The sequence below is a fragment of the Odontesthes bonariensis genome, chromosome 3, assembly GCF_027942865.1.
Source record: "Odontesthes bonariensis isolate fOdoBon6 chromosome 3, fOdoBon6.hap1, whole genome shotgun sequence".
NCBI classification, from domain to species: Eukaryota; Metazoa; Chordata; class Actinopteri; order Atheriniformes; family Atherinopsidae; genus Odontesthes; species Odontesthes bonariensis.
The window spans coordinates 37,761,894-37,881,271 of NC_134508.1; the positions used below are offsets into that span (position 1 = coordinate 37,761,894).

Consider the following 119,378-nt stretch of genomic DNA (forward strand, 5'->3'; position numbering starts at 1 on the left):
GAGTTAGTAAAATCTTAATGTATGGGGAAATGTGTGTTAATTAATGACTTGACATATCATATTTCCAGTTATGAATGCAGTCCTAAAGATGGTCCACTCATAATTCTCACTTGATAATGAATCAAAATTTGAGCTATGGGAGCGAGAGGGTTCCTTGCAGGCAGTAGTTTCCATAAGTGTGCCAAATCCCTTTGGAGAATTAGTTACATGGTGGCTGTCCTTTCTAGATTTTACCCTTAATCTATGATTACATTTTTGACACATCTAATGCTATCTACTTTTTAAAATCTTTTATTTTTCAGGGTTTTTTTCACTGTTCAAATTAATCTTAAACATTTTGTATAGTTTTTTACCATCATAGTCCATTTATATTTAATTTGAAAATAGTGTGAAATACTATTTATCCATTGACCTGAGGATCCTGTTTGGTACAACCAGTGTGAGAAACCTCTTCGGAATATTTATTTGAAAATATTTTTGAATGAATCCTTTTGTTACACAATTTTAAGAAAACTCCCCAAAAAAGGAAAAAGAAAAAAGAGAAAACAACCAGACTCACCAGCATCCTTCCTGATGATTTATTTTTAGCACCAACCTTGCTTTAGCAAGTTCTGTCCAAAAACATCAAATTAGAAAACTATAGTGTAAAATGAATTATGAAAGATATTGCATTACATAAAGAAACATTTGGAAGTTCAGGAAAATCTAATGATTGAAGAAATCAAGCACCTGTGCAGCCAACAGCTTGATTATCGTGCCGACAGGTGACTGTTGGTCAAGTTTAGATGTCATTGTAATTCTTGCATCCTTTGATATATTGTTCTGTGGGTCTCTGTAGGTATATCTGCCACTATACAGATAATCATCTTGGGATTAATACACAAAATTTTGTGTAGTTATCATTTACACAACAGGCAGAAGAAAAGGAATCGACGCAAATCTCTCTAAAACTATTGCAGATTAAATGGTTCTGCACAAACTCTGCTTCTTGTACACCAGTGAATAACTCTTACCTTAAGATCTGTCTTTTTCCACTGGCTTTATTTCTCTTTTATTTGGTAGCGTTGTAGCCTTGTTCTAATACTTGGCATAAATTTTCAAATCTGTCAAAAAACTTAATCTTTTTACAATCAGACCTCAAAACCTCTGTCCCTTCAGGTAAAGGTCTTGAGGTAATGTTCCACAGCCGCTCTGTGATTGAGTCTTTTCTGATTTCCTACACTGTTGTCTTTTCACTGTTTTCAATGGAGGAACAATATAAGGGTGTCTTACATTACCTCACATTGGATGCAGTGTGTGACCTCCTTTAAGAAAATATGATTAAATCAACTGAAACTGATTTCCATACCAGCGTAATGGTGCATCAGTAACTGTCTCTGATCTATATAAGTTCACCTGGTGCAATGACATGAAGCAATCAAGTAACATGAGATTTATTAACCCTCTTAATCCATTATAGAGTTTTGCTCTAAACACCTCAATTATGGTTCAATTTTGGTTATGTGTGTTTAAGGCAGGGACAATAATAGGGACAAGAGAGAAATTGACTAAAAATGAACTACATTTGTCTTTCACCATAATAAAGAAGGTAATGAAAACATACACAAAAGAAAGTACATTTTAGCTGGCTGTGTTTGTTTATTCAACAAGGCACAATGGTTCTCCAAATGACATGATAATACATCACAACAGCAACTTGTAAATATCTTCAAGACACAGTTTACTCAAAGAGAGCAAAGGAACAGCATCTTTATGAAAGACAAACACTGTACAGTGTTTAAAGACAGCACTCACTGTCCTTTAATGGAGTAAAGAAATATATTGATCTTAAAACAGATCATATCATTCGTCATAACCACTAAATTTAGTAGATTCTCAAAAGGTAAATGTGAAATTGTTGCAGTAAAACTGTGACAAACTCACATTAAACAAACCTTTTACACTGAAAGATTAAACATACAGATCTTCAAAATTGATCATATTTCAGTAATCCCACAATGCAAGGTATATTTTGACAAAATATCCAAAGAAAAGTTTTCTAAATTACTTGATCAAAATAATCTATGTTAATCAAAAGATACGTATCACCATCGCACCATGTTTCACTTACAGTGAAGCATAAAAGTAATTATACTTACAAACAGTAATAACAAGAAGCATACCTTTAAGAATTAAAGTATAAGTGTTTGTATCTTAGAACAGATCACAGTTAATCACTCAAAGTATAATGGGAAAGTTTGACCATAAAAGAGACATTTGTGTTTTTGATCACAAATTAGAGCCCCACAATATTAGGAAACCATGTAATATACAAGATTTTTGAATGAGTATTTCAATTATGACATGACATGCAATTTACTTCAATAAAGGGTAATGATCTTAGGTGTATCAACGAGTGTTGCATTCTGTTTCTACACCTGTGCATGCTGGTAAGTTGTAGTTACACCAAAGCTGAACTCTGGTTGAAGGTCCTCATTGATACTCCTGTGTTTGTCCTGTCTCAAGTCAAAATGCCTTTTACATTGTCTTTGTGTTATTTTGCATGCTGATGCTGCAATAACGATACATTTTCAATATATTGTGCAGCTCTCAACACAATGATAACTAACCATCAAAGATGATAAATGTTGCCATAGCATTATTAGTACTTAAAGTACAACAAAAAATAATTGCTAATGCAATCAGATTAGGTTCATGCAACATGCATGTTAAAAGATTTTCTTTCTTAACATGAAAGATATTGTTGTGGGGAAAATAATCACAAAATAAACCTTCTGTTCAAACAGAATACTTAATAGAAAATGAACAGAGAATTAATTCCAGTAATCTTTGACCAATATGATCTTCTCACTTTGTCTTTCTTCTCACTTCAGTCTCTAGGGTCAACCATGGCCTTCAGAGAGCACTGTTGTCTGGAATCTTCTCTTTGGTGATACTGATCAGGACTGAGGAGCTCAGAGGAGAGAAGTCAGCCTCTCTCAGGTAGAGTGCATCTTGTTGAAGAGGTCCAGCAGTCTTCTCTGGGACTGTGTGTTCACATCATCCTTTGACAGGAAGTGCACCATCTCTTGGACATAAATGGAGTTCTGCTCAAAAGCCCTTGTTGTTTGAGGAACTCTGGACCCAGGAGAGATTTAAGCTCCTCAATGCTGCTGTTGATTCGCTCTCTGCGTAACTTCTCCACCAGCGGCTTTCTGAGCTGCAGAAACAACAACAAAGTCATTAATAAACTTATTCTAGAGTTGAGTGTTGATATCAACAAGAACCAACTATTGTGATCAAAAATAGGATTTTCTCACTATTCATATTTACCTTGTGGTTCAGAGTCAGATGCTCCTGAGAGTCTGTCATTGATGCAGTGATTGGTTGGATCTCTGTGCTGTAGAGAATCTGATCTCTGCTGGCTTCATCCTTCATATTTATAGTCCCGCATCTCCATATGAATGTGTGGGTCTTGGTTTGGCTGGAGTTTCCCACACTCTTAGCCAATCGTTGTGCTCTGCAAGACAATAGGGCATGTGAGGCTGCAGCCCACTGCCATTATTGCCTGGAGGATAATTGTTAGGTTTTGAGGAGCAGGTGGAGCACACTCTAAGAGGTCTAAGTGAATCTGGGAAAGTGGTGACCCTGCAGATACAGCTGAAGTGCTACCTGACGCTGAGGTCAATTACTTTTACTGACCACATGCTAATCATCCCAACACACATGTGGGAAACAACATTTAGAGCTTTATGATATGATATGGATTTTGCATACAGAATGAAATATTAAATGTAGATATTTTAAACATTTATGTAGTCTTGTGTGATTTTCATAAAGGAAGAAATTGGTAGGTTTTCTAAAATGGAAGTAAATTTATTTTCAATCAAAAGCTTACAGTTCTGTGAAATTGTGTTGTAGGATGGGAAAGTGTGTTCCCCGTTAATCTAATTTAAATGACCCCACACAAAGACGTTGATGTCTGGATGCAGACATGTCTGCTGGCACGTGCCGTGTAGTCAGTGTGAGTAATAGGTTAATCAGAGTTTCCCACACTGACTCCCCGTGCTGTAGTCAATGAAGAACAAAGGGATTTCTGAGACAGATGCTGGCTAAGTGTTCTTACAGAAACTGATTATAACATCACGTGCCATCTGGAGGGAAAGGATCCCATTGGCTGGCCCTGAAAGACTGTAACTTCTGAAAGTATGGTGAAAAACATACTTTAATTTACAATCAAATTTATTTATAACATCCTATTTTTAGTTTGTAGAGATTTCCATAGACAGTATTTAATCTTTAATTATTGATTATCATCAGGACACTTCAGCTCAGAATGTGAGTTATCGTAGGTCACAGTTTTATGAAGTTTGCCAGATCGCTGTGGAGAATTAGTTGGCTGCTGGTGGAGTGGTTGTAATCCAGTTCCAATGTATGCTCATATTCGTTCATTTGGCAGAGATTAAACTTGTGTCGCTATGCATGCACTTTTTATCTCTTTGGCATAAGCAGAGTTTCATCCATACAATACATACATGATATTCTAGTTCCACAATGTTATCCATTAAGGACATTCAGGGCATGTAGATATTGGATATCACCCTTTCAGCCAAAATTGTGTCAACTCATTTATATTATCTATTTTTGGGACTATAGTTATATTGTCTTCTTTTGACAGTACAGAATATAATCAATATAGTTGATAAAAAAAAAGAATGAAGATGAGGAGTGTACTGTTGCTTGAGGTAGTTTTTCCATACTGATAGTTCTTGATTTCTCTACACGTCTTTAAGGCCTACATTAAACACATAGTGGTCTTATACTGTATATAAGTTTTTTCATGTTGAACATCTCTTCATGTGAAGTGTGTGGAGTAATTTTCTGTTTTAGCTGCGTCCTTTTAAAAGCACAAAGTTCAAAGTTGCGCATTATTTTTTGTCAAGTTATAAATCCATAAATCTATATAAATCTATAAAATGTAAAAAAAAAATAGAATAAGAATTATTCAGCTATGATTGAAATAGTTAAATGTTATTTTTCAATTGTTGAAGTGTCAGCTGCTTCTAGATAAATTCACATCATCCTAAAAAAGTGATGATCGTGCCTTGAACAGTTTCAACCTATGGCATGACTGGAAACAGGTCCGTCCTTCAGGTCAGAAGTCTGGATCTATTGTGCCTCAGCAGCTCTGTGATTGAGTTTGACCTGGTTTCCCACACTCTGTCCTTTCACTGCTTTCACTAAAAAAGCAATATAATTGTGCTTAATTGTGTCATACCATTATTAACCTCCTTTCATTGAAAACGTTTGTTGACCCATGTCACCGTGCTTTGTTTTAATCTCAAAAGTAGGTTTCTAAAAATTTACTGAACAACTGAATAATTATTTTCTCAGTCAAATATAGGAAAATCTATTTACCTTTTGAAAGTAAAGCAAAAAAGGGACATCTATGATCTATAAATATAAAGAACACGATCAAAACATAACAAGACAATGTTTCAGCTCTCTGTTTTCGTTTATTAAAAAAAGGAACAAAGCGCCACATGAGCTGTGAAAGCTCCAATTAGTGATGATGATACATCACAACAGCAACTTGTAGATTTCTACAAGACACAGTGTACTCATAGAGAGTAAAGGAACAGTGTCTTTATAAAAGACAAACAACTTTTACCATGTGAGGACATAATTTACTGTCCTTTCAGATTTTTCCAACTGGTGTAAAACTGTTACGGATCATAAACAGATCACATCCTTCTTAACTACTAAATTATTTTGAATCTGAAAAGGAAAATGTAGTCAGAATCAAACAAGCCTATTGATCTTTAAACAGATCATCTTTCAGTAATCACACAGAGATTATTACAAAGTATCTTCAGAAAAAGAAGAATTAAAAGATTGGATCAAAATGATCAATGCTAATCATAAGGTGGTAAATATCACATGTTCACTGTGTTTAATCCACAGCGAAGCATCTAATTAAGAAATCTGTCATATCAAACAAACTTTTTAGAATAAAAGGATACACATTTGGATTCTTGTTCAGATCAGCTTTGAGAAGTCAAAGAGATTAGATATCCATCCATTATGACAATTTGCCAATAAAAGTAACATGTACATTTTTTCATAACAATGACCAATTGCAATTAAAGCATAACAACTGTTACTATAATGTTACTAGTAATTGTAGTACGGTGAGAAAAAGTAATAACTGCAGCTGCAATTAGATCTTCTACAAGATGTTTTCTTTCTTAAAATGAAAGATATTTGCTGCCGACATTTCTACAGGAAATGTTATCTCAGAAAATCATTTAAGCCTTTTGTAAAAAACAGAAGAACAGTCCATAAAAACTCTTTTGTATTCAGACAAGTAATCTTTGACCAATGTGGTCTTCTCAGTTTGTCCAATGTCTTCAGTCTGTAGCTGTCTACCATTGCCTCCAGGGGGTGCTGTTGACCATAGTCTTGTTTTCAGCAATGCTGGTCTGGACTATGAAGCCCAGTGGTGAGAAGTCGCATAGTGGTTGTCAGAGACAGAATGGAGCTTGGTGTGGTGGTTCAGCAGTGTTCTTTGTCGTTTGTTTTACTGCAGCAGTCATCTTGGAAAACAAACTGTCATCTCCAGGATGTCTGCCTTCTCCATCTCCATGTGTGGTTGCTGTTTGAGAATTTCTGCACCCAGAAGAAACCTGAGCTACCCAGTGTTGCTATTGATTCACTTTCTGAGTATATTCTCCACCAGAGGCTTTCTGAGCTGCAGAAACAAGAGCTAAGTTATTAATAAACTTGTTCAGGAGTGCAGTGTAGGTTTAAAAAAGCAAACTGTTTTGAATGATTACTGACCCTACACAAATCTCATATTTACCTTGTGGTTCAGAGTCAGATGCTGCTGAGAGTTGGTCATTGCTGCAGTGATTGTAGGTGCCTTGGTTGGATCTCTGTGCTGTAGAGGTCTCTGTAGAGAATCTGATCTCTGCTGGCTTCATCCCTTCTATTTATAGTTCTACATCTCCATATGAATGTGTGGGTCTTGGTTTGCTGGAGTTTTCTCACAGTTTGAGCTAATCATGAGCAATTGTGAGATGATAAGAGCATGCTGCCACTTATTCTTGGGAATGATGGTTAGATCTCAGGGGAACAGGTGGAGAGCTGGAGGAGATAAAGAGAGACTCACAGAGCTCTGTGTGAATCTGGGAAAGTGGTGACCCTGCAGAGGGAGCAGATTTTCAGCTTGATGCTGGCATCCTTGTGTCTACTTGAGCATGCACTCATCATCCCATCTTACGTGTGAAAGAGTGTAATTTATTATGTAGAGTATGAGTTCAGTATAGGAGGAAATGATTAGGTGTACTAAATTGGAAGTGTATTTTAATTTGTGTGTGCTTATACATAGTAAAAATCCAAAATGTAACAGGAAGCAGTATTCCATTCAAAACTGATGGTTTATTGAGATGTTTAACCATAAACCTTTACACTATATTTGCTCAACAAAAACACTCTGTGTAAAACTGTGCTGTTGATTGAAAGTGTAGTAGTCCTTATTATTTATGAAGAGTTTTTTTTTTCTTCTGGAAGCAGACATGTCTGCTGGCACGTGCCATGTCCTCAGTGTGAGTAGCGGGTTGATCAGAGTTTCCCACACTTGCTCCCCGTGCTGTGGTCAGTGAAGCACAAAGGGCCTCCGAGACAGATGCTGACCATGTGTTGTTATAGAAACAGAGCATTACATCACTAGCCATCTGGAGGGAAAGGATCCCATTGGCTGGCTCTGAAAGACTGTATCATTTGAAAGTATAGTGAAAAACATCCCATATTTCACAATCAAAATGATTCATCTTATCCTATTCCTCATTTGTATTTATTTTCATAGATTTTAGTGGTCAGTAATCAGCTCTGATTATTGATCATCTGGACATTTCAGCCTTAAGAGTGAAAGTGTTCTAGTTTCCTTGGTTAGGTAGCAGTTTCATGAAGTGTGCCAATTCCCTTTTGAGAACAACTCAGCTGCTGTTGCAGTGGTTGTTATTCATTTCCAACATTTCCTCACACGCCTTCCTTCAGCTGAGAAGAAGCATTTGTCACCCAACAAACTAGATTTTTTTAAGCTCTTTTGGGACACAAAAAGCTTTCTTACATTCAGTTTTACATCAACAACTTTCAGCACAGCATAAAACTTCACCACCATCTCTCCCCTTGAAATTGCACTGTTGCAACTATTTTGGATCTTCACTCAAAATATAATCTTTGTAGGTTAGTTTTCATCTGTTCAAAGCAAAAGTGTCATGGTTGTAAATTTATTTTAGGTGCAATGATAATTATTTTCACTATCCATGAAAAATATGAAATTTTCAAATTATTATTTAATTGATCAATTAAATAATCCATCCATCCATTTTCTATACCGCTGAATCCGTCGGTCGGGTCGCGGGGGGGCTGGAGCCTATCCCAGCAGTCAATGGACGAGAGGCGTTGTACACCCTGGACAGGCCGCCAGTCCATCGCAGGGCCCAATTAAATACATAACAAAAGAAAATAAATGATAATGCTATGATTGAGGGATGGCTGGTGTTCAATAGACTGACATAAACCGAGAAAGCGTTGATAGCGATTGTGATAGTTATAATCTAACAGTTTAATCTAGTTTCATGATTTCAAACGAGTTTTAAAAGACCGGCTCCCCTTTGACCTCTGTTCTTTCAGGGTATTGGGCCTGGATTTGTGGATTGGTTCCCATGCTCTGGCCTTTCACTTCTTTCATTGGAAGAACATTGTGATCCAACATCATTTTTCCCCTTTCATCAGAAATAGATGATCCGTGTCCCCATGCTTTGTTTTATACTTAACGGGTATGTATGTTTTGAATCATGAAATTATTTTCTCAATCCAATTTTGGAATAATGACGATGTGAATGTCTACTAACTACTGAAAATGTAGGAATGTAGAATAGAAAAGAGGACATCTGCTGTACATGATTATAACGAATGCAGTCAAGACATAAAATGGTAACATAATGTTTCGGCGTTCTGTGTTTATTAGATCAAAAAGGAACAAAGCGCGACATGAGCTGTGAAAGCTCCAATTAGTGGTGAAAATACATCACAACAACAACTTGTAGATTTCTACAAGACAACAGTGTACTCAGAGAGAGTAAAGGAACAGTGTCTTTATAAAAGACAAACAACTTTTACCAAATGAGAACAGAACTCACTGTCCTTTAACATTTTTCCAACCTAATGAAGAAAATAAACTGTTACGTCTGACCTTAAAACAGATCACATCCTTCTTAACGACTAAATTAATTTGATTCTGAAAATGAAAATGTAGTCAGAATCAAACAAACATATTGATCTTTAAACAGATCATCTTTCAGTAATCACACAGAGATTATTACAAAATATCTTTAAAAAAAAAGATAATTTAAGATATTGGATCAAAATGATCAGGGTTAATCATGAGGTAGTAAATATCACATGAGAACTATGTTCAACCCACAGCGAAGTATCAAATACAAAGAAAACTGTGACATTAAACAACCCTTTCAGACTGAAAGGATAAACATTTTGATCTTAGAACAGACCAGTTTTGAGCAATCAGAAAGATTAAATGGAGCTAAAGTCCATTGTGACAATTTGTCCATAAAAGGAACATTTACATTGTTGACCACAGTGATCAATAACAATTCAAAGGCAACAAATGCTACCACAGAATTACCATACTACAAGTACAGTGAACATAACTAATTGCTGATGCAATCAAATTTGCTTCATGCAATATGTATGACATGATATGTTCTTTCTTAATATGAAAGATATTGATGCTGTCTTTTCTCCAGGAAATGGCATCTTTGAAAATTACTAAAACCTTCTGTACAAACAGAAGAACAAGTATGTACATATTCGTAGAATTCAGTTCAGTACTTTTTGACCAATATGGTCTTCTCAGTTTGTCTGGTCATAACATCAGTCTGTAGGTGTCTACCACGGCCTCCAAAGAGCGCTGGTGAACAGGCTCTTGTCTTTGCTGATGCTGGTCTGGACTGTGGAGCTCAGAGGAGAGAAGTCGGCCTCTCTTAAGTTGTCCTCAGAAAAAGACTTTGGCTTGTTGAGGTGGGTCAGCAGTTTTTCCTGCTGTTTGTTCTGCTGGAGCAGCTGTGTCAGGAAGCAAACTGTCTTCTGCAGGATGTCTGCTTTCTCCAGCTTGGACTCTGGCTGCTGTTTGAGGAACTCTGGACCCAGGAGAGACTTGAGCTGCTCAATGCTGCTGTTGATTCGCTCTCTGCGTAATTTCTCCACCTGAGGCTTTCTGAGCTGCAGAAACAACAACAAAAATCATTAATTTACTTATTCAGGAATGTCTTCTTAGTAACAACAAATGCATTCTTTACATTTTTGATTAACTTGTCATGAATCTCATATTTACCTTGTGGTTCAGAGTCAGATGCTCCTGAGAGTCGGTCATTGCTGCAGTGATTGTAGGTGCCATGGTTGGCTCTCTGTGCTGTAGAGGTCTCTGTAGAGAATCTGATCTCTGCTGGCTTTATCCCTCCTATTTATAGTCCCACATTTCCATATGAATGTGTGGGTCTTGGTCTTCTTGATGTTTCCCACACTCTGAGCCAATCAGGCAGCTTGACAAGACAATGGGGCATGTGAGGCAGCAACATGCTGTCGTTAAAGCCTGGGGGATAATTCATAGATTTCAGAGGAGCAGGTGGGACAGACTGACAAAGCTCTGTTTGATTGTGGGAGAGTGGTGACCTTGAGAGCTAATATGCTGCCTGATGCAAAGATCAATGACTCTGGTGGAGCATACACTCATCATCCTTGCACAAGTTTATATAACAAATGTGAAAAACATATTTATGATGTAGTGTGATTTACATGCAGACTGAATTATGGCGTAAGGACTAAGAGGCATGTTTTGTGTTCAGTTTTTTTTATATCAAATTTAGAATTATAAAAAAATAAATTTGAATTTGGATTTAAAAAAATAGTTGATACAACTTTTACACATTTCCCAAAATTCAGAAACTCTATGATAAAATAGAGATTTGCCATGAGTACTCTATTATAGTACAGTGAGTACTCAAGATATTAATGATGCTGATGTCCAGATGCAGTTGAGTTTTTTGGCACGTGCCTCGTTGTCGGTCTGGAGCATAATTATCATCTTTGACACGTGCCTTGTAGTCAGTGTGAGTAACAAGTTGGTCTCTGTTTCCCACACCGACTCCCTGTGCTGTGATCAGTCAAGCACAAAGGGACGTCTGTGACAGGTGTTGGCTTTGTGTCTTCACACAGGCCATTACATCATCACCAACCATCTGGAGGGAACAGATCCTATTGGCTGGCTCGGAGATTCTGTATCATTTGAAGTTATGTTGAGAAATCTTTCATGAAGTAGATCAAAATGACTTGGGATGCCATGTTTTAAAATTGATGTCATTTTCTAACAGTGCTACCCTGCAGTTGTAGTCATAACTGATAACTAACTACCAACTAAACTGATATTTTACCTCTGAGAGTAGGATGTTTCCTATGGGGACAGGACAGCAGTTTCCTGAAGTGTGCCTACTCCCTCTGGAGAGTTAGTTGGCTGCTTGAGTGGATCCAATACAATGATTTTTGCCATCCAGAGTTATCTCACGTGGCCACCCTGTAAAGGGACTAAAGGAGTCTGGCACAAGCAGCGTGGAGATGGCTTTGAAAAAGTTTCCCCCTTAGATTAAAAAATGGGTACTTCAGCAGCATGTCAGCAATAAAATGAACAAAAATATTTTTTGTTCTGTATCAGAGCAGAACAAGCGCAGAATGATTTCTGTTCACCCCTGCATGTTATTCATACATTTTACTCAGGAAACTTTTTTCAACTTCTGACTATCTAAAAGTTATGAATGCTTGGGTCTTGACTCAACTTTATTAAAGTAACAACTATAGTCAAGTACCAGTTAGGGTTTTGGTGAAAACAAAGTATTTTGGTGAAATTTTGTTTTTTTCATAGCCAATAAGAATATGACATATAGCTATTTTGAAAATATATTAAGTGGAAGGACTAATATAAATCTGTCACTATTTGTATACCTATAGAATTTAAAATAAACAAGGTACAGTCAAATTATCTTAAAGGTCTAGTGTGAAGGAGGTAGTGACAACATTCAACAATAACTGTTATGTTGAAAGTTATCCAGAAACGTTTAATGAGAGTTCTGTACAAACTAAAATGTAAACAAGTGCAAAATGGGTAACCGGCGTTGCAATAATTGCAGAGATGCTGAAATTTCAGTTTGATCAGGCAAATTTATAGTTCATGAATTAAAAAAGAACACGTTTTTTTAGCTCAAAGATTTTTACAATGTTCCACAAACTTGATAAAAGTTTTAAGATTAATTTTACTTTAGAAAAAAACAATATGAGAACAAAGGTTAACTCAAAGTTTACATCAGAAATCGGGGGAGGGACTGCTGCACCTTTGTTGGTCCAGTAAAGGTGAAGTCAGGAAAATATTCACCAGTGAACCTTTTATGTTACACTTTATTGTTACAGTTTAACCTAATGTCCATCTTATGCCCTATTATATTTTTGGGCTGTTTTTATAGATGTTACATTCAGTAGTTTTGAACAAAGATTCAGTTGATGGGCTGGTAAATTGCTGGATACACATTGGTGTGGTCTGGGTATAGTTGAGGTTTTTCCTTTATCTTTTATGATATTGTGGTCATGAGTTCAGGATCCACCCAAAAGCTTTGTCAAAGATATCATGTTGAAAAACTGACAACAATTCAACTTTTTTAAACAAGTTGATGCAGATTTATATGATAACGTTACAACAGTTAGAACCAATGATATAATTGAAAAGAAGTTCAGTTTTTGGAGCCAGTCTCGCTTCTATTCTCTGTGCCCACAGGGCAAAGGACTGGCTGTATTGTCCCAAAGTTGCTCTGTGAGTGAGCCTTTTCTGGTTTCCCACACTATATCTATTCACTGGAGGAACAATAGAAGTGTGCCTCATTATGCATCACATGAGACATGCATGACCTCTTTAAGGAGGACAATTGTTAACATTAACCTTTACACTTAAAAAGACCTACGATGGTGCGGCAAAAATACCTTTTAACTATGCATTTTTCATGTTGTTTGAAGCCTTTAATTAATCCCTTTAAATGGTATGACATGACTGTGTTAGAGTCAGATGCTCCTGAGAGTTGCTGCTGTGGTTGTCGGTGTCATGGTTGGATCTCTGTGCTGTTGAGGTCTCTTTAGAGATTCTGACCTCCGCTGGCTTCATCCTTCAATTTCTAGCCCCACATTTTGAAGATGAAGAGAGACTCACTGGGGTCTTCATGAATTTGAGAAAACAGTGACTCTTTGGAAAGGGCAGATCTGCTACCTGTTGCTTTGATAAGAGTATTAGCTACTGCTCAACTTTGTAAATGGCAATTTCACATGTAATTCTGATTATTACTATATTAATTTTGGATTAATCTGGTAAATATTTCCTCAATTACATGTTTTACCTATTAGTGTGTAAGATCATTAAAAAAAAGAAAAAAGACTTCGCTGTTCAAGACTGATGCATGATATATTGAAATGTTTGAGTCCAAATATATAGTCTATTGTCACATAAAAGAGAGAAACATAGAAAGGCTTCTTATTTGAAAGTATTGACACAGACAATGTAAGGCACGTGTTCACGACAGATTAATTGATCTATAAATTGATTTCATATTGTTTTTCTAATGGCTAATTGATCATATTCCACTATACATGCAACACAGTTTGTCTTACAAAGTGTCACACTCACACTTTGTTGGATATTCAAAAAATATTCAATATTGCCAAAAGAAAATGTGATATTCTTCAAAGTGATGAAGTTTTTTTGTGTCAGTGTGTCATTCTCTAAGTTTCACTGCTTTCACCGGAGGAGCAATAGAAGTGTATTTTCTTTGTATTATATATGTGTGTTTCCCCCCTAAACTTTTAAATATCCGTTTAAATTGTACCAAAGGGTATGGGAAAAATTTAACATTTTAAATGTTAATTTCCTTGTTTGATTTTGTGGCTTGACTTTAAAAACTTGAAACTGGATTATGTCCACAACTCATCATAATGAAGCGACCACGACATACAATAACATGAGAACACAACATTTTAAACAGGCAGCGTTTGTTTATTCAGATAAGGCACCATGAGCCAAATCAAAGTGCTAAGCTTCAGTTAGAGGTGGTGTGATATCACAACATCACAACAAGAACTTACTCAGAGAGAGTAAAGGAACAGAATCTTTATAAAAGACAGTTTACAAAGTTTAAGCACAGTAATTTGATCGTAAAAGTATAAAAATGATGCTCTTAAAAGAGGTCATTTTCAGTTATTGCATGAAGTCAGTTAGATTTTGACAAAAAAATTTTACTTAAATGGAAAATTTAGCTATTTGATCAAAATGATCAATGCCCATCAAGAGGTGAGACAAATATCCCCACTACAATGTTTTTAACCCACAATGAAGCGTAAAAGTGATAACATTTGAATATAGATAAACATTTGGATCTTAGAACAGATCAGTTTTGAGTAATCAGAGAGATTAATTGAAGGTAAGGTCCATGACACAAACCTTTCTCCATGTTTGATCAATAAAAATCAAGAGATGTAAAATCACAGGGTCATTAAAACCACCTTTTAAAGTAAAAGGATAAATATTTTAAACACTTACAAAAGATAAGTTGGATTATTCAGACACTGAATAAGGTAAAGTCTGTTATAACATTTTGATCACAACGATCAGTAAGAAACACAATAACGAATGTTTCCATGGCAATACCGGCACATTCCAGCACAGAAAAACAGTTATTGCATTCATATAGGGTTCATGCTGTATGCATGACAAAATGTTTTCTTTCTTAAAAAGATTTTATCACTGTCATTTCCACAGGAAATATTACTTGGAACAAAAAAAATTAAACCTTCTGTACAGAAGAACAAGTTCATATGAGCTCATTTCATCGTATTATTTTAAAATAATGTTGGACCAACATGGTCTTTATAACTTCAGTCTCATGACTTCTTTCTTAGCTTGAAAGATATTGTTGTTGTCATTTCATCAGGAAATATCGTACTGTGAAAAAAAATCACAAAATGAAGTTTTCTGGAGAAACAAAAGAAGAAGAAGTCCCACCAAAAACAAATAACTAGAATTTCAGTTCAGTGATCTTTGACCAATGTGGTCTTCTCAGGTTTTCTGGTAGTAACTTCAGTCTGTGAGTGTCTACCAGGGCCTCCAGGGGGCGCTGTTGTCTGGACTCTTCTCTTTGGTGATGCTGGTCTGGACTGTGGAGCTCAGAGGAGAGAAGTCAGCCTCTCTCCGGTTCTTATCAGAAGAAGACTGCAGCTTGTTGAAGTGGGTCAGCAGTCTTCTCTGGGACTGTGTCTCCTCATCCTCCTTTGACAGGAAGTGACTCATCTGTTGGACACAGCTGGAGTAGCCCTGATCAACAGCTGCTGAGTGCACAGCTTGATGCTGCTGCTGCAGTCGTCTCAGGAAGCAAACGGTCATCTCCAGGATGTCTGCTTTCTCCAGCTTGGAGTCTGACTGCTGTTTGAAGAACTCTGGACCCAGGAGAGACTTGAGCTGCTCAATGCTGCTGTTGATTCGCTCTCTGCGTAACTTCTCCACCAGCGGCTTTCTGAGCTGCAGAAACAACAACAAAGTCATTAATAAACATATTCAGCAGGGTAGTGTTGGTTTAATAAAAAAAACAATCTGTCATGACTGCTGACTGACTCTTCATGAATCTCATATTTACCTTGTGGTTCAGAGTCAGATGCTGCTGAGAGTTGGTCATTGCTGCAGTGATTGTAGGTGCCATGGTTGGATCTCTGTGCTGTAGAGGTCTCTGTAGAGAATCTGATCTCTGCTGGCTTCATCCCTCCTACTTATAGTCCCACATCTCCATATGAATGCGTGGGTCTTGGTCTGGTTGAAGTTTCTCACAGTTCGGACCAATCAGAGTGCAGAGCAAGAGAGAATAGAAGTCTGTCCTGCCACATGTTCAGTGGTCATAAATAGTAGGGGACAATAGTTAGATCTCAGGGGAACAGGTGGAGGACTGGGGGGAGATAAAGAGAACTCACTGAGATCTGTGGGAAACTGGAGAAGTTCATATTTTCTTTCGAGAGCTAACCAGATCTCAGTACAAAACGTATAATATCTTCGTTGGTACATTGAAAAAGTTACCCATTTCCCATTTCACAACAAAGGTTAAAAAACTGAAAATTACAACACTTTCTGGTCTCCAAAATCATTAAATGCATTTACAATTTTGCATTGTACAAAACTGTCACAAATCTGTTATTGCACATCTATAACACCCAAATCCATCATTCCAGAAAACTAATACTGAGCCATATTCAACCCTATATTTTCCAGCAAATTTCAGTTTTGGTGCTTTAGGGCTTGGCCCAATAAACTTGTTTGGAGTTAGATATAAAATATATAGATAAATAGATGAAAACACATGGGTGGGCTTAAATACATATATGGAAACAGATTAGCATCACTGTGCCTGAACGCTGCCCTATACAGATCAACAGGTGTACGACATATTACCAATTTACAGTTTCTATGTCTTTACTGTGAAGACATATAACTTTTGAGCATACTTTCTCACACTCAGTCTTTTAATGACGTAGTCAGTGCACTACAAAAGGTCTTACAAAGTAGCTTTTGTGATGGATATTGGTCGCGTGCGTTAACAGACACAGAGACTGACGTTATCAACCATCTGGAGGGAAACTACATGATTGGCTGCCTCAAATGCTTCTTAAAATCTTGAGATTTTATTATGAATGTTAACACCTGTCAACATTCAAACTATATGTGCACCTATAAAATTTCTAGCTTCAGAAAAGGTAAAAATTGCATATCATTACCTCATTCAATGTCACTGTTTCATAAGTGAGGGTGAAGGGTTGAGACAACTGGCTCTGAAAAGTGACAAATACCACTGGACTAACTTAACTCTGCAGTTGTTAAGTTAGTCCATCAAGTTTATTGAAGACTACCAAAATAAGGAAGGTGTGCATTGCTAAAACAGCATTATTTTTGGTCCGCGTGATATTTAAAACAATTATCACTGCCGCTTCAACTCATATTTGTAAAACTATTAGTTAGTTAGTTTAATAAATGTTTATACTGACTGAACATCCTTCTATATCAATAGTTAGTATGTTACTCGTAAGCAGGGGTTCCCTTTGACCCCAGCATATTGCCCCTGACCCTGATGCATCTCTTCAGGACAGAGGTCAGCATCTATTACCCTGCTAGAGCTTTGTGAGTGAGCTCCATCTGGTTTCCCACACTCCGTCCCTCAACTCATAACAATACAAGTGTGCCTCATTATGCATGTCATGAGGAGACAATAGTTCTCCTTAACATTTTTGGCATTCCCCCACATGGTAGAAAAGACTGTTCAATGACGCAAAAATATCCCCACTGCACCTTTTCTCTGAAGCCAGTACCCTTGTCCATGTAAGAGATTACAACAGTTCATTATTATTCCTCATTAATCCATTTGAAAATGCAATATTCTCCAATTTTATCTATAATAATTCTACATGTGTATTTGTGAAATGACATTGATATTTCAGTTGTGAATGCTAATATTTTTTTTTGTTTTTAGCTTTTATGTATCTGCAAAGTACCTTGTATCACAGTCACCAGCAGAAGTTAAGTTAATGGTCTGTGGCACAGTACTGGAAGCCATGTTTCAGATGGGCTGCAGTTGAGTGTGCTCTTCAACTGAAAGGCTTGCCCAGTACTGCTGTACTAACAACTGGTAGATATTGCCTGTTATTCCTCATAGAAATGATGAATTAAAGTCATATTTCTAACTAAATCTCATGCTGTCACCATTGTGTTGATTGCTTATTCTCACTCAATTAAGATAACTTTTTATTCTATATTCTTAAAGGATAAGACCGGTTTTTTGACATTGGGCCCTTGATTTCACATTATAACATGATGTTCTACTCACTAACGTGGAGGTGCGTCGCTTACTTAAAAAAATCCGGGTTACTAATTTTGAATTTTAGCCGAATGAATAAATAGGCAGCAGGTCTGTGGGCTGTCTGTGGCAGTAGCACGACGATGACGTCAGTAACACCCACTTTACGACAAAAAAATCAAAATTACAATAACCCGGATTTTTTTAAGTAAGCGACGCACCTCCACGTTATCAGTTCTAGTGTAGAGTAATTAATAAATTATAAACAGCATAGTTTGTGCCTGTATGAGCTTGCCCATAGGAAACCGTTTCATGGCCGAATATCTCAAGAGAGCAGCCAGACGCCTCGCGAATATCTTCGGAACAGCTCCAAATGACCAACAACAAGCAGGGGTGAGTAGAACATCATGCTATAATGTGAAATCAAGGGCCCAATGTCAAAAAACCGGTCTTATCCTTTAAGCTTTTTTAAAAGCCTATACTTGAGAACGATAATTGTAATGATTTATCACAAAAGTAAATTGGTACCATCTTACAGACTCAAAATAGGTTTTTCAGAATATGCAAATGCAATGAGAAGAATCATTATTCAGTCCTCCATAGAACATTTGTCCATCTGTGCTGGCTGCATCCCTCCAAGGATCCACATGTCTATAGGAATGCGTGAGTCTCATTGTGTTTGTAGTTTCTCACAATCTCGACCAATCACAGAGCCACACAAAAGGATATAGAAATCTGTCCTGCCTCATGCTCAGTAGTCATATTAGTAGATGACAATAGTTAGGCCTCAGGGGAACAACTGCAGGACTTGGGGGAGATATAACAAGACTCGCAGAGCTCCATATAAATCAGTTTGCACAGTTTGCATTATATGTATAAATATAAAGGGATATTTTGAATTATTGATAAACATTAGGGTAAAGTTAATCATTTACAATAAAAGCTGAAGACTAAACTGCCCAGATGGTTTTTTATAGTCTTTAGTTGTTTCAGAAGCTGAGAAAAATAAACGGTTTTATCAAACAGTTTTAAGATAAAAAAAAAAAAACATTCAGGATTTCGAAGGCTTTTTCAAATTAAGCTTTAAGTGTCGTGGGTTAAACCCAAAAATCATCCCATTATAAGTAGATGAAGTGCAATGCAAATTTAAAACAAATGTTTCAACTTTAAATATCTTCTGTCCAGTATTACGAGGTAATTTTGATCATTACAGTGTTTGTGGAAAATCACTTCTTTGCTTTCATTTTCAAATGTAAGGTTTTGTCACCTTCTTAAAGCTGCAGGACATAGAAACAGAAGTCACTGATATTTTCTTGAATTATGCAGTAATGATTTCAACTCAGAATGTTTTGCTGATGCCAGGATGTAGCAGGTGTGTTCTCTGTCTTGTTAATTGTTGTTGGTGTGAGTAGAAAGTTGCTCTCAGTTTCCCACACTCAGTTTCTGAATGATGTGGTCAATGCACCACAAAAGGACTTTGAGGGGAGCTTTTGTAACAGCCGCCGGTCTTACGATCTAACAGACACAGAGACTGACGTCATCAACCATCTGGAGGGAAACTACACGATTGGCTGCCTTACAAATTTGATAATACCTAAAAATATAATCTAACAAAACCATTTGTGAACAACAATACTCAACTGGCTTCCTCTTCAGTTTACAGTTGTGGGAAATCTACATTTTCAATCAGCGAGAATCTTTTTTTTTGTCATTAGGTTATTCAAACGGTGTCTTTGATTTCAAGAGAGGTTAAGACAGCTGTTTTGTGAAGTGTGCCAACTTCGTCTGCACAATAGTTGGTTGCTGCTGTTGTTAAAAATGCAAATTAATGTGAACTTTGACTCTCCTTCGCAGAGCTTTCCCACACTCTTTTCATTATTGAAAGTTTGGCAGATTTCTAAAGTTGGCAACTAAAGTGTTACCGTGACCATAAATTGAATTAGATTTTTCATATTGCATTTTATATTCTAAGAAAGAAAAATTAGTTTGGACACATGCAGATAATTACTAAATCCCTTAAAACTGCAGACATCTGGAGCACTGTTCAAAGATAGTCTGAATAAGAGTAACAGTCAGTGGGTCTACATGATGAGATTAATTCGATTATAGCTATAGTTGGATTATGCTCCTTATTTGGGCAAGGGCAATTATCCAAGTATATATGGTGGTGAATAAATGGAATCATTGGCACAGTTGACCTCTTCACCACCAACAACAACAAACTCAGGCATTCGAGAAAGATGGCGAGCGAAGAGCAAGATGGTGCTATGTCCCTCTACATTTTGTCTGTGATGAGCTGCTTATTGCGCAAACGTGATGCACAACGGCGCATTCTCCATCGCGTTGTTTGTTTCTTTCCGACAGCGGCGACAACAACAGTAATATCGTCTCCTTCGACTTCCAGGTAGCGACTCTGGGGAAAAAATCTCGAGCATGCGAATGCTTCATCGTCTACAAGCACGTTTAGTGCGACTATCAACCGAGTTATCTCGGGGTCTTAATCCGTCTGCGAGTAACCCGTTCCAGTCCAATTTTTAGTCAAACTAAGGTGTGTACATGAACTATATAACTCAGTCTCATTGTAATTTAGCCATTAATTAATTCTTTCAGTGCCATGTAACCCCACTGATTGTCAACTCAACATAAGTTAATGGGACCTTTCATTTGCACACTTAAATCCCAACACATTTGAATAGTGCGATCATGACAATGCTATGTTTGAAGGAGCTTTATGGACCTTTTTAATTACCATTATACATAAGAGTAATAGTTTGTGTTTTATGTAAACAAGAAGGCCAATGTTCTCATTCACTGAACATGTCATCGTTGTAAATTATGTTGTAGATAGACAGGATTGGGGTTTGTGATGTGTTCAAGCACAGTGTTTTAACTGGGTTAAAGTCTATTCACATCTGAAATCTGATTTCCAGTTATTGAAAGACATTCTCATGGACAGTACTGTGATTACCTCACACCACTACACAGACATGTGGAACAGCATTACTTATTCAAGATCACTTGAGTTGAGAGATGGGTCTTTTCACAACATTCTTTACTGAGGTCTGGGGGTATTTAGTATGATAAATAAAAGGTAATGTTGAGTTGGTAAAGTATGCAAGTTTTCTTCCTTGATTTGAAACTTTAGTGATCTTTTAGAGCTCCTCCACAAGAGACCATTCAAAAATCTTCTTTAAGAAAACTGTAGAGAGAAAATACTCTTGATCATTTGGCAATGTGACTGCAATCATTTTAACTTGTTAATCATTTAAACTGAAGAATAGATTTGCAAGACTGATTTCTGACATGTATAGATATAGTTATTGGGCTGTTACCTTATATAATGTTTGTTCAGGACAGAGGTCAGCATTGATAGTCCCACTGGTGCTCTGAGAGTAAGTCTTCTCTGGTTTTCCACAATCTGCCCTATACTGCTTTTACTATAGGACCAATTCTCTATATACATCACACAAGAAATGTGTGGCCTTTTTAAAAGACATGACAACTTATAAAGTTTCCAAATCCCAACATGTCAGACTGAATCGTCTTATATTCTAAAAAAATGAATACAGACATCCTCATGTAGTTGCACGACATGCCTTTATGCTTCTTTACAAACCACTGCATTACGGAATGCATGTGACGAGCTTTGCTAGTTTATCAAAATTAGTTTCAATCAGTTTCAAATGACTTGAAACTCATTTTTAAGTTTTGAATGATGTAGTATATTTTTGTTATAAGTATCAGAGAGGAAAACATGGTATATCTGTGCATTACGAGAAGAAACACACAAACACAAATGCAGCTGATGGTGCAAAATTTTTGTTTATTTCAAACAATCTCAGTCAAATCTATAAAAACACCAAAAGGAGTCACAAACATGTGATAATACATCACACAGTATAACATGAATCATCATTCTGTTTTTCATAAAACATTTCCAAAAGAGTACAATCTGCACTTTATAAAAATCATAAGAAAAAACTGACCCTGGAACAGATCATGTTGAGATCATCACAAAGGGATGTGAGCAGGTTTATAATATTTTCATTGAAAATAAGAATTCATTCTCTTTGCAGACAGAGTCATGCTGATAAGCTCTCCTTTAGACAAAGGCTTATTTTTACCTGATCTGATAACAGATAAATACTAAGTTATTAAGAAGTAACACATTCCCTTCCATCATGTATCATCAGAAAGTGATTTACCATTTTACAAACAATAACAACAAAACTTTGTTTGCTTTACTTTTAATCACATTTCTACACCAATTTGATGAATGTTATTTCTTAAAATGAAAGTCAGTATTGACTATTTCCATAGGAAATGTTTTTTTCACGTATAAAAGGCAGAGTATATAAAATAGAATTTTCTGAACATAGAGAAGATAAGTCCTTAAAATTAGAATAATTCAGTTCACAAAACTGTGAATTCATAGTAAATGAACCAACTCTCTGTACATAGAGATGAATGAGTCCTTAACCTTTCATAGAAATTAGTTCCAATAATCTCTGACCAACATGGTCGTTATAACTTGTCAGTCCCATGACAAAATGTTTTCTTTCTTAACTTGAAAAATATAGTTGTTGTCATTTCCTTAGGAAACGTCATGTTGTGAACAAAAATCACAAAATAAAGTCTTCTGTACAAACAGAAACATTAGTCCAACGAAAACCTGTTAAAAATTCAGTCATGTTATCTTTGACCAATATGGTCTTCTCAGGTTTTCTGGTAGTAACTTCAGTCTGTGAGTGTCTACCACGGCCTCCAGGGGGCGCTGTTGTCTGGACTCTTCTCTTTGGTGATGCTGGTCTGGACTGTGGAGCTCAGAGGAGAGAAGTCAGCCTCTCTCCGGTTCTTATCAGAAGAAGACTGCAGCTTGTTGAAGTGGGTCAGCAGTCTTCTCTGGGACTGTGTCTCCTCATCCTCCTTTGACAGGAAGTGACTCATCTGTTGGACACAGCTGGAGTAGCCCTGATCAACAGCTGCTGAGTCCACAGCTTGATGCTGCTGCTGCAGCCGTCTCAGGAAGCAAACGGTCATCTCCAGGATGTCTGCTTTCTCCAGCTTGGAGTCTGACTGCTGTTTGAAGAACTCTGAACCCAGGAGAGACTTGAGATGCTCAATGCTGCTGTTGATTCGCTCTCTGCGTAACTTCTCCACCAGCGGCTTTCTGAGCTGCAGAAACAACAACAAAGTCATTAATAAACATATTCAGCAGGGTAGTGTTGGTGTCAATAAAAAACAATCTATCAATATTGCTGACTGACTCTTCATGAATCTCATATTTACCTTGTGGTTCAGAGTCAGATGCTGCTGAGAGTTGGTCATTGCTGCAGTGATTGTAGGTGCCATGGTTGGATCTCTGTGCTGTAGAGGTCTCTGTAGAGAATCTGATCTCTGCTGGCTTCATCCCTCCTACTTATAGTCCCACATCTCCATATGAATGCGTGGGTCTTGGTCTCGTTCAGGTTTCTCACAGTTTTGACCAATCAGAGTGCAGGGAAATAGAGAATAGAAGTCTGTCGTGACACATGTTCAGTGGTCATACTAGTAGGGGACGATAGTTAGATCTCAGGGGAACAGGTGGAGGACTGGGGGGAGATGGAGACTCACTGAGATCTGTGGGAAACTGAGAACCACGTGACTCTTTACAAAGAGCAGATTTGCTGCCTGATGCGAAGATTGAATACGTTCACTGAGCCTTCTCACATCATTCCATCACTTATTTTAAACCACATACGATTTGTATAAATTTGTTTTAAAGAGAACGTTGTCTGAATAAAACACTCATCCAGAACTTTGTGGCTGCAATCAGTGACAGTGTTTTGTACTCTGATGGGTGTTTTAACTGCTCTCTATCATATATGAATTCCATCTTGTGTTTTAACAGTTTGCAAATCATTGGAGAACATCTGTATGTTTACTTGAAAACTGAGGCGGTCCTTATGTCCAGATGTGGTAGGTGTGTCCTCTGCCTTGTGTTTAATAGTTTAGTGGGAGCAGAATGTTTCTCTCAGTTTCCCACCCTTAGTCTTTGAACGATGTGGTCTGTACTTTGAATGGACTTTGAAAGGAGCCTTTATGACTGGTGCTGGTTGTGTGCTGTGACAGAGCCTGACAATACCAACCATCTGGAGGGAAACTACATGACTGGCTGCCTCACAGATTTCATTCAAACTTTTGGCTGGAGGGAACTTATAGATTGATGCCATCAACCCATTCAACATTCCCGCTTCATAAAGGTGCTGACACTGCTGGTTGTGAAGTGTGCCAAATCCCACCAGACAAATGTCTCCTGCTGTGGTTGTTAAAGATGCTCATGAAACTCAGTTATCCAGAACATTTACACTCTTCCTACTGACTTTGTATGCCTGTCATATCAAAACAGGAGTTAATTTTTTCATTTCACAGTTTTTTTCGATAGATCCTCAAAGAGTTGAACGTCAATCCTTTACCTTACATTTTAAATATCATCAAACATGCCGAGATTAACAAAATGGCAAAATATTTCTTCACTGTTTACAATCATCACTGTGCACTCCCTGTGCATTCATGGTGAACATTATTTTGGTTTCTTTCACTGTTTTTTCATTTTCATAATATTATAGTTTTAAACTCGAATTTTCTTTTTTCATTTAATTTATCTTGTCATGTCACGTACCTAAATATTAGTTTTTCCGAATCTGAAGACATGTCTTCTATACAGGATAAATGTAGTTGAGTTAGGACTAACTCTAGTTTCACTTCAGTTTTTCTTACCTTGCGTTTCTTCATGACAGAGGTCAGCATCTATTGTCCTGCAGGGGCTCTGTGAGTGAGTTTCCTCTGGTTTCCCACACTCTGTTCTTTCACTGCTTTCACAAGAGAAAATCAATAGATGTGTGTCTCCTTGCCCAGCATATTTTAATAGAATAGTTCCCCCAAAGGTTTTGGTATTTCACCACCTGGAACTGAGGACAGCTCTAACGTGGTGATTAAGCAATTTGTTTATCTTCAGTGCTCAAGTTAAGATGCTATGAAAACATATCCATCACCAACTTTTATCACTTTGAGTTGTGTCATCAGCAGGTGGATGAATAAGAGAAAAATGAAGAAAGATTTTCAGGAGTTTGTCACCGCTGTTTACATTTGGATTATTCCTTTATATTGGTAAGTATTACCTGAGTTAATTCTGTAGAAACAGATTACTTTTCATCTGCTAAGTTTTGTGATATTGCTACATCACAATTTAATAACAATTGCTGTTTTCATCTGCTCTCATTGCATGAACATTTTTTTAAATGCATTACACACCTCAAGAGAGTGTAAAACCTTTAAAAAATGCATCCAAAACACAGATGATGAGAAGAGTTTCACATTTCTTCATCACCAAAATTGTAGGTATAAATTCTGATTTTTATCATTGAATTACAGAAATATTAAAAGATGTAGCAAAGCTTCATGGAATTTGTAAGAAGCAATAAAGAATGCTTCTACAGGATGCTGATGACACTAAACATTAAAATAGAAAACTGGTTGCACATCCAAGATTTTTTACTCATAATTCCTGAGTTGAAGAGCAGTCACGTTACAATTTACACTTCACCAACCAAATTAGGGGAAAGGTACGAGTACAAGTGACTTTTTTTTGTAGCTCTTAATTACCATCAAAACTATGTAAATATCGACAAGACACTCAAAGCATGGAATAGAGCATGGTTAAGTTTAAGCTAAGGGTGGGAGAGTGAAGCAGCTGCTTTTTGACACGTGCCAAATCCCTTTGGAGAATGGTTGACTGCTGGTGGGGTTGAAGGGGCTAATCATCCTCAGTTCTGCTCTCCAGAGCTTTCACTGTCCAATAAATGACATAAAGGCTTGCGCTTCAATCCAAATTGATATTTTGAGGATTATTATTTTGACACATTGAATGAGTTTGTTTTGCATTTTACAGCAAAACAAATTCTAATTTGAAAAAAATAGATGGACAAGTTGTGGACAACAGAAACAGGGATTCATCCATTTAGATTAAATGCTTGATAGATTTTCATTGTTAATTTCTCATTTTTATCATCAAAGGTCTAAGTATAATAACCGATTACAGTCATGTTCTATCAGCAGAACACTGACCTGCAACGTTGTCCAGTACTTTTCCAATACTGTAATCCCAGAACATGTCATTGACGATCACCAACTTAAACAGTAAAATTTGAAAATCAAAAAAATGTTTCTATATTTTTTTCATTTGACCTCACTGACAGATATGTCACCAAATAAAAGTTAATAGTTCTTATTCATAATTTCAAGTTTCAATGTGCTTTTCATGAACCAAAATAAAAAGAGAAGTGAATGAAATAACAATAGGATGAATGAATGGAATATTAAAGTATGAATAATCTAAAATAAACTGTGAAACAGTTAACATCTGAATTGAAAACATGGACACAAACTACCATGAATTACATAAAAGTGAATTTTTGTTTAAACAAGTATATTTTCAGAAGAGCTATATTCTGTTATGATATGGAAATAATGCCTTTGTAAAGGTACAGCTTTAACAAATAGAAAAAAATTACAAACTTAATATGTTTTCTGTCCTGGAAAAAAGGAACTTGACGGAAGTTTCCATTTTGGAGATCAGCCTCACTGTTAACATGCTTCTCTTCAGGTCAAAGGTCTGGATCTATTGTCCCACAGCGGCTCTGAGAGTGAGCTTCCTCTGCTTTCCCACAATCCTTTTCATTGCTTTCACAATAGAAGTGTGCCTCATTATACATCACATTAGATACACTGTCAAGCCTCTCGAATGACGGAAACTAGGTGGAGCAGGTTTTTTTAACATCATATTATTCTTTTAGGAGGTGTGATCATGTGATCATTTCAGTCAGTGAAGATGTTACATTTAGGCCCTTTAACTGAGTTAGTCAAGTCACTACTATGGATAGTTCCCACTGTATACACCTTCATTATCCGCTTTGAATGCAGCATAGTACCACAGACACCCCTTATACAGAGTCTGTAGTCCTCGCTGCAGCTGGCTCCGGTTCAAACCCCAGATCGGACGGCCCTTTGCTGTGTGTTATTCCCCCTCTCTCTGCCCCCTGCTTCCTGTCTCTCTCCACTGTCCTATACAATAAAGGCATAAAAAGCCCCCCCCCCCAAAAAAAAAAAGAAAAGTAGGTATACTTGGCTCAAGACCCCATTTTTATTTTATGAAAAAGCACCAGCTCTGTCAGAAAGGACATGAATTGATAAATAATGGATCTTATTATCTTATTAAAAATATTTTATTTTTGCTAGAATGCGTCATTTGAACCACAATAAAGTAACTTTTGAACTCATTGATTTGAGTTTTCATTCAGAAAACTTTAGATTTCAACTCTCATACCAATTAAAACATTTTTTATGAAAGATATTTGGCCCACATTCGTTCTGTTACTAACATACTTACATAGAAGGTGGAACCAGTTTCTCACAATAGCTCCCAGATATCTCTGGTCATTGAACCAAAACTGGAATTCAGTGGATCATTTGTGAATGAGTTTTAGATATTTTATAAACATATTCTGATAAAAAGAAACATGAAATGAAGAAAAAACATTTGTATAGTTTGGAAATGTTCTTCTGATGAGGTGACATTTTGACCATCCAATCCAAACTGTATGTTTGAACCAGAAACTGACTCTAAACTCCAGCTGCATATGTGAGGGAGGGAGGATGAGGCAGCTGCTTTTTGGCACGTGCCAAATCCCTGTAGAGAAAAGTCGACTGCTGGTGGGGTTGATGGTGCTGATAGGACTAAACTCTGATCTCAAAAGCATTCCCACACTCTGTCCATTTAATGTCATTGAGATACGTTTCTACAGCCAGATGGATATTTTGAGATTATTACTTTAATACATAAAGGCTACAAGTTTCTTTGTTTTTGCAGTTTACACCTTATCAAAGAAAACTGTATGTAATGACAACGAGCCAAAATAAGCTGTCACTGAAACGTTTGGACAAACTTATAGTGTAACTACAGATTAAACTCTATGCTTTATGACTATATGTGATACCTGGTTGGAGTCTTACCTGTGCTGCATCATTATTTAACATTTTCTCTTTCTTAGTTGTTCAGTTTCAAGGAAGTTTAACAGGAATCTCGAAGTGTCAATGATACCAACCAGCTTAATGTGACACCTAATGAATTACTCACTGAGTCTGGTCCTTTATTTTATTATTTATTTTTTCGTTAGCACAAGTTTCTTGTTTTTACCTTGAATAGGGATGGCTCAGGTAATCCTGAAACATCCCATAGTTAAGCTGCTATAGGCCTAGACTGCTGGGGGGCCTCATCTGTCACACCTTTCCTCACTTTACTCTCTTTATGTATATGTGATATTATTGTGGTCATTAACTCGTGTTTCCCTGTTCCAACAGATATCCTTTGAATGGTGTTACAGTGCTGCCGCCGCTGCGGCCCTCCCCCCCTTTCTGCCTTCTCAAACCCCAGCTGGTCGAGGCGGATGGCCACCCTTCCTGAGTCTGGTTCTGCCAGAGGTTTCTTCCTGTTAAAAGTGAGTCATTTCTCTCCACAGTCGCCTCAGGCACGCTCAGGCCGGGATATTGGACCGAAAAACAAAAAGTTTTCAGTGCAATCTGTTGGTTTTCTTAGCTAGGAAATTGTTTTTGAATTGGCTCTATATGAACGAATTGGATTATTTTATGAATTATGATTATTATTAATTAATTGAATTCCAATTGGCTTGAATTGCACTTACTATCTAAGTGCCTTGAGATGACATTTGTTGTATTTGGTGCTATATAAATAAAAATGAATTGAATTGAATTGAATAATATGTTTGCATTTTATATTTTATATTTCTGAAAAACCTTCAGTAAGGAAAAAAAAAACTTAGCATGATTTCTATCATTTGAAATATGAGCTTAAATCTGGGAATTGACCAAAGTCTGGATTTTTCACTGTGATCTTTAGGCTCACTGTTAACATGCTTCTCTTCAGGTCAAAGGTCTGGATCTATTGTCCCACAGCGGCTCTGAGAGTGAGCTTCCTCTGCTTTCCCACACTCCTTTTCATTGCTTTCACAATAGAAGTGTGCCTCATTATACATCACATTAGATACACTGTCAAGCCTCTCGAATGACGGAAACTAGGTGGAGCAGGTTTTTTTAACATCACATTCTTCTTTTAGGGGGTGTGATCATGTGATCATCTCAGTCAGGGAAGATGTTACATTTAGGCCCTTTAACTGAGTTAGTGAAGTCACTGCTATGAATAGTTCCCACTGTATACACCTTCATTATCAGCTTTGAATGCAGCATAGTATTCTAATGCAGATAAAAAATCCTCAGGACTGAGGACTGCATCTATTATCCCACTGGGGCTCTGAGAGTGAGTTTTTCTATGGTTTCCCAAAAATCTATCTTTGTGATGCTGTGATAGGTGCATCCCATTATGCATCAGATTAGCTGATAAATGTGTCATTTTAAAGTTACACTATGCCATGTTTAATTTTAGTATTTAACAATAAGGGAGACATGTTTTAGATTGAAGCCTTGCAGTGTTGACAGAGCACAATATCAGTGTCAGATAAAAGAGAATAATCACTGACTGAACCAGTCCTTTCATACTGCAGAATAGCTGTGCGTTTAAAGAAGAAACGTTCAAACACAAGAGCAGCTGATTGGATTGTGTTGTTGTTTATTTCAAACAAACTCAGTAAAAACAATAAAAACTCCAAATGGAGTCACAAACATGTGATGATACATCACAACATTAACTTGGTCAAATCTCCAAGACACTTTACTCAAAGAGAGTGGAGGAAGATTCGTCTTTACAAAAGACACAAACATCATGACATGAATCATCATTCTGTTTTACATTAAACATTTTCAAATGAGTACAATCTGCACTTTATAACAAAGGGAAAGAAAAGAAACTGACCCTGGAACAGATCATGTTCAGATCATCACACAGTGATGTGAGCAGGGTCATTATAAGTCAACTCAAAATATTTTCTTTCAAAATAAGAGTTCACTGCCTTCACAGTCCAGACTCAGTCCAGAATCATGCTGATAAGCTTAACTTTTAGATAAAAGTAATGAAAGATATTTAGATCAGATAATGGATCAATAGTGAATCAGAGATTAAAATAACAACAGTTCAGGAAAAATGTCCAGCCAAAGGACAATTAAATGATCAAAATGATAAAACCAAAGAAGTAACAAACTTCCTATCATCATATATCACCACATCATGTGGCTCACACGTTTACATACAATCACAGTAAAACACCTGTTTTCTTTACTTTTGATTTCCTTGCACATCAAGGATAATGAAGGCTCTTTCATTGTCTGATGCCTCTTCAGGAGTTGGTTCTTACACAAAACTGTGAATTCATAGTAAATGAACCAACTCTCTGTACATAGAGATGAATGAGTCCTTAACTTTTCATAGAAATTAGTTCCAATAATCTTTGACCAACATGGTCGTTATAACTTGTCAGTCTCATGACAAAATGTTTTCTTTCTTAACTTGAAAGATATAGTTGTTGTCATTTCCTTAGGAAACGTCATGTTGTGAACAAAAATCACAAAATAAAGTCTTCTGTACAAACAGAAATATTAGTCCAACGAAAACCTTTTAAAAATTCAGTCATGTTATCTTTGACCAATATGGTCTTCTCAGGTTTTCTGGTAGTAACTTCAGTCTGTGAGTGTCTACCACGGCCTCCAGGGGGCGCTGTTGTCTGGACTCTTCTCTTTGGTGATGCTGGTCTGGACTGTGGAGCTCAGAGGAGAGAAGTCAGCCTCTCTCCGGTTCTTATCAGAAGAAGACTGCAGCTTGTTGAAGTGGGTCAGCAGTCTTCTCTGGGACTGTGTCTCCTCATCCTCCTTTGACAGGAAGTGACTCATCTGTTGGACACAGCTGGAGTAGCCCTGATCAACAGCTGCTGAGTGCACAGCTTGATGCTGCTGCTGCAGTCGTCTGAGGATGCAAACGGTCATCTCCAGGATGTCTGCTTTCTCCAGCTTGGAGTCTGACTGCTGTTTGAAGAACTCTGGACCCAGGAGAGACTTGAGCTGCTCAATGCTGCTGTTGATTCGCTCTCTTGCGTAACTTCTCCACCAGCGGCTTTCTGAGCTGCAGAAACAACAACAAAGTCATTAATAAACATATTCAGCAGGGTAGTGTTGGTGTCAATAAAAACAATCTATCAATATTGCTGACCGACTCTTCATGAATCTCATATTTACCTTGTGGTTCAGAGTCAGATGCTGCTGAGAGTTGGTCATTGCTGCAGTGATTGTAGGTGCCATGGTTGGATCTCTGTGCTGTAGAGGTCTCTGTAGAGAATCTGATCTCTGCTGGCTTCATCCCTCCTACTTATAGTCCCACATCTGCATATGAATGCGTGGGTCTTGGTCTCATTGAAGTTTCCCACAGTTTTAACCAATCAGAGCGCAGAGCAAGAGAGAATAGAAGTCTGTCCTGCCACATGTTCAGTGGTCATACTAGTAAAGGACAATAGTTAGATCTGAGGGGAACAGGTGGAGGACTGGGGGGAGATAAAGAGAACTCACTGAGATCTGTGGGAAACTGGAGAAGTGACGACTCTGTAGAGAGAGACGATCTGCTGCCTGATGCTGAATCACTCTCACTGAACACACGCCATTCAACACGTGTGAGAATAAAAATGGATCTTACATCTGATAAAATCAACAGTATAAAAGCAGGAGTTAAGACTTATATTTTATTTTATCTAGAATGTGTCATTTGAACCACAATTTAAATAAAGTACCTTTTGAACTCATTAATTTGAGTTTTCATTTCGAAAAACTTTAGATTTCAACTCTCATGCCAATTAAAACATTTTACATGAAAGACATTTGGCCCACATTCGTTCTGTTACTAATATACTTACATAGAAGGTGGAACCAGTTTCTCACAATAGCTCCCAGATATATTCGGTCATTGAACCAAAACTAGACTTCAGTGGATCTTTTGTGAATGAGTTTTTGATATTTTATAAACATATTCTGATAAAAAGAAACATGAAATGAAGAAAACACATTTGTATAGTTTGGAAATGTTCTTCTGATGAGGTGACATATGACCATCCAATCCAAACTGTATGTTTGAACCAGAAACTGACTCTAAACTCCAGCTGCATATGTGAGGGAGGGAGGATGAGGCAGCTGCTTTTTGGCACGTGCCAAATCCCTGTAGAGAAAAGTCGACTGCTGGTGGGGTTGATGGTGCTAATAGGACTAAACTCTGATCTCAAAAGCATTCCCACACTCTGTCCATTAAATGTAATTGAGACACATTTCTACAGCCAGATGGATATTTTGAGATTATTACTTTAATACATAAAGGCTACAAGTTTCTTTGTTTTTGCAGTTTACACCTTATCAAAGAAAACTGTATGTAATGACAACGAGCCAAAATAAGCTGTCACTGAAACGTTTGGACAAACTTATAGTGTAACTACAGATTAAACTCTATGCTTTATGACTATATGTGATACCTGGTTGGAATTTTAGCTTTGCTGCATCAATATTTAACATTTTCTCTTTCTTAGTTGTTCAGTTTCAAGGAAGTTTAACAGGAATCTTGAAGTGTCAATGATATCAACCAGCTTAATGTGACACTTAATGAATAATATGTTTGCATTTTACATTTTATATTTCAGAAAAACCTTCAGGAATGAAAAAAACTTAACATGATTTCTATCATTTGAAATATGAGCTTAAATCTAGGAATTAACCAAAGTCTGGATTTTTCACTGTGATCTTTAGGCTCACTGTTAACATGCTTCTCTTCAGGTCAAAGGTCTGGATCTATTGTCCCACAGCGGCTCTGAGAGTGAGCTTCCTCTGCTTTCCCACACTCCTTTTCATTGCTTTCACAATAGAAGTGTGCCTAATTATACATCATACTTTCATGCCTCTTTAAAGAGAGAAATTTTTTTAAGTTTAATTTTCATTTACAAACAGCCACAAATTGAGGCTGCTCATGATATCATGTGGCATCAAAAATGATTATAAGTTCTCTGAATCTGATTGATTTCATTCATACAGAGTGCCGTGCAATCAATTAAACCCCTTTATGAAACATACTGACGGACGTGCCCAACGTTTGCAGTTTTTAGGTAAGTTATCGATACACAGTTAGATTCTGTGATAAGTTTGAAAATCGTCACTTTGTTTCAAACACTGGAGGAATTAATTGAGAGGATAAGGGATCTCATTCTGAGATAAATTACAAAGGCTCACAACTCCATCACACATTTGAAATTCAGTCTTCTGACTTAAAACTTCTGATGGACTGGCGGCCTGTCCAGGGTGTACCCTGCCTCTCGCCCATTGACCGCTGGGATAGGCCCCAGCCCCCCCGCAACCCAACCGACGGATTCAGCGGTATAGAAAATGGATGGATGGATGGACTTAAAACTTTTCCAGGATTGATGTGCAGAGGTTTAAAGATCTGCTCAACATGAAGCATATCTTTGATAAGTTGGCTCAAATTTCCCATGCCCCTTCAAGTGAGAAGGGAGGTTAAAGCAGCTGTTTCATCAAGTGTGCCAGCCTCTTCTGGACAATAGTCGGGTGCTGGTGCTTTTTAAAATGCAAATGAACTTGAACTGTGACTCTCTTCTTCAGAACTTTCTCACACTCTTTCTACCATTGAGAGTGTGGCAGATTCTGTCTTAAGTAAGCACATGCACTGACCGTTAACCTGATCTTTTTCATGGTTTTTATTCATTTCTGAGAGAAAAGCTCCTCAAGATTTCTTTTGGAAATGTGTGAAAAGAATTCAGGCTGTCGCCCATATTTTGAAAGTTTATCATAAACAGATGATTATTTGAAGTGAACATGTTTTCTACAACTGTAATCATGTCAGATATCCCCATATGTCTTAGTGGTATTAGAACTCTTCTTTTGTCAGATTTTAATGTTCAGTCATACAACTTCTTCAATTAACTATTATCTCCCTATTTCAGGCTGCTATTAGACTATTGGCTATTGATCCTTTTATTATACATCCAATTGTTTGGAAAAATATTGGCAATTCATTTGAAATAAATATAGAAACTCCTCGCCTTTTAGGTTTTCTAAACCAAAATTGCACATTGCAGATACAACATGTTCACTGCAGAAGACATGAATGCAGTGAGATCCCGTCTTTAAAAGGCTTAATGACATCACTGAAAGGTTTCACGTTCCACAGGACAAGCTGAGTAAATTTTAAAAAATATTGTTACACACACAAAAAAATATTCTAACTCGTTATGATGACTCGTTTTGACTCTGCATTTTTATTTATTTACTTAATGACTTTTATTTATGCAGGTAATACCATTGAGTCGCTGAGTCTAGTTCTCAGAGAGACCTGTTTCAAACAGACAGTTTAAGAAATTGGTTTTAAACAAGCATGATGATCAATACAGACTATACAAGGTTTAAATTAAATGTACCAAGTAAAATGACACAATTTGACGGTAAAGTGACGCAAACCTTTTTTAAAGTAAACAGTTATTGAACAGAGAGAATAGTGCTCCAGTTTTCCACCGTGTGTCACACACATTAATATTTGGTCACATTATGTTATGTGTTTCTTTCACTTGTTTTGTGTGAAGACGATTTCTCCTTGTAAGTCTTTAAAATAAGGTTTTATGTAAAAGTAGGTCAACTTTGGGTGGTCTGTGGCGTAGTGGGTACCACAGACACCCCTTATACAGAGTCTGTAGTCCTCGCTGCAGCTGGCTCCGGTTCAAACCCCAGATTGGACGGCCCTTTGCTGTGTGTTATTCCCCCTCTCTCTGCCCCCTGATTCCTGTCTCTCTCCACTGTCCTATACAATAAAGGCATAAAAAGCCCCCCCCCCCCAAAAAAAAAGAAAAGTAGGTATACTTGGCTCAAGACCCCATTTTTATTTTATGAAAAAGCACCAGCTCTGTCAGAAAGGACATGAATTGATAAATAATGGATCTTATTATCTTATTAAAAATATTTTATTTTTGCTAGAATGCGTCATTTGAACCACAATAAAGTAACTTTTGAACTCATTGATTTGAGTTTTCATTCAGAAAACTTTAGATTTCAACTCTCATACCAATTAAAACATTTTTTATGAAAGATATTTGGCCCACATTCGTTCTGTTACTAACATACTTACATAGAAGGTGGAACCAGTTTCTCACAATAGCTCCCAGATATCTATGGTCATTGAACCAAAACTGGACTTCAGTGGATCATTTGTGAATGAGTTTTAGATATTTTATAAACATATTCTGATAAAAAGAAACATGAAATGAAGAAAAAACATTTGTATAGTTTGGAAATGTTCTTCTGATGAGGTGACATATGACCATCCAATCCAAACTGTATGTTTGAACCAGAAACTGACTCTAAACTCCAGCTGCATATGTGAGGGAGGGAGGATGAGGCAGCTGCTTTTTGGCACGTGCCAAATCCCTGTAGAGAAAAGTCGACTGCTGGTGGGGTTGATGGTGCTGATAGGACTAAACTCTGATCTCAAAAGCATTCCCACACTCTGTCCATTTAATGTCATTGAGATACGTTTCTACAGCCAGATGGATATTTTGAGATTATTACTTTAATACATAAAGGCTACAAGTTTCTTTGTTTTTGCAGTTTACACCTTATCAAAGAAAACTGTATGTAATGACAACGAGCCAAAATAAGCTGTCACTGAAACGTTTGGACAAACTTATAGTGTAACTACAGATTAAACTCTATGCTTTATGACTATATGTGATACCTGGTTGGAGTCTTACCTGTGCTGCATCATTATTTAACATTTTCTCTTTCTTAGTTGTTCAGTTTCAAGGAAGTTTAACAGGAATCTCGAAGTGTCAATGATACCAACCAGCTTAATGTGACACCTAATGAATTACTCACTGAGTCTGGTCCTTTATTTTATTATTTATTTTTTCGTTAGCACAAGTTTCTTGTTTTTACCTTGAATAGGGATGGCTCAGGTAATCCTGAAACATCCCATAGTTAAGCTGCTATAGGCCTAGACTGCTGGGGGGCCTCATCTGTCACACCTTTCCTCACTTTACTCTCTTTATGTATATGTGATATTATTGTGGTCATTAACTCGTGTTTCCCTGTTCCAACAGATATCCTTTGAATGGTGTTACAGTGCTGCCGCCGCTGCGGCCCTCCCCCCCTTTCTGCCTTCTCAAACCCCAGCTGGTCGAGGCGGATGGCCACCCTTCCTGAGTCTGGTTCTGCCAGAGGTTTCTTCCTGTTAAAAGTGAGTCATTTCTCTCCACAGTCGCCTCAGGCACGCTCAGGCCGGGATATTGGACCGAAAAACAAAAAGTTTTCAGTGCAATCTGTTGGTTTTCTTAGCTAGGAAATTGTTTTTGAATTGGCTCTATATGAACGAATTGGATTATTTTATGAATTATGATTATTATTAATTAATTGAATTCCAATTGGCTTGAATTGCACTTACTATCTAAGTGCCTTGAGATGACATTTGTTGTATTTGGTGCTATATAAATAAAAATGAATTGAATTGAATTGAATAATATGTTTGCATTTTATATTTTATATTTCTGAAAAACCTTCAGTAAGGAAAAAAAAAACTTAGCATGATTTCTATCATTTGAAATATGAGCTTAAATCTGGGAATTGACCAAAGTCTGGATTTTTCACTGTGATCTTTAGGCTCACTGTTAACATGCTTCTCTTCAGGTCAAAGGTCTGGATCTATTGTCCCACAGCGGCTCTGAGAGTGAGCTTCCTCTGCTTTCCCACACTCCTTTTCATTGCTTTCACAATAGAAGTGTGCCTCATTATACATCACATTAGATACACTGTCAAGCCTCTCGAATGACGGAAACTAGGTGGAGCAGGTTTTTTTAACATCACATTCTTCTTTTAGGGGGTGTGATCATGTGATCATCTCAGTCAGGGAAGATGTTACATTTAGGCCCTTTAACTGAGTTAGTGAAGTCACTGCTATGAATAGTTCCCACTGTATACACCTTCATTATCAGCTTTGAATGCAGCATAGTATTCTAATGCAGATAAAAAATCCTCAGGACTGAGGACTGCATCTATTATCCCACTGGGGCTCTGAGAGTGAGTTTTTCTATGGTTTCCCAAAAATCTATCTTTGTGATGCTGTGATAGGTGCATCCCATTATGCATCAGATTAGCTGATAAATGTGTCATTTTAAAGTTACACTATGCCATGTTTAATTTTAGTATTTAACAATAAGGGAGACATGTTTTAGATTGAAGCCTTGCAGTGTTGACAGAGCACAATATCAGTGTCAGATAAAAGAGAATAATCACTGACTGAACCAGTCCTTTCATACTGCAGAATAGCTGTGCGTTTAAAGAAGAAATGTTCAAACACAAAAGCAGCTGATTGGATTGTGTTGTTGTTTATTTCAAACAAACTCAGTAAAAACATTAAAAATTCCAAATGGAGTCACAAACATGTGATGATACATCACAACATTAACTTGGTCAAATCTCCAAGACACTTTACTCAAAGAGAGTGGAGGAAGATTTGTCTTTACAAAAGACACAAACATCATGACATGAATCATCATTCTGTTTTACATTAAACATTTTCAGATGAGCACAATATGCACTTTATAACAAAGGGAAAGAAAAGAAACTGACCCTGGAACAGATCATGTTCAGATCATCACACAGTGATGTGAGCAGGGTCATTATAAGTGAACTCAAAATATTTTCTTTCAAAATAAGAGTTCACTGTCTTCACAGTCCAGACTCAGTCCAGAATCATGCTGATAAGCTTAACTTTTAGATAAAAGTAATGAAAGATATTTAGATCAGATAATAGATCAATAGTGAATCAGAGATTAAAATAACAACAGTTCAGGAAAAATGTCCGGCCAAAGGACAATTAAATGATCAAAATGTAAAAACCAAAGAAGTAACAAACTTCCTATCATCATATATCACCACATCATGTGGCTCACACGTTTACATACAATCATAGTTAAACACCTGTTTTCTTTACTTTTGATTTCCTTGCACATCAAGGATAATGAAGGCTCTTTCATTGTCTGATGCCTCTTCAGGAGTTGGTTCTTACAAAAAACTGTGAATTCATAGTAAATGAACCAACTCTCTGTACATAGAGATGAATGAGTCCTTAACCTTTCATAGAAATTAGTTCCAATAATCTCTGACCAACATGGTCGTTATAACTTGTCAGTCTCATGACAAAATGTTTTCTTTCTTAACTTGAAAGATATAGTTGTTGTCATTTCCTTAGGAAACGTCATGTTGTGAACAAAAATAACAAAATAAAGTCTTCTGTACAAACAGAAACATTAGTCCAACGAAAACCTGTTAAACATTCAGTCATGTTATCTTTGACCAATGTGGTCTTCTCAGGTTTTCTGGTAGTAACTTCAGTCTGTGAGTGTCTACCAGGGCCTCCAGGGGGCGCTGTTGTCTGGACTCTTCTCTTTGGTGATGCTGGTCTGGACTGTGGAGCTCAGAGGAGAGAAGTCAGCCTCTCTCCGGTTCTTATCAGAAGAAGACTGCAGCTTGTTGAAGTGGGTCAGCAGTCTTCTCTGGGACTGTGTCTCCTCATCCTCCTTTGACAGGAAGTGACTCATCTGTTGGACACAGCTGGAGTAGCCCTGATCAACAGCTGCTGAGTGCACAGCTTGATGCTGCTGCTGCAGCCGTCTGAGGATGCAAACGGTCATCTCCAGGATGTCTGCTTTCTCCAGCTTGGAGTCTGACTGCTGTTTGAAGATCTCTGGACTCAAGAGAGACTTGAGCTGCTCAATGCTGCTGTTGATTCGCTCTCTGCGTAACTTCTCCACCAGCGGCTTTCTGAGCTGCAGAAACAACAACAAAGTCATTAATAAACATATTCAGCAGGGTAGTGTTGGTGTCAATAAAAAACAATCTATCAATATTGCTGACCGACTCTTCATGAATCTCATATTTACCTTGTGGTTCAGAGTCAGATGCTGCTGAGAGTTGGTCATTGCTGCAGTGATTGTAGGTGCCATGGTTGGATCTCTGTGCTGTAGAGGTCTCTGTAGAGAATCTGATCTCTGCTGGCTTCATCCCTCCTACTTATAGTCCCACATCTCCATATGAATGCGTGGGTCTTGGTCTCATTGAAGTTTCCCACAGTCTTAACCAATCAGAGCGCAGAGCAAGAGAGAATAGAAGTCTGTCCTGCCACATGTTCAGTGGTCATACTAGTAAAGGACAATAGTTAGATCTCAGGGGAACAGGTGGAGGACTGGGGGGAGATAAAGAGAACTCACTGAGATCTGTGGGAAACTGGAGAAGAGACGACTCTGTAGAGAGAGACGATCTGCTGCCTGATGCTGAATCACTCTCACTGAACACACGCCATTCAACACGTGTGAGAATAAAAATGGATCTTACATCTGATAAAATCAACATTATAAAAGCAGGAGTTAAGATTATTTGTTTTTAGTAGAATGCGTCATTTGAACCACAATTTAAATAAAGTACCTTTTGAACTCATTGATTTGAGTTTTCATTTAGAAAACTTTAGATTTTAACTCTCATGCCAATTAAAACATTTTTTATGAAAGATATTTGGCCCACATTCGTTCTGTTACTAACATACTTACATAGAATGTGGAATCAGTTTCTCACAATAGTTCCCAGATATCTCTGGTCATTGAACCAAAACTAGACTTCAGTGGATCTTTTGTGAATGAGTTTTAGATATTTTATAAACATATTCTGATAAAAAGAAACATGAAAGGAAGAAAACACCATTTGTATAGTTTGGAAATGTTCTTCTGATGAGGTGACATATGACCATCCAATCCAAACTGTATGTTTGAACCAGAAACTGACTCTAAACTCCAGCTGCATATGTGAGGGAGGGAGGATGAGGCAGCTGCTTTTTGGCACGTGCCAAATCCCTGTAGAGAAAAGTCGACTGCTGGTGGGGTTGATGGTGCTAATAGGACTAAACTCTGATCTCAAAAGCATTCCCACACTCTGTCCATTTAATGTTATTGAGACACGTTTCTACAGCCAGATGGATAATTTGAGATTATTACTTTAATACATAAAGGCTACAAGTTTCTTTGTTTTTGCAGTTTACACCTTATCAAAGAAAACTGTATGTAATGACAACGAGCCAAAATAAGCTGTCACTGAAACGTTTGGACAAACTTATAGTGTAACTACAGATTAAACTCTATGCTTTATGACTATATGTGATACCTGTTTGGAATTTTAGCTGTGCTGCATCATTATTTAACATTTTCTCTTTCTTAGTGTTCAGTTTCAAGGAAGTTTAACAGGAATATCGAAGTGTCAATGATATCAACCAGCTTAATGTGACACTTAATGAATAATATGTTTGCAAATTTTACATTTTATATTTCTGAAAAACCTTCAGGAAGGGAAAAAACTTAACATTATTTCTATCATTTTAAATATGAGCTTAAATCTATGAATTGACTAAAGTCTCACTGTGATCTTTAGGCTCACTGTTAACATGCTTCTCTTCAAGTCAAAGGTCTGGATCTATTGTCCCACAGCGGCTCTGAGAGTGAGCTTCCTCTGCTTTCTCACAATCCTTTTCATTGTTTTCACAATAGAAGTGTGCCTAATTATACATCATAGTGTCATGCCTCTTTAAAGAGAGAAATGTTTTTAAGTTTAATTTTCATTTACAAACAGCCACAAATTGAGGCTGCTCATGATATCATGTGGCATCAAAAATGATTATAAGTTCTCTGAATCTGATTGATTTCATACAGAGTGCCGTGCAATCAATAAGACCCCTTTATGAAACATATTGATGGACGTGCCCAACGTTTGCAGTGCTTAGGTAAGTTATCGATACACAGTTAGATTCTGTGATACGTTTGACAATCGTCACTTTTTTTCAAACACTGGAGGAATTAATTGAGAGGATAAGGGATCTCATTCTGAGATGAATGACAAAGGCTCACGACTCCATCACACATTTGAAATTCAGTCTTCTGACTTAAAACTTTTCCAGGATTGATGTGCAGAGGTTTAAAGATCTGCTCAACATGAAGCATATCTTTGATAAGTTGGCTCAAATTTCCCATGCCCCTTCAAGTGAGAAGGGAGGTTAAAGCAGCTGTTTCATCAAGTGTGCCAGCCCCTTCTGGACAATAGTCGGGTGCTGGTGCTTTTTAAAATGCAAATGAACTTGAACTGTGACTCTCTTCTTCAGAACTTTCTCACACTCTTTCTACCATTGAGAGTGTGGCAGATTCTGTCTTAAGTAAGCATATGCACTGACCATTAACCTGATCTTTTTCATGGTTTTATTCATTTCTGAGAAAAAAGCTCCTCAAGATTTCTTTTGGAAATGTGTGAAAAGAATTCAGGCTGTCGCCCATATTTTGAAAGTTTATCATAAACAGATGATTATTTGAAGTGAACCTGTTTTCTACAACTGTAATCATGTCAGATATCCCCATATGTCTTAGTGGTATTAGAACTCTTCTGTTGTCAGATTTTAATGGTCAGTCATACAACTTCTTCAATTAACTATTATCTCCCTATTTCAGGCTGCTATTAGACTATTGGCTATTGATCCTTTTATTATACATCCAATTGTTTGGAAAAATATTGGCAATTCATTTGAAATAAATATAGAAACTCCTCGCCTTTTAGGTTTTCTAAACCAAAATTGCACATTGCAGATACAACATGTTCACTGCAGAAGACATGAATGCAGTGAGATCCCGTCTTTAAAAGGCTTAATGACATCACTGAAAGGTTTCACGTTCCACAGGACAAGCTGAGTAAATTTTAAAAAATATTGTTACACACACAAAAAAATATTCTAACTCATTATGATGGCTCGTTTTGACTCTGCATTTTTATTTATTTACTTATTGACTTTTATTTATGCAGGTAATACCATTGAGTCGCTGAGTCTAGTTCTCAGAGAGACCTGTTTCAAACAGACAGTTTAAGAAATTGGTTTTAAACAAGCATGATGATCAATACAGACTATACAAGGTTTAAATTAAATGTACCAAGTAAAATGACACAATTTAAACCTTTTTTAAAGTAAACAGTTATTGAACAGAAGGAATAGTGCTCCAGTTTCCCACCCTGTGTCACACACATTAATGTTTGGTCACATTATGTTATGTGTTTCTTTCACTTGTTTTGTGTGAAGACGATTTCTCCTTGTAAGTTGAATTTAAGGTTTTATGTAAAAGTAGGTTAACTTGGCTCAAGACCCAATTTTTATTTTATACCACAAGAGGGCCTCAGCTCCTGAATGAAAGGGTTGTGAAGCAACAGCCAGCTCTTCTCCTCAGACAGAAAGAGAGAAAGAAGGAAGCACGCTTCCTGTTGTCTGTCTCGTTATTTTCCTCTTCTTTACAGAACCAAAACTTAATTTGGCGACAGGCTTCAGATCAGGGACCTGTTACACATGCAGTGATAAAAAAGCACCGACTCTGTCAGAAAGGACATGAATTAATAAATAATGGATCTGACAATTATCATTTCATCATAACTGTGCATTACAAGAAGAAGCAGACAAACACATATGCAGCTGATTGGATTGTGTTGTTGTTTATTTCAAACAAACTCAGTAAAAACAATAAAAACTCCAAATGGAGTCACAAACATGTGATGATACATCACAACATTAACTTGGTCAAATCTCCAAGACACTTTACTCAAAGAGAGTGGAGGAAGATTCGTCTTTACAAAAGACACAAACATCATGACATGAATCATCATTCTGTTTTACATTAAACATTTTCAAATGAGTACAATCTGCACTTTATAACAAAGGGAAAGAAAAGAAACTGACCCTGGAACAGATCATGTTCAGATCATCACACAGTGATGTGAGCAGGGTCATAATAAGTCAACTCAAAATATTTTCTTTCAAAATAAGAGTTCACTGCCTTCACAGTCCAGACTCAGTCCAGAATCATGCTGATAAGCTTAACTTTTAGATAAAAGTAATGAAAGATATTTAGATCAGATAATAGATCAATAGTGAATCAGAGATTAAAATAACAACAGTTCAGGAAAAATGTCCGGCCAAAGGACAATTAAATGATCAAAATGATAAAACCAAAGAAGTAACAAACTTCCTATCATCATATATCACCACATCATGTGGCTCACACGTTTACATACAATCATAGTAAAACACCTGTTTTCTTTACTTTTGATTTCCTTGCACATCAAGGATAATGAAGGCTCTTTCATTGTCTGATGCCTCTTCAGGAGTTGGTTCTTACACAAAACTGTGAATTCATAGTAAATGAACCAACTCTCTGTACATAGAGATGAATGAGTCCTTAACCTTTCATAGAAATTAGTTCCAATAATCTCTGACCAACATGGTCGTTATAACTTGTCAGTCTCATGACAAAATGTTTTCTTTCTTAACTTGAAAGATATAGTTGTTGTCATTTCCTTAGGAAACGTCATGTTGTGAACAAAAATAACAAAATAAAGTCTTCTGTACAAACAGAAACATTAGTCCAACGAAAACCTGTTAAACATTCAGTCATGTTATCTTTGACCAATATGGTCTTCTCAGGTTTTCTGGTGGTAACTTCAGTCTGTGAGTGTCTACCATGGCCTCCAGGGGGCGCTGTTGTCTGGACTCTTCTCTTTGGTGATGCTGGTCTGGACTGTGGAGCTCAGAGGAGAGAAGTCAGCCTCTCTCCGGTTCTTATCAGAAGAAGACTGCAGCTTGTTGAAGTGGGTCAGCAGTCTTCTCTGGGACTGTGTCTCCTCATCCTCCTTTGACAGGAAGTGACTCATCTGTTGGACACAGCTGGAGTAGCCCTGATCAACAGCTGCTGAGTGCACAGCTTGATGCTGCAGCTGCAGTCGTCTCAGGAAGCAAACGGTCATCTCCAGGATGTCTGCTTTCTCCAGCTTGGAGTCTGACTGCTGTTTGAAGAACTCTGAACCCAGGAGAGACTTGAGCTGCTCAATGCTGCTGTTGATTCGCTCTCTGCGTAACTTCTCCACCAGCGGCTTTCTGAGCTGCAGAAACAACAATAAAGTCATTAATAAACATATTCAGCAGGGTAGTGTTGGTGTCAATAAAAAACAATCTATCAATATTGATGACTGACTCTTCATGAATCTCATATTTACCTTGTGGTTCAGAGTCAGATGCTGCTGAGAGTTGGTCATTGCTGCAGTGATTGTAGGTGCCATGGTTGGATCTCTGTGCTGTAGAGGTCTCTGTAGAGAATCTGATCTCTGCTGGCTTCATCCCTCCTACTTATAGTCCCACATCTCCATATGAATGCGTGGGTCTTGGTCTGGTTGAAGTTTCCCACAGTCTTAACCAATCAGAGCGCAGAGCAAGAGAGAATAGAAGTCTGTCCTGCCACATGTTCAGTGGTCATACTAGTAAAGGACAATAGTTAGATCTGAGGGGAACAGGTGGAGGACTGGGGGGAGATAAAGAGAACTCACTGAGATCTGTGGGAAACTGGAGAAGTGACGACTCTGTAGAGAGAGACGATCTGCTGCGTGATGCTGAATCACTCTCACTGAACACACGCCATTCAACACGTGTGAGAATAAAAATGGATCTTACATCTGATAAAATCAACAGTATCAAGCAGGAGTTAAGACTTATATTTTATTTTTGCTAGAATGCGTCATTTGAACCACAATTTAAATAAAGTACCTTTTGAACTCATTGATTTTAGTTTTCATTTCGAAAAACTTTAAATTTTAACTCTCATGCCAATTAAAACATTTTTCATGAAAGATATTTGGCCCACATTCGTTCTGTTACCAATATACTTACATAGAAGGTGGAACCAGTTTCTCACAATAGTTCCCAGATATCTCTGGTCATTGAACCAAAACTGGACTTCAGTGGATCTTTTGTGAATGAGTTTTAGATATTTTATAAACATATTCTGATAAAAAGAAACATGAAAGGAAGAAAACACATTTGTATAGTTTGGAAATGTTCTTCTGATGAGGTGACATATGACCATCCAATCCAAACTGTATGTGTGAACCAGAAACTGACTCTAAACTCCAGCTGCATATGTGAGGGAGGGAGGATGAGGCAGCTGCTTTTTGGCACGTGCCAAATCCCTGTAGAGAAAAGTCGACTGCTGGTGGGGTTGATGGTGCTAATAGGACTAAACTCTGATCTCAAAAGCATTCCCACACTCTGTCCATTAAATGTCATTAAGACACGTTTCTACAGCCAGATGGATAATTTGAGATTATTACTTTAATACATAAAGGCTACAAGTTTCTTTGTTTTTGCAGTTTACACCTTATCAAAGAAAACTGTATGTAATGACAACGAGCCAAAATAAGCTGTCACTGAAACGTTTGGACAAACTTATAGTGTAACTACAGATTAAACTCTATGCTTTATGACTATATGTGATACCTGGTTGGAGTCTTAGCTGTGCTGCATCATTATTTAACATTTTCTCTTTCTTAGTATTCAGTTTTAAGGAATTTTAACAGGAATCTTGAAGTGTCAATGATATCAACCAGCTTAATGTGACACCTAATGAATAATAAGTTTGCATTTTACATTTTATATTTCTGAAAAACCTTCAGTAAGGAAAAAAAAAACTTAGCATGATTTCTATCATTTGAAATATGAGCTTAAATCTGGGAATTGACCAAAGTCTGGATTTTTCACTGTGATCTTTAGGCTCACTGTTAACATGCTTCTCTTCAGGTCAAAGGTCTGGATCTATTGTCCCACAGCGGCTCTGAGAATGAGCTTCCTCTGCTTTCCCACACTCCTTTTCATTGTTTTCACAATAGAAGTGTGCCTCATTATACATCATAGTGTCATGCCTCTTTAAAGAGAGAAATGTTTTTAATTTTAATTTTCATTTACAAACAGCCACAAATTGAGGCTGCTCATGATATCATGTGGCATCAAAAATGATTATAAGTTCTCTGAATCTGATTGATTTCATTCATACAGAGTGCCGTGCAATCAATTAAACCCCTTTATGAAACATACTGATGGACGTGCCCAACGTTTGCAGTGCTTAGGTAAGTTATCGCTACACAGTTAGATTCTGTGATAAGTTTGACAATCGTCACTTTTTTTCAAACACTGGAGGAATTAATTGAGAGGATAAGGGATCTCATTCTGAGATAAATTACAAAGGCTCACAACTCCATCACACATTTGAAATTCAGCATTCTGACTTTAAACTTTTCCAGGATTGATGTGCAGAGGTTTAAAGATCTGCTCAACATGAAGCATATCTTTGATAAGTTGGCTCAAATTTCCCATGCCCCTTCAAGTGAGAAGGGAGGTTAAAGCAGCTGTTTCATCAAGTGTGCCAGCCCCTTCTGGACAATAGTCGGGTGCTGGTGCTTTTTAAAATGCAAATGAACTTGAACTGTGACTCTCTTCTTCAGAACTTTCTCACACTCTTTCTACCATTGAGAGTGTGGCAGATTCTGTCTTAAGTAAGCACATGCAATGACCATTAACCTGATCTTTTTCATGGTTTTATTCATTTCTGAGAAAAAAGCTCCTCAAGATTTCTTTTGGAAATGTGTGAAAAGAATTCAGGCTGTCGCCCATATTTTGAAAGTTTATCATAAACAGATGATGATTTGAAGTGAACCTGTTTTCTACAACTGTAATCATGTCAGATATCCCCATATGTCTTAGTGGTATTAGAACTCTTCTATTGTCAGATTTTAATGTTCAGTCATACAACTTCTTCAATTAACTATTATCTCCCTATTTCAGGCTGCTATTAGACTATTGGCTATTGATCCTTTTATTATACATCCAATTGTTTGGAAAAATATTGGCAATTCATTTGAAATAAATATAGAAACTCCTCGCCTTTTAGGTTTTCTAAACCAAAATTGCACATTGCAGATACAACATGTTCACTGCAGAAGACATGAATGCAGTGAGATCCCGTCTTTAAAAGGCTTAATGACATCACTGAAAGGTTTCACGTTCCACAGGAAAAACTGAGTAAATTTAAAAAAATATTGTTACACACACAAAAAAATATTCTAACTCATTATGATGGCTCGTTTTGACTCTGCATTTTTATTTATTTACTTATTGACTTTTATTTATGCAGGTAATACCATTGAGTCGCTGAGTCTAGTTCTCAGAGAGACCTGTTTCAAACAGACAGTTTAAGAAATTGGTTTTAAACAAGCATGATGATCAATACAGACTATACAAGGTTTAAATTAAATGTACCAAGTAAAATGACACAATTTGACAGAATTCAAATCAAATCAAATTAAATCAAATTTATTTGTATAGCACATTTTATGTACAAACAATTCAAAGTGCTTTACATAAAATAAAAGCATTGAAGCAGGGAAGCATTAACAATACATAAAAGAATATAAAGAGAAACAAATAAAAAAATTTAAATCAATTTAAAAACAAGCAACAGTGTAGATAAGTTAAAAGATACCGTGCAGATTTCATGCATAGACACATGAGAAAAGAAATGTTTTGAACCTGGATTTAAAAATATCTAGTAAAATGTCTGTCTGTAAAGTGACGCAAACCTTTTTTAAAGTAAACAGTTATTGAACAGAAGGAATAGTGCTCCAGTTTCCCACCCTGTGTCACACACATTAATGTTTGGTCACATTATGTTATGTGTTTCTTTCACTTGTTTTGTGTGAAGACGATTTCTCCTTGTAAGTTGAAATTAAGGTTTTATGTAAAAGTAGGTCAACTTGGCTCAAGACCCAATTTTTATTTTATACCACAAGAGGGCCTCAGCTCCTGAATGAAAGGGTTGTGAAGCAACAGCCAGCTTTTCTCCTCAGACAGAAAGAGAGAAAGAAGGAAGCACGCTTCCTGTTGTCTGTCTCGTTATTTTCCTCTTCTTTACAGAACCAAAACTTAATTTGGCGACAGGCTTCAGATCAGGGACCTGTTACACATGCAGTGATAAAAAAGCACCAACTCTGTCAGAAAGGACATGAATTAATAAATAATGGATCTGACAATTATCATTTCATCATAACTGTGCATTACAAGAAGAAGCAGACAAACACATATGCAGCTGATTGGATTGTGTTGTTGTTTATTTCAAACAAACTCAGTAAAAACAATAAAAACTCCAAATGGAGTCACAAACATGTGATGATACATCACAACATTAACTTGGTCAAATCTCCAAGACACTTTACTCAAAGAGAGTGGAGGAAGATTCGTCTTTACAAAAGACACAAACATCATGACATGAATCATCATTCTGTTTTACATTAAACATTTTCAAATGAGTACAATCTGCACTTTATAACAAAGAGAAAGAAAAGAAACTGACCCTGGAACAGATCATGTTCAGATCATCACACAGTGATGTGAGCAGGGTCATTATAAGTGAACTCAAAATATTTTCTTTCAAAATAAGAGTTCACTGCCTTCACAGTCCAGACTCAGTCCAGAATCATGCTGATAAGCTTAACTTTTAGATAAAAGTAATGAAAGATATTTAGATCAGATAATAGATCAATAGTGAATCAGAGATTAAAATAACAACAGTTCAGGAAAAATGTCCGGCCAAAGGACAATTAAATGATCAAAATGATAAAACCAAAGAAGTAACAAACTTCCTATCATCATATATCACCACATCATGTGGCTCACACGTTTACATACAATCATAGTAAAACACCTGTTTTCTTTACTTTTGATTTCCTTGCACATCAAGGATAATGAAGGCTCTTTCATTGTCTGATGCCTCTTCAGGAGTTGGTTCTTACACAAAATTGTGAATTCATAGTAAATGAACCAACTCTCTGTACATAGAGATGAATGAGTCCTTAACCTTTCATAGAAATTAGTTCCAATAATCTCTGACCAACATGGTCGTTATAACTTGTCAGTCTCATGACAAAATGTTTTCTTTCTTAACACTGAAAGATATAGTTGTTGTCATTTCCTTAGGAAACGTCATGTTGTGAACAAAAATCAAAAAATAAAGTCTTCTGTACAAACAGAAACATTAGTCCAACGAAAACCTGTTAAACATTCAGTCATGTTATCTTTGACCAATATGGTCTTCTCAGGTTTTCTGGTAGTAACTTCAGTCTGTGAGTGTCTACCACGGCCTCCAGGGGGCGCTGTTGTCTGGACTCTTCTCTTTGGTGATGCTGGTCTGGACTGTGGAGCTCAGAGGAGAGAAGTCAGCCTCTCTCCGGTTCTTATCAGAAGAAGACTGCAGCTTGTTGAAGTGGGTCAGCAGTCTTCTCTGGGACTGTGTCTCCTCATCCTCCTTTGACAGGAAGTGACTCATCTGTTGGACACAGCTGGAGTAGCCCTGATCAACAGCTGCTGAGTGCACAGCTTGATGCTGCTGCTGCAGCCGTCTCAGGAAGCAAACGGTCATCTCCAGGATGTCTGCTTTCTCCAGCTTGGAGTCTGACTGCTGTTTGAAGAACTCTGGACCCAGGAGAGACTTGAGCTGCTCAATGCTGCTGTTGATTCGCTCTCTGCGTAACTTCTCCACCAGCGGCTTTCTGAGCTGCAGAAACAACAACAAAGTCATTAATAAACATATTCAGCAGGGTAGTGTTGGTGTCAATAAAAAACAATCTATCAATATTGATGACTGACTCTTCATGAATCTCATATTTACCTTGTGGTTCAGAGTCAGATGCTGCTGAGAGTTGGTCATTGCTGCAGTGATTGTAGGTGCCATGGTTGGATCTCTGTGCTGTAGAGGTCTCTGTAGAGAATCTGATCTCTGCTGGCTTCATCCCTCCTACTTATAGTCCCACATCTCCATATGAATGCGTGGGTCTTGGTCTCATTGAAGTTTCCCACAGTTTTAACCAATCAGAGCGCAGAGCAAGAGAGAATAGAAGTCTGTCCTGCCACATGTTCAGTGGTCATACTAGTAAAGGACAATAGTTAGATCTCAGGGGAACAGGTGGAGGACTGGGGTGAGATAAAGAGAACTCACTGAGATCTGTGGGAAACTGGAGAAGTGACGACTCTGTAGAGAGAGACGATCTGCTGCCTGATGCTGAATCACTCTCACTGAACACACGCCATTCAACACGTGTGAGAATAAAAATGGATCTTACATCTGATAAAATCAACAGTATAAAAGCAGGAGTTAAGACTGATATTTTATATTTAATAGAATGTGTCATTTGAACCACAATAAAGTACCTTTTAAACTCATTGATTTGAGTTTTCATTTTGAAAATGTTAGATTTTAACTCTCATGCCAATTAAAACATTCTTTATTAAAGATATTTGGCCCACATTCGTTCTGTTACTAACATGCTGACATAGAAGGTGGAACCAGTTTCTCACAATAGCTCCCAGATATCTCTGGTCATTGAACCAAAACTGGACTTCAGTGGATCTTTTGTGAATGAGTTTTAGATATTTTATAAACATATTCTGATAAAAAGAAACATGAAAGGAAGAAAACACCATTTGTATAGTTTGGAAATGTTCTTCTGATGAGGTGACATATGACCATCCAATCCAAACTGTATGTTTGAACCAGAAACTGACTCTAAACTCCAGCTGCATATGTGAGGGAGGGAGGATGAGGCAGCTGCTTTTTGGCACGTGCCAAATCCCTGTAGAGAAAAGTCGACTGCTGGTGGGGTTGATGGTGCTGATAGGACTAAACTCTGATCTCAAAAGCATTCCCACACTCTGTCCATTTAATGTTATTGAGATACGTTTCTACAGCCAGATGGATATTTTGAGATTATTACTTTAATACATAAAGGCTACAAGTTTCTTTGTTTTTGCAGTTTACACCTTATCAAAGAAAACTGTATGTAATGACAACGAGCCAAAATAAGCTGTCACTGAAACGTTTGGACAAACTTATAGTGTAACTACAGATTAAACTCTATGCTTTATGACTATATGTGATACCTGGTTGGAGTCTTAGCTGTGCTGCATCAATATTTAACATTTTCTCTTTCTTAGTGTTCAGTTTCAAGGAATTTTAGCAGGAATCTTGAAGTGTCAATGATATCAACCAGCTTAATGTGACACCTAATGAATAATATGTTTGCAAATTTTACATTTCTGAAAAAACTTTTTCAAGGAACTTCCAAGTCCTGCACAATTCTCAGACAATAAGCAAACAGCTTAACATGAATCCTATCACTTGAAATAAATAAATGTATGAATTGACCAAAGTCTGTGTTTCATTGTGAATTTCAGGCTCACTGTTAACATGCTTCTCTTCGGGTCAAAGGTCTGGATCTATTGTCCCACAGCGGCTCTGAGAGTGAGGTTCCTCTGCTTTCCCACACTCTGCCCTTTCACTGCTTTCACTGGAAGAACAATGGAAGTGTGCATCATTATACATTATGCTGTCATTCCTCTTTGCAGAGGAGAATTGTTTAGGCTCAATTTTTATCTACAAACAGCCACATCCAATGCTGTTCATGATTAAGTTTAGCAGCAAATGTTGACAGACGTTTTCTAAATCTCACTAATCGTATTCATACAGAGCGTCATGCAATGAATAATACCACTTCATGAAACTTACTGATGAAAGTGACGCAAAGTTTTCTTCGGTAACTTTTTTTATTATTTGTGCTCATCTCACACTCAGACGCAGGTTTGTAGTCAAAAGAATACACACGTGTAATTTCCATAATTCAAAATTTTGTTTCAAAATCATACCAGTTTTTCTTTCATCATTGCTTCATAACAGAATGAAGTCTCTCTTATAATTTTTATTAAAATTTAACACGGTCTTTTTGTCCGGACATAGTGGGTGTGTCCTGTCTTGTGGTTTGTAGTTGCTGTGAGCAGAAAGTTGCTCTCAGTTTCCCACACTCCTTTGAATGATGTGGTCAGTGCACTACAAAAGGACTTTGAAAGGAGCTTTTGTGACAGACGTTCGTCGTGTGCTCTGACAGAGACGGAGCCTGACGTCACCACCCATCTGGAGGGATATAACCTTATCGGTTGACTCAAAAGTCTGATCAAATCTTGAAATACACTCAAATGTGAGCAATCCCTAATCTCCTTTTATCAATCAAACTGGGCCGGATAAAATTCACACTATCTACGTGTTCAACATTCCAGCTTCATGAAGGGCCTGAGACAGCTGGTTGTTAAGTGTGCCAAATCCCTCCGGACAACAGTCTGCTGCTGCAGTGGTTAAAGGTGCTAATTACACTCAAATATGACCCATTTCTCAAGAGCTTTCACACACTTTGTCCGTTCACAGAGTGATTAGTGAATACCAAGTTAAAACACGGTTGTCTTTGAATAAGCAGGAGAATTTTTTAATTCAGTTTGCATGTTCTCCCCGTGTATGCGTGGGTTCTCTCCGGCTTCCTCTCACAGTCCAAAAACATGCATGTTAGGTTAATTGGTGTCTCTAAAAATTGTCCCACACTCTGACCTGTCACTGGAGGATCAATATAAGTGTGTCTCCCCTCGGCTGTAAAGTTTTGGCATTCCATTGCCCAAAACCGAGACTTGATCAGAAATTTGTAATAAGTGCTCTTTGATGCTTAAATAGACATCCCAAAAATATATCCATGAGCAAATTTGAGCAATAACATTAAACCTCTGCATATGAATACCATGACATACAGAACGAGAATTGATCACAGTCCATTTTAATGTGCTATTTTGAGATATTGTCTGAAATGATTCTGTTCATTTCAGGAAAACACACTTGTTCTTCATGTCAGAATGCTGATGTTGTCATTGAAATATTGAGAGATATTGCATCTCTCAGTTATGTATGTGAGGAATATGCTAAAACAGACATGCTGCCCCTGCGACCTGATCCCCAGAGAAGCGGCAGATGATCGATGGTTGGATGGACATGAATGGATTATTTGTCATTGTAATACAGGTATAGATAGACAGAAATGATGTTAATAAAAAAATCTTAGTTGTACGGAGCCCCTTGAGTCTTAAGGTGAAATATATTGGGGTGTCGAGAAAGCGTGCACCCGTTTTAAAAAGCGCGCTCTCATTTAACCAAACCGTGCTCTCCTTAAAATATAGCAAGCGCACGTTTACCTAAATCGTGCGCTCGAATTACTAATGTCGTGTACTCGCTGTAATACAGTCGTACTCACGTTATATCCCTCGTGAGCACAATTTACTGAAACGTGTCTTCACTTTGCAAAGTGCGCTCTCATTTAACCAAAACGTGCTCTCGTTGAAATACAACGCTCGATTTAGTAGTTTCGTGCTCTCGTTGTAGTAACAAAGTTATATACCTCGTGACCACAATTTACTAAAGCGTGGTCATGATTCACAAAACGTGTTAACGTTATTTAAGAAATGTATAGCCTAATTAAAATGGGCACAAGTAAGCAAAGCGTGGCCACGATTCCACACTCTCATAACATCATGAGCCAAATTTACCAGCAGGATATGATTCTTCACCATTTTGAAATGGACTTAATCAGGGTTTACCATGGGCTAGGTATGGAATACAAGAATATTCTTTCAACCTTGGCGTCCAGTCATGGCATCATCATGAGCCTAGTTGACTCAAAGTACTTCACACACCCTCACCTGTTCTCAAGGCTGCCTTGTAAGGCGCCCAAGTCAGGGCTGTAGCCAAAAGAAAATCCTAAAATATTTATTTGCATTCGTTAATTTTTTCCCCAGGATGAATTGAACAGCATCCAAGACACACGGAATGCACATCGCATCCGTCCGTCCAGAAACCCAGGTGTTCCGGCTGGAATACCGGATATAATGCACCTGGCTCCGCATCTGTGGGGGGCTGAAGATCATCTCTTTCCTCTCGATGAAGCCAATCTGACCGTCTGCAAGAGGAAATGCACCTTCCTCGACTCCATACCATGCGACATCGATGTATTTGATTTTTGCACAGGCATAATGCAAGAACGAGGGTTACAGTTGACAAACAGTCCAGACCAAGCACTTGAATTATACATTACATTAAGGGACACTGTTCGTCCCATAATACTTGCTTAGGCATACATTCGCCATAGCACAATGCACTTACTGTTCCATTCCAAGCAACTTCCAAATAGATTAAAAAGGTGAGATGCTCACACTGTAATGGTAACAGATTTCGTGGCCACAATTAATACAACGTGCGAACGTTTCAAGCAATTTGGATTTATTGTTGCCATACAGAATGTCGTGGGCACGTCTTACAGATCGTGGGCACACTTTTGTTTATTGTGCTCACAAGGTATATAATGTGGGCACGACTGAGGGGCAGTGAGCGCACGGTTTTAGTAAGACGAGCGCACGGTTTATGTATACGCGCGCACGCTTTATTTAGACGAGCGCACGATTTAATAAAGCGAGGGCACACTTTGAAAAGTGAGAGAACGCTTTCTTGAAACCCCCTGAAAAAGATATTGTTTGATCTCCACCGGGCTCCGTAGAAGAGTGACTTAAGTGGAGTCAAAAACTGTACTTGTAAATCAAAGTTTAAACATTCTCAGTGCATTGTAATCAGGGTTTTGGTGTAGTCATTTCTTTTTAAATAACAATGACTTTGTCACAGAACCAGTGTAACTAAAGTTTTGCTGGAATATATTAAAGCTGAAACTCCTCAAAGTTTTCCTGGAGGGCAGATGCAGCAGGTGTGTTCTTTGTCTTCTGGTTTGTACTGGTGAGCAGAAAGTTGCTCTCAGTTTCCCACACTCAGTCTTTGAATGATGTGGTCAGTTCACTACAAAAGAACTTTGAAAGGAACTTTTGTGATGGACATTGGTCGTGAACAGAGGCAGAGCCTGACGTCACCAACCATCTGGAGGGAAACCACATGATTGGCTGCCTCAAATGTTTGATCGTATTTAGGACTATAACCATTATCAAAACCTTTGTTAACTATCACACAAGAGTGGCTTCCTCCTCAGTTCGCAGTTGCTGAGGATTTAAATAGTCAGTCATCATGAATCCTTTCTTTCTTCAGGTGGTTCGAATTTCATATATATTGTCAAGAAGGGGAGGCTGAGGCAGTTCTTTCCAGTGTGCCAAATCCTTCTTTAAAACATTCAGCTGCTGGGTTTATTTGCGATGCAGTTGATGCAAATAAACTTGAACTGGCATTTGCTTCTATAAGTTGGTACATTTCATTGATTTCATTGATTCTAGACTAAAGACTTGTCGAGAATTTATTCAGGAACATAGCAATATAATGATGGGCAATTAAGAGTGCGGGTTTAGATTAATCAAACCAGAAAGTTGATGACCAGCCCGTATAAGAGTAAAATGGGGATGTTGGAACCGTATACAGAAAATATTCTGTACAAAAATTGTAACTGGCTGTTAATAATTACAAGTGAAGAAAAGAGTTACAGGACTTTTATGCAGATATAGGGTAATTAATGTATTATTATTGCAATCCATTTGTTACTTACATAGGGCCGCGTTTATTATCCCTCTTTTGCTCTCGACCATCTTCAGGGAAACTACATGAATGGTCATATAAAACGTCTGATAAAATCTTGAAATACAGTCAAATTACATCAGTCATCACTAATTATACCATATCAATTTCAACTTTTCAAGTATTGATGTGCAGAGGGTTTAAAGATCTGCTCAACATGAAAGATTTATTTCATTAGATGGCTCAAATTTCCCGTGCTCCTTCAAGTGAGAAGGGGAGGTTATAGCAGCTGTTTTATCAGGTTTACCAGGTCCTTCTGGACAATAGTCGGGTGCTGGTGTTTTTTTAATAAATTTTATCAAGTCAGCACATGCACTGATCATTTAATTTTGTATTTTTTTTATTCTTGTCCAATTTCTAAGAGAAAAGCTCTCCAAGTAGGCTATTCCTTTGAATATGTGTTAAAAGAATTCCTGGAGTCATCCACATATTTTAAAAGTTTATCACAAACAGATAATGAAATACACTGAAAGTCATTTTTGTGAGACTTTAATGGTCGGGAAGTTTGCTCTAAATCAGTTCTGTGAGATTCAGTTCTTTAATGTGATTAATGTTTGGCACATGAAAGTGAAAGTGTATGATTTCGTCAGATTTACAACTTGTAAATGGTTACAAGAAAAGAAAAAAACTGCAACACTAATTTAACAAAAACACTAGTTACAACAATTTAATTGTCTCTTTATTTAAGGCTGCTATCACACTATTGGATAATAATCATTTCTCTAATTCTTTGGAAGAATACCGGCAATTTACTGGAAACAAACACAGGATTTCTTCACCTTTTCGGTTTCAGAAACAAAAATTGCACCATGCAGATGTAACATGTCCACCACAGAGGACAGGAATGCAGTGAAATGATGTGATTAACATGGCGCGACCGCATCCAATTATAGAAAACAATGTGGAAATATAGCAATTCCACCAGTTTCATCCAGCTGTTTTCAAACAGGTGAATGAAGGCGAGTGAAGTAATGTTATATTTCTTTTGTGGGTCTCATTCTGCATCATATGACCCATAATGTGTGTGCTTTAAGATGAAAAAAATACAAAGACAAATACAGTTGAATATTTTACATTTTTGTTTATTTCAAACAAACTCAGTAAAAGAATAAAAACTCAAAATGCAGTCCCAGACATGTGATGATACGTCACAACATTAACCACGTAAAATCTCAACAAGACACAAACATCATGACATGAATCATCATTCTGTTTCACATTAAACCTTTCCAAATGAGCACAATCTGAACTTTAGAACAAAAGTAAAGAAAATAAACTGACCCTGAAACAGATCATGTTAACATCATCACACAGTGATGTGAGCAGGGTCATAACAAGTGAACTCAAAACATTTTCTTTCAAAATAAAAGTTGACTGTCTTTACAGTCAAGGCATGCTGATTATTATGCTGATGAGCTCTCCTTTTAGGAATAATTTTTACAAAAACAACTTTTAGATCTGATAATAGATCGATACAGAGTCATTATAGATTAAAAAAAAAAACAATAGTTCAAAAAAATGTCCAGCCAAAGAACAATTAAATATGTTTTATCAAAATGATAAAACCAAAAAAGTAACAAGGATGACATATCGTTTTAGATGAAGAATGCTTCCTTTTGATTTCATGTATATATCAAGAATGACGAAGGTTCTTCCTCAATATGAAAGATAATGTTGCATTTTTTTGTTTGTTTTGTTGCATCTCTGACCAATATGGTCTTTATAACTTGTCAGTCTCGTGACAAGATCTTTTCTTTCTTTACTTATAAGTTATTGTTTGTGACATTTCCTCAGAAAATACCATGTTGTAAATAAACTAAACATAAAATACAACCTTCTGTATAATCAGAAAATGTAGTCCATATCTTTGCCCGATATCTTTGTAACTTTTCTGTCTCATGACAAAATGTTTTCTTTCTTAACTTGAATGATATTGTTGTCATTTCCTCAGGAAATGTCATGTTGTGAAAAAAACCTCACAGCATCAAGTCTTCTGTACAAACAGAAATATCAGTCCAGAGAAAATTTTAAAAATTCAGTCATATATTCTTTGAACAACATGGTCGTTATAACTTGTCAGTCTCATGACAAAATGTTTTCTTTCTTAACTTGAAAGATATAGTTGTTGTCATTTCCTTAGGAAACGTCATGTTGTGAACAAAAATCACAAAATAAAGTCTTCTGTACAAACAGAAACATTAGTCCAACGAAAACCTGTTAAACATTCAGTCATGTTATCTTTGACCAATATGGTCTTTTCAGGTTTTCTGGTAGTAACTTCAGTCTGTGAGTGTCTACCACGGCCTCCAGGGGGCGCTGTTGTCTGGACTCTTCTCTTTGGTGATGCTGGTCTGGACTGTGGAGCTCAGAGGAGAGAAGTCAGCCTCTCTCTGGTTCTTATCAGAAGAAGACTGCAGCTTGTTGAAGTGGGTCAGCAGTCTTCTCTGGGACTGTGTCTCCTCATCCTCCTTTGACAGGAAGTGACTCATCTGTTGGACACAGCTGGAGTAGCCCTGATCAACAGCTGCTGAGTCCACAGCTTGATGCTGCTGCTGCAGCCGTCTCAGGAAGCAAACGGTCATCTCCAGGATGTCTGCTTTCTCCAGCTTGGAGTCTGACTGCTGTTTGAAGAACTCTGGACCCAGGAGAGACTTGAGCTGCTCAATGCTGCTGTTGATTCGCTCTCTGCGTAACTTCTCCACCAGCGGCTTTCTGAGCTGCAGAAACAACAACAAAGTCATTAATAAACATATTCAGCAGGGTAGTGTTGGTGTCAATAAAAACAATCTATTAATATTGATGAATGATTCTTCATGAATCTCATATTTACCTTGTGGTTCAGAGTCAGATGCTGCTGAGAGTTGGTCATTGCTGCAGTGATTGTAGGTGCCATGGTTGGATCTCTGTGCTGTAGAGGTCTCTGTAGAGAATCTGATCTCTGCTGGCTTCATCCCTCCTACTTATAGTCCCACATCTCCATATGAATGCGTGGGTCTTGGTCTCATTGAAGTTTCCCACAGTTTTAACCAATCAGAGCGCAGAGCAAGAGAGAATAGAAGTCTGTCCTGCCACATGTTCAGTGGTCACACTAGTAGGGGACAATAGTTAGATCTCAGGGGAACAGGTGGAGGACTGGGGGGAGATAAAGAGAACTCACTGAGATCTGTGGGAAACTGGAGAAGTGACGACTCTGTAGAGAGAGACGATCTGCTGCCTGATGCTGAGATCAATTAATTTTACTGAGCAGAAGGTCAACATTCCAGCACATTTATGCAACCACACACTCTCTTTGAATTTGTGCTAGTATTGTGAATGATTTTTTGCAATGGTTTGAAATCAAATAAAACTTTTATCCACAAATTTGTTTGTGCAAGTTTATATATTTTATGTAAAAAGTGTTTATTTCATTCATCAAATTTCTCTATTTTATTTGTATTTAGATCATTCATTTCAATCAATGCTGCAAATCAAATGAGAACGATATCAAGTATCTATGTTATTTCTATATTCATATATAAATTCAGACTATACACGCCCCTGTCAGGCTGTAGAAGGTATGTTCTCTGACTTATTTTGTTCTTCTGAGCAGAAAGTCTTCCACACTTCGTCTTGGAATGATGTGGTCAGTGCACCACAAAAGAACTTTGAAAGGAGTTCTTGTGACAGATGTTGGTCGTGTGCTCTAACAGAGACAGAGGCTGATGTCACCAACCATCTGGAGGGAAACTACATGATTGGCTGCCTCAGCGATTTGACAACATTTTGAATTAAAGTCCAACTTCCCAATTTGTCAACAGTCACATTCAAACTGTACATAATTATTAGACTTATCATAAAAATATATATCAAAGGTATTATTTTAAAAAAATGTAATTCATCAACTCATTCATTCTTATGGCTTCAACAATTTGAGACAGCTGGTTGTGAAGAGTGTCAAATCCTACTGGACAGTTCGCTGCTTCTGTAGTGCTCAAAGATGCTAATTTCACACAGTTGTCCTCAGTTTTCACACTTTGTCTTTGATCCAGTTTGCTTTAATTTCAATATTCACTTTATTTTCCCTTAACTTTTAAAGAATTTTAACAAATAGGTAAAGAAAGGTTAATTAATCAAAGTAATTTCCCTCTTACTGGAAAAACAACAACAATGAGCTTTCAACGTTAACAAAAACCTGCCGAGATCAGCAAAAAGCCATAATGTTTAAACCTTGTTTAACTTCCATTGATCTTGTTCTTCAACATTTTGAAATGTCACAATTATTAATTCAATAACTTAATAGCTGTCCGTATTATATCATAAGAGTTCCACATAATCAGAACACCACTGATATTTTACAGTGCTAACTTTACCCGCAAGCAGCGTTTCATTTTGATCCCACCACATTACCCCTTACACTAAGTCTCTTCAGGACAGAGGTCAGTATCTTTTGTCCTAATGGGGCTCTGTGAGTAGGTTTCCTCTGGTTTCCCACACTCTGTCTTTTCCCTGAGACCCTGACAGAGAACCAAGGCACAGGGGCTTGTTGGTTCAGCAATTATGTCAATTTAAACTGGAATATTAGCAAGTCTCATCGCAATCCAGCCTGCCCTTATAAAAAGTTAATAAAGAAATGATTAAAAAAATACATGACATTGTTGTAGAAGTGCACAAACATAAGACTGTCATTAATACTGTTGTCAAACACTGGTAGCAGTTATGTAAGGTTCATCCTGATTTGTGGGAAAGAAAGGTCATGTGATGTTTTCGTAAATGAACAACCCTTGAATTGTGTATGTTAATGAATCACGTTTACCTGATTAAGTCCAGCCAATAACTGAAGTGAGGACTGAGAATCCTCACTCATCTCTTCTAATCAGTTCTGAATGAGGTGAAGATGAATTGCTCATGTGTGTATTAAATTTTTAAAAAACAAACAATGTCATAGCTAATTAAAATCTCTTTATTACAATCACATGTACATCATTATATTTCAAAAAGCTTGCTTTAGTGAAAAGTACCTTTGCACAGACATATGGAGTGGGTGTTGCAGGCTGGATGGAGGATTGTCAGATGGAGTGGAACAAGTGTTGAGTTCCCCAGCAGCATATCCGCTCCATTGTGCTTTTAATTTCACATCACATGAGGACAGCAGCGCTATTTTCAGCCCTCTTTGTCCTTGTATAACGTAAGCAAAGAGGGTGAAGAGGGGTGGGTGGGAAGGAAAATTTCTCTCTTCGTCATCCATTATTCAGACTGTTTGAGTCACAGTTGAGAGAGATGGAAAACATGGAAATAAATAGGGTGCAGGTTTAATTCCAAGCCTTCTCTCACTGAGTGCTTTCAAGTGTTTTACACAAACAATTTGACATTTATTGTAATCCTCTTGTTCTCTGTCTTCTTGAGGTCAGATAAAATATCATAAAAATGGATATCAGTTATATGTCTGTACAGCCCATAGCAAGATGTTTTGCTCAAAGGTTGGAAGCACTGGGAGGCTGCACAGTCAAAAAAGAAAATAAAAATGGCATTTTCCTGGAACTCACAAGCTTTTGCACCACCTAACTAATCACCAGGTTCCATATCTGAATCATATCTTTCATTTTTTTCTTTTTCTTTCAGTATTCACTGACTTTTTATGCTTAAACAGTCAATAACGAGATAGATTACTGATTTACTTTAATTCTGTTATGGACTAGCTTGTCAGAGGTTTTGTGTGTTAATTACTTGAAACACATATGAACTATTTAATGAAACACATGTGACTAATGAGTACAATTTAGTTAAAAATTTTGAGTTTTAAAACTATAAATTGACACAGGGTTCTGCGGCAAAACATGGGGTAACAGATTGAATTGATATTTTATTTATTTAATGTTGATTTCTAACAAATTTGCAAGGAGTAAAATTAGAGAATCAGATTTGTAATGTGCCGTAACTGGGAGTCTGGATTCCGTGAGCAGTTATCCCACATGGCCAATTCAGTAATCCAGTCAGCCTCGAGCTGTGGTCCAAATTCTCTCTTCTTCAGAACGAAAAACAGGTTTAAAACCGAATATTTTGCCTGATAATGCTTTCATTTCCTGTCCTATGATAGTCCTTTTTCATTTTTGTTTTACCAAAGATATACTACCATCTAATGTTAAACAGAAGGAACTAACAATACTAAAAAAAACATTATCCTTATTCTACTTTTATATTACAACAAAACTGAGTCTGACACCAGTGCTACCAGTTGCAAGTTCCTGTTACCTTTTTCACATTTAAAACCTTATTTGCTTCCAGGCTTTATGCAAAGTTAGCTTAAACAGGTCCTGCATGTACAGAATATTTGCCCCAGATACCACAACACATAAAACTGGTATCCGTTTAAAAACACCTGCAAGACACAGAACAAGAACATTTGTCTGAAAAGTCGTGGTGTTAGTTTTAAGCATTATCGTGTCAGTGATCCTACTCATAATTCATGGATGCCACATTTAAGATTCAGAACAAACTGAACCACCATCCATGAATGCTGACAGTAATGTGAGTTTTAAATGTTCCGATACTACAATATTCATCTCTGTGGTGTATATACAGCCTCCACAACACAGTTATAAACCTACGGAGTCACATGAAAAACACCTGGAGGCGTCTGATTGCATCATCATGTCCTTAACTCCATCCTTTGTCGAACCGTGTGACAAAATCAATATGCACATGTCATAAAGACACAAAACAACAGTTTTAAAATTCCATTTAAAGAGACATAAATATTCACATTTTGTTTTCAATCTTTGAGAAAAGTAAATAAAAGTCTCACTGGCTTTTAAATAAATTAAGTAACTTTGAAAGATTTAAGGATCATAAAAACTGTTCACACTGGTTTTTAAACCATCACAAGAAAAATATTTAAATATGTCCAACACAATCACAACAAACTAATTTTTTCCTCCATAAGTGACTATGATAGTTCATAAAGAAAACATCAACACACACTGTTTTATCTACAGTTGTTCCACTGGCCTCGGTCCCTGGTACAGAAAGGTAGGGAAACTTTATATAAAACTTGTTGTGCAAAAACTTGTCTTCTTAGGTCCCCCTCATGGAAAACAATGTAAATATCTACATAACCTTTGCTGCTGCCATTGTAGATTCCAAAATTACTTTGCACTTAAGGTGTCTTGTCACTTTGTGCATCCATTTGATTTAAAACAAGTTACTGCATTCGCTGAAAACCTGACACCATCATTGTCTTATTAAAAACTAACTTGAGGTATTATTGCACATGTTCCTGAACTGCAGACTTGAAATCTGTAGATTTCAGAGCTCCTCACACTGTACCAGCTTTAAGTGGAATGTTACTGACACTGTCATGAATTCTGACCATCCTGGTCAAACAGACACTGCAGCAGTCTGCACACCATATTGTGAAGTTTTCTGGAGTTGTATCCTCTTTTTCTTGAAAACTGTCTCGCCACAGTTGACGTGTCACTGTAGATTTCAGTAAACATGCATAAACTGTTTTATGCTTAGATTGAACGGTAAACATCATTCCAACAGTAAATACACCAGCAGGAACAGAGAGCCATGAGCCATGAGGGTCCAAATATCTTATGCTGCATTCACATCCCTTTTGAACAATGAAAAAGAGGAAATCTTCTAATTATGTTCTGTAACATCCACGCATTAAGATGCCACAAAACAGTATTGTTGTTTTGACAACAGCAGTTGGTTAGCTCCAGTTAAGGTGCTGTTATCTTTTTACTTTCATCAAAGTTAGCAACCCACAGCTGCAAATAGTGAGAATAGCAAAAGAAGTGATGACTGTAATAAGTTACTTGTATGGTAGCCTTTTTAATTATTTCAATCATTTCAGATTCTAATTTTCAAGAACTGAAAGCAGTGATGGCTTTGCATCTATTGTAGCACTTTTTTTACTCGCAATACTTTTGAACTTTTCAACAAATGTAACATGTTTCACTGCTTTTTGCACATATTATAATTGTGGCATGAACAATGACACATGAATGCAGCATACAATCCAGCTCAAACACTGCAGAATTGGATTTGCAGATTCCAGTTGTGGATAAAATCCTCTGAAAACCCTACATGGCAAATTGGTCCCCATCACTGATGAACACAGTTTTATTAGTGCTGCACAAACTCTCACTGATTGATATTTTATGTGTAAACAGTTACTGTAAAAAGGATTTGGTATCAAATCTCAGTTGTCATCATCTGCATTGCTACAGTTGATATTTGTCATTGATGTAAAAGGTTTTGTTTTTTTAGTGCACAGACAGGTACCTATATCACGCAGCAACAGTATTGCTCCCAGAAAATCTCATGGTTTGCTTGAGATTTTGACTCCAAACCCCATTTTTAAAGATTTTGTGAAATAAATGTGGTGTAAGATGAAGCATGAAATACATGGTGCAAACACACACGCTCGTCTGATCTTGTTGGGCTGTTTATCATTACAAGCGTCATGCACTGAGTGTCCAGAGTGCTGTACAGTGGTCACACACCCATACATAAAGCTATCAGTTGAGGTGATGTACAGAAGTGACGATGAGGTTCCTTCTTTCTCACATATTTGTTAAAGGAACAATCCAACATTTGTGTAAATCCTCTTTATTCCTTCTTCCACAGAGACATAAGAAAATGGATATCAGTTTAACTTTTTGTGCTTCAGATACAGAGATAAAGTCCACCTTCATCATAAGGTTACCAATGGCTTTCTCTGTACTTGATGCATATATTAGCTGATATCCATTTCCCTATCTAACTCTGAGAAAGAAAAGAAGCAGGGACACAGCATGTTGTATTGTTAGTTTCAATTCACACACACTCACATAGAGTTACAGTTATATACGGTGTCCATGCAGTTAGACAGTGGTGACTGTCAACAGGGAGCTTCGACACATTATGTCCGTCTGGTTGTCCAGCCTGGTCCCATGAGTCAGCAGCTCCTCTACTGTCGTCCAGTCATCTAACATCTTTCTGTTCCTCAGACGACTCAGCTTCCTTTGACTAAGCTCCAGAACCGTGTTACATCGTCCTTCTGCAAAAGGTCCAACTCCTCTGCTTTCCAGTATGCCTCCATCTCCAAAAGAAGTTCCTCCCCTGCTCTTGCCATCTCGCAGAGTCCCTCCTCTGGCCTGCAGCTGCTGCTGCCTTTGTTCCCGGGCCAACAGGAAGTGTTCCCTCCTCTCTGTTCGACTCCAGTACCGACCCAGCAGCATGTCAGTGTTGGTCTCCTCGTCGGTGCTCATCCCACTGCGTTCATCAGCCAGCTGAGATGCCCGGTCTCTGAGCAGCTGGCTCCTCGTGATCCGTGTGGTTGGGTTGGGTTTAGAGCTTGGATTAAGTTTTGGATGCAGACAAGAACTGGGATTAGGGCTTGAACCAGCATTCATTTGTCCTTTCTTTGCATCCCATCCAACAGCAATTCCAGTCCCTGTGTGGCCCTCCAGGGTGCTGTAGAGGCCTCTCCCTCCCCCTACGCCATGTGAGTGACGGCTGGCTGGTTTTGGCCAGGTGTCATTCACGTCTCCAGCTTGAAGAGGATGGTCCAGACTCAGGAGGTGTTGCTGCTCTCTGGATCGGCTCCTCTCCAGCTCCACATATCTCTCTCTTTCCTTCTCCTCCTGAATCTTTGTCTCCCTCTCCATTTCTTTCTCCTGTTGCATTTGTCTGTTCTGTTCCAGCTCCAGCTCCCTTTCTATGTCTCTGTCCCTTTCTGTCATCATTGGCTCAGGCATCAAGCCTCTTTCTTGCGAGTGCCACCAGTCATGGTGACTGATTTGGCCGTTAGAGTTGTTGTCATAGCATCGCTCGTGGCTTTTGGCACCCCTGATGTGAATAGCTGAATGTTGTTGAGGTGAGAGGGCCATACCGCCTGGATGGGAAGCCATCATACCTGTCACTAGCTCACCTTCTTCTGGAAGGCCTGGTGGCAGGACGTTATGTGGCGTGACACCTCCACAGTGGTGCAGGGTTGCTGCGCAGTAGGAGGGTGATGCTGGGTGGCTAGCCCGGCGGCGGTACTCCTGTGGAGGAGGGCGATGGTGTAGTGTTCGGCTTCTCCTCAGCATCCCTACTGAGCTTGATCCCTGGTGATGGTGCTGCATGGGTACATGGGGTCTCCGATGGCTGGAGGGGGTGCTGCAGGTGGAGAGGACTGGGCCAGTCATCCGTGAGACCGCAGCATGGTGGTGGGAGGGGTTGAAGAGGGCTCCACTGCTGGAGCTGTGGCGGTTCAGACAGGGCCTATCAGCTTTATGGAACTGAACGGATGAAACCCTGGAAATATACACATCATAGTAAACAATCAAACAGCTCAAAAATATTTCAAACAACAACGTCAAGGGGTGGTTTCATAAAGATGGACTTTAGTTTATCATTTGGTTCCGTTTAGATAGATAGCCCATCTTTTGCATGAAGCAATCTTTACTGATAAGTCATACATTTTTGAAAAATGCAGCATCATCATAAATATGATATGTTTTCTGCACCTCCAATACGTTGAAGTTTGACAATGCAAACAAAGTTTTTTAAGGCAGAGGTTTTGTGTCACATGACAGAAACCACGACAGAAGCTGTTTTGTGGTAGAGAACTACAGCAGCAAAGTATTAAAAACCAATCAATTGCATTTTGATCAATTTAACATTATACTGTATCAATTTCTAAGAAAAGTAGAGGTTTTTAAACACAAATATGCCTAATTCAAATGTACAATTATGCCACCAGTGTAGCTTTCACTTACAAGAAGGTGGCATTGGGGTTAATGTGGTTGTGACTTTTTTTAGGAGGTTGAATGCATCGAATGCATTGAATGCCATGACGATGCGTCCAAGTTTCATGTCAACATCAATCAAAATGTAGCTCATCTTGCTCATTGTTTCCAGAGGGAAAAAATAAATAACCTGCTGATGCAAAGTTATAACATTGTCCTTTTGTCCCAGCTTAACAGAGAATTCAGCTATCAGTTTCAATTAGGATGCACTTTGATTAGGTGGCACCTTCTCTGGAAATATTACAATTCTAAACTTATGATCAAGTATCTGGAGGACGAGGTCAGTTCTGTTAAATGTAGAAAAATTGGTTTTATATTTGGCCTGAACTAGTTAAGATAATTTTGGTTTTCAAAAAGGTATGAGATAATATTTTTTACCACATGGGTAGACAGCAGTTTTAAGGCAGATAAATCAGACAAAATTAGCCCTCAAATGGTTTTAACACCCAAGTTTAAAATGTTTTTAACTGGTTCGAACTGGTTTAAACTGGATACTTATCTGTCTAAACTCTTTTACTATTTTTGTTTGTTTTCTGTTGTTTTTGTTCTTTTTTTACAACAGGTTTTAAATGATTTTGATCAGATTTTGATTTCATGTAACTGTATCTTAAGGGGAAAAAACTTGTTTAAGCCAGGGTAAACCAATGACATACTGATGTTGATTTGTAGATCTTAGACTAATCTTAGAATAATTTAGCTTGCCTTGTCAACTGTTGTGGTCTGACAGGAGTTACAGATCATTTAAAGCATAAACAGTTTATTCCTTAAGGCCATTCACACTCCTAATATTTTTATTGTCCCAATGCATCAACCAGGAGAAGCCTTCATAAATTTGTTATATTGCAAATAAAAACAGCAACAAAGCAGTTCTACTCTTTTACATTCTAATTGGTTTAACCTGGGGACCAAAATGTGCTGTGCCTTACATTTTATTGTGAGCCTTTAAAATAGCAAGGGAGTTACCATGAAAAGATTCTTGATGAAAAGCAAAAGCAGAAAACAAGCACAAAGGATTAAATTGCCTCATTTTTAGCACTGTTACTAAACAATTGGATATATCTATCTATTTCTGCCTGATCGTTATTCTGAAATCTCACTTTTCTGGGTGATGGCTTTTATGTAGTTTGAGAGGAACAAACAGGAGCAGTGAATTTAAGACTGATGTGGCTATAATACAGTATACCCATCTGGCAGGCCTTGTGAAACAAGCCCCATGAAATCTGCTCTTCTAATTACCTGAAAAGTCCAGGTGGTGGGATATCCATGACAGGCCCAGCACCCTCCTCCATCCCATGCTGCAGGTGCTGATACTGAGGTTGTACTGTCAGTGCCTCTGGTATGGCCTCGAGCAGCTCACGGTGGCTCTTGGGACAGCTGTCGCGCCTCTCACGCCTCTCACATGGTTCACCCTGATGTTGCAACCTTGCATTGTAGAGACGCATTCGCTTCTCCAGCAGCCTCTGGAAGTGTCTGAACTCCCCAGTGCTCACACTATAGAAGCCTGAGTCGCTGAGCTCTGAGGAGATGAAGGACTCTGAAGAAGGAGAGCCACCTCCGAAACCCCCACACCCTCCTGGGGCAAGAGTTCCATGTGGATGACAGTCCTCTAGGCCTCCCTCTTCAGTTTCTAGTCCTGAGAGGTCACCTTGGTGGAGGGAGCCATCAGTCCAGCCCAGACCACTGTCCAGCTCATGGTGCAGGGGCATGAAACCAAGAGGCTTCTCGAGTATGAAGTCCTCATCATCAGTCTACAATAACAGACACTCTAAGTCTCAAGTTCATTGTACAAAAACTATTCAAGAGTCACAAATAACTGTATGTTTTATATGTTATGTGTGTGGTAGCTCTGTACAAACTGAATACTAACTGGCAATGAAAAGAAAAGATATTTGGAAGGTACATGGTTGAAAATTGGTTTCATTCTTAGTTTATTCACGTTGTTTATTCAAGAAAAGTTGTGCATTTGTAAATTGAGGCAAAATTGTTTTTTCATCAGTATCAAGTATACTTTTGAATGTTTTTCTTTAACTGTAGAAAAACCCAGTTTAGATACCTGGCTGTGGCAGCTGGTAGGCTCTTCTAAGTCAGCTTTGCAACATCTCATCAGACAGTTCTGTTCCTTTGGTCTGCGGCCAGTCAGTCCTAAATCCTGAGAGATTCAAGAAGTGAATAAAGCAGATAAGTCTCACTTTTTGTTACTAATTCAAAAATTCTTGGTCAAGTCAGGGTCTGCAGTACCCACACATTGTCCTATATGAAACTGTTTGTGAGTTATACAAGTACATGAAGATTTTAACAGAATTTGTGCATTTTGACAAAAGAAAAGGGTAATTGTAATACAGCAATAGAGATGGAGACCAAAGAAGACAGATAAGGATGAAATAATTGAGATGGTCAATGGATGAACATTTCAGAATATTCAGTTGATACTTTGTTTATGTGGTGTTTGGCAGTGATTAACCAGAAGAGCTGCAGTAGGTTCTATACACAGAGCCAATAGCCCCTCGAGCCTTTCTGAATTCATGCAGCTTTACACATTGCAAAAATTCAATCTTAGCAGTCTTTTTATTTTTTTTATTTAACACTTTAACAGACATTCTGCTTGGTAAGGGATGACACATTTAAAAGCTGTTTCATGACCTCTTTGACTACCATCGATGGCTGATGTTTGTGACTATTGATCCAGAGAACAGACCAATCAACTGCATGAAAAGAGCTACTGAGCTGCTCCACAATGGCAGCAGCAGCACTCTGTTTCAGATCATTCTTAGTAGATAGTTGCTGCTGAGATATAACATTTATTTCCAGGTTACTCTGTGTTTGTGTCTGTTTGAGCGTTACCTTGTGGCTGATGTCCACAGTGTCCTGTGGGGAGCTAGACAGATAGTTATATCGTCCTCCCTCACGGTGATCTTGTGGCAGAGGCAGGTGAGCATAAAAATGTCTAAGGACCAAGAGAACAAATTCAGATATTTTCAAGATGCTTTTACAGTCTAGCTATTGAGTAAGACCAATATATTACAAAAAAGATGGAGACTCTGTTATTTCTGCGGTGGATTTGTTTACAGGAAAGACATTTTTCACAAAATGCAGTCAGATTGCAGTCCTTTCAATCATGACTATGGATTTGCAAAGTTTTGCACTTTTGAGGATACAAGATAGTGAAACCCTTGGAGAGTTCGAGTGATTCATAGATGCAAAATTTACATTTGGGTCTGTTACATTATGTAATATGCTAATATGAGTTTCCTCATGACTAAACACAGTTCATTTACTGAATCAAACTGAAACTCTTGGCTGAGAACACAAGCTACATTTTAAACTGGTTTGAATATCAAGTATTTAGCTATTCAATCTGTACCAAAGCAGAAAAACACACATTTTCATAAGAAAATAAAGAATTAGATGCTTCCTATTTTCTTCTTCAGACAAAGAAAGTAAATTTACAAATTCTTTTAAAACACTATTGCTATGTAGTCTTTTATTTTCTTTTGTGCTATTTCAGAAATAGTATATTTTGAAATATCTTGATGTGAAATATCCAGACATTTTGAAATGTGTTATTGTATCGTGTGGACTTTTTGCAGTTTATTGCTACTTCCTGCATAGCTATATAACCATCTTCAGTAAAGTGGTCATTTTTCTGTTCTGTACTTTCCATTAAGACTTTATGGTGTGTGTTTTGGCAGTGATTCAGTATGACACAGTCAATGTGAAAAATGTCAGATCAAGTTACAAACATCAGCTAACAACTTTCTGCATACATTACCCTTCACATTTCACTGGGTATGATCATATCTCCCATGTGCATACCTGTCTTGGTAGGATGGACTAGATGAGTTAAGACCCGCCCCCATCAGTGGAAGGGGTAGGTTGAGGTGATGCAGGTTGAGGGGAAGGGGTTCCCATGATCCTCTATCTACCTCGCTGCTCCGCCCCCTCTGGCCCTTGATCTGCAAGGTGATTGGACGCTGACTGGCTGCCAGGATCCGCAGAGCATCCCGCTGGCTCAGGTTTGCTAGACTCCGCCCACTCATCTAAGACAAGAGGAGAGACCGAGAAGGGAGATTATGTTGGGAAACACCTGGTCATTGATACGTCCAACTGATGGAGAGCAAGATAACTATCTTGTTCTGTTGATATCTGTAAGTCAAATATTCACTCCTTAAGTGTTAGATATTTCACAATTTTCTCTATCTAACTTGTGTCTCTTGTTTGGAATCTTGCACTTTGTAAACCCATCAACTACAGTCTAATGACTTTGTTTTTTGAGGCTCTCAGTGCAGACAACAAAAGAGATTTGTTTAACATAGAACTGATATACAGACCAAGATGCTCTGTTTGGTGGGACAGACTTTGTTTAAATGGAGATATGGTTTTGAAAAGCTTATAAAAAAAAGTAAATTGTCATTAGACTATTGCCATTGGCTTCAAACTTTGGGTCAACATGTTCTGTTTCTTTTGCCTTTCAAAGAATGTTTAATTTCATCCATCTAAAGCTTCAAACATGATTAGTCAAATGATAGATGGGACAAACAGAAACCAGAAAGCTTTCTGTACTAGAATAGATGTCACTTGCATACATATTCTTCAAATGAATATGCAGATTTTTTTGTCTTCGGAGATTGGGATGCATTACACTGAATACCCCAGCAAATGTATTTTATAACCACAAAAACTTTGTGTTTTACTGTATTTTCTGAGCAGTAAATGTGTTCTGAGAAGGTTTATCTCAAACATTTTTTTTCTAGACAAAAATCCATTAAGATCAGAGGCACCTTCTTAACATATAAACTGGTTTATGCAAATAAGGCATCGGGTCTCACTGGGTTAAAATCAAGCAACTTAGCACAGTTGTGCCCAGCTCAACACATGACTTGTGACGAGTTTGTGCCTGAAATAAGTACCAAATGTCTGTGGACGAACACATCTGGCAATAAAACTTCCAAGTATTTAGCTATCTGTTTGTTGGGTGGTGGTCTGAGCTGGATTTGTGTGTGCTAGTGTCAGCTCTCAGGCTACTTGCTGTATGCAGTGTCATGAGGTAACAATCTGCTTCATGGGTAATTGAGTACTAAAAAGAGGCAGAGCCTGCAGAAGAGATGGGTGGAGTGCAGCTGAGTGGTTCACTCCACACCCTAACACAGGTCGGTATGAACACAGGTACAAATTCACGGTGGAAAAGGAGCTGTTGTGCCATTTCTGTGTTATTTAGACCAAAGTCTGTCACAGATGTTTATTTAGGAACTCAGTAAATTGTGTCAGCTTGTGAAAAAAAAAGGTCATAATATGCCTCCTTTAAAAGAAGAGGCAGGTTTCCCTAATGTCTTGATGCTACACACTGGCATCATGGGAATCACTGGAGGGATTCTCCGCTCCAGCCACGCAATGTGCATCAATCTACACCACTATCAAATTTATGTACGGACACTGCCATTTTTACCACTCTTTTTAAGGGTGTAAACACACTGCAGCTGCCACAGTCAATGTTACACAGATTGGTGATATTCCTGCCTAATTGTAGATTTACTGACACAAAGGCAGTTAAATTGTGATGATCAAATATAACGAATATGGACATGATGGCCATGGTTGCAGTAAAGGGTTAACACTTACCGCCAACATAAATCTCATTCTACTTTATGCACACACGCACTTGCAGCTCAGCAGCCATCAAATTAGATGTATGAACAGTATTGTTAACTCCAGCACATCACAACCATGAGTCACCCCTGCTACATTCAACTACACACACACATGCACACACACTTTGAGCAAAGAAGCACAAAATGGCACCTGTGTGTGGAGACAGAGGATGGCAACAGAGCAAGTGTGAGCCTCCAAGAGATCAAGATGACAAAAATGAACCATACTTGTGTGCAAAACATGAAAATTCGACAGATTTACAAAAACAATTTGAATAGACAGTGAAAAGGTTCATAAGCAAACAAATTATATTTATCGTCTACACATCTACAAACAAACATAGAATCCTGCAGAAATCATGATGCCATTTTGCATCCACATACACACAACTCCATTTGATCTACTTCAAATGAGAAGTCATAGAACACACACAGCTTCATTTATACCACTCAAGTAGGTCTTTGCTGGCTCACCGTTTGGTCACCCATCCATGGTCCAGAAAGCCAGCAGCCCATCGTCACGGCAACAGAAGACAGCTGGCCTGAGTCTTGTGAAAATCAGCAACGCTCCTGCTTCCTTCAGCAAATCGTCTTTTTTTCCTCCTTCTCCTCCTCCTCACACTCTCTCTTCCTCCCCTCCGTGTGTCTTTTCACTGTCACTCTTTCCTTAGCATCTGTTCTCTTAACACAGTGGTCCAAGCTATACCTCGTCTTTATATCCCTCTTTTTTCTTCTTCATCTATTTCTTCGATGTTTATCCTCCCTTTTCTTCCTTGACATCTCCAGATTTAATCATCTTGCACACACATCCAAACACACACACACACACACGACATGCATGCATGCAGCGCTGCAATCATAGAAATATGCGCAGGCTGGTGGTTTCAGAGATGGAGAGGGAAACACGCAGTCACACACCAAGAATGGTGTTTGATTGGTGGGCTTTAAAGAGTCATCAGCCAATCGTACGCAGTGTTCTCCCTGTGGATGTTTTCCTCTGTGACTGAAGCTCCTCAGCAAAATCTAATGCAGGACGCAGCCTCTACTGCAGGAATACACACAGTAGCAGAGGAAACACACCACCCAACCATCCATCTTCTAGCTGTTCATCCAGGATCCCCCTAGCAGAGGTGTGCTGGGAGATGTAGTCTATTCATGTTGTTTACAAGAGATTTTGTGTTTCGATTTAATTAAAAATCCAACAAAGTCTGCCTAAATCCTAAAAATGCTTATTTCATTGATAGATTTATTCATGAATAAAGATTTGACTATTTAATTTTTTAGATCAGATATGGAAAGGATGGGATTTTGGATCAAGACTAAACTGACCACGTGATCCATTTTAAGGACCAATTTCTGCTGTTTTTTATACTGCGCCGTGATAGCCTAAACCTGACTTTGATTTAGCAGATTACATTTACAAAAAGTGGAAATACAATGAATTTTCATCAGAATACAATTTTTGATCTTTTTTATTACCTGTTAAAGAAGTACTCTGTGTGCTGAAAACTGATGATGGCTCTTGATCAAGTGTCAGTATTTCATAAGTTGGGAATGAAAATGTGTTTAATTTTGAACAGATAACGAAGATAGTTCCTCTACTTTTTAACTTGGAGATGTGCTGTCCATCACCTCAGTCCATCTTACACGTTTTTGCATTTTGTTCACAAGGATATGATATAAATGATCAAATTAAGTAAGATAACCTAATTAAAACAAAACAGAATTACAAGTCTTGCAATCAACCAATAAAAATCTTAATTTAAAAAGTCAAGTACTGAACTGATCTCCTCAGGCAGCTCATTCCACAGTTTAGGGGCTTGTTTGCAAGCTCTGTCGCCTCTGGTCTTCTGCTGAGCCGCTGGTACAAATACAAGTCATCTCCCTCAGGATCTTAGTCTATGTACAGACATATTATGTACTAAAAGGTCACATAGAAAGGCGAGAAGCCATGAAGGGCCTTAAAATTCAACAGTAAGATCTTAAAAACAATTCTAAACCATACTGTGAGCCAGTGTAAGGAAGCTAGAACAGGTGTGACAGTAACAATCTGCTTTCATGAAAGGAAATTACACATTTTGTTGTTCAAATTGGATTTTGTGTTTAGTAGACATTGACTGAGATTAGAAAATAAAGTATGTATGTCAGATGAGGAATTGCTGAGTGATGATCTATGAGATAAAACATCTAACATTGTGGTGGTGAGGTAGACACTTTCTTGAGTATTACATCAAAATGAGAGGAAGAGTTAGAAGAGGTTGAGGTGTCATGATTTAAATTCTGGACTTTCACCCAGGAGGCTGAATCCTGTCTATTTCATGTTGTTTTGTAGTATCCTAATGACTAGTTTAAAGGGGATAGAGAATCAAAATCGTCTTTTTCCCGTTTTTGGTGTTAGTTCTGAGTCTCCCCGCTGTGGGGAGTACACACGAAGTGCCAGCAAGTGTCAGAACCTCTGTTTCAAGTACTCCCCTTTTTTGAATATCCCCCAGAATATCCCCCAATCCGTTTTTGTGAAAAAGTGATGTGATATTCATATATTTTTATTCTTTATTTTTTATTATTACATCCTATGTTACATGTTTGCACCTTACGCCGCAGCAAATTCCTAGTTAGTGAACACTGTTCACTAACAATGGCAATAAAACAAATTCTGATTCTGATGAGCTTTCTTTTCAGTCAGTGTATTACTCTATAGCTCTGTTTTCAGTGAGAGCCAAGGGCAGCCAATCAAGCATCGGCAACCGAATAGCGCCAGCACCTACCTGCATTTCATAATGAGGTTGCCAGATAAGCTCTGAAACGACGCCAATAAGGGCAAACACGCATTCTAAACCCAGCATAGTAACAGTTGTTTCAGAGAGCCTTTTAGGGAGGTTCTGAGCCATTACAGACCCAACCAATTTTTTGGGGGCTACATATCACATCACAGAACAAGGATTAATGCCCCATTCAACCTTTCTCTATCACCTTTAAGTTTCCAGACACTTTAGCAAAAACACTTAAACACACATTACGGTGGCTTTGGTTAAAATAGATCCTTTCACAATATAATAACAGTTGTTGAATAACAGCAAAGATAGACTTTGACTGTCTAAGGTTAACAAGTATTGTGTATTTTTATATCTAAGATTTTTGCAATAAATTGCTAAACTTAGTTTTCACTTAACCATAAAACTAGTGAAGGACACCAGAAAATAATGAGAACAGACTCTCCATCTGCACAATGAATTAAAGTTGCAGTCGGCAGGTTTTCAAAATTGCGAGTCTAAAGTCGGAAAATTCGAACTGATACAACTTTCAGGTCCCTCCCCCAACCTCTAACAAGCTCCGAATCGCCCCCCAAACCCCTCCCCCTCTGTGGACGAGGTTGTGCACTTGAGTTCACACCAGTGTGAGCGCACACAAGCTGGGGCAAACTCACGCTCAGCAGCGTGTACACAAGCTGTGATTGACAGGTAGGATTCCTCCACCCTAACTTGATTGTTTAAAAACAGCCGGGAGCGCTCGGTTTTTGCAAGCATGATTACAGGCTTCAGAGGGAGCTACAGATTTCGTTATTTTTCCTAAACAGCCTATTTAATATTCTACTTCCAGAATCCCATGACAGTTCAAGCTAATATGACTAAAAAAAGTTGCCGACTGCAGCTTTAATGAGTAACCAGCAAAAGTCTTCACAGATGCGATGTGAGCTAAAAGAAATTAAAATACTTCTGACTTAACATCATAACATTAAATGCTTGTGATCTAATAAATAATTAATTCAGCTGAAGCTGTGAGAGGGGTGTCCCATCATGCTCACGACAATGGTCATCAGCTAAAGCTTCAATGGCAAAGAAGTAAAATACATCAGAGATGCAGCCTTAAAATAAAAAAAAGACACTCTGCTTTTCCTTTCACCAGAGTGTGCAAGATCAAAGGCGACTCTTTCCACAAGTGTCACCAATGTCTGAATAAGACGAAGACATTGCTTGATGAGGCAAGTAGTTCTTTACATGTGCAGTGCACATGAGGTTTGCGGGGTGGTAGAGGGTCATTTAAGCGTATGGTGTTATTACAATCTCTGGCCAATTGATTTCTGAGTTACATTTGTTGATTCTGAATCTTATTGCTTCTAGCTGATACATGTTTAATCGGTCAATAACTATCACTTCACAAGGAGCATCCCTCCCACCTTAATGTGAGCACAGCTCACATTCAGATTAGACGGTGGACTGGCTACGGTGGACTGGCTAGAGCTTTCTTGAGAGGATGCTACAGGACAAGACGGCCAGAAATATCTCACTGCTGCACAGAACCAGAAAATAGCCATCTGTATGTCATATGTACATAGGCTTCATTCCATCTGATTCACTCTGAATGACCCTGTTTTAACTGTTTGGTTGTTATGGCAACCAGCTCGCCTGCCAAATATATGCATGTGTGTGTGTGTTGTTTTGTGAATTCACTAAATAATCTTTTAAAGACATGAAGAGCTGAAGCTGTGCACCTTATGCTGAATACCAGTGTTGCTGGTTATACTGTTGAGACACAGATGTTAGAAAAGATTGTGTGCGTGCCTCTCTGCTGCTGCTGCTGCTGCTGCTGATGGTGATGATGATGACGGGTGCATCTGGATGCCTGTCGCTGAGCTCTGCCATTTCTGTACTGAGGTGCGGAGGCGGAGAGAGAAGGAGAATGGGCATCTGTGCATGTATGAGTGTTACACGCACATATACACTTACTGTAGAGCCTCAGCTGCGACACACGGACCTGTCTGTTGCTAAAAATGGAAAGCATTCTAGCTGTTGCTGAGAAGCCACAAGAAGGCTTTACATCAGGAGAGAGTACATGAATTGATTCACATTTATACTTAGGTAGTGTATTACGTTTCCGCAAATTTCACAAATTAGGATGCTAAAATCTCTCTAGGCAGCATCGTCTGACTGTTCAGCAGCAACAAATATTGATAATCATCTCATCTTATTATAATAAGCTCATGGGAATTTATGATTTATAGACATTTTGGCAAGATGTTCCACTGGCACCCCTGAGAGGATCAGTCTGTTGATCAGAATATTTCATGTCAGGGTATGATTTAGAGGTCTTTGCATATTGAAATTTAACTCCCTCTCCTTCTGTTCTGTGTTGTCATTAACAACATCTGTAAATTACGGCTGTATTTTTTGCATCCATTATTTGCATCCCTGTTATTTCTTACTATCATTTTGATCACATTCAGGATATGATACAGATTATGAACTCTATTATCATATTATCATAATTTCAGGTGATTCTAAGATTATCTGTGTTAGAGTTCTATGTAGGAGTATCTTTGCTGCCTCCACATCACAAAAAGTGTGTGAGCAGGTGTTATTTAGATTAAACTTTAACTTATAGTAGTACTGTCCAATATATATCTTTACTTTTTTTCTTAATTTTAAATTATATACTATTTACAGATCACATACTGGCACCACACAAAACTGTGATTTTGATAGAGGTGGACATTGTGGTTTTTGTAATAATGGTATGGGTTGCCTAGCAACCAGAAGGACCCCCCCCTCCTCCACACACACACCCAAAAAGTATTCTGCTTATTAAAGATATGTTACTTCAGTAAACCGCTGTAAAGCCATAACTTGGAATTTTTAGCTTAAAAAATGCTTATCTTTATAATTACTGCTAGGCTAAGTTATTTTGAATATACAATTTATGTGCTAGGGAGATTTTGTTAATCTATGCGAATGTATTCACCTTATTTCTATTTCTTCTATTCTATTTTCAGATTGGCAAAGGTAAACTGCAGTCACGGTTTTTATGTCAATCTCGTCAAATAAACTTGACAAAGAATTCTACTTAAGATGCTTAGCTACTGCTTAAAAAACAAACCTTTCTTCGCGTTTAGCACAGTTTGTCTGTAACTGGGACCTGTAGAGAATCCAAGTCCACCGAATAGCCATCTATGATTGGCCGGTTAGACTAAACTGTGCTATGATTGGTCATATTATCAAAGGTACCGGGGCGGGCTGCACAATGCTTTTTTTGTGACAACTATAACTTCGTTTGCTGGTTAATTGTTTTAACAACATGTTTATCGGTTTGCTTTACTTAAGAGGCATAGTTTTAAGGAGCCCAGTTGTCAGTTGTCTCGTAACATCTTTTAAATGAAATGTTACGAGACATTTACTTACTGTTGTAACGGAGTGAGCTTTTTTAGCTTAGTTTGCTAACTTCCTACTGGAATCACGGCTAGTTAGCGTTAGCAATCAGGAGCTACAACAGAGGCAGCAACTCCAAGAGACAAGGTATTACTAGAAACCCAGAGGAATGGAGGATTTTTTAACTTAATACGGTTTAGTACCTGCTTCGCTGGTGTTATTAACCCAGGGACGTTAGTGTGACTATTGGTAATTCACACTAACCTCTACATGGTTGGTCTTATTAGCTGTTAACCTCCTTTTGGCTTAAAAATGACATAACCTGACCTTCAATACCTTAAATGTCACTCATTAGTCTTTCTGATCAGAAAGTGAGTCTGAGGTGCTTTGATTTAAGTTGCTGTTTTTGGTTTTAATAAGTCAAAAGAGTGTTTTATTTTATGGGAATCAAATATGCATTTGAATGTACATTTCCCTAATAAATTATTTGTCAATTCTACTTCAGGTTGATTTAATAACCTTCGGATATTGTGATGATAATAATGTTTTGCAACCAATATAATGACATATCTTTTCAACCAATAATATATTTGATAATATAATGTGATATGGACAATGTGATGAATCTTATCATCTTATGACAGATTTTGAGTATTTTAAAAATGCACATTTTATTGCATTCATGCTGGTACAAATAGTCGTTTGTGATTGACTAAAGAGACCTTTGTAACTGAAATATTTGGGACAATTCACATGGCAACATTCATGTATAGCACTTAAAGAGCTATTAATGAATTTTTCACCAAGCAAGTCATTCCCACAGCTTGGACATCAGAACGATTTAAATTTTGGTGTTAAATGGAAAGTTATGTATTTGTCCAGTTGTTCCCTTTAGTCAATAAGTTCCAACAGATCAGAGCTTCTATCTCTGTTCATTCTGTTGGAGGGGCACATATATAGAGAGCATTTGTTAAAATGGACCTCATTTTATTAATAAAGCAACAGATAAGTCCAAAATAATTTTTTATCTTGTGCTGTTCCTGATGTAATGCAGAAACCAAGTTTTTAAGAAACCTCTGCTTTAGCTCCCATAGCAAGTGATATGTACAAATAATTTATGTCATAATATTTGAAAATTCAAGTTATTCTTGTAATCCATCAGCACAGGCTGCATTCATGCAGTTTCCTTTTATTTGAAATGGCTAATAGACTTATGGGGAACATGCACATATACACATCTCACCCTAAAAGTGTAGCCATGGTTGCTTTACTATGAGAATTTCCAGACAGTTATTTCTGAGCTTTTAGTATATAACACTTGATCAATATGGGTAGAATTATATAGTTAGAAACATTGTAGACCAGCAGGCATTAGGTCTTAATCAATTTTCCAGTTGGTTAAACTGCCTGTGCCTCTGCTCTTGCTCCCTCACAGTATGAACCGCCCTCCTATGAAGCGCCTCAGAGGCCTGAACCAGGATGTCGTGACAGCGGTGGGCTATGATGACCCTTTTGAGGATGATGAAGAATTCACCCAGGATGACTTGGATGAAATAGACATCATCGCCACACAGGCCATCACCTCAGCAGCAGGAGGGGCAGGGATAAGGTCTAAACCAGGTACTAAACCGAACGAAGCAGCCCCTGGGTCTAGCTGGTCATCGTCCGCCGGGCAGAGTATACCTCCGAGCAGAGCTACAGCTGATCAAAGCAGAGAGAAAACATTTGGGTTCAACAGAGAAAATGCTGGAAAACCAAGCAGGGAGCCTCTTGGTGAGTTCAGGGCAAAATTATTTATTTACCTGCTTCAATGCTGCATTTTGTCTGCTTAATTCCCACTGTCAATGTACCAAGTAATCATTTTTACAGGTTAATTTAATCTTTGTAGGCTTCCATAGAGTTTACTAGATTTCTATTCAAATTAAACACAGAGAACATCGGGCCTCATGCAACAACCGTTCGCACGTGCAGATTTGTTCTTAAGTCGTGCGTATGAGTGATTTAAGAGAATTTGCGCATTCACCAATCTTTTCGTATTTTACGTTTTCTTTCAGGTACGAACAGAATTTACGAGTGATCCAGACCTGTCGTAGGAGTTTCGTAAAATAGTCCGCTGATATTCCAATCAAGTTTGCTTGACTAATGGATTGTATATTTAATTACTTTGAAGCAAACGTAAATAAATATATACATTATACCCCATAACTAGTGATGCTCCGATCAGCATTTTTTGGACCGATCACCAAAATCATGATCTGCCCGATTGCCGATCACGGAAGGAATCGGACATTTCCATGCCTTTCATCTAGCAGAGAGTGCACCATTTATAGAAATGAAACCGCCAGAGGTAGCTAGGGACATGTAGAACAAGAATCTGGTGGAGTTTGCAGAAAACAATTGTTTTTTTTTATTTTCTATTAATATTTTAATCTGCCCATATACATCATCCATTGGGTATGATTTCAACATCAGATTATTAAACAATGATGCAGTGAAATGACTTGAAAATCACCACAGAGGTAGCTGGGGACATGTAGAACAATAATCTGGTGGAGTCGGCAGAGAACATTTTGATTTGGTTCTAAATGAAGTTTTCAAATCTGACTATGCAGAAATGAGTTTGATTCTGAATGTGCTTCAATAATTTTGTTCTATCATTTTGTTTTAATCATTAAAAAGAATGTAGTAAAAAAAACAACCAAGTAATGACAGGTGTATGTATTCGAACAAATGAAAAATCAACTTCGATATAGATTTCTGAGTTTTTACGGGGTGCACTTGAATGCACCATAAATCCGCTCACACGCTTTACCGTACGACGCGATGTAAACGGGCACTCGATTTTCAAGTTTAGCTAGCGCAACCGTGCCTCTCCGAAGCGCAGATGGCGTGACCGCAGTAAGTTTCACATCTTTCTGACACACTTTGAAGAAATTCCAGACAGGAGAGGTCATGTTGTCGAGATGCACTGTAGAGGTTTTGCCTGTTCGGTTCTGTACACACGTACCACATTAGAAAGTGGTCGCGAGTAATTTACGTCACGTGATCGGTTTTTTGATCGGCATATTTTTCCGATCGCCGATCAGGCTATTTTTAGGCATTATCGGCCGATCATGATCGGCTGCCGATCGATCGGAGCATCACTACCCATAACGATGCTGACATTATTCTGTTTGACTTAAATTATGCACTGATTGAAGGTAAATTTAACCATAACAAGGTCAATGGGAAGTGTAACCAGCGGCTGACTTGCTACTTTTGGATGCCTTGACGCTAAAGGCTCTTGGAAGAGACGCGTAGATATCCATGTGGAGACAGACGAATGGCTGACATCGTGATTAAGACTGCCAAGGACTGTGCTGCTGCAAATATGCAGCTTGCTGGAGCCACGACTCCAGAGAGAAACACGCCGATCAACCCAATTCCACCACATGTCCAGGTCCTCACCACCCTTGGGTTTTTGGCCACTGGAACCTTTCAGAGGAAGATTGGAGACAGATTGGGTGTGTCCCAGTCCTCTGTGAGTCGTGCGCTCCCCTTGGTCATCAAAGCTCTCATCAGGTTATCACCCATGGTACATCAAATTCTCAAACACCGGTGTCCAACAAATTAACAAACAAAGAGGGACTTTCATGCCGTGGCTGGACTGCCAAACATAATCGGAGCAATGCACACATATACGCATCAAAGCACCCGTGCTGTTGTGGAGCGCACTGAGCTGAAGGCCAGGTGGGTGTGTCTCCATACAGCGGGGGGGCAAACTGCTCTATAGCCCAGAGAAGGCATGCCAGATTTGCACAATATTGCCATGAACGAGGGTCTCCTACAACCTGAACCAACCCAGGCAGACCAGAAGGTGTGGTGCCAGAAGACCCCCCTCATGGACCACCCCATCATAGAGCCATCATGATGAGGCAACAACTCATTGCACGGCTTTAGTTGCAGTCATCGAGCGCCAGCCCAGGGCGAGATGTTTCTTTTTTTTTTTTTTAAGCCATTTTCATATCAAACCATTTCTTCTTTATTTCGGTGACATTATGAACTACAGGTGACATGGAATTAACAGCACTCGTAATTGCTTCCCATTTCTTCGCGTTTGCAGATCCTGTAATTCCACTGCTGACACAGCTAAAAATGACAGATTTTCCTTTCTGGATCTCTGAAAGCAGAACTTCAGTCTCAGAGGCCGTAAGTTGAGTGCTGAGTCATTCTCATGACTCAGCACTCAACACTTCCTGGCACAGGAGCAAGGAAGCACAGCTCCTAATATGGTATTATTTTGGGCGTGGAGTATGCAAATGTACTATTCTCGTGCACGTGCACTTGAATACGCACGGGTGGGATTCATCATTTACACAGGTCGTTTACACACTTTTTCCGAAGTTAAGAGCGTTTGTTGAATCTGACGTGGCGTGTTCGCACGAGACCTTCTTATGAAAAAAGTAAGAGAAATTCTAGAATAAAAATACGAAAATGTTCTTGCATGAGGCCCATTGTTTCTACCCAAACTATGTGTCTGGTAGAGTAGAAGACAGTAATTTACTAGTCACTGTGGAAACATACACATGTTTAATTACCCTTTTCAGATTTCCACCAAACTATGAATTCCATCTCTTCTGTCCCTGTTGTTTTTTTATTTATCACTTTAAGTAAAGTACAGAATTCCAACTCTTTTTCTGGCACACAGGATGTCCTTTGTGTGTGATTAAAAAGCCAGTTGGGACTTGATATTTTTAAAACTTTGAAGGCAAGGACAACAGTGTTTTGTCCTTTAGGAGAATTAATTTGCAAATACTAGCAAGTCCAATGACTTTTCATGGATAAATCATAGACAGAAATCTTTATTTAGTCTGTTATGAATTTTTTTTTCTTCACTTTAATCCCATTTTAACATTGTACAGACACCGTAGCTGTCTAAAAAAGTCAGTTTTCCAAAATTTGTGATGAATATCTCTGCTGGAACAAAATTATATGAAGATTAAGGAGTCATAAATCTGTTATTTTTAAAACCGGATCTGAAAGAGAAGGTTGCAGAAAACAACAAAGTGTATACCTGGTCAGTTTCTAAATCACATAATATAGTGATAGTAGGGAAAGTTTGTGAAAATGCACATAAAGAGCTGCTGCATGCGTAAACAAGCAGAGGGGAGTTGGCAAAGTATTGTTGATTTTGTGTCCAGGTAACATGCAACAGCAGTTTGGGTCTGACAGAGAGGACTCATACAGACTCCTGGAGGCCCAGCAAGCAGAGCTGAAGAGAAAGGTGAGACTTACTTTATTAAACAAAGAGTCCAACGGCATAAGAAGTAGAGGTTGCACATCCATAAACAATAACCTTATGAAATTTGAATTTAATGAACCTCAAGTTCATTTGTGTTTCATTAATGTGTATAGTCCCACATTCCCTGGTCTTCCTGATCATCTTGATATTCGATCAGATCAACCCCTAATTTTAGCAGAATGTTCATATTCAGCATGGCATAGTTGAAATATTTTCTAATTTTGTAAACTTTTTAAAAGTTGGGTAATGCAAAAAACAAACCAATAAAAATAAATGAATAGTCTGACACATAATTAGGTTAACTGGAAACAGTAACATGGTGGCATCTAAAAAGGGCATCCCAAAGAGGCTGAGTCTTCCAGTAGTAAAGATTTAGAGGACTTCACAGTGTGCTGTGTGTTTGTTATTAGCTGAAGGAGGTGGAGGAGGTGATTTTGTTGAAGAGTGGGGAGATCCGGGTCCTCAGGGACTCCCTGAAAGCAGCTCAGCACGAGAAGGAAGCCCAGAGACAGAACCTGATCCTGCTGGAGACTCAGAGGCAGAATGAGCAGAGTGACAGGGAGAAGGAGCTCAACAGAAAGGTGAAGATGGAGATAACACACTCACACACATGCACAAAAGGCAAGTAATCCTTTGGAATAACTCTGACATGTTTCCTGTACACAGGTTCAGTCTCTGCAGTCTGAGCTGCAGTTTAAAGAAGCAGAAATCCATGAGATCAAGACCAAACTTCACAGTTCAGACAAAAGCAAGACAGCTTCCCCACTGCCAAGAAACAGGTCTGGCATCCTCAGCATTGATAACAGCAGGATTAATGGTCACTTTTCTGTTGCTTATCGGCTCAAACATGGAATTTGAACTAGACCTCACCTTGAACTCAGTGAATTGGTAAAATCAAGTTCAGTAAGACAGCCACAGGTTGTGGATGTTTTTCCACTTAATTACCCAAAGGAAATGTCAGGTATTTTGTATTTGCAGTTACATTTTATTTCTATGTTCTGTTATTTATGTCTTGACAGAACTTAAATGAAGACCATGGTTAATTAAAATGCACTAAAAACACTTAAGCTAAATCTGGCTGGATCGTTGTTAAAAAATACCGACTGTTTACTGTTTTAGCTTTCTTGGTGAATGAGATGAAATGCAAAAGTTGGAAATTGAGAAACTGTTTCTATACAATATTGTGTAATATTGCAGTGATAGTTTTACTTGCGATTTATTGATAAATGCTTCAGTCTTGTGTTCAGCTCAGATGCATTAACGAGGGCGGGATTCAACTTCTGCATCTGTGCATGCTGGTTAGTTGTACAGCGTGCACAAAACAGATCTTTTGTTAAATGTAAGCACTGCATTCTTAAGTGCAGTGATGCCCTCATTAATTTACCTGAGTTTGTGCTACGATTTCAGCTCAAAATGTCTGCCGTTAGAAAAGCTCTAAAGGCTGCCATTTACTGCAGTCCAAGTAATCTTTTACAATGCTGATATTGCACATGTCGATGTTGGGTCAACTGTAAATTTTCAATATGTTGTGCAGCTCTACTGGGAAGTCAGTTAATTTCATGTTGGTTTTGAATATGTTGCCTAGCAACAGAGGGAGCGGGGTTTGCTGTAACCCAAGTGCACAAAACAGGAGAGGACAGCCAAATTGAGACTACTCCTTATCTGAATGCTTTACTCTGGACACGACACTAAATTAGGTCTCCAGCAAATAGGTAAACTCTCCAAGCTTGTAACAGATCAAACGGAGAATTCTGTGATTTATTAGAGTCATAATACATTTAGGCTATTAATGAAAGGAAAATGTTTTAAATTAAATTTAAAAGATACTTTATTAATGTCAAACGGAAATTATGTTCATGCAGTAATTAATTATTTATTTTCATGAATCATCTTAAGCAGTCATCACATGTGGTTATTGCTGCTGGCAGGGATGACTTCCTGTACTATTCTGTGTCGCAGCAGAGCTGAAGAAGCCTCTGACTGAACACATTCCATTATGCTGTGTAGAGGGTGGGCAGTATCGTGTCCATTGTGTTCATCAATATTCTTCTTTGCACAGTCAGCTCCAGGATCCCCAGCAGAGAGCCAGCTTTCTTTATCAGTTTGTTCTTAAATAAGCCATGGAAGTGTTTTTCACTGTGGGGTAGTATGGGGTATGTGGCCAAATGAACATGGTTGCATTCTAATACTCAAACTCAAACACAACTCAAACTTTATTTATAAAGCACTTTTCATACTAAAAAGCAGCACAAAGTGCTTTACATAATAAAATCAATAATCAAATCAATTCATGCATAAACTCACACACAACATCACACCGGCAACCACACTGCACACATACCATCCCCCAACATGAGAAACATCAATATCAACAACAATCAACATTAAAATCTGGCTTGATGCCAAAGTGAGGAAACAGTATCTTGGGGATCTGTCCACACCGGGAGCCAGCCCACCAATGACCACAGAGGCTGCCACCACGGGGAACCGCCCAGATCAGGGCAGGCATCCACACCACAGCCAGGGCTACAGTGCAGGATCCCCCAGCCACCCCGAACCAGGGCGATCCCCACAGCAATGACCCCACAGACCGAGTAGGCATTGTCCCCGGTGTGGAAGATCCCCATGAGGAAAAACACTGGAAAAAGAAGTGTATAATAAGTATATAACATTCACTGAGTCAGACGTGGTTTGCAGTTGGGACTCAATGAATTTACACCAATGACCAGTCAGTGCGTGGTAAGACACTTTTTTGGTATATAGATTATTAGATATATTCTATTCCATGCATCATTGCACCTCACAAACCTAACATGATGAATGATAGTCTTAAAGCATAGCATGTCATTTACAAATATACAAAGTTTGTCAGAGCTGCAAAACAACATCAAGACCCCTTAATGGTAATTTTTATTACCTTTTTCTTTTCAGCTTCCTAGCAATGTTAAGTGTAAATATTCATGTTTGTGGTTCTCAACAGCTAAAAATGATTAGTTACCCCTTTCAAAAGTTTTGTTGGAGCAGTTCCTCCCTTTATATCTGCCTTTGTTTTGAGCTAACTCGTACAAGTAAAGTGTCTGTCATGACTGCAGTCTTTTTATACTTTTAAATTTAAAATCACCATCAAGTGAGCTTCATTCAGCTAAATGTTATCAGTTCACCTCTTATAAGATTGGCCTCTTGCTTTCTCTCCTTTTAGTCCTAAAGTACTCAGCACTCTTGCCCAAATGCATCATGGGAACAGCAGTGGCTCCTCCTCCTCTCCAACTGGAAATGCTTTCATCACCAAGGAGGCCTTTGGCGTTCCGATATCATCCAGAACAACACCAGTGAAAACACCTGCAAAGACGCGGAGAGATGGTGGGTCATGTGATAAATGGTGACACCATGATAATAGTTTAGGTGTTGAAACAGTTTTTACTAAGGGCTACCAAACACTTCTCACTGTTAAAACTCCATGTATTTATATGTAACCATGTGTGTGTTGTAGCAGACAGAGGCGCGTCCAGCAGCAGACATGAATTGTCTCGTCCAGACCCCTTCCTGTCTGTTCGACCTGCTCATCTGCAGCACAGAGGTCAGTCACTCAGCAGGGTTGGGAAAAGGCAGATTTACTTGTTGTGTTTGTCCACCTTCAGATATTGTTCTGGCTGTCTTTGACTAGAGGTTAGTCTTCATTTTTGTGACCTCTAGTTTTTATGATTTATTGGATTACACAACTTACAGAGCACACTTGGCGTAAAGAAACACTCCCTGAAACATCTTTAAAATCCAAAGCGACTCTTTTTTCATCGTGTCCCTGATTCTTCTATCGTGGAGAGAGGAAAAATTAGATGTGTGGGTCACAGAAAAAGCTCCAGCCTTCAGCTTCAGTTGATAATATATCTACTATCTGTAAACACCACAACTCAGGAAGAGCATAAAGGTGCAAACCCATTTTTAAATTTGGCCACAGTTAGGCATGGGATATGTTTATATGATGAAATGAATTGTGTTACTCTGTGTTGTCCTCCAGGTGTTGTCCTGCTTGGGTTGTTGTTGCAGCAGCCTCTGTCTCCAAGCAGCCTCGGTCTGTCTCACCTGCTGTCCATGAGTTTGACTGACTTCAGGTGAACGTGTTGCATTGTAACCATGACAGCATGGACAGTAGCAATGAGTGTAACTTGTGCATTACAAAGCTGTAGTATTTACAGCATTACTGTATTTATTTTGATATGTTCAGGCAGCTGTCGGCAGGCTTTCAGCTCCACTCTGATCAACTTGCTGCTGCCAGTTTTGATGGAACTGGAGCAGCTTCGAGTCTGGTCCAAAGTCTGGCTGTGAGTGGACTCAACATGCTGAGTCAGAGCCAGTCAGCACCTGCAGCCAGCAGCGGAAAAAAAAGGTAGACCGACCGACTCTGACCTCTACAACCACTCTGCTGAACTTTCTTTAAAAACTGCCGACTGAAGAATCCAGAGCAGCAAGCACAGACACAACTCAGCAGTTCTGTGGACTGCAGTGTCCTCTTGTGGTCAAAAATTACAACAACAGCATTGAAAGTACCAAAATGTTACAGATAATTACCACATGAATCTTCTCTAATTATTTGTCTGCTTGTTGTAGCCTGTAACACCACCAGATTTTAAATACAGTTGTCATAGAAAATGAACACCTTCAAAGTAAGAGCACATTGAGCTGTGTCATTCAAAGTAGGCTAAGGCTGGGCCCAAGATGCCACACTTTAATACAGGTTTTATTTTTCTATTTTGATTGTTAAAAAATGCAAGTTTACATCTACATTAGCTAAATTTTTATGCTTCATATATCATCAAATGAAGAAATCAGCATACTCCAGAACATTGATTAAAACCTGTTTTAAACTTCTGATAGATATGCTGTAATTTATTAATGATTTATTCCTGAAAGGTTTGGGCACTATGTATGATGTGGGCATTGGTATGGTGTTCCATAACAATAGAGACCACCATCTGAGCCCTAAAAAACGCTCTGTGTGTGCAGGTCATGTCCTGGAGCTGTCCTTCTCCTGCCTCTGTTGGACCTCCACCTGTCCCAGCTCTGTCGGGCTCTGGACTCACTCCGCTCCTCCTCTGCTGGCAGCAGTGGGTCAGATTCTAAAGCTACCAGCTCACTCCCAGCAGGTAGACCTGTTTCTGCCTCTTCTGGGCTGGGTAAACTGGAGGAGGCTGGTTTGTCTGGTTTTAGCATGGAGGACACGGGTTTGGCTGCTCTTAGGATCCTCTATCTCCTGCTGGCCCACAGTGACGAGGTGATGGCAAAAATAACAGAACTCAAGGGTTTATTCTTACTTACCAAGATCAATGATGATTCTTTCTGAATGAATATCAGAGCTGTTCAAATGTTAGTGTACAGATCATTTGTTTTTGATCATATTTTGAATCTGCTCTTCAGGTGGTGCAGGCTGTGTTGTTAAAGGAGAATCAAAGTACAGACAACAAGGTACAGAGACACTTCTCAACTTCTTTCTCTCACAAATAGTTTTTTAATATTGCAGATAATCATTACAGTATCTGCTCAGAGATGATCTACACATAATTAATGTTAATCTTAATATCGCAATGATCTCTGAGCAGATCATTTCATTGTTTTCTCCTAACATGACATAATTTGTGTACCGGTCTCCTTTCTCATTAAAATCCTTCTTCATGTTATAGAATGACCGCCTTGCTGCACATCTGGGTCTCTCCTCCCAGAATGCATTGCTGCAGTCAGTACTGCGGTTGTGTGACATCCGGCTCGTTGGTAGCAGCTCACAGTGGGAGGAGCTTGTCCACTACGCGATGAAGACACTCTGTGTCCTAATTGAAAAGACGCCACACACACATTCTGACAGGTACGCACACGTCAGATTGTATAATGTTGTTGACAATGTGATAATGAAGACTAAAATTGTCAATGGCATCCTTATTACATCACCATCAAACTGCTGATACTAACCTCTCAGATTGTATTTAGTATTTTATCTTATTTTAGATTATTTGTTTGAAATAAACAAAGAATTTATTGTGTTGAGCTCTGACATTAAAAGCTTAATTTTCAAACTCGTGATAATATAAATGTAGAGAAAAGACAGACCAACAAGCCTTTTATCTTAGACTTCTGAGACAAACGTACCAAATTAGCAGCAACAGGGTAAAACATCTGTCAACAGATAAACAGCCATTTCTCCAGTTTAAACTGGAGTGATGAACTGATGTTGACTTTTCACATCAGCTCCACATGAGTCTGTATTGCATTTTTTCACAGTTTTAGGCTTCTGAAGAATATATATGTAGCAGTGTAGCCAAGGTTAGTTTCTCTTCTCTGCTCTGTTTAACTGTGGGTTTATCATTTTTTTCACTACCTGTGAAAGAGGGCCTTAGCTCAGCAGATATAAGCAGGTCAGGTGTAAAGAAGATGAGGTTGCTTGAGTTGATATCAATAAGTCCAACAAAAACTTGATCTTCAACCAAAAATAGACAACCCAGAAATGATTTGATTGTTTCATGCATTCAAATGATTTGTTTATATTACCTGATGTGAGACGCTGCCTGATCTGAGATGTGCACAATAGCATGATATGGTAACTTAGATCTGTCTTACGTATTGTTATTATAATTGGTTACTAATGGTTTTATTGTTATAAACAATGTTTGCAGCTGTTTTTGTGTAATAACATCTGTCCAGACTGCAGAAATTAGTTTTGGGTGTTTGGATTTAGTTGCTGAGTGAGCAACCAGGTGGTACAAAAGTCTACAAATTTGAAGGAACTCCCTGAAGAGCCTGAAATACTAAATAAATGTTGTTAGAAGCTGAGCCAACCCACAGATGTGGTTATTAGGAGGTGCATTAGATCCACCCACAGTAAGGGAATGTGACTACAAATTATAACCAGCATTATGTCCCATGTCCCATATTCATAATAATTCATATTTCATGAAATTCTGTTAAGAATCTGATTTTTTTTTTTTTTTTTTTTTTTTTTTTTGTTAACCTTTGTGTTTTCAAATACATTTAGCTCAGCCACCTTGTCCTACAGAGTTTAATCAGTGACTCTAAATTAACCCTAGAAGTGAGTGCTCTTGGTTGCTTATCTTGTTTGTCTCTGTGTGGCCCTGTGATGGACTGGCGACCTGTCCAGGGTGTACCCTGCCTCTCGCCCAATAACAGCTGGGATAGGCTCCAGGCCCCTGTGACCCTTAGTTAAATTAAGCAGGTATAGAATGGATGGATGGATGGATGGACCTTGTCCTACAGTCTTAGCCAATCAATGAGCTAGCTCTAACCTTTCCTCTGATTTGGAGGGGAAAAAGGCAGTTTCGAAACCTTAATTTTCATCCCAGGTTTCACTTCTGCTGATGTGTTTGGCATTCTTTTAATAGCCAGAGGACCATTAGTTTCCCTCTGGTATTGATGAGTTAAATGAACTGATAATGAAATATAAAAACCTACTAAGAGTGACCTTCAGGAAGCTTAGTTGTAGAGGTTTTTGTGGAAACTATTCAAATCTTTTTTGACAACAATTCCCACGACACGGGGCTTAACCCTCTGAACCCAATGAATCAGATTTAGTTTGAAGTTTCATCACTTCTGAGAGGCGGAAAATTCTAAAAAAAAAATTAATACAGGAACTGATCTCACAGAAACTCACTCTCATGATTGCACAATCACAAGTACTTTATGAATAAATGGACATGGAAGTCATGGTTGTAATGTTCATGAGACATATTATCAAATTTCAGCTAATGCCACATGACTCCACTTAAAGTGATGGTTCGGAGTAGATTCACCCTAGGGTCATTTGAACGGTGACATCCAGCCAAGTAGCCAACCCGAAGTTTTTCCGATCTTGGCCGAACATCAGCCGAGTTACCGAGTTATCCCGAATAGCTTGTCTACTACTGTAGACAACAAAGCAAGGCTGCTCAATTTCTCCATTGATAAAATAAATTCACAACTCTACAACGTAAAAATTCATGTAGAATATAGCATATACTGGCCCTCATTTATCAAGCCGTCGTAGAAAGCATCGTAGATATGAGCGGAGAACTCGTCGTACGCAGAGGCTCAAGTGAGATTCACAGAACATGCGTACCACACCAATCCCATCGTAAGACCGAGCGGCTGTTGATAAATCCGGCGGCCGAAATCCATCGTAATTATCCTAATCACGCCTTCTACAAAAGGGGGCTGAGAGGCCGCACCTCTAGAATTTGCGACATGGATAGACGAAAGGCGGCAAAGAAACGCAACTACAACGAGGCCGAACTTGACACTCTCACAGCCCAGGTGGAGAAACACCGCCTGGTGCTGTTTGGAAGTATGAAAGATGGCATAAAGAGCACCCAAAAAACGCGCACTTGGAAGGAGATCGCCGCAGCTGTCAACAGCGTTGGCGATGTAAATCGCAGACCGGACGAGGTATGTATTTTCCCCTACTGTGATGGTCAATAAAATGTGATAAACTCCAGATTAAATGAAATCTAAAATTGAACGATGTTTTTGTTTTTTTTCTCCAATAAGATCAGGAAGAAGTGGTCCGATATGAAATTGGCCACAAAAAAGAAGGTCGCAGCTCTCCGACGCAGCATGTCACAAACGGGAGGAGGGGGGGGGGGTCCAGGTTTGGATTTGAGTGCCTTGGAGGAGAGGGTGGCTGGCCTGATCGGAGCTACGTCCTCATCGGGCGTGCCAGGGGGACTTGACACTGATGCGCCCATAGCTTGAGAATGGTAAGAATGACTGCACACCCAAGACGTTTAAATAAAACAGTTGCTTTAATTTTCAACACAAATGAGGTTCCTAATCAAACTACTATTTTTCATTCACAGATGAATCCGAAGTGGCATCCGGGCAACCTGACCCGCGCGACGAATACGCGGCCCCGTCAACATCCGAAGCCTCTGCCTCTGCCCCCCGGTCTGCAGCGTCACACCACAGAGGTCCTAGAAAGACAAACAGAGATCGTGAAGTGGCTGATGGCTTTAACACACACCATGCAATCTATCGACAGTACATTGAAAGACATAAATGAAACACTGAAGTCACAGAATAAATGCTGAAAGAAATTGTTCTCCTTTCTTTTTTCCTTGAATAACAGAATGCTTACCAAAAGTCAGAATCGCTGAATACGTTCCTCTCTCCTCCTGAGCGCTCTTGGCTGTGCAGGCAGGTGGTAGGGATCGCTGGGTACGGGGTCCTCTGGATGTACATCTGGAAATGGCACTCCCTTTTTTTGGGCAATGTTATGGAGAACCCCGCATGCAATAATAATATTGCATACCTTTTTGGGCGTATATAGAAGGGTTCCCCCCGCAGCCGACAGATCCACCTGCCCTTTAGGAGCCCTATACACCTCTCCACAGTGGCACGCGTGCGCGTATGCGCAGTGTTAAAGCGCCTCTCCTGTTCGGTGTGAGGGTGCGCGGTTGAATAATGAGCCATCACTCTTCCAATTACGGAGTTGTACTTGTTTAATTTTTTTATTTATTTAATTTGCGTTTATGTTTATATTTATGTTGAAGTCAAAGAAAACATGGGTCTTCTTTGAAGTGATAAGTCTGTAATTTTAACCTAGAGATTTGTTGCGACTCCTGAGGCACGCACTAGTGACGCTGCTGTTTATGTATGCTATTGCAGTCACCGCAAGTCAAAATGGAAAAGTGCGTACACGGCCTCAGACCTGTCGTGGCGATTTCATCTTTCCTGCGCTCACGATGGATTTGATAAATGCCAACCTTTGCGCAGAAAAGAACGTACGCACGACCTACGCATGTTTTTCGTCTTACGCAAGTTTGATAAATGAGGGCCACTGTGTTGTCTACAGTAGTAGATCAACCCTCATCTTATATTGAAGCTCCCAGATCAAGGAAGTGACGTTGACGCAGCTTTAGCAGCAGAAAAGCTATCAGGCTTGTGTTGATAATAAAAAAAACTCCTGGACTATGTACAAACTTCCAAATGCATCGTTTTGTGAGTACAGACCATATTTGTACTACTGTAGAAGTTTGGTGTCATGGCATGTGATTTTAGTGTGGTAATTTTGGAGATACTGCCAGGGTCCGTTAGCACTTGTACTAAGCTATTTGGGATAACTCAGTAACTCAGCTGATGTTCAGCCAAGATCGGAAAAACTTCGGGTGGGCTACTTGGCTGGATGTCACGGTTCAAATGACCCCAGGTTGAATCTACTCCGAACCATCCCTTTAATACAGAGTAATGACTTTGGTTTCTCCTGCAAAAATAACAGAATTATTTGATCATTTTTATCCAACGTCTGGAGGATGTATAGACATCACTGGCTCAAATGAACTTGTGTTATCGTATGTATGATGCTACAGTTGTCACATCTGAATATTGTGCCTCTCACTTTCCTTCAGGTTGCGGTGTGTGTTTCAGGTGGTGTGCATGTGTGTGTCAGCAGACAGCAGGCTACAGACAATTTCAGAGTGCATTTCTGTCCTCACGTCGATGGCCGACCATCAGATACTGGCCACGCAGCTCTGCTCGCAGCACGGTGAGGCTCCGCCCCCTGCCACAGCACAGTTAATACAGTAACTTCTCTGTGATTGGATTTTAACTGATCACTTATCTATTGCATAATTACCATAATAATTATTATAATTACCCATTTATGTTTGTTGCAGTGTTTCAATTATTTTGTCTCAATTTTGTTACTGAAACTGCTGAGAGTCTGATTCTTTCCTGTTTTTCTGTAGATCCCTGTGTTTTCCTGAGGTTGTTCCAGTTGATCAAAACCAGACCAGATAACCAAGCAACCCACACAGACTGGATTTTACTGGACCTGCAGGTAAAACACATAAACATGTAGATATATAGATTATGTGTTTAAAAATGAGCAGTTTTTTTTATGATTCAGTCCTCTTTTGAAGGCCAGACTAGGAGGCTGGATAAAAGCCTGATATTTCTCCTCTATAGAGGCTATTTTCTAACCTAAGAAAAGACACTACAACAGATGAACCCACATTGAAGGGGTCTCAGTTAAAAAGATAAGGTTATCTGTCAACAAAGATTATCCTGACTAAACTAACCAGCTTCCATAAATGAATGAACAGTACTGTACAATATGACGTGTCTGTTGTTTTGATGAAATAAAAAATGGGTTTAATGTGTAAGTTAGACTTAAATGATCACATCAGCAATTGCAGGACAGGTAAGGATGAGCCTTTCTATACACTGTTTGGTTTTTATTTGAGAATTTATGATCATTATGTTTTGATCGGCTTTGTTTGTGCGTCTCAGGTGGTTCGTTTGTTGAACAAACTGACTCAGAGGACAGAGAGCTGGACGGCCAATGTGCAGATCACCTGTCAGTGTTATACTGAGGTAAACCCCTCTGCCTGTCTCTTGTAGAGAGAAACCAGGCTTTATGTTGCGTCTCAGAACACAAGTATCTCTTTTTCTTTAACAGATAGTTCAGACTGTAGTGATTATTTTCCATCGCCAGTGGCTGGATCTTCGTGGTTCTCAGGACCCAACAGATTCAACAGGTCAGATTTCAGCTTTGAAGTGTGTCTGTTTCTGAGATGTTTTTGCCTCAACAATCTGTCTATAAAATCACTATTCAACTCCCAGATTTGGTTTGTGTTATTCCCCCAGGTCTGTCCCCATCCCCGCAGCAGTGCTCCACCTCCTGCTCGCCGTGGTGGAGCAGCCCGAAGGCGTCTCTGCTCAGGGAGTGTCTGCTGCTGCTGCACTGGCTGCTGCTGCATCATGGCAGCTTCTCAGAGAGCTGCCGGCCGCTGTTGCACATGTACGACCAGGTGATCCCTGCTGTACGAGACACACTGAGGAAGATCCCCGAGCTGAGCGAGAGCGAAGGTACATGCATACAAAGATCTTTAAAGGTCATTTGGTGATTGTAGTAGACCTTGAATAGAAGTGGAATAACATGTACATAAATGGTTCAAATACTACAGTCATTAACCATCAAAATTTAAAATGTGGGCTGTACATATTAACTGAACACACTCGTTCAAGCTATTAAGATGGAGCTATGGCTTCACTACTTCTTCTAATCTCTGATCTCTGGTTTTTTTCACACTCTGATTATAAACTATTTTTATTAGAGCATGGTTAAAAAAAGTTCATGTTTTGGGACGATGAAGTCAGTCTTGACCTTCATACAAGAATGGTGTGGAAGTGAGCATTTTATGGGTGGAGGCCCTCCGACGTTAGCCTGGCGACGCCATCCTACGTACTTCCGCCCAAAGATTTTGGCTCCGCACATAGTCTGTCCAAATCCCCCTACCTCGGTTCGCTCAGTGTTTTGCCAATCAGCAAACAGTTGGGAGTGGTGACGCAGAACTCACGCGCGGAGTCCATTGTAGTCCATATAATTGTAGTTCAACCGCAGCGGAAATAAACATGGCGACGGAAGAAGATACGCTAGAAGCTATCCATGAAGTTGTCTCAACTCTGGAGAGCATTACACAAATAAAACAAGAGCAAGAGGAATGCCTCGTCAACTTTGTTAGTGGCAAGGATGTCGTAGCTCTCCTTCCAACTGGCTTTGGGAAAAGTTTGATAATGAAAGCGGATGTGGGACGCGTGATTCCTGAGCTAGAGCATCGCGAGAGTAAGCATGAACCTCGGCACATAACCTACGTCCTTTCTAAACATTGGTTAAGGGAACTCCAATGAATTTAAGTTGCTGAGTAAGGTCCCACCCTCCATGGAAACGGATTCCTCTTGGGTTTTCCCAGACTGTTTGACGGAGTCAACAGTCGGCTTTCGCCCAGGCTACTCCGACGTCCCATAAATGCAGCTCCTGTGTATACAAGAATGTGATGAAATTCTTCCAATCTGATGTTTAGGACTGATCAACGGTTACTGGGAATGTTTTTTAGTTGCGGACATTTCAACTCAAATATTATGTCAAATGTGATGATTTTAGTCATATTTATGTAAAAAAAAAAAAAAAATTTATTTATTTTTTAAATCCTCAAGTAGCACCTGTTTGTACAGTAATTATGACAAAAAGGTCAGATTATTATTATTGACTTACATTTTCTTTGCCAGCTGTATTGTACTGTTTAGATATAAAGTGACATTACAACTTATCCACCTTGTTTGTGTCTATCAGAGCTGGCCTTGGAGGAGATCTGCCGCTCTGAGGGCGATGACACTGATGACATGGACACCGACACTGCCTCCTGATTGACTGTTACTTAGTCCACCAATGACGGCTGAGCAAAAGGGAGCGAGAATTTACAAACTGCTGATCCGATATTTCCGGAATGAAGACAGAACAATGACTGTTTCTGTCAAATGTTCATTGTAATTGGCTGAAATGACAATTTAAGGTTGAGTCAGAGGTCTGACTGAAGCGATGGACACTGACACAGGAATCATTCTGCTTTCTAATGACATTTAACAATAAAACATGAAGGTGAAAAAAGTGAAGCTGTCAGCATTCATGGGTCCACTGTTTTCTCTGTCCCTCCCCTTCATTAACAGTCACGGATGAGGTTTGGAGTGTTAGTGACTGCACCGACAGCTAGAGACTGTAAATATCCCAGAGTAATCAAAATCTGTATCAATTCTTGGGGCATTTCCTCTTCATGGTGATTTTATTGTTAAAATTACTCCAATTCATAATGGTTCTTTGTATATTAATAGAAAACTGAATAAATGGAAAATATTCTGTGCTGATGCCGCTATTAACATTTTTTATATTTTTATATATATATATATATATATATATATATGTATGTATATATATATGTATGTATGTGTGTGTGTGTGTGTTGTGTCTGTAAAAGAAGCTACACCCAGTTAGCTTTGTGCTAACTGACACAGGTGGAATGGCTACTTTCCTTCCACCAAATGCCTCTAATACCTACTAATTTACGTGTTTGAATTTTACAAAACCAAAACATGTAAAATCAGAAACTGGCCATGCTCAGTGCTGATAAAATTCAGTACAGGCCATATTTTAAACCATTTTAATCCCAAGAAAATACTTAAGTTATACAAAAGTGCAAAAATATACGACATACTGTTATTACATTGTTGGCATGTGATGAGCTTACAGGTCAAAACACAGCAGAAGTTTACAATAATGCCAATTAAAACCATTTTTATTTATCCCCCAGCTTTAACTGAAGTCAGAATCACACGGTACACTAGAAGGCATCCTATTGGCTGGCTTCAGGTTTGTTGGATAGTGCTCAATTGGTCAAGTGACTCAAGACTGAGTGTGAGGAGTAATTTTAGTCCGGTTATCTCAAGATCATTAACTCATGATTATAAGTCAACAAGTGGTGCTTATAATTCATCCCTTGTCCTGAAATTGAATTATACACTTACACTAACGTACCAGAAATAGTTTTCTCGTGATCAGAAATAAGCAGCTGTCATTTCTGGATGAAGGCTGAGCCACAAGTCTTTAGGTTATACAATCCATAATTTAGGTTCTGGGACAAAATGTCCCAAAATAGAGAAGCCTATTACTGCTGATGTAGCCACTCAAGAAAACTATTTATTAATGCCATATTTGTCTTTATTCAGTTTATATCCAAGCAAACATGATTAACAGAAATTCTGAAAACTTTGAGAGCCACAAAAAACCGAATGGAAATCACCAAATTAAGTTTTGATCTTGAGATAACGTTTTGATTTCTGCTTGTGTATGCACATCAGAGGATGGGAACACTTGTATTTTCTTATTGGAGTTGCCTTCGTTTTAACTGCTGAGTCATTTCTCTGGTTATTTGTCTTTTTCTGAAAGACTCCCAACAGTGACGCATCTTTTTCAACATCACTGCAAGGAACAAGAAATGTAAACACTGTAAATGTAAAGGCTCTGCATCCTTCACAGTCCACATTATTTATTTTTAATTCAAATGGTGTGTTCAGGTGGTCTTCGTCAACTCTTTAAATAAGCATCATTAAAGCAAAAATATTGAGGGCTGACTCATGTTCACACAATAGAACATACTTCGGGACATTTAAAACAAAGTAATTTTTTTTCTTCGACTTGATTTTGGAATTTAAGAAATCAGTTTACAGGGGAAAAATGTTACCTTGCTTCTTAAGTACAAGTAACCACTGACTGCTTGATGTCAAATAAGCAAAGTTACCATGACGTGCCACTCTGAATGTTTAACTAGACATTTCTGTATTATATTAGTTGACGGGATGCACCTGAACACACATGGTCGTGTGAATCTTTTGCATAATGTATGACGTGTGAAAGCAAAGCAACAGCTTCAAGGTGAGTCGCCTTCAGAGACCACTCAGTCCAAAAGAGGCGGAGCATAAATGGAGACAAAGCTACTGAGAGGAGAAGGCACCCGAGGTTCAAGTAATCCAGGATTATACTGTCTGTGGTGCTTATTTGCTATTTTATATCTATATTTGTGAAGACCAATCGGTTCTTGACTGGGTGGACTAGCTACTTTTGTCTGAGCTTTTTATGTGTTAAGGGCCATTTTATGTTCGAGATGTGCTGTATGTTTGATAGTTGCGGTCTATGAGGATTTAATATGTCAGTGCAGGTTCTCACACAAGTATAGAAGCACAAATGTTAATCGTTAGTGTTTTTCAGTCCATGTCGGCACCACTTGATCATCGTCCTCTTGTTTCTTCTGTAGTGTTATGTACTGGTTGTCATGCGTTTTGTGTATCTTGTGGTGCGGCATCTGGAGATCGGTCATCCAAGGGTGCATCTGCAGCTCGGACGCCTTCAGTCTCTCAGCGGGCGACTTCCTCAACATACAGCAAATCAGACACTTGGCCTGCGGTGACAGCCAGTCAGGCAGACTGAACACCCCACGTCGGATTTTGGTGAACAGCGCAGCAGGCTGCGTGTCCTGAAAGGGGTATCGTCCAATCAGCATGGTGTACAGAGACACACCCAGGCTCCAGATGTCTGCAGCAAGACCTGAGTAAGACCCACGTCCTTTGGTTAGCAGCTCAGGACCGACGTAGGCGGGACAGCCGTGTCTGTCTGTTAGAGAGTCATCGTCACGGTCACCTTGCAGGACAATGCAGTCATTGAGGCCGAGAAGGGCAAGATGTGTCCTAGAACAGAAAAAAAAAAAAGACATCAATCAGACTATACTTTTACTGAAGTTTTTCAGCAGTAGTAATTGTACTGATGGTAAAGTTAGGACTGTAAGTCAGGGGAATTGTAATGTTGGAAGTAGTGTTCATCTGTTCTGTTGATATTTCCATTGATCATATTGATGCTGCTACTTTTGGCACTGTTATAACATCCATATTCATTTCAGCAGCACAGTATTAGTAGTATATCATTCAGTATCAAAGGACATAATATAATTTGTTTTTCATGTATTAACAGTATGTTTTGGATTGCCACTGGCAGTGCTAGATGCATTTTATACAGCATCAGTGCCAGTGTGCCAGAGCACCAGTAACAGGATAAAAGTTAACTGATACTTTTCCCAACTACAGTATGTAGTATTACTGCAGTATGGTAGTATTACTGCAGTAGTCGAGAGCCTATCTGAATCTCACGTGTATCAGTTTTTTTTAAGGACAAGCTTTCTGAAGCTTTACAGTATTAGTAGTACTTGTATACCTGTCTGCCTTGGAACTTGTTGTAGTATGAGGCACTACTATGTTATTTGTGATATCAGAGACCTGTTATTGACTCTCACCTGTATTTGTCCGTAAAGACGAACCGGCGGAGCTTCAGGTCTCTCAGGATGACTCCGTGACGATGGCAGTGTGTCACCGCATTCAGCATCTGGGCGAACAGACAGCCCGCCTCCTCCTCGTCCAGGCGCTTCCTGCTGCGCACATACGCATGCATGTCGCCGTGGTGAGCGAGCATGAAGACATACACTTTGTCCTGTCGGGTCACAACATCCAGCAGACTGCAGATATTGTCATGTTTCCCAATGCGGTTGTAAGCTGCCAGCTGTTCCTGGTAACCCTGCAGAGGCAGCACCTGTAACCATTGACAACCAGATTGTATTGTTTATGTGCATTTAGCAGTAAAAGGAATTCATTAAACAGTTCTTTATAGTACTTTTCCCAAAGTCAGCAGCATTTTCAGCAATACAGGCATTATTGCCAACAATATCAAAATTACCTGGCAAGTGTACTGCTGCTGTGTGTGCGAGTGCACAGCCCTGTAGGTCTCTTCCCTCTCACAGCGTTCAAAAAGAAGGTACGGCCCCACTCTGGATGGGGGTCGGCTCTGGCTGGACTTGTTCTCGGAGATTGCGGGCCCAAGGCAAGGTGACAGGCCGGTGGAGGGAGGAGGCGGTGCCAGACGAGCTTGTTTACATTTCAGTAAATTGTCTTGAGGCTCATCCAACAGCCTTTTTAGACTTGGTTGAGACCTGGTTGTAGCCACACCCATACTCATCTAAGACAGAAGACATGTGACATCCGGTTAGTTTATGCTTATACATACCGTTACGGGTTATACCTTATTGTCTTTTTTGGGGGTTCTACTCTTTCCTTTGATATCATTAGTACTCATTGTTGTGCATGCAAAGTCTCCTACAGAGCACACAAAAGCCACTCGCATGTAGTCTAGGCTTTTTTTTTCCCCCTCACTAGTCAACATCACATTGAAACATAATTATTATGCCTGCATAGTGGCTAATATTAGGATTCCTCTCAGCTGTCCAATCTGAGCAGGCTGGTTGTTTCAGAAGGGGCGACACACACACACCTACACAGGCACCCTCTGCAGGTGACACCACCGTTCAGCCTCCACCTTTCACTTCTTTAGTAACATTCTCACATATAGCATAGAGCTGTATTAGTATCACATCTCACTGTGTTCTGCATCCCTGCTGCTCGCATGTTACTCGGTTGGCGTCTATAGGCTTCATGATGCAACTTCCTGTAAGCTGACAGGCTCTTCAGTTTTCAGATCATTGCATCAGAGCACAACGGTTTCTAGTTTAAAAAGGCTTTAAATATCGTCAACAACTACACAAACGATCTCAGGGCGTGTGTGACAAAGTTTTTCATGATTGTGGTCACCTTGGTGATACTTTGTGGAAAAATACTGTGAGCAAACGCCGCTTTCACTCCTGCTGAAACGCACTGAGTCACCGTGTCACCACAGCAACGTCAACCACCCCCTCACGCACACGCAAACAGTGAATCAGGCCTTTTTGACACCCTTGATTGGGAAACCACCGCTTAAAATAAAACTATAAAAAGGAATCCTCAGATCTGATAGGCAGCTTATAATAAACAAAACTGAGGTCAGTCCACTGACTGCTGAGTGATTCTGAAACTTAAAGTGATGCAACCCCTCATTGGGCATTTAATTTATCTGTCTTTGTGGACAAAAGGAGCTCCATTCGTGGAGTTAACACTAAGTCTTATTAAGCAAAATTAGAAACTAAAACCATTAGTTTGTGTCCATGATTTTCCTCAGTGCTCTTACATATTTTCTAGTTAAAAACACACACAGTAAAATTAGAGCACAGAAGACTTGGGCCTGTGGGAAATTAAGTTGCCTCAGCAATTAAAACAAATCCACTGAATGAAAAGTGTTAATAGGTCTTTTTTTTATTAGAATTACTGTACCGGTCAAAGCATCTGGTTAAAAATAAACTCATTTCAACTGTTGGTGGGATTCTGGACCAGGTTTTCTTACTTCTGGAATAAAAGTTAGAAGTTATGCTTTTACCTTAACAAATTCAAAATGTTTCAAACTGACATGACATCCGTTGTAACGCCTCGCTGTAGTTTCACTTTCACCTCTGCTCTGTTCAACTAGTCAACATTAACACTGGGGCCAAACAGATCTGGGATTCACGGGGAAATGTGCGCCCTGCTTTTACCCTTGCAGCAAACAGAAAAAAGAAAATACCCTTCTGAACAGGTAGCTGGATCCAGTAGATTTATGGCACATGACAAATTGATCATCAAAAAAATGCTGTTAAACTTTTTGTCAACCAACTCACACTTATTTTAAAACTCTCAGCTAATTTTGATATCTTGATGAGGACCTACTGCTGCTAAAATTGACCAAAATGTTATTGTCGTTGTTTTTTTTATTCATAGCTCTTAGATTTTAGTCTGTCAGGTTGTCTAATTGTTTCAGAACTGCTTCATTTGAGTTTCCATTGTTTTTAAGCTCTCGTGCACACTAGCTGTTGTAATCCTACGTATTTAAATCAGTTTGTAGCCTCAATTTCTGGGTAGATAATCCATCTATGCATCTGACCCTGTTTAAGTGAAGCATTTAAGGTCCCCTTGTTGACCTTTTATCCCAGATCTTCCAGCCATGTCACATGATGTTCATCAAATCAGATCAACCAGGACGGTTGAAAAAAAAAATGTCTAAAAGACTACCAAGTTAACAAACTTTACACGTTCAGTTCCTTGAGAAAGGATCAAAAACTGTCATCTTATGGAGAAAGCAAGCAGGTGGACATTGGGTTGGATTTAAAAAGTTATGGATGGAGTTGAGTCACTTTCAAACCTCACAGAACTCGTTTTACTGAGTTAAACTTCATGTTCAGTCATCAGTGAACATATTTTAGGTACATTTCGAACTTTGGTCTTCCCTGCATTAGTCTGATTAGTATAGAACTCTACATTATCGTTTCCATCTTCTCAGGTCAAGAACAATGAACGTTAGTCGACAGGTACAACGTGAGGATGCTCCACATGTTCATACATGAAGAAGTGGGTGATATTAAGAGTTTCTAAAGTTACTTTTACATTTATTCCATGATTGTTTAAAGCGTTTTTTGTCCTTGGACCAGAGGACTGCTCTCAGGTCAGTTTCTTACCTTCAGAATGAAAGTGGTCCGGACCGCAGGTCAACACGAAACCCAGCAAAGTCACAGTGGAACCGTCGATCACTTCTCTGCCTGTGCAGCAGACGTTGCCTTGAAATTAAAGACGGTTAAAAAAAAAACAGAGCCTTTGTTTTTAAGCTGAACTGGACTGGGACCAGTGGCTGTGACACTGGGAGAACTGGTGGTGACGTAATTGCTCCTTTTTATTGTCCCGGTTGCGCAACCTGTCGTCAGTCAGCTGGTAGTTTTTTTTTAAAGCCTCTTCTGTGCTTCCAATTAAAGAGACTAACACAATAAATCAGCAAACAACTTGAAACTACTGAGTAAAAATTTAAATGGAAGTGGGTTTTTTTGTTGTTGTTGTTTGTTTTGTTCTTTTAATCCGGAGATAAAGTGAACAAAGCGGGGTCGAAGCGAGTCCTCCGGTCCGTCCGTCTACGAGTTGGAATTGAAATAAAGTCGGTCTGTTTTTAGTTTCCTTCTGGTCTCTGCTGGCCCTGCTGATCTCCAGAACTTTCAGCCGGACTGAGGACTGACTCCGGGTCTGTTTTCTTTCGTTGTTTCCTCTCGTGCTGTCGTCATCCGGAGGGGCGGAGCTTCGGTGTTGCAATCCTGAGCTGTTCGGTCGTCAGACAGGAGCCGAGGTGAAGGGTGCGGGACATACCTCCCGTTTATTTCTGTCAGGCTGCATTGGTCCTGACACAGTTCCTCAGCTTTCTTAAAGGAAGCCTCTGGGTCACAACTTAAATAAACATAGTTTAAAAGTTATTTTTAAACTATGTTTGTTTTAAAGTCATTTTAAAACTATGTTTAAATGAGGAAGCTCATTCAAACATAGCAAAACCTTTTATGGTAACAGTGGAAAGTATATTGATGGATCATTTTGTGGGTGAAATTTTTCTGTTTGCCTTTTTTCCTGGCATCTCAAACAATGTGTCGATGTCTGTTACACAGTGAAGAGGAGATAACAAAAAACAAAAAAAACAAGTTAATAATCAGTTATGTAGCACAAAAGCTGTATGTGTCATGTATTTATATTTAGACAATAATGTTTGTCCAGAATAACAGGATCGATCTTGTAAAGTCGGCTTTGTTCAAGACTGACTGTCTAATGAAAGAAAGAAAAAGTTGATTTAGTTTAGTTTACTTGACGGGTACATGACATAAAAACAATGTTACATGTATAAAAAAAAATGCAACCATTTTAATGTAGAAATAGTTTCTAACCAAGGCTAATTTGCAGACTTTGTCTCTTGTAAGAGTTATAAGGAAAATATTCTAAAACAAGCAAAATAACTAATAAAACAGTGATGCAAACCATCAAGTTTACATGTAAAGTACATTTAAAACAGCTAACGTTGACCAAGGGGCTGTACATTAAAAGTAAGAGGTAAGTACAAATATCAAATAAAGGAAAGCAGTAAAGTAGAAAACAAAACAAAACAAAAAGTCTCCATACAGAACTGAATGCTAAGAAATAGAATTTTTTTTTAAGAATAGACTTAAAAACAGGTGTGTTGAACCAACTTGCCAGATTTTGGGGCTCCAGCAGCAAAGATCCAGATTCTTCTGTTCCTCAGCCATGACCAAGTAACAGCAAGCAAATGATCAGCACGTCTAAGTCATCTAGAGCAGTCTTTTCCAACCCTAGACCTCAACGCACGCATCCCTGCATGTTTTCCATCTGTCCTTGCTCCAACACACCTGCTTCAAATAACAGGGTCAGTTCTTTTAAGCTCTGCAGAAGGCTGATGAAGATCCATTCATTTGAATCAAGTGTGTTGGAGCAGGGAAACATGGAAAATGTGCAGGTCAGTGTGCCCTGAGAACCAAGGTTGGGACACACTGATCTAAAGGGCACATATACAGAGTAAGAGTGAGGTACAAAGAATCTAAGCCAACAATAAAAATCTGTTCTAAATCATACAGGGAGCCGGTGGAGAGAATTAAGAATCCCTCTGTGTTTGTGTTAAAAGACGAGCTGTGGCGTGCTGAACCGACCGCTTCTGCCACAGGGAGGCCTGGCTAACACTTACGTACAGGGTATCATAATTGTCCTGTTGGGATGTGACTAAATACAGACTGACATTACAAAACAGGCAAAAAGAGGAACTAATAATAATAACACATGCAAGGGAGGAAAAGGAGGAAAAAAAGCCAAGCTAGGTTGAAAGATTTTATTTTGTAAACTGCAGTAGCTGCTCTTATTGTAGAGGCCTACGTGCCCACAGATTTTAAAATCATTTGGCTAACTTACTCTAGAGAAAGGCCTTTTTTTTTCTTTTTTCTTTTTTTTTTTTACAAATGAGAGGTTTATGAAATGATCCAAGCTTGATAGATTTAGCTTTTTAGTTTCTTTTTTAATATTCGTTGTAATATACAGCCTACTGTATATGCTTTTGTTAAATCCAACCACTGCCTCAGTTTGCATCTTTGCACATCATGTGGGATGAAAATATTTCTGTAAAGGATACACATGCAGGTCCTAATAGCTTCCCGACAACCCTCCTCTCGCCTTCAGGTGTATTTTGGGAACTGAGACATTGATTTCTGTGAAACAGGCAGTGCGACAGAGAAGAGGGGACATAAAGTGGCACAAAACAGATGAATGATACCACAGGCAGTTCCCTCATATTTAGTTTACAGACATTCAAGTGAAAAATGAGGGTAGCCAAGCAAAGAAAGTCAACATTTAACTGATCTGCAGACAATAAGCAAGTGTTTGAATTATGTATTAAGAGATATAGCCAAATTAAACTGAAAGCACTTGTGCAATTGTGTTTGTTTATGCCAAATACAACATGGTTGCACAATGAATTGGTGCAGTGACATAACACGCATTTTTTTAAATGTTAATTTTATGAAACAAGTTAATAAGCAAAACCATAAGGAAAAGAATTAGATGACTAGTCAGTGAAAATAAAGGTTTGCGGCCTTGTGGGAGCATCAGCCAGAGCAGTATGCATTATAATGCTGCCAATGGGAGGTTTATCTCCAACGGAAACAAAACAACAGCATGTCTGCTTAATTTAAACTCATTCAGACAAACTGAACTGCAACCACCTGCTGACCTCAGACCTTAATCTGTGTTCAATCTGCAGTTGGAAGCTCAGCAGTCACACCTCTTCACATCTGTTCAACTCAGTTCCTTATTCAACTACACAAGATGCCAGTCTTGCCTTTGACCCATTAACATCCATGGTGGCCTTTAAAAAAGTACGATGAAATCAAGACAGATTTTAAAATGGCCTCCTCACACCTAAGGGCTTTCTTAAAACTTAACTGTTAACTGTTATTGCCAACTAAACCCCTCAAATCTCAGCCTGTAAAGAGGGTAGAAACATGAAATGCAGTCATTTGGAAACTCCTTTTTTTTAATAAATGATGTAATTTTCCTGTATGTTCATTAATATTTTAAAATCACTTTCCATGTGTATTCACAGTGATGTGGCATCATATAATTCTTGCCTTAAGCTTTTATTGGGTTCATGAATGAAATGATCATGACCCTCAGTTTTGATAATAAAACTCTACATTTTACATCTCGTGTCTCAGGTATCTTCATCTAAATGTGCCATTACACTTCAAATGAAAAGATATTCTATCAATATTCTTATGCTAAATGTTTCAATTATATCATACAAAAATATTTTTCCCTAATTTGAAATCTGTAAATTTTACAGCGCAAGATAGGCTTGGGGAGAGTAAAATCTTGGGGTGGTCTGTGGCGTAGTGGGCTAAGCAGGCACCCCATGTACAAGAGGCTATAGTCCTCGCTGCAGCCGGCCCCGATTCAAGTCCCACATCGGATGGCCCTGTGCTGCATGTCGTTCCCCCTCTCTCTGCTTCCGGTCTCTCTGAACTTTATCTATTGAATCTATTAAAAAGGCACAAAAGCCCAAAAAAAAATAAAAAAATTGGTCAGAACTTGTCTGAAGGTAACAACGGGAACATGTCTATTCATGCCCAGACTTTGTGTTTGTGTGGATTGATTAACAGTTAATATGTTTGTCAGGTAATCAATATTTGTCTCTGGCATCAATAAGAATAAAGTTGCAGTGCTTCTAGCTTACCGGGTAGAACACGTCCCCCCATGTATCGCAGTCCTCGCTGCCGCACTTTCAAAATGCCCTCGGTGAAAAAGTTCTGCAGGATTAAAAGAAAACAGCTGCCCCCCCCCCCCCCCCCCCCCCTCCCCTCAGCTGTTACACATCAACATGTTCATACCGAGCGCAGTGCTGCAGCCAAAAATCTGTAAACCAGTGAACCATTTTTTTTAGCCAAAAACAGTGGCTTCTTATTAAAAAAACTCACTCAAACTCGCTTTGTTGCCCTCTGGTAATAGTTTGAAGTGAACAACAAATACTCTGAGTTATGATACAACAGAAGAACAGTTACAGGCACAAGTGCACCTCTGTGTCAGAATATACAAAAACACCTCTGTGTAAAAAATCACCTAAACATAAAATATTTATATGTAAATTTTCTCAATAACTGCATTATTTCTTAGTCTACAAGTGGAATGTTTCCACTTACAAACTTAAAAAGGCTTATTGAGAGTAACAGTTTTCAACAAAAATAAATCAGCTGCATGAACCTGGATCACATCTTCACACATTTAATGGCCAGACACTTCTGGCTTATTCAGGTTTAAGGTTTCATGCGTCATACTCTGCTTCATATGTCAGGCGCCACTGCAGTCACAACAATCAGCTCTTAAATGGGATTTTCTCAAGTTGTGATTATTTCTGTCCTCAGAAACTCAGGTTCAGTTTAGGGTTTTGAAATTAAAAAACATTTTTGATCATTTTCAACTACTTCATGTGAATACATGTATTTTTATACAGCAGAACATCTCTCTAGAAATGTGTGCAACAGCAGTGTCTTTTATACTGAAGAGTGTTTTTAAGAATAAAGGCTAAAATAAAAAATCAGGTTTGAATTTCAATGAAGAAAAGCTGATTGACTTCGACTCCCAGGAGTTCATGCTGGGAGAAACACGGTATATGGAATTAATCTTTTATTTAAGCAGATATCCTACTGTTCAACATAAAAAATATGCATATGGTGTAAGGTGATGCAATTTTGAATTATCTGACATTAAAGGAATATTGCACAGTGGTGGGTTCAGATATAGCTCGACACACACTGAACTGCATATGATTTGAAAATTTGTTTCACTGCAAAGGCAAAGTTGAGTCAGATGGGTCTGATTGTTGCTGCTTACACAAAACCACCCAGCCAAATTTCATCAAACACTTCAACTCTTTCTCAGGAGGTAAATTAAATATCATTTTGTCACAAACAACCGATCACTTATGAGAGCAAACACACATTTTATAGTAAAGTGGATTGGCGCAGACATCAAGACATTGCATGATATTGTTTTTTTAAATCTATAATTTCTTAATTCGAATCATAGATTTGAACATATTTGTTTGTGAAAGGATTTTGCACACTGCCTTCACTTCACAGCCAGTGTGAACCAGACACATCATGTAGGTGAACGTGTCTTTTAATCCATGCAGGAGTCACAGACAGACATCTGCTGCTCTGCAGGAAATGAGGTCACATCTTCATTATGCAGATTTCCTGTGTGTGCCGTGACCTTTGGCCTCTGCATGCACGTGTGTGTATCCAGCTCTCCTGATTCTAAGCGACAGGTAAAGAGCCTGACTGACCTGGTTACACACATGTTCACACCAACACACTCACAGCAGGTTATCTCCACATGGTTAGCGTGTTTTTACGCCACATGATGAAATATTGAAGAAACGGAGTAGGAGGAACACTGTGTGTGTGTATGCAAGCATGTGTGTGTTAAACTTTACTGTCTCTTTTATAACCGATGTGATGAAATCATAGGCCAAGTGTCTGACTCAACTACGGCCTGCCACGAGAACTCACACTGACTGAGAGCAACACTTGCAGCACGCACACAGAGTCAGAGTACGCACATTTGTTCCCTCTACTCTCACACTCGTTGTCCTCGTTCTCAGGATAATCACCTGTCTTCTGCTGCTGAGACACGGAAGTTCTGATCTCCACCTGAGTCTGCAGTCTGTCACTCTGAGTGTGTGCGCACGTGTTGCAGCTTTAAATCCAGTTCCTATATGCCGACCTGCTGTCTGGCTCAGGCTCTGTTCCGGTGGTCTCTCTTGGCTCCTCTGTGTTTCGCTTCAGGGCATCCTGATCCTTCGAGCCTCGGGGAAACGCTCAGTTTAAAGTTTGGCAAACAGTGGGAGTTTAAAAGGCTGTTAAAGCCCTGCGGTGGTTGAACGATGAAACACCCTTGAGCATGTTCTCTGCCTGATCCTGCTTATTCTGTGGTCTGCCCTAAGTGCTGATTATATCAGTTAACCTTATGTGTATTTAAGAGCTCCAGTGTTACTGCAGGTAAATGTTCGCGTAGTCTCTGGTCACCTGTTTGTCTCCAAACACACATCTTACAACTGGTTCTTCACATTTCTCAAAACTCATATGGTTAAAACTTACTTTAACTTTAGTTCTTTGGGGCTTAGAGTTGTTTTCCACCTTTGTTTTTTAATTGTCTGAAACAAACAGTTCTCTATTTAACTGTGTGTAATACAGTATGCAAAATAGTAATCATATGAAGTCAGAGAAGATAATTACAGCAGGGGAAAAAAACCACACACACAACGGTGCATCAAAACAGCAAGGCTGAGGCTACCAACAGTATGAAAATATACGGTGTACTGCACATCACACTGATTTGTATGCATCACATACACTGCTGTAACACTATGTCAGTCAAACGATGATATCATGTGCACAGAAAGCACTGGACATAACATTTTCCAATATAGCTTATCTGAAAAGTAACAAAATAGAATTAACAAAGAAATAATAACAATATTAGCTAAGCTGGATATGTCAAATTAATATGACTCTACACTGTATGCATAGGTGTATGTATAGGTAACCTAGGTACCCATACACATAGGATTTTTTAGATGAAGAGTTGTAAACTGGGAAGATGCTGAACATCTTATTTTAAAGATTGGTATTTGACAACTGGCTCTGAAAAGTAAAATATTGTAAAATTATCTTCCGCACGGATTCAACAATAAGCTGAATAACTTATCAAATGAATGACTAAGCTATTAAGATGTACCCATGATACAATCAAACGTTTTGCTGTGAATAGTCTACAGGATCACAAAAGCAGCAAGAAAAAGGTGAAAACGCTAACAGAAATAGATAATAGATAAGATAAATAAACTAAAATTCCTTAGGAACCAATCCATCCATTTTCTATACCCGCTTAATCCGTCGGTCAGGGGGGGCTGGAGCCTTTCCCAGCGGTCATTGGGCGAGAGGCGGGGTACACCCTGGACAGGTCGCCAATCCATCACAGGGCCACACAGAGACCAATTAACCTAACATCCATGTTTTTGGACAGTGGGAGGAAGCCAGAGTACCCGGAGAGAACCCACGCATACACGGGGGAGAACATGCAAACTCCTTAGAAACCCAATATCCTTTAGTGTTGCCTCAAATAATCAGGAACTGCAACACACTTGAAATTACCAGCTGTACCAGGATTCGAGTGCTCAAAGACATGGCCAGTGTACAGAAGGCTGGGTCTAGATATTTTGCAACAGCATCTGAAAACACTCAAACACAATCATGTCATGGAGGATGAAGTTATTGATTTTCCATCCAAATTGCCTAAAGCTACAACAAGCAGCTTTTGTGCAAATCCCGCTTTACTTATTAACAGTTTATTCATTCATTTAAAAAGTACAGCTTGTGTATGTTTAGATAGTGTATTATTGTACTTTCGATGCTAAATACTTTTCAGAAATCAAGTATTTTTTTTTCTGACTTTGTAATGTATCCATCTCTTTGTAAAGTATCTTTTTGGTGGTTCCAGAATAATGCTCCAGCATGGCAGCGCTGCACATACACGAAAGTGCACACTTCATAGCACAGAGCAGAGAACCTCAGATCAAAACACAAACAGCAGGAGTGTGACTTAATTCTCTGGTAAGGAGGCCATCATTCTGCCATTACTTCAGCTGCCTGGAGTTTTCTGGAATTGACTGCAGCTAAAAAACATTAAAGTGCAACATTTATTAACGTTTTTCGGTTAAATGAAACCTGAGTTTGCCTCAGACTGCCTCACCATAATCCCCAAACCACACACACTTATATAAATCAGACACTCTCAGAGGTCACCAGGGATGATGTAAAACTGAGATAAGAAGACACTTAAATACTGTATGTGTGTGTGGGTGTGTGTGTTTGAGTGTGTGTGAGAGGGGATAGCTCGATATAAACACACACATGAGGCCAGCCTGGGATTGTCTCCGTGATGAAACCAGCAGTAATGTCTGCTGTTGGCATGACGACTCCATACCGCATCCTCTGTGACATGACGGTGTGTGAGTGTAAGTGTGTGTGTGTGTGTTTAAAGCAGGGTTGAGGGTGGGGGAGGGGGTGACCTTTGACCTACTGGAGAAAAGAGGCAGAAGATTCTTTTAGAGTTCACTTAATATACTTTATATCCATACTAATGATATTGACAAGGTGAGGCATTAAATCAGCTGCCGATCAGTTTTTTTCCTTTTTTTTTTTTAAACATAAATCCAGTGATGAAACAGTTTTATTAAAGTTTTGTTAGAATTTTTTGTAAAAAATCTCCATCATGAGCAATGATATATGGATTTCACAATTCGCTTTTTATTTGGTAGTGAAACTCTATTTAGAATCCATCGCTATATTTTTATTTGATTCACAGGGAACAGGAAACTGTACTATTATTACCTCAATATTAATTCATACTTGTTATCTGACATGACAGTAATACCTTGTTTCCATATATGTGTTCACATGGGTGTCAGCCAGAAGTCCATTCATTTCAATGGGAATCCCCATAATCTCAGTTTTCTTCAGTTTTTGCCAGTTTATTGAAATCTTTTAAGTTTTGTAGAGTAATTTGAAGAGAGGCACAAGTGCACCTTGTAAACTTATAAACTTGGTACTGAAATGCTGAGTAATGTATAGAGTATATGCATTGTGGTTCATTCATCTCATGGCTACCATGTAGACCAATTTTTTTTTTTATTAGTGTTGCTCTGCTGTAGTAATTTCATGTGGAAATGCTTTAAAAGTGGATGTGAGAACTGCTCAAATTAGCTAATTTTTTTAGTTTTCTTCCATCTGAAAAAAATACGTTTCTTTACATTAAACACTAATCCATTTCTCATAAAAGTTTCTGACAAAACACAAACGTATGTGGAGTTGAGATGTAAAACCTGCATGTCTGTCTCTTCTGTCTTACCAGAACCTGACAGTAAGCTAAAATGTGTGCAGTTTGATCTCAGATTATGACATTTTGTCTTAAGTAGATAAACTTTTTATTGGTTTAGTTCTTTTCACATTTGTTCTAAGTTAAATATACATTTAATATATACCTTTTAAACAGTAAATACCTGTATTTATATATTAGTTATATCAACTACATCCAGCAATGGAGGGATAAGGATTCAAATTCTTCAAGTCAAGGCATAAATTGGGGCTGGATGAGTTAACTCGTTATTATCGCGTTAACTCGTTAATTATTTAACGCCGATAAATATTTTAACACAGGTTTTATTTATTTTTTATTTAAAAAAAATATCTATCCTTTAGATATTTACCTATCCTTTAATGGATAGGAAAGTTCAGAGAGACAGGAAGCAGGGGGCAGAGAGAGGGGGAACGACATGCAGCATAGGGCCATCCGATGTGGGACTTGAACCGGGATCAGCTGCAGCGAGGACTATAGCCTCCTGTACATGGGGTGCCTGCTCAACCCACTACGCCACGGACAACCCCTGTTTTATTATTTATTTAAGTATTGTAAAAGTCTGTTGCTCACAGACTTTTATTTTGTAAAAGTCTGTTGCTGTCTGCTGCGGAACCGGAAAAGAAAGTAATCGGCGGATCCACCAAACATGGAGAGGGGTACGGAACTTTTACCCGGCCATTTTCATTTTAAAGTTCTTCCAGACGGCGGAGTCAACAGAACCAAAGTCATCTGTAAACACTGCCAAGTTGAATTGTCTTCTCAGCGTAGTAGTTCCAGTCTAAAATATCACTTAAAGGCAAAACACACAACTGATAGCAGCAAGTCATTCAAGGAAACAGACAGTGGAGCGAGGCTTCTACATAAAAACTACAGAAAGATGCTGATGTTAAAAGTGTGTTTGCACAACAAATGTTATGGCACTTTCATTCATATGGCAGCACATTTAGAATAAAACTAAATGCTAAAAGCTATACACTACTTTTGGATTCATTTTTTGATTTTGCGTACAAATGCGATTAATTATGATTAATCAGGGAAATCATGTGATTAATTATATTAAAAATTGTAATCGTTGCCCAGCCCTAGCATAAATACAAAACTATTACTGAGACACTTGAGATGTCATGTAATATTAAGTAAAACAGGTTTAAAATATTTTTTGCCAGAAGCAACAAAATGCTGGAAAAGTTGTTTATCAAGTGGAACAACTAACGATCAGTTAGGCCAATAAGTAAGAGGTCATTAAATCTAGTATAAGTATAAAATGAGAATTCAGAAAGGATGAAGTGAATATCAGGAATTTTTCTCAATGTAAATAAGAACAATAATAATACGGTCATCTACCGACAAATACTAGTAATAATAATCATAATAATTTTAGGTTTTTATCATCTTTACTACTTAAAATGTCTTTTGAATTAAAACGATTAAAAGACAAACATATAAACCAGACATTTATGGAAAAATCATTGTAATATTACTGCTTCTGCATATTTCTTGTCTGTTTCTAACCGCTTAAAAGTTTACACTGAATCTATCAAAGTGTGTTTAAAGGGAACTGAGATTAAAGAAAAAATACTGGTTATCAAACATCCATCAGCTGTGAGTTCAGAGTGGTTGTGTCATGATCCATGTATTTTTTGCATGTTTTTCTGGTTCAGCTGTTTAGTTTCCAATAAGTTTAGCCTTGCCTTTTCCTGACCTTTCCTCAGTTCCCTCCTGACAATCGTCAGCGCCACTCCCTTCACCTGTATAAATCATCCTCAGCTGTACCCACTCACCAATCACTCTCCCCACAGTATTTAGTCTCCCAGTTCTTTTCAGTCAGTGTCAGATCCTCCGTCAAACTACCCATGAGTTTTCACATCTATAGATTCAGATGCCTTGTTTTTGTACAGTGAAGTTTTTTGTTGTTTCTTCTGTAGTTGTTGTTTTTCTATTTTAGTTTTGTGGTTCTCCAGCAGTGGCTGTGATTTTCATTTATATTCATAATAAACCCATTAAGTTTCCTCTTGGCTGCTGTACCGTGTGTGCATCTGGGTCCTCCTCCTTCGTCTCCATTGCCAAACTTTGACAGGTTGACGTGGTCAGTGCAATATTCATAAAACTTTGTCTCGAGCTGCTGCTCTTTACAAAAACACTGTTATCCTTAATAACATGGTTTCGTAACTGTAAGCAATCCAAGGCTTCCCGCACACATCGGTGTGACATTTGTGCTGCTGATATGAAGAATGATAAAACAAATGGGCAAGTACAAAACAGTCATTCCTGATTTTCTCTGGAAATCTTGTTCTCATTTTCTGTTGGAGTGTAAGGGAAAGTTGGCCTCTATATCTGTCATTTGGGGGCATCTTACTAAAAGAAAGATGTGTGTGTGTGTGTGTGTGTGTGTGCTTAAAGAGATACATTGAGAAAGAAGACAATTGTTCCTATTTTATGATGGAAAAATATATTGAGATGATATGGAAACTGTGATAGGTTAAACAGAAAAAAAAATCTTCTCCAAACTGTTGAAAGTTAAATTCCAGCTTCCAGTGAATTCATTTTGCAGTTTGAATGGCAGATTTTATTCCTGATAAATGAGCAGTTATTTCAGAGATTGTACAACTCTGAGAAAAGTCAGTCACAGCACAGTTGAGCCAGTTATTCTGGTGTTTAAAAAGCAGTATTATGACATAGTTTTTTTTTTTTTAATCAAAGGTTTTTTTATTTATCAAAACATTTACTGAGATTGTGCTTTATGGCAGTCCTCTAAAATGCTCCCACAAATGTTATGAGTTTCTCTGATCTGATTTAAAAAGAACCAAGGAGAAGTCAACAAAATGTCCTGCGGTCTGAGCCATAAAAATTCAAAGTCCTCTGAGCTAAGGAGGAGGCCATCTGGCTTGTTGTTGTCTCGTTCATCTTGGCTTGTTATCTGCGCACAGTTCAAAATCTGGCATCAGTGATGCACATGAGTAACTTATATATATTTGAAGGCAACAACAAGGTACATTATGAACAAAAGAATACAGCGTAAAGTTTTGTGTAGCCAGAATAAATTAAATCCGGAGCCTTTCATTTTAAGTCCAAGACAATGAATGAAACAAATGAAGTGCTCGTCTCCCCAGGTGTGTTGCATCAGAAGCTAATTAAGAGTCTGACTCTTCCTCCCACAGGACCCTCAGATCTCTCTTTCATTTACCAAAGTAAAACACGATCATGAAGTGAAAAACAGCAGAGAAGGAGAATTGATGTTTATCTAAATGATTCAGATTAACACTGATGTTTTCACAAGAGAGCTGATGGAACTCAGTTGGTGTTCAAGCTGCTTCCTCACATGTGAGAGCTGCTTTGGGAAGTCTCTGATGAGATTTTTACTTTTTTTTTCCAAACCATACTGACTATGTTTGAGTTATTTTTGAGTTATTCAATAAAGAAGAGCCTGATCCGTGTTTGGTATATTCTCTATTTTTGAATTATTAATTTGTGGTTTTGAGATAACATTTTAGGAGAGGGTTATTTTCATGCAAGCCTAACAGGAGTCAAAAAGATTTGGGGTTTAGAAAGGGAATTTTAGTGTTGTACACACTTAAAAATTAATCTCAGTAAAAATGCTCAACAAAATCAAAACACTCAACAACGTTTCTAAATATAGCTAAAAGACAGAGTTTAAAACGGTGTCTGTGAATGCCACTCTATACGGTGCATTAGATAGCATTCACAGACATGACTGGTGATACAAAAAAAGCAGGACCATGAGAGGAACACTAAGCTCATGTGCTTGCACTGCTGCGACCTCACATCCACATTGCAGCTGATTTTTGCTCATCTCTGAGGGAGACTCCTTGAGCAAGTAGAACTCCTTTCCAAAATGTTGTCAGGCATTCACAACAGTCAGTCTTTCAGGTATCAATGCAAACACGTCTAACTTGTGCAGACGATTGCCGAGTGTTTTCATATTGTATATTATAACTTGACTGTACAGAAGAGCAATTTAAATGGAGGTTGGGCTTTCACTGTGGCAGCACCTGAACTTTGGAACAGCCTGCCCCTTCACATTAGGTCTACAGCATCACTTTGCATTTTCAAAACCTACTTAAAAGCTTCAAGTGTTTTTATACCGAGTTTACACATTATCCACTTGTGGATATCCTGATACTCCGGCTTTTTCCGGAGTAATTTCCTTCCAAGTCAAATCATAAGCAGGAAGAATAACAGTTCAAATCAGCCTCAGAGCAACGGGAATTAGGAGTGTCTCACAGTGACAAATTGTTTATGTTTATGTTTATGCATTTAGCAGATGCTTTTATCCAAAGCGACTTACAATTGAAAAAATATATAACATTACAGCTAATATCAAAGCTAACAATAAGCTACATAGAAGGAAACCACAAGTCAGACTGTCAGAGGTGACAGGGGGGACAGCGTAGCGATAGAGTGCAGGCATAGAAGTGAACTTCAAATATGTCATTCACAAATACGAAGAAAAAAATCCCAATATTATTAATATGCGAATCAATCCATTCAGCTCATTTTCTAAGCGCTACACACTGTTTAATACCTATGTCACTGCTACAAAACTGCAGCTATTTTGGATGAAACTTCATAAGAGATTCTAAACTCTGCAGACATGTGATAATGAAAGTGAAGGTTTGCCCAGATGTGCCGCCGCTTCCCCGGTATTGGCAGGAGGCAGGATGAGAGAAATCCACTGAGATTGAAACGTGGCATACATGACTCCCGGGGGATGATGTGATTGGTCAGTTGGACGAAGGGTAGACTGTCATCTCATGGAGATGAAAGGAAACGCTGACTTCTAGATGTTTGGTTGTTTAAGAAAAAAACTAAACATTTTACAGAAGTGTTTTTCAAACAGAAAATACATGATAAATGTTTGAGCTGTGTGAATGTTAAAGTTTTCAGCATCATGGAAACAAGATTAAAAAGGAGCTTTAAAAACCAAATCAAATATTGAAATATAGAAGTATGTATATGTAAACATAGAAGAACCTGCAAATATCTATTCTTATTTCTTATGTTAACTGTGTTAAAGTGTGCTTGTGTGTGTGTCTGTGTCCATGGTTTCATCGCTCTCCTGCGCAGCTATCAAATGCAACTTGAGGCAATACCCTACACACACACACACACACTCTACACACACACTCGCCCATCCGCCTTCAACTGAAACAAACAAAACAAACAAACACGCGCCCGCTCTATCACCATCCGTCTGCTTTCTGCCGTAACGAGGTGCAATCAACACGCAACGCTGACCAACACACACACTGAGGCTGGTTGAAGGATGAAGTCAGCCTCTGATTGCAGAAGAGTTACAGAAGTGTTGACTTGTTTCTGAGCGTCTGTGTTGACCTCATACTGCCATGATGTCACATCTATAACAGTTGCATTAATAGCAGCAGAAGCCTTCAATTTAACACGCTTTGAAGTTTCTAACATTCAACCAAAACATCCTTTTAAAGGTAATCAGGCTTTTTAAACATTTTCCAAATAGTTTTCATTATTTTATGTTCCATTATTTCTCTTTATCTATGAATAAGTTTCATAGGATATGCACATGGAAAAGCCATGTGCATATCCTATGAAAAGTTATTGCTGTGGACCCTGAAGTGTTGTTATTCTGAGGATTTGTGGTTAGTTCTTTGTCGATAAGTCCTAACATCATACAGATTCCTCTAAACTAAACAAATTCAAAGCTGATCAATATAAGACTCACAAAAGCAAATTAAAAAGATAGACTTTAAAGAAAATATTTACTCTATGTTCCATTTCTGCTCAAAATGCACATAAAAGTTGTACACAGATGATGATAAATGCTATTCCAACCTCAAGTCATTCACAGGCAGGTTAACTTTACATTTGGGAGCTAAATATATGAGAAAAAATGCAGAGGCCGTGAGTAAGCAGCGATTTGATTAGCTGTTGCAATAAATATAGACAGTTTTAAACCAGGTTGCGTGTGGAAGCTGCTTATCATAACACCAAATGTTTCAACGACATGTTTCTGTAATAAACCATCCTAGTTATCTCACACCTGCTGGCTCTTCTGTGTGTGTGTGTGTGCCACTGAGATCTGTGAAGAATGTCAGCATGATGTAACGCATACACAATCGCCAAAGTGGTGATGGATCAGGGGAGAATTCCTCATTCTGACTCTCAGACAGTGAAGAAGTGCAGTCAGACAGGGCAGACTGTTAACTGACTCCCAACACTGTCTCTTAGACTCCAGTGTGATGTCAGGACCCGGCTGGTTTATTGTTCATCTGCTCTCATGTGCCGCAGGTAGGAAAAAGGCAGCTGTATGATTTATTGTTCACAGGCAGTTTGTTTCGGTCATCAGAGGTGATGAAGAGCTACTTCCAGCCGCCAGAGGGAGACAAACTCCAAATCACCTAGTCTGCTCCATCCATTATCTGTCATGCTCTTTTATCAGTTGAATTTTAAAATTTACTTGTACAACTAACAAAATGGCTTTAAAATGCCAAACCCTCATTTAGATGCTTTGTTTCACTGCAGTCAAGTAGTTTAGGTTGTGTTTAAGTGTCCACTGAGCCCTGTAAAGTCAATATGATTTAATGAGTTTTATCATGAAGGGTGGATGAATTCAGCTTAATCTCATTTTATTTTACTCTCAGGATAAATTATGATATGTTGCAATTCCTTTTCATTATTGATCGATTCGTTTGGCCACTTAAAATGCTCTGAAATGCAAATGCTATGCAGACATTGGTCAATGCCATTTGATCTCACACATGCACAGACTTATAAAAGATGAGCAACATCTACGAGCTGGCATTGAAGGACCTAAGCTTCCTTAACAAACACAGTGTGTTCTACTTATTCTTTTAGACAGCCTCAGTGTTTTACGTTCAGTCTGGTCGGCTGTCCAGGGAGACTCCCAGGTGTCTGTCGTCCTCAACCACCTCTACCTCTTCTCCTCAGGTGGAGACAGTGTTTAGCTTATTAATGGCCTTCCTAAAATCCCCAGTCATCTCTTTTGTTTTGTTCATGTTCAAACTGAGGTCATTGTTGGCATAAAATGTACAAGATATTGATTTTATCCTATCTGAGGTGTCTCGTAAGTAGCTAGAAATC

The 119,378-nt window shown here is 38.6% G+C and overlaps 4 protein-coding genes and 7 pseudogenes across 5 annotated transcripts; 1 reads left to right on the forward strand and 10 right to left on the reverse strand.

Annotated features, from left to right (window-relative positions):
* Positions 1–8,999: 8,999 nt before the first annotated feature.
* Positions 9,000–10,480, reverse strand: LOC142377916 (transcription factor HES-5-like). The gene is made up of 2 exons (XM_075462258.1): positions 10,397–10,480; positions 9,000–10,284 (listed from the first exon to the last, which is right to left on the reverse strand). The coding sequence occupies exons 1-2, from the start codon at positions 10,457–10,459 to the stop codon at positions 9,952–9,954; spliced, it is 396 nt and encodes a 131-aa protein (XP_075318373.1). The 5' UTR covers positions 10,460–10,480; the 3' UTR covers positions 9,000–9,951.
* A 3,658-nt stretch (positions 10,481–14,138) lies between these two features.
* On the reverse strand, positions 14,139–15,897 carry LOC142377917 (transcription factor HES-5-like; annotated as a pseudogene).
* Positions 15,898–22,548: 6,651 nt separating this feature from the next.
* On the reverse strand, positions 22,549–23,385 carry LOC142377918 (transcription factor HES-5-like; annotated as a pseudogene).
* A 6,250-nt stretch (positions 23,386–29,635) lies between these two features.
* Positions 29,636–31,332, reverse strand: LOC142377920 (transcription factor HES-5-like; annotated as a pseudogene).
* Positions 31,333–38,048: 6,716 nt separating this feature from the next.
* Positions 38,049–39,065, reverse strand: LOC142377921 (transcription factor HES-5-like; annotated as a pseudogene).
* Positions 39,066–42,547: 3,482 nt separating this feature from the next.
* LOC142377922 (transcription factor HES-5-like) lies at positions 42,548–44,244 on the reverse strand (annotated as a pseudogene).
* Positions 44,245–48,400: 4,156 nt separating this feature from the next.
* LOC142377923 (transcription factor HES-5-like) lies at positions 48,401–49,736 on the reverse strand (annotated as a pseudogene).
* A 6,738-nt stretch (positions 49,737–56,474) lies between these two features.
* On the reverse strand, positions 56,475–58,323 carry LOC142377924 (transcription factor HES-5-like; annotated as a pseudogene).
* A 1,989-nt stretch (positions 58,324–60,312) lies between these two features.
* On the reverse strand, positions 60,313–72,640 carry LOC142377528 (uncharacterized). The gene is made up of 6 exons (XM_075461728.1): positions 72,252–72,640; positions 69,946–70,169; positions 68,974–69,076; positions 68,186–68,281; positions 67,369–67,880; positions 60,313–65,638 (listed from the first exon to the last, which is right to left on the reverse strand). Exons 1-6 carry the CDS (start codon positions 72,291–72,293, stop codon positions 64,222–64,224), a joined length of 2,394 nt encoding a protein of 797 aa, XP_075317843.1. The 5' UTR covers positions 72,294–72,640; the 3' UTR covers positions 60,313–64,221.
* A 5,142-nt stretch (positions 72,641–77,782) lies between these two features.
* Positions 77,783–96,864, forward strand: atrip (ATR interacting protein). 2 transcript variants are annotated; one of them, XM_075461729.1, is made up of 18 exons: positions 77,783–78,064; positions 79,353–79,690; positions 83,098–83,180; positions 83,609–83,779; positions 83,865–83,977; positions 86,398–86,558; positions 86,689–86,775; positions 87,214–87,307; positions 87,421–87,582; positions 88,200–88,467; positions 88,611–88,658; positions 88,874–89,052; positions 93,578–93,714; positions 93,917–94,008; positions 94,461–94,544; positions 94,630–94,708; positions 94,818–95,039; positions 96,304–96,864. In XM_075461729.1, exons 2-18 carry the CDS (start codon positions 79,354–79,356, stop codon positions 96,375–96,377), a joined length of 2,391 nt encoding a protein of 796 aa, XP_075317844.1. In that variant the 5' UTR covers positions 77,783–78,064; position 79,353; the 3' UTR covers positions 96,378–96,864. The 2 variants fall into 2 exon arrangements, with proteins under 2 accessions (XP_075317844.1, XP_075317845.1); XM_075461730.1 differs by having other exon boundaries at positions 86,692–86,775.
* A 279-nt stretch (positions 96,865–97,143) lies between these two features.
* On the reverse strand, positions 97,144–103,553 carry trib3 (tribbles pseudokinase 3). Its single transcript, XM_075461732.1, has 4 exons — positions 102,959–103,553; positions 100,282–100,560; positions 99,845–100,137; positions 97,144–99,245 (listed from the first exon to the last, which is right to left on the reverse strand). The coding sequence occupies exons 2-4, from the start codon at positions 100,558–100,560 to the stop codon at positions 98,756–98,758; spliced, it is 1,062 nt and encodes a 353-aa protein (XP_075317847.1). The 5' UTR covers positions 102,959–103,553; the 3' UTR covers positions 97,144–98,755.
* Between the last annotated feature and the right edge of the window lie 15,825 nt (positions 103,554–119,378).

Bases quoted from the DNA above. Each gene is read 5' to 3' on its own strand.
- LOC142377916 (XM_075462258.1), bottom strand. From the start codon at position 10,459: ATGGCACCTACAATCACTGCAGCAATGACCGACTCTCAGGAGCATCTG. The intron at 10,285-10,396 runs GTAAATATGAGA...TTGTTTCTGCAG, and splicing joins ATCTGACTCTGAACCACAAG to CTCAGAAAGCCTCAGGTGGA.
- LOC142377528 (XM_075461728.1), bottom strand. From the start codon at position 72,293: ATGGGCTGCTGGCTTTCTGGACCATGGATGGGTGACCAAACG. The intron at 68,282-68,973 runs GTAACGCTCAAA...TGAATCTCTCAG, and splicing joins CTGTGGACATCAGCCACAAG to GATTTAGGACTGACTGGCCG. The intron at 65,639-67,368 runs GTAATTAGAAGA...GTATATTTCCAG, and splicing joins CCACCACCTGGACTTTTCAG to GGTTTCATCCGTTCAGTTCC.
- atrip (XM_075461729.1), top strand. From the start codon at position 79,354: ATGAACCGCCCTCCTATGAAGCGCCTCAGAGGCCTGAACCAGGATGTC. The intron at 79,691-83,097 runs GTGAGTTCAGGG...TTTTGTGTCCAG, and splicing joins ACCAAGCAGGGAGCCTCTTG to GTAACATGCAACAGCAGTTT. The intron at 93,715-93,916 runs GTGAGGCTCCGC...GTTTTTCTGTAG, and splicing joins GCAGCTCTGCTCGCAGCACG to ATCCCTGTGTTTTCCTGAGG.
- trib3 (XM_075461732.1), bottom strand. From the start codon at position 100,560: ATGAGTATGGGTGTGGCTACAACCAGGTCTCAACCAAGTCTAAAAAGG. The intron at 100,138-100,281 runs GTAATTTTGATA...CAATGGTTACAG, and splicing joins AGCAGCAGTACACTTGCCAG to GTGCTGCCTCTGCAGGGTTA. The intron at 99,246-99,844 runs GTGAGAGTCAAT...TTTCTGTTCTAG, and splicing joins GTCTTTACGGACAAATACAG to GACACATCTTGCCCTTCTCG.